The sequence below is a fragment of the Adiantum capillus-veneris genome, chromosome 14 (assembly GCF_014529385.1).
Source record: "Adiantum capillus-veneris isolate H3 chromosome 14, ASM1452938v2, whole genome shotgun sequence".
NCBI lineage: Eukaryota > Viridiplantae > Streptophyta > Polypodiopsida > Polypodiales > Pteridaceae > Adiantum > Adiantum capillus-veneris.
This window is the reverse complement of record NC_140944.1, coordinates 117,643,490-117,787,668: the sequence shown is the minus strand read 5'-3', so window position 1 is coordinate 117,787,668 and position 144,179 is coordinate 117,643,490. Positions and strand designations below refer to the sequence as shown.

Here is a 144,179-nt window from a genome sequence, read left to right as displayed (position 1 = left end):
TGCATCTGACTATGACACGGGAACTAACTCTAGATGCAAAACAAGGTGTCTGATGTGTGTCCCTTGTACAGAGGGAGGATTCACTCATTGTGTCAAATTTTGAATATCCTGGCTTAAGTGATGAATACCTTTTTTCATTTGGACCTGAGACACTTGAGGTGTTTGGGTTACTTCAAGCAGCCATGCTGTTTCTGCATCTTTCTCTATCATTTGTCGTCAAAATATCTTTCTCCTTTTTCAAATTTAGGTCGGCACCTTCAACTATCAATGCCAGGTTCTCTCATGTGAATGTGACACAACTCTCTCTTATATCATGGGTGGCCACAATTCTCTCCTTCGATGAAAAGTCTATTGGTCACTTTTGGACAAAATGTACAAAAGTCATTTTTGTAAAATATAGCGCATAATCTGCATTGTGTAATGGATGGCCAAAAAACTTCAAGTAGATTCTCTCAGCATTATCTTTGATTTCTTGGTGCAAGCACTTTAAAACTTTCCACTGTCCTTTCTTATCTCCACGTCTACACATGGACATATTGTTTTAATCATATCCTTGGTCACTTCTTTGTTGATGTCTTTCCATTGCGCGTGGTTTGGATTTTTGCCCATTTTGACGGTTGGTGACATGCGCGCATCACTTGTTTTGCTGACATACCGTGTGCTAGAGATTTCATGTGTTGAAAAGCATTAACAACGAATTGCTATTGATCTACTGGCACCATTTGTGTACCACATGCCTACTCTTCATCAACCATGGTATCTTAGAACTACAATTGCCACATAGAAAAATATTAAAAATCTTTGACCAATATTTATACTCTCAATTCAATACTCTCAAAGAGACCACAATTGACAAAAGACAATTGATCCAAATATACTTCAAGTGATGTAAACAACAATATCACAACTTACTAAAGACAATTGATTCAAATATACTTCAAGTGATGTGAACGACAACATCACGATCGATTATAGATTTGATTTCAAATAAATTACCTAGATGGCAAGTCAATAGAAATTTTTAAAATGTTCAAGCCGGATAAAAAGATGGTGCAAGTTCAATATGAACAGGTTACTGTCTGTCGTTAAATTCTCTTTAAAGAATAGCAAAATATCAGATGCATTTCTTTTAGCTTCACACTCTCTTAATTTCATCTAGGTGACCACTTTTTGCTGAATAGCTCTCATAGCATCTTGATCGGGGTGGAAAAATACTTCTTCTAGAAAGTACACTTTTCTAGTTGCACTCCAGAAGTTTATTAACATATCGTATGGAAAACCTAATGCATAAATGCCACTAGCTTTTGAGTATGCATCTGAGCACTATGGATCATATATTTTTGGAGCAATCCACGACCTCTTTACAAAATCGCGTTTCCTTGCTTCCTTTGGCTCCAAAATTGCAAAGTCAGACTGAGCTGCATGGTGTATAAATTTGTTTGATATTCGCTTGGCTGGGGTTCTAAGCATCATGTCCAATCAAATACCAATGTGGGATTTATTTGCATGAGTAAAATCTAGCATTACATTGTAGGGATGTAAGTCATTGTGCACTATACCAGCAGAGTGAGCAGTTGCAACACCATCAATTAGAGCATGTAAAATAGATGGTAACTGCTCACTGAGTGCTTTGACACGTGCAGTCTCTATCTTTAATAATTGTTGATGTACTGGTGGAAAATTCCTCCAGCTATATTTGAAGCATGTGCATGCAACGTTTGAACGCTCCTTGCACAAATGGCAAACTGTACATCATATCTCCCAAAATGGTGTCGTTGTAGTATGGGAAGATGGTGATCTAGGGGGCCTCTGTGGTAAATCCAATGCATCTAACAATGGAAGGGTGAAGTGTTTGCATGCCTTACTCTGTCATCTGAAAGCTATCAAATTTTGCTTCTATCCCTCCCTTGTACCATTTTCCTACATGCGTGATATTCTTTGGAAAGAAGGAAATGATTTTAATAGTGTATAATGTGCCTACACTAATAGAGCCTACTCCAATCCTTGCACCTTCTACCAGGGCTTTGTGAGGAATGCCGATTAGATGTGCACACTTGGCATTCAATGTTGTGCGCATGATTGTGTCGGTCTGATCGACCACCCATGGCCCCTTGCGCATCTTGCGCCATCTTGAGTCGCTTGGGTAAAGTAGACTGGTCTTGAGCTTTGACCCACTTCATCTTTATCTTTTTCTCTCCCATTGTTTATCCCACAGCTCTATTTTTGCCATATCGTAAGTGAAAGGAAGATCTTCTTTCAAATCTCTGCAACATACTTTCATATTACCAAGCACCGTCCTGATCTCTTATCCTTGTAGAACCAACAACTCGTACTGGCCATCGGCACGCAGTCTGCGCTCTGTGTTCTCCCAAATAGTGCTAGTGAGATCTTTAATGAAAATATCACTTTGATTATTTTGCTGAATGCGGCCATCTGCATGAGGATATTGCAAGTATACACTCCTTAGCATGCATAATAATATTTTTTTTCTCGGGCATCATTTTCACGTTGGACAATAAAAAATAACATATAAAATAAATTTTCAGGGTGCAACCGATACTCACACACTAGTTTGGACAAACTCTAAAGACGTCAAAAAATTGTGTAAGATAAGATACAGGATGATAACCATTTTTACTTCAAAAAGCTGCGTTTGATCATACAATACATATTAAACACAATTAACACATTAGGAAACCATCGAGATCGAACAATACAAGTTACAAATCTTGAACAATACAAAAAATTGTGCTAGACAATAAGACGTGAGTTCACATTTTGTATGTTAACACTTCAAAAAACAAGGTTACAATAGAAGATATGTGCATCGTATTTTGAGTTACTAGGTGAAGCACACAACTAAAAAGAAATAGTGGATATTTAACCCACTTAGTATTACGAAGGTGGAAAATCCATGAAAATTTCGTGCAATTTTAACAAAGAATTCATAAATTGATTATAACATCTCATATCCGAAAAGATTTGTAATGTATGTATTGCCAGTCTCAATTAACAAAGTAATTCAAGGTTTTAAACTCACACACTTTAAATGATCAATGTTTTTGTCTTCTAAGACTAGTTCTCTTTTTATTGTGCACAAATTTAAATAGTATGCATGCTCTCAATCATGTTTGTGATGATGATGTCTCTCAACACCAAGTAGAATTTATCACTCTACTTTGGGAGAATGAAATGGACTAAAGAGTAGACATGCTTGCAGCAGCTACGTCTTCCAAGCACCAAATAGATTAGTCATCCATCTTGGAATGATGTCATAGGGTAAAAAGGGATCCTCTACCCACTAAGAAACATTGACTAATGACTAAGGCTTTATCTCTTCTACCTCAGAGTCGAGGATGACTATGATTTCAAGAGAGAGGTAATGTTAAAATCTAATATCTAACCAACCAAAATGATTTTCTTATATTAAATTGGTCATTTAATGTGGGAGAATAAACAGGAACAAGGGTTAGAATATAGACATGTGCTTACACATCTAACTCAACATGGGGCCAATAGTAAAGGGGTGTCCAAATGAGAGATGGTTTGTCAAAGAGCAACGCTAGATAATGGAGCTTAAAGACCTTAGGGTTAGCTTCATTAAAGACCTCCAAAGGTTAGTGTTAAAAGTCCTTTGATCTTAGGTAAGCTAGGGCTGTACTTGAGGTGGAAACCCGACCCAAGCTTTTCGTGCTTGATGACTGAGATGCTTGATGATTGAGGTGCTTGAGGTGCTTGTCATGCTTGAGATGCTAGGGTTGTAAGGCTTGAGGTGGGAACCCGGCCCAAGCTTGAGGGGCTTAAGGGCTGAGCTTGTGGTGGGAACCGGGCCCAAGGTTGAGGGGCTTGAGGTGTCACAAAATTCAACAAGATCCCTACAAGGAGGTGGGCAAGCCATGCAAGTAGGGGGGTGGTTGGATGACCTCTCTCTCTCTCCCAAAGGGCACCCCTTGCTCAAGAGGCAAGTAGGACACATGTCAAGCCCCTAGCTAGGTTGCCCTCAAGAGTGTCCAAGCCTATTGGTTGATCCCTAGACAGGTCCAATGAGGAATTAACTAAATTAAATTAATTGTTTTGAGCTTTTATCAAGCCCTGTCTCTCTCTAAGAGAAAAGGAGGAAACTTGTCCAAGGACTACGTCTATTGCTAGTAATGAACCAGCTTGTGATTGGCTAGGCTTGGAAAGGCCAATGAGCTTCCATCTTGAGCTAGAAGAGGGGGTCGACCCAAGCAAGGAGGAGGCCTGCTTGCATGATATACTCTCCCACTCTCTCTCTCTCTCTCTCTCTCTCTCTCTCTCTCTCTCTCTCTCTCTCTCTCTCTCTCTCTCTCTCTCTCTCTCTCTCTCTCTCTCTCTCTCTCATTCTGTGAAGTGCAGAGTGCAAGAGCTCCATCTCCTTCTCCAAGATAGTTGAGAAGTTGAGAGCCTACACCAACACTCTTGGCTATGGAATGCAAATCCAACCAAGAGCCATGCTTCAATGCTTAAGCTTTCCATCTTCTACATCTTCATTACTATGCTATTATGTATGCTATCAAGAAGAGTAATGATAAATGAGGAACTATTTCTTTCTCCTATAACTGTTTCTTGCTTCTTCCTCTTCCCTACCCTCATTCCCCACTAACTCTCTCCACCTTTGAAGGTGTTTGAGGCCTTGGGACTGAGGTTGGGGATAGTTAATGCTTTTTACAAAGTCTATGTTATGCTCGTGATGCATGAAGCTTTCCATCTTCATTGCATCACCTAGGTCACAAGGAACACAAAGACTGTATTGTACCAAGTCTCTCTTTATGGGAGAATCTATAATACAAAAACCTATTGGAGGGAGGACCAGCTCCACATAAATCCGGTCCTCAATCGTTGTCAAGTTCTCTAGACTCTCTCTCTCTCTCTCTCTCTCTCTCTCTCTCTCTCTCAAAGTTATTGTTCATGCCAAGTTAATTAAGTATTATGATTATGTTGCTACCATCAATTAAGTACACCCTCTATGTTCTCAAAGTAGTCTCACAAAAATGCTCTCTTTGATTCTCCTAACTGCGCTATTCTCAAAGTTCATAGGCCATTTCCATCACACAGATTCACCAATTTAGGTAGTGCATAAATACTCATCCTAGTAAAGATTCATCAATTTAGGAAAATCCAATAATCTGTGCAAATCTATCAATTTAGGCAGCATGAGTGTAGAATGACCGATTTAGGAAGCACATTGATAAACAACAGATTTACTAATTTAAACAATATCAATGCAGATTCATCGGTTTGGGCAGCACTTGTGCAAATTTACCAATTAAGGTAGCACATCTCATTGTTGTCAATTCATCAATTTTGTTAACATCGATCACAAATTCATGCTACATTGGCTGGCCACCACCATCTTTAGTATGATTCTATTACCCAAGTATATAATGAAAGTGATTTGGATTAAGAATTACAGTTGGATTTGGTTTTGGTTTAATTAAATTTAGTTTATGATGATTTCCTATCGTGAGAGTGTTTATGCATTTGGACTTTGAATTTATTAAAAATATTGATTATTGAGTGTGACCAATGATTTTTTGATACACCAGGATATGACATATACTACTTATTCTAGTGGTATGGGACATTAGATTATACTGTATGTGGATGACGACGGACATAAGTAAATTTATTTGTTTAAATTTTGAGAGTTTTGTTTTTGACACATGATTTTAACCATTATTTTTGACAAGTATGATTTGCACTCTTGCACGGGGGGAGATTGTACCCAGTGTCTGTGTTCATCTTCTCTCCTCCTCTCTCTTCTCTCTCGTTGTTTCAGTGTAGCACTTCGCTCTAAGAGGTGCACCTGCACATGCTCGTATGCTCTATCTCACTCTCTAACTCTCCCAGATCATCTATGATGCTTGATTGTGTGTATGTGTGACTTGCCAGGTATGTAGCTCTATCATTTTATGGCTTGTAGTATGTTATTCTTGGTATTTTGTAGGTCACTCTATGCTCTCATCTGTCTTAGTGATATCATTGCCCTTATACCACTACTACAAATGGAAAGTGAGGGGTGCCTGCAAAATATGCAAAATTGCATACTACAATGAATAAATGAACATATATGCATACCTAGCAGGTCGCACACATACACAATCAAGAACCGTACATGATCTGAGAGAGGAAAGATGACATAGAGTCTATTGAGAAGGAAAATCTTGAGGGCGCAATCGACAACTCAAATGGCCGAGACTTTATGTCAAAAGGCAAGATACAATGGGACGACAATTCTAGTGCCATGAAAGGACACTTGCACCGGAAAAATTTGTAGGAGAGTCCTTGACATGTGCTTATCAAGGTTGCAAATCCAAGACTTTGGCCCTCAATGGCTCTTGTTTTTCACCCATGCTCTCAGATCCATGCCAGTAGCTATGTCGGCTGTGTTTGTTTTTTTGCCATGAAAGGGCCACTTGCACCGGACAAATTTGTAGGAGAGTCCTTGACATGTGCTTATCAAGGTTGCCATTCCAAGCCTTTGGCCCTCATTGGCTCTTGGTTTTCACACATGCTCTCAGATCCACGCTAGTAGCTATATCGATTTCATTTTCTATCAAAAGGTGGAGCCTATGAAATTGTGTATACAATTTTCAAGCTTTTTGAAACTATTTTAAGTTTCTAAGCTATTTTAAGACGTTGTTTTTAGAATGTGGTTGATGCCTCGGTTAGACAATGCTTGCACTGCTTCCTATGCCATCCAATATGATTGCCTTAATCTCCCTCTATGAATGCCAACTAAGTACCTTTGCATGAAGGGCTTGATGCATTCTTGCCCTCTTCAAGGCAGTGGCAACATACCCTCAACAAGGATGCCATTAACAAATACCCAGCTTGTTATTACTGGAGTCAAATTACTTGTAAATTTTAACACTTTGGAACCTTTTGAACAAGTTTCATGCACAATGAAAATGGAAAGTTGATAATTACATATTTATTGCAGCTGCCAGGTGGAAAAATCATAAGCAATAGATGGTCTAGACAAAAGGATAGCACATTCATGAATCTTTTATTATGAAATTTCTATTTATAAGCTATGGTCACAATACGTTTGGGCGGGCAATCTATAAATTTTTTTAATATTCAAGAAATCTATAAATAAATACATGCAAGAGGGAAATTCTTACACTTGCACGGGGGGAGATTTTCATCCAATGTCTGTGTTATTCTTATTTCTTCTTTCCTCTCCTCTCTCAGTGTTTTGATGCAGGACTCTGCTCTTGGAGGTGCACCTGTACGTGCTTTCATGCTTTTTCTTACTCTTGGTCTCTCATATCATGTAAAACTTGATTATGTGCAAGGATGACTCATTAGGTATACAAATGTCTTGATATATTCGTTGCAATATGTAGTTTTAGTGTATTTTGCAGGCCCTTTGCGAAATACGACGGGAGCATAGAGGGCCCTACAAAATACCAAAATAACATGCTACATGCCATAAAACAATAGATCTACATACCTTGGAAATCTACAAGTACATAATCAATGATGCACACGATTTGAGAGAGAGAGAGAGAGAGAGAGAGAGCACATGCAAGTGCACCTCCTAGAGCAAAGTGCCACACCGGCATGGCAAGAGAGGAGAGGGAAGATGAGAGAAGAGTAACACAGACGTTGGGTGCAATCTCCCTCCGTGCAAGAGTGAGCATTTTTCTCTTGCACGTATTTATTTATAGATTTCTTGAATGCTCAAAATGAATACAAACTATCTACCCAGACGTATACTAACCGTGGCTTATAAAGAGCACTTTAACAGTAAAATATTCATAAATGTGCTATCCTTTCGCCTAGACAATTGACCTCTTATGCTTTTGCCGCATGTCAGTTGCAATAAATATATAATTATTAATTTTCATATGTAATGAAAATAGAAGTATATTTATTTATTGGAGCTGATAGGTGAAAAAAGCTTGCTTGATGTATAGACTATGCAAAAGGACACAACATGTTATTTTCTACATATTGCAGGCCCTTTACGCTCCTAGATGTAGCATGTGCAATAGGAAGGGTATACTCATCGGTAATGGTTGTCTTTGTGGAGTGGAACTAATGGATTTACATGTAGAAAACATAATGGGGATAGTGTGATTGACTATATGCTACTCTCCAAATCCATCATGTATCGCATAAAGAGTTTTACACCACTTGGCCAATTGATCGCGAGATCAGACCATTGGACCTCATGTATTGACCTTACATGTGGAGAAACAACTAATGGCCATATAATCTCAACCAAAGGGAATAGAATTTATCTCTTTGTATGGATTTTAAACGGACACCAGTGTATATTGAAATAATTGAGCAAAAGTTATTGATGACAAAGCTTCAATAAGACGTACCATTGGAAACTAAATGGGAAGCTTTCAAGAAAGTTATTTGTCCTTGTGGCGAAGTATGCTTGCCATTAAGCATGCCCATATATGGTATCAACAAAGATATATCATGAAAAAGGTGGTTTGATAAAGAATGTCAAGATGCTTGAAAGTCTTTAATAAAGATAGATGCAACTATGGACAAAGACAACTATCAAAGTCATTTGCATACATACAAGACATTGATTCAAAAGAAGAAAAAAGGATGGGAAGTCAAGCATAAATTTTTTCAAGCCCAAGAAAAAGCACACGCATGTGGAAGATTTTGGAGAAACTTGAAGGGTAAGCGGGTTGAGAGTTTTGATAACTTGATTCTTATGGATATGTACAACTATATGAGCAACCGAATGCTAGCAAGATGCCATTTTATGGTTCACTCCCACGCGTTCCCTCTTTTTTTTGCTATCGAGGATATGTGCGGCGGGCTTGAAAAGTTGGCCACTTGGGGATATCTTCAACGTATCAAGCCGGAAATGATTATATGGAAGACATATTTTACACATTATTGGATGTGTGATATATTCAACCTTGCACTTCAACATGGTATGCCTTGTGTGATTGGAGCATTTCTGTTTTTGGGTTTTTTTCAAATTTTTGTGATTATACCACTCTAAAAGTCATGTTTGTGAGGCTTAGACTGCTAGAGGATTAGCCTTAGTAGTTCTCAACATGTTCTGATGCTTCTAGGGAGAATTAAATGCTAAAGTTGAAAGTTATGACCAAATTACAAAAATTGCCTAATCCTAATTTTTGGCCAAATTTGGCACTTTTATGATTTTTTTGGTGGCTTTCTTGATATCCCAATGCAATTTGATTGTGTAAGTGGCATGTAACATAAATATAATCTTCCTTGAGTTTGGGTGCACCTAATACCCTATATAGCTTTGTATATGATGATGGTTGAGTTTTTCAATTGGAAAAAAAAAACAAGACATTCTAGTGTAGCAAGTATAACTTTCTTAATTTTGCTAGTTTCTTAGGCCAATTGTACGAATTTTGTAGGTAGTAACCATATCTAATCATAACTTCAACTTTAGCTAGATATTGAATAGTTTCTATGGGATTCTAGAGGTCATAATGCTAAACCCAGTTTTTTCTGTTTGTTGAATTTAGCACTTAAATCATCATTGTCCTTAAGGTTCCACTTGGTAAGAGGTCTATTATTTTTTTGACATGCTTCATGGCTCTTTTTGAATCAAAGGCCCAAAGGGAACTAAGAAAAACATGATATAGTATTTGTATTGAACATGACTATAGAAACTTTGATGATAGGTCCGCAAAATGTCAAAAATGCAAAAAATTCGTACCTATTTTTTTACTCAAAAAAATAATGAGGCAAAAGCAACAATATGTTTTGATCACGAACCCATTAAAGTTAATGGGAAATTTTATCTCATGTCCTACAAAAACCCCCAGTATTATTTTTATGAAATGAACCGTGAGAAATGGCTGTTTTGGGCGAAATGGACTTGTTCATCAAATTTGGAGGCTTGTTTTGTGACCAAGACATGAGAAATTTTACAAGTTTCTCATTTTTGCCATATGTAGTAGTCCTTCAACTATAAGCTCATGAAAGGATTTTCCAAAATGAGTGGATCTACTATGGTATTGGAAGTTGTTTTTTTAAAACCATGAAAGGACACTTTGATGTCCTATTAGGTTACCAACACGTCTCCAAATGAGGAGCAATAGAATTGTAATCTTTCACATCAAATCTACGTGAATAATTTCTCCAACACAAACAAATACCTTCATCAATCTGCTTAAACTATATACCCAAATATTGATGCAAACCTCCCAAACATGACATTTCAAAAGAGGCATTCAACCCTAAAAATAAGCAATATGTCCCTCATTTAGTCCATTGACCAACCTATAGGCCCAAATAATGATGCAAACCTCCCAGACATGACATTTCAAAAGAGGCATTCAAGCCTTAAAATCATCAATATGTCCGCCATTTGGTCCAATGACCAACATGCCATCTACATAGAGCAACATGACATCTACTTGACATACAAAATGCTCTCACTTGGACTATTACAAACACCATATGCAGCCAAGTAAGCATGAATCTTCTCATACCAAGCATGTGGAGCTTGCCTCAAATTATTCATAATCATGTTAAGCCTACACTCCTTGTTTTCCTACTCTTTTTGAACAAAACCACGAGGTTGTGCTACATACACTTCCTCATGAAAGTCATCATTTTAAATGTTGTGTTTAAGTCCAACTAATGTATGTTCCATGCATTATAAATCTACAAATACACAATGCTACGAATGGTATTTGTATGACAAGTGGGATTAAAAGTCTCATCAAAATCAATGCCCATCTCTTGAGCATACCCTTTTGCCATAAGTCTAGCCTTATAGTCATCAAGACTACCCTGACGCTTACATTTTAACTTGAAAATCCACTAAGTATTAATGGCTTTTTTTAAAGGAGGCAAGTCATACAAAGACTATCTCCCATTGTTCAAAATGGCATAATACTCAGATTGCATTACCATCATCCACTTTTTGAATATTATGCTTTATCAAATGACAAAGAAGCTTTTGTAACATCCTTTGATACCTCAATAGATTGAACATGCACCTCATTAAGATGTCGTCGTGTCACTCCACTTCCATGATATCAAACATGGTTAAAAGATGAAGATCCGACTTGATTGAAGTGTATATGTTAATTTTGCAATGATGGGACATTATGACCTGCAAGTGCAATGGTGAATGTATGTTAGAATGTTAAGGCAGGTATGCACCGAAGTGTAGGGATTTGATTCTTATGAGAAAGGGTTGTATGGGAAATTCCTCTTAAAGCATGCAAGGAAAGCTGGGTAATTGAAGGCCATGTGGTCAATGATAGAAAGGATAGTGGGTGAGAAATTAAATGGATTGCATGAGGGAGGTAAAAAATTCCAGTTTTGTAAAAATTTTACAAAACTGATTTTTTGTGAAAATGGGTCGCTAGTAGACAAGAAAAATGCAATTTTGAGCATTTTTGCATCTAAAGCACATAGGCCAATTCTGCATCGATTGAGAGAGATCAAAGTTTTTGTACTCTGTTGATTTTTAAGAGAGCTGCAGGAAGAAATAGGAGAAGAGGAAGGGAGAAGGGGAACTAGAGGAAGAAGGGGGGCAAGGGGGGTTATTCTTCTTCTAGATAAGCTCTCTCTCTCTCTCTCTCTCTCTCTCTCTCTCTCAGAATTTGTGCAAGGGAAGTGATGTGAAGATTAGACAAAAAAGGTTGAAGAAGAAGAGGAAACCATGGGTTGTTATCTACCAATGTTTTCTTCATGATTGGGATTAAGAGCAAGAAAAGGGCTTATTTGTTCAAGGGCTTGGAGAAAGGAAGGGTAAGCTTCGATAATGGTCAATGTTTGAGGAAGCGCAGGTCTATGTTCACTGAGGGGCTTGAGTGTATGTGGCTATGAGAGCCTCGACATGCATCGAGAAGTTCCCCAAGATTGTGATTGATTGGAAGCCAAAGCTATGGCTCTAACTGACTGTCAATGTTGGAGCTTATGTTTAAGGCTTTTCCCAAAGTTATTGAGCATCTTGGTGATTATAATAGGTCAATTTGACCATATTGTGTGCAGTTTGTTTCATATTCCACAAATTCAAGGTTGGACTAGGCTCATGTTGCATGTTTCTCATTATGTGTTGCTATGAATCTTACAATATTTACTAAATCTATGTTATCTCTTGTAAATTAGCCTCTAATGGCACTTATGCTCTCATATCAAGTCTCCATTATCTCTTGCTACACCATATATACTTTTTTTTTCATTTTTGCTTCTCAACTCTCTCATAGCCAAAAGCCCGATGCTTTCGCGATCCACCCCGGAGAACTACACACTCTGATAACGTACTTTCATACTCCCACTGTTAAAAATATGCAACAATTTATCTTATACATTTTTCTAGCTTAAAGATATCTCCTCGGTACATGCTAATACCGAACTGCATTTTCCACAAAAATAACATCTTAACTAATTAGGTTATGCTTTGTTTGTGGATGATACAATTTGTAACATTTTCTTTCTAGACTGTAGCATACAAAAATACATATCAAAACTTCATCCTCCAATTGTTTGTATCGTTTCTCTAGCATCAAAGCATAAGCCAACTAACAAATGCACACAACCAATATATGGCTTGTTACCATGCTATGCCAAGCGTCATAGGTGATGATACACTATAATGATTTAATGGGACACCTATTTAGTACATACAAAGCACACATGATGACCAAAACACATGTGCCAAAGATTGGTTTTTGACCATACACTATTCCATCTTATGAGTGACCTATTTTTCCTCCCAGCAATGACATTTTACAGAAATGTACAGAGTATTGTAGATTGGTGTTTTATACCATGACTCACCGGAAATGCTTTGAGTTCTTTAGACATTTACTTCCCCCTTGATAAAAGCAAAGTGTGCCCCCACAGTAAAACAAACACATTTTTAGCCATAAGCAAAAAAATAAATAAGAAGCACGTAAACATGCAAGACTTTCATTTTACCGGAAACAACATGCATGCGTAGACCAATTGGCAATAAAAGTCTCAAAGTAAAAAATCATTCTACTAAAGATGGAGTATCCATTTGACAGCAAACATCACTCTAAACAATATGTAATTTGCAAGTAGCCTACATAGAACCATTGCTAGGAAAGTGAAAACACTTCATAAAATATAGCCTTCACATAGATGTTGCAATGGTTCCTCAAGTGGGGCAACAAATCACCAATATCAAATTTTGCAAACTTAGCAAACTAGCAAGTTTCAATTGATCAATATATGCATGCCAAAGTTTTGCTTCAGAAACAACATTCAAATCAGACATTATGCATGTTGGCTCTTTCACATGTTTCTTGTAAGCATTGTGCTTATACAACTCACAAAACAAAGTATGAGATGCCACAATGATATCACCATCATAATATATCTATCATCCACCAGCATGATTGCAAGACCAAGTTTTGCAAGTGCAGATATAGATAGAAGGTTCTTCTTAATCCAAGCTACATACAAACCATCAAGAGGAGTATAAGAACTTTCACTTCTAACAATAAGAACGAACTTTCCAAATCCCTTAACTAGATAAGAGGCATTGTTGTCATAGATGACAATATTTTTGTTAGGAACAATCTCAAGAGATGTGAACCAACCACAATGAGAATATAATGTGCTTAGTTACAACACTATTAAAGTACCACACATGATCCATAGATTCTGCAATACATGCACCATGAAAAGATGTATCATATTTGCATTGCACACTAAAAGTCCATTGTACACTTTGTACAACAAAATGCAATTCAAGAATCATTTGCAATCGTTGCACGTTTATCTTTTTTATGAGCTTCTTTAACATGAAGCTTAAGACATTGCTTCATGAGATGATCATTGCCTTATAGTGTTGATGTTTCATATATATTTTTCCTTTATGGCCAAACTTCTTAAATGTATTGCTATTCCAACTTCCAAGAAGCAACAATTGGTGGGAATGTTACATGAAGAAATTTTGGAGGTGGCAATAGCGATATTCTTCTTTTTCTTTGTAGCCACAAATGAATATTCAACAGCACATTGATTATCCATTTTTGAAGTTTGGGCCTCTTGAAATAATACAAAAACATTCCTCCACCTTTAGGCTTGTGACAAATGGGATAAATCACCTATAAGAAATTTTGCCAAATTGGGACATTCATACAAAGATGATAATCTATCCCGCGCTTATTTTGTTGTTTGTGCTGAGCAAATGTGTGCATTAATGGTATGCTAATTAGCAAAATGTGAAATCAACACATGATCATGTGCATCCTTGGCATCCCAACATGCCACTTAGGTGTAGGAAAAACAACTCTAGCAATAGAACTACTAGATTCTACACTATCATCCATAAAACCTTTATCCTCAAAACCTAGTCTTCCACTTATCTTACATCATAAGTGCGCACAATGTTTTAAATTCCCTTTTTGCAACAAGGACATGTTGCATCATGTACACCCAAGACATCCAAGGTGGTTAGTTCTTCACATCTATTATATCCTCAAGAGAGAGCATGCAAAAAATGATGTTAGCCATAGTTGGTGATTGCACCTTATGCAAAATTTACCTTTGGTGCACAAATTTAAACTGTCCTATACAACACAATCCACATGAGACTAACAAGTGTTTGTTTTTCAAAAGCTACACTGTAAGAAAACCTATACAAAAGGATGAAGTTGCCTACACCATACTTTCAATACTTGAAACAAGGCCAAAATGAGATCCTAACAAAATTTGACAGCTATAAGCTTCATCGATTATAAGCTTTTTAGAAATGAAGGTTAGTTCTTTACTGCCTTACAACGCAAGTAAAGTAGAAATATTTTTGTAGAATTTCTATAAGATGATCATAGTTAGGTGGGTCTTTACTCATATCCTTATGAGGGAGAGAACTTTCACAATATCTCTAATAGTCTTCTCATTTCACAAAGTTGTGAGATAAAGCCATAGTTCTTGAATGGTTGTGTCCATACACAAGAGTTGTGAAGGAATATGATTAAGGCCTTTTTGTAGAAACATTTTCATAAGATCATCAAATAATACTTCAAAGGATGTTATCATGTGTGCATGTATCTCCTTTCCCTTCAAAATCACCTCTGCATTTGATAAATAGCCTATGGATGTTCTATAGTTGTATTGTATAACTTCATTCTCCTCTAGTGGTGGATATTTGCGATATTGACTCTTAGGACACAACCTACTTTAGTAGAGCATAGTTGGGTTTTAGAATGTGCCATGGTGAAGGGGCGCCTAGTTAGGTAGGACTCTAGTATATTAGAGAAACTAGTAATAGGGATTTGTTGTAAGCCAAATTTTGTAGTCTCCTGATCTCTATCATTGAGAAGGGTGAGAGGAAACCCTTCATTGATTGGGGTTACCAAATAACATTTTATAAAAGTTCAAGCTCTACGATTGGAATCTTGTTGCATCTATTCCAATATTTAATGCATTATAAAGGGATTTGTTAACATATCCATGGGATTGGTGGATTTATTCTCATGAGATCCCTAGTAACAGAGTATTACTTCTTAAATTAATAATCTTAGCCTCTTTTGTGTCAATATTTCTTGGGACAAGATTATTGGTGAGGTTGATGGGTGTTGATAGTGGGTATTGTGAAGCACCTTGGAGCATTCTTCTCTTCCTATGTTGATGGGTTTCGATAGTGGGTATTGGGAAGCACCTTGGAGCATACCTCTCTTCCTATGTTGGATCAGAGACTCTCTTCTAAGCCTCTTTACATCATGCAATTCCATGAATTTTCTCATAAGGTCTAGAGAGAGTTACCTCCACTCCGTATGTTTTCTTGTGTCATTCTCTATGATAGAATCCCAGTTGGTAGTAATATCCCATAGACAAGTAACACTTATGTTAGGTTTTCTCATGTTAGCGCATACAATTGCAACCATGCACGGATGTCAAGGAGAGATTGGAGTAGATTTACAAGGTTTTCTCTTGCATCCGAGAGGCCATGGTCATGTTCTATGCTAGTTGCATGGAAGACCATAGATTTTATACAAAGAAGCAACCCTTGTATGGGAGTTGGCAATATCAAGGACTAGCCTCATCACAACCAAGATGGGAGCAAGATGGGAAACTTTAGCATGTCATGCAAGGACAGCCCCTATAGTTTTGGTCAAGTTGTTTAGTTACATCCATTGAAGAGTTTTAGATAGAAATCCGATTAAAGTCATTAGTGTGTGTAGGATGAAAATGACAATAATCTAAACAACAAAATCAAGCCAATTTTAGGAGACATTAATCATTCTTGGTTAAAAACTTGACTTCATGTACAACAAAGGCTATGCATGTGTAAATTAGGGTTACAATTTGTATATCCAGATCATAAGATAAGAGTTCTATATGATACATGCATCCATCATGAAAAGAAAATACAATTAGTTCCACAAACATGTATAATTGATTTATCTACACTTGTCATTGATGTAAGCACATTCCAATCAAGGAAATATACATTAGCTAAGAAGCTATCTCCATTTAGTTTAGGTGAGAGAAATACGGGCCTATGAGAAAATCATCCATTTACCAAGTTTTTGGTGTACAAGAGCTACTCTTAAGAAGAAATAAAAGGGGGTTGACATGGCTCATAGTCAAATGTATTGCACGTTTTGTAGAGGAGTGGGTGGGTGTTTCATTGATAGGGGAAGTAGGCCCCCATCAAGGACCTAATGCCCACCAGTAAGGATGGCAAGGACTTCATTGGCATGATTGTAATATTTTTTGTTACCATATGCACAAGCTAGTTTTTTATTAGTCTCCCTATGCACACATAAACAACTATGAAAATAAAGAGACAAGTGGTGGAAAAAAAATGAGCATTGGCATCAGATCTAAAAGCCTAAAGAGTATAGAGAAGGTCAAGGAATCCATAGCAATGGCCACACACTCAAGAGCTTTCTTTTACGTTAGAGTGATGTGAGAGTCACATTTCAAAATTTTACCATTGTTTTATATTCCTAGGGTTTCACTTATGCATTTCCCAAGTGGCCAAGGCCATTAGGGTTGCACTCAACCTGTACTTGCTTCATAGGAATACTAACTATCATCTTCATTGCATTGTCTCTCACTTCTTTAGGTCTCTCAAAGGTTTCCAAGTCATCTTTTCCACCTTGAGGTAGGGATGGGGCAATAGGGTATAGAGGAGGACAAGCTTCCTTGTGTGTGCCCTATAGCTTTTGGGTCACCTCTTTCTAGAATTGTGTGGCTAGGTCCTTGTCTAAATCCTTAGTCTCTATAAGACCTCGATCATGACTTGAACTACCCTTTCCTGCTTTCATTAGATTCCCCATCTTGTGATTTAAGGACTACACTATTTTCAACGGACTCTTCCTTTATCATGGGAATAATCTCCAACATCCTAAGGTATCTAGGCATTTTGAGTGCTTGGCTGATGGAGATCCTCTAACATAGTTTGTCACAAATTAGTTTCTTATTAAACTCAAACCATGTCGTCTCATCCAAACCACATGGATATTCTTGTCAATCTTCAATGAAAGAGTAGAGCCACTGATCCTTTCACGATGGCATTGCAAAGTCACACTACTGGTCTTAATGTTCACAACGGTGAAGAGCCATTCACATCGTGGGAAGAGACCTTATTGGCTTGCAAGCTCTACAACATGTGGAAAGTGGCTCTGACATGTGCAGTCGCTATTGACCTTATTGCTACAAGAAGAAGAAACGACTGATATGTGTTGCATATGCGCAGGCTCCTGATGGTTAGGACACATTCACCCTCTATCGGCCTCTCACGAAGAACAATGCATGTGTGCACCACAAGCGTGTTAGAGGAGGACACCATACACACAATAGACACACTCATAGGAGGCCATGTAGCTGCAAAAGTAGCTGTATAGGGATATTTGAAAGGACATCAGCTCTATGTGCATCCTTGTTCCACCTCTAGCATGAAGGGTGCTTTGACCACCCTTTACACTTTAGAAGGCTTCTTTATGGGGACAACATGTATAAGCTACTAGCAAAATCTTCATGTTGACACCCATTTTAGTCCGTGAATACATACGTCTCAACAAAAAATTTCAGCTATTTAGGGCCACCATGCATTTTGTCAAGAAGCTCCATTGCTCTACAAGACGCTTTAATCCGAAGGCTCTATGTGCCTTGTTGTGAGGAGTTCTAAAGGATAGAAGTGTCTTTTATACACAACGTTTTCTAAGGTTTATATGTTTTAACATACCTATGTAATCGTCACTTTATTGAATGTCTATTCTTTAGTTTGTTATGTTTTCACACCAGCCGGTCGTGAGGCTTGCTATTTTCGTGGCTTTTCCAATTAAAGTATCTTGCCTAAGTTTGAACTAGGAGCCTCTGTTTGCCTTCCACATTGAATGAGAATATATATTATATGAGCACTCCCTCCTACTCCAGCTAAACGCGTAGCTAAGGGGCTCGTCAAGCGGAGAGTAGGCGCCCAATAGCTTCAACCTCAACAACATTTAACTTGCAGCTAAATCGGCTAGACCCCTGTTTTTTCATTGGGAGGTGCTTCAAACACCCCCCACACTATTGAATCGCAATTAGCACGGGCTACAACCAGTTCATTGAGTGGTAGGCGCCGACAGAATAGCGCACAACGATCAAATTATTTAGCGGGTATAAGTGGCCCTTCAACCAAGAAACCTTTTAACGAGGAGGCCTCGAGGAGCGTCTGAATATATAATGCACCCTTTATAGGATCAACTGTGCCAGCCAAAGAAAGGAATCATCCGTTAAGGCCCCTATCACAATCGGGTGAACAATGGCTGACCATGCCGAGGTGGTGGGTAGCCATTTGTCAACCTCGCAAACTTGTCAGAGGGCTGGGAAATCACCCCGACCAACATTTTCACAAGGGTGGCCCATTGCAAAAGCAGCGCGGGAGAATGTTCTATCGGTTTTGAACTCTGACGATCAATGAAAAAGGTGAGTGCTTCACCACTTGCTACCGCTAGCTAGCTGGATATAGGAGCTCAATGTGATTGATTTTTGGTAGCCATGACCAAAATTGCAAAGGGGTGAGTGCCCCAATGTGACAGAGGCCCAAGGCAGGGCTCAGATGAGCCCGACGATAGAGTTCTCTTGTTCTTCACTGCTTTCTCCCCTTTGTTCACACAAGCCGAAGGCACAAGATAATATTATAGTAGCGGGAATGCATCTCAACCAACAACCATATCTCAACGACAACATGTTTATCTGGAAAATCATGCTCAAGGTTTAATATGCATTACCCACGTTTTGAGTTGAAAAGTGCTTGGTAGTTGGGTTCTTCCGAGGCGGGGAGGGGGCTCTTGCCCTCGTCTATAAATGACGCCGGGTCATAGTGAACGGATCAAGGGTAGAGGTGAAAAGTTGGATCTAGATTCAATGAGGATAGTCAATTCTGATAGCATTGCAAAAAAAGTAATCTCTACACAGTAATTACTTTCAGTGGCTACGTCATCAACACAACCATGTCTGCACATATGGGGTGTGACTAGAGCTTTGATCCTTGCACACAGCTTGGGATCCGTGCAAACCATGTCTACACCATTGATCGCTTGACTTATTGTCATTGTCACTTATCAGCAAGGGGGGCTTGCCCAAGCAATGGTGGGTCTGGAGAAAACAAGCGATTCTTTTGCCCAATCTGCGCGTGCCATGGAGGATGTACGACACAGATGCCTCTCTCTGCCACCACCCTGTTGGAACCCAACCTAAGGCAAACGGTAAAAGAGCACATCATGTAAAGGTCAGTTGGGGAGCAAAGCTCTCTCTCTCTCTCTCTCTCTCTCTCTCTCTCACACACACACACACACACACAACAACAACACAACAACAACAACAACTTTTGGCTTGAAGAACGCCATAGGAGAGTGGTAAAGAAACGTGCAAACCTTCTTTGCACCTCTCACCATCCAATGGTCACCATCACATTAACTTTAATTGTTGGCATTTCAAGTCATTTCAAACAAAAGTCACATTATATAATTTTAATAGTTAATTGTTCACATCATGACTTGCTTAATAAAATATGAAGAATATTTATTTGAATTGCTGGCATGCAATGTTAAATGCTAATTTACACACACACACACACACACACATGCGCGCACACACACACATGAGAAAGAACCTTACAAATGTGCTGGCAATCTTGACCCTTTTTCTTTGTAATGAAGCTTTACTATACTCATTTGAACATTTTCATTATGAAAGTGAGTTTGTATATGGTATTGATCTTGGAAAATCACTTCGTAGGGAGAATCTTACAAGAGCCTCCTTAAAATAGTTTGGAAACGACAAGGAGCCGGACACAAAGTAGGGCCCATCATTGTCGGCACAAGCAACACAAGTGCATGGAACCACCACAACTCTAGAGTCTAGTGCGCAATCTGCTCTCTCCTCCTTCACGTAGTCTGCCTGACGCTTGTTCTTTTTTTAAAAAGATTCTAAAGAGGTGCTATGCCAAGAAGGAAATCAACAAGGTGAGTGGTTAGAGTAGATATGTTGAGTCAGATAGACCTGAGTTTGAACACGCATGAGGTTTTTGTTGCTTGTGCGCTAGTGTCAAAAGTGTGTGTGTGTGTGCGCGCGCATGTGCATCTCTCTCTCTCTCTCTCTCTCTCTCTCTCTCTCTCCATTAACATGTTGAATGTGTTCTCTTAGGTCTCCCCAATCTCAGAAAAATAAAAATTCTTTCAAAACCTATTAAGTGTGTAAGTGAAGGGTGAGTTTAGGAAATGAAAGATAGATGAAAGTGGAAAGTCAAAAAACATATGGAGGTGGAAAGTAAAAAGACCTTTTGTGTCCATATAAAGAGGTGTTTTTCTTCTCCTTTATTTTTCTTTTATCGTTTTCTTCTCTTCAAAGTATCCCCCCCCTCTCTCTCTATGTTGTATCAGTCTTTCTCAGCTAATACTGTTGCAAATCTATGCGCTTTGTCAGTGCCCGTTGCTACGTGCTATAGACTAGAGCATCATTTTTATTGTTTATAAGGGAATCTTTGAATTATGAATACCTTTTATTGTTTTTAAGCCATTAGGAATACCTGTTATTTTTTTTAAAGCCAGTAGGTGGTGTAGATTAGGTCTCCCCAGTCTCAATCTCGGAAAAAGAAAAAAACACAAGAATCTGAAACTAATCCTAAGAGAGAGAGAGAGAGAGAGAGAGAGAGAGAGAGAGAGAGAGAGAGAGAGAGAGGCCGTGTCTTGGCTCCAAGCAGACGACTATGAAGCACAATTAACAGTGTTTGCAAGGCCGTGTCTTGGCCGCGGAAGGTCAATATAAGACATCATAAAAAATAAAAGTAATTTCTCATGAGGCCTTGCGGCACCTGCACGCACGCATACACACACAAACTTGGTAGGCACAAAATTTAGTTTGTCCCGGTCTCTGCATGGTGATGAATTTTGAGGAATTGCTATGGAAGAGGTTTTATAGGTATGCAGCGTCTGGTTAAGCCAGAGGAGTCAGTTTGATGGCCGAAGTAAGGAATGTGAAGGAATGCCTGTGGATGGACAATTTGTTACAAGTTGTCTCCAGATTCTTAGATTCTCAAGGAATCTTTCAATTCCAAAAGTAAACAAACTCTCGGTGTCTCCATCAAACCCTCTGCGCGGCCGCTCATCATCGCTGCGAATTGGTCACCTTAGCTGCTGCCCTGTTCTACTCTCCTCTCATTGCTATCAATGCAATCTTCCTCCCCCACCATCGCTTCTCTGACACAGAAAACGAGCAGATGCCTTGAATGCCCTCGTGTGCAGGCCCCCACCTCGGTTCACTTTTATGGTGCACCAGCACGCAACAAACCTGCGGCTCCCCATCAACCCACACTCACAAAGCTCGGAGGAAAACGATTCCTCAGTGCAGGCGGGGAAAAAGATCTCTCTCTCTCTCTCTCTCTCTCTGTGGCCGGTCTGACTCTCTCTCTCTCTCTCTCTCTCTCACATGTCAACTAGCTGCTGGCCGCCTGCTCCTACACTGTCGCCACCCATTCCCCCCTCGCCTCGCTGCTCATTGCATCGCCATCAGTGTTATGCACAGGCCTGCACCCCCCCCCACCCCCACCATTGCATGGTTCAACACAGTGCACACACAATACAACGCTTGCCTCCACTACAACACAAGAAAAAAATCTGTGTCTAGCTTCGCACATGGCATCCTCTCTCTTCCTATCTTTCTCTCTCTCCTCCACTTGTCGTCCCCCGCTGTGTAGTACGCAAAATATGAGAGAGAGAGAGAGAGAGAGAGAGAGAGAGAGAGCCTCACCTTTTGCCTACCAGTCCCCTCTTCCACTCACTTTTACAAAATGGGATCTTTCCAGATACCCCTTAAAACACCTTAAAACCAAAATTGGCCGGGCCTACTCTCGCAATCCCCAATGGTGCCTAGGGTGCAAGGAATGCGATGAGACATTCTGAGTTGTACAGTGCAAGTTGTGTGAGAGAAGGAGTCGTTGAGTTGGTGGGAGAAGCAATCGCTTGGTTGGTGGGAATCTTTTGAGTTAGGAGTACCTTTTATATTTTTTGAAGCCATTAGGAGAACCTTTTATTATATCCCTACCAAATTGACACTTAATTTATTACAGCAAAAAATGTTGCCATCGTGAACTCCTCTCTCTCTCTCGACGAGCGCACACATTCAGGAGAGGAGTACATGTTGGTGCGAACCTCGTCATGGAGGAGGTAGTAGTGGGGCTTTTGGCAGCAGTGGGTTCCATCGTCTTCTATGGCTCATACGGTATCCGCTCCATTTTTTAACGGGTTTTCAGTACTGTGTACTGGACAGGATTGCAGGATTTGTTTGTTGCTCCTGTCTCTTCGAAATTGTATTTTGTCTGCACTCACTGGAGTATGCTCTGCAGTCTAAAGATTTAATGTCCTGCTATGATTATAAAATTCAAGAACAACACGGTTAGCATGGTACAAATTCTGTGACTCTATGTTGCACCGTGTCAAACACAAGCAGTGCTGCTTTTACATGCACCTCAATCTTAGTACGAGTGTGTGTATGTGTAAGGCTGTGGTGGGTGTTTGTGTGGGTAGTGAGACATAAGCAAATTCAGCCTCTGCGGAAAGGAGAGGCCGCCTTTGTCAAGAGTGGCAATAATTTTTGTCTTATCTGTGGAGTTCTATGCCTTCTTGGTTGGAGAATTTGATAATGCTCTTATGAAACATAATAATTTGCATTGACATTCACGTATGTGGGTTAGTCAACGTTTTGCCTTGAATAATTTGGCTGCTTCTCTTAATTGTCTTGGACATTCATACCATCTATGGTCACTACCGCAAGTTGTACATAATCCATCCTTCTTGGATGTCGAAGAAGCATTTGACGAAGAGCCTTGTTGAGTATTGAAACGGCAATCTTGAGAAAAATAATGTTCTTTACCACGATCAAGTGGAGCATTTGAAGGAGATCTGCTTTGAGATTCTCGTGAGAGTAGAAGGTTGAAGTTGAATACGGCACCGTTGCATGTTGCTTGAATTGAGATAGTTGCTTTTGACTTTGGCTATAGCGTTCTCTGCGATTGCGCTGTGAAAAATGAGCGTTGTTTGAACATCGTTCACCACGGAGAAAGCTCCCTGTAGGGTACCGATTATCACCAAGACGTTTCACATAGGCAATTGCAGTATCTAAGGTGGTAGGGTTCTACTTGTGCACATCGTCCTTCAGGATTGGTTTAAGCCTGGCTATGAAACTGTGTAGTTTATCAGAGGAGCTGAGATTCTCTATCTACAGAGTTAGTTTCTGAAACTCTGTGATGTACGCAACCAAGAAACCAGTCTGGTTAGGCGGCGAAGAGAGGACCGCACATGAAAATCCGCATTGACAGGTTCGAACGCCTTGCAAAAGCATGCCGGAATTTATCCCAAGAAGATGTGTTTACCATTAGCAACCCGTCGTTGCTACCAAAGAAATGCTCTGTCCTTGAGCAGAGAACTAGCAAGTGTAACTTTTTTGCTCTATACTAAATCCATGTTGGACAAGTAGACCTCCATTTTGAACAACCATTGGTCTCAGCGTGCACTTGTCGCGGCGACCATTATAAGGCTCAAGCAGTTTAATATCCAATTTTTTCTTTTAAGTAGCATTAAATTTTTATAAAGTAATTGAAGTTTATGAATGTCTACCTTATCAGTTGGATTTGGTTCTTTGTGTTCGTCAATTGAAGCTTTGGAAGAAGGTGTTGAAGCAGCATGTGTAATCCGAGAAGTAGTAAGATGGCTTCAAGAAGAGGTTTGCGTTTGCATTTGCTCCAGTTGAGTGTTGATTGATGCGAGGCTTATGGATCAATAACAGTCAAGATACCACCGTGACCACTTTGTGTTCTTGGGAGATCAAAAATGAAATCCATTGCAATACTTTTCCGGGGGCGGGTAGGTATGGGTAAAGGGTGTAACAATCCCTGTGCTTTATGCCTGTCAAACTTGACCTTCTGGCATACTAAGCAACTGCGCACAAACTCTTCCACATCCTTTTTGAGTCTCGGCCAAAAGAAGTATCTCTCTACCCCTTTCATGGTGGTAGCAATGCCGCGATGACCCGTAAAAGGTGGACAGTGGCATTCAATCATAACCTTTTCCCTCAACGGCTGTGTAACACAGAACATGGTTTTTCTCATCAAGTAGCCATCCTGAATGGAATATCCCGCTACTGTCTCCCCATCCCGTATCTGTGTGAAAACGTCTACAAAATCTGTATCTGTGGCATACTAGTCGACCATATCCTCGAAGCTTCTATGATGTATTGCGGAAATAGCCAGAACCAACGGCTTCCGAGACAAAGCATCTGCCACCACATTCTTCTGTCCTTGCACATGGACAATTTGAAAGTGAAACTGTGACAAGATGTTCGCCCACCACATCTGCTTTTCCGATAGTTGCTTTTGTGAAAAGAAGTAGCGCAAACTCTGATGGTCTGTAAAGACAGTAAAATCCGCCCTGAGTAGGTAATGCCGCCACTGAGTAAGAGCATGGATAACTGCCAAAAGCTCTTTCTCATAAATCTATGCTGTCATCTTCGGCCTTGAGAACAATCGGCTCTCGTAAGCAATGACATGGCCTTCTTGCATTAAGACCGCACCCAGACTACGACCATAAGCATCACAATATACTTCAAATGACTTTTGCAAGTCCGGCAAAGTCAAAACTAGTCCCGTAGTCAATTTCTCTTTCAATGTCTGAAAGGCAGTCACCTTTGTGGGTCCTTACGAGAAAGGGACTCCTTTCTGTGTTAAGATATGCAAAGGGGAAGCAACCTCTGCAAACTTTCGAATGAACCGCCTGTAGTACAAACACAGTCCCAAGAAGCTTCTAACTTCATGGACATTCTTCAAATCGGGCCAATCTCGGATAGTCTCTATCTTGGCCGGATCCATTTGCACTCCTGCTGCTGCTGAGACAATGTGTTCCAAAAAGTGTATCTCTGGTAGGAAAAATTCACTTTTCTTTGCATTAATCACTAACTTGTGATCTCGTAATGCCTGAAAGACCTGAAGCAGATGATCTCTGTGTTCTGCCTCATTCTTGGAGAAAACAATGATATCAGAAAGAAAGTGCCAACAAATAGCCTGTACTCTCGAAAAGTCCTGTCCAACATCCGGTTAAATGTCGCAGGAGCATTGGTTAAGCCAAAAGGCATCACCAAAAACTCAAATAACCCAAAAGTCGATCGAAAAGCTATCTTGTAGATGTCTCCCGACGCGATTTTGATCTAATGATATCCAGTCTTCAGATCAATCCTGCTAAAGCACGAGGATCCCTGTATTCTGTCGAGTATATCATCGATCCTAGGAATCGGAAATCTGTTCTTGATGGTGATTTTGTTGAGAGCTCTATAATCGATGCACATTCTCCAAGATCCGTCTTTCTTCAAAACCAACAACACTGGAGAGCAATACAGTGAAGTACTAGGTTGGACAAGACACTTTTCCAAGAGGTCTTTCACTTGGTTAATAATCTCTTCATTCTGTGCTCGGCTCACACGGTAAGGTGGCGGGTTCGGTGGTGTGCTTCCAGGTATCAGATCAGTGGTATGATCTTCAGGATGAGCAGGTGGTAACTTGCCTGGTAGGCCCTCTGAGAAGCAACCGGCGTGAGAGTGGAGAAAATCTTGGCGTTATTTATCAAGTTTAGACATATTTGTCCTATCCTTATCGCTCAATTCTTTCATAAAGATCGAATAAACAAACAGACTGGATTTCATTAATTTAGAAATGACCGAAGCCGATACAATAGGGACAGACTTGCCCTTCAGTTTAATATCAAGTACAATGGTTCTGCCCTTCTCTGTAGTCAATGTCGCTTTCCTCGCCCGATAATCGACCACGGCGTTGTTCTTGTGGTACCAGGGAATCCCTAAGAGAACATCACAACCTTCCAAATGCATTATGAAAAAGTCCTCATGCCCCAAATACCCCTGACAATGCAACCGAAGTTTGCCAATGACAGGTGTAATGGCTACGTCCCTACCGGGTGCCGCTAGAACTACCTCTGCAAGTGGTCCCATCCGATCGGCAGTGATCTCGAGTCGTGCCGCCAATTCCGGTGAAATGAAGTTGGCCTTGGCTCCTCCATCAAAGAAGATCAGGGCCTCTTGGTCTTTCACTTTGCCCCAAGCTCGGCAAAGTTCTGTACTCTCTGTTAAGTATGGAGCCTGATTTACCCCTTGTAATTTTTTGTGGTAAAAACCGCACATTTGTAAGGCCCCCATTATGAGGAGAAGCCATCGTGCGTGAAGGAAAATCACTCGCCGGAAACCAAAATTTTCACGGTCAAAATTCGGGGCCGGAATATTCCTTTTCGTCGGAATATTATGGCAGGACGGCGGTCGGAAAGTGGTTGAAAAACGATAGGTCGGTTGGCCGGTTGGCCAGTGGTCAGTGGTCGAAAGTCAATGGCCGGTGGCCGAATTCAAAAGCGGACTTGTCTTCTCAAGGGCGGTCACACATGGGCGGATTGGAGGGTCCGATTTGGACTTCACTACACAAGGGCGGCTACACATGGTTGCCTCTCATGAGAGAGGGCAGTCCTTTTGGCCTATAAAAGGAGGCCATTTCTACACACATTTTATAGTGTGAAGTTGATGCAACAAGGTGAGTGTGAGGTGGTGAGAGTGAAGCAAGGTGGGAGCTCTATTAAGGGTATAATCCCTTTGTAAACTACTTCTTCTTTTGAAGTACTAAAGCCATTGAGTGGCTGCTTTCCCGTGAACGTAGCCCACATTGGGTGAACCACGTATATCGTGTGTACTCTCTCTCACTCTCTACTCTATAATCTTGTGTGTGTGAAATCTATCTCTTTCCATTAAGTAATCTACTTAAATATCTATTTAGCTACGTCATATTTCCTAACAACTGGTATTAGAGCAAGGTTTGCTCGTAGCTAAATTATCTCACGGAAAGGATTCCTTGAATTGAGTGGGAGTTATGGCGGAGGAAGGGAAGCTCAAGATTGAGAAGTTCAACGGCAAAAACTACCAACATTGGAAGATGCAGATTGAAAAATCTTTATCAGAAGGACCTCTATTTGCCACTAGGTGGTCTTGCGAAGAAGCCCGCAACAATGGCAGATGAAGCATTGATTGTCCTTGATCGAAAGGCACTGGGAACAATCCGGTTAAGCTTGGCGTCAACAGTGGCCTTCAATGTTTCGGAGATGAAGACCACGGAGGACTTGATGAAGTCACTTGACGACTTCTACGAGAAACCATCGGCATCCAATAAGGTATTTCTTATGAAACGCTTGTTCAATCTAAAGATGGCAGAGAATGGTTTAGTTGCAGAACACCTAAATGACTTTAACATAAATATAAGTCAACTTCGATCGGTGAAAATCAATTTCGATGACCAAGTGCGAGCTCTTTTTATACTATCATCTCTACCGGATAGTTGGGACAGCCTTGTGATGGCTGTAAGTAATTCTATTTCTGGCACAAATACTCTTACTTAAGTTTGATGATGTTGTGGGTGTTCTCCTAAGCAAGGAAATACGAAGGAGAAGCACAGGAGAATCATCAAGTGCTGCACTATCAGTGGAAACAAGAGGAAGGCCTAAGGAGAGGTTCAAAAACCAAAAGGGTCGTGATCGTTCAAGGCGGAGCAAGTCACGCATAAAGTCAGTTCTTGAATGTTGGAACTGCGGCAAGAAGGGCCACGTCAAGAAGGATTGCTGGTCCAAGAAGAAGAAGGAGACCGAGTCTCAAGACAACAAGCAACATCGGAGGCCAATGTGGCAGGTAAAGTAGAGCAAGATGCTCTAATTCTCTCATTAGACAATTTGTCTAGTTCTTGGATAGTAGATTCCGGGGCTTCATTCCATGCGACACCACACAAGCAACATTTCCAAAATTACACCAAAGGTAATTTTGGGTATGTATACTTGGGAGATGATGAAGCTCGTGAGATCGTCGGCAAAGGTACAATTTCTGTCAAAACTGCTAACGGAAATGCATGGAAGCTTAAAGATGTTAGGCATGTTCCTTCTCTTCGAAAAAATTTGATCTCTACAGGACAATTGGACAATGAAGGTCACAACATTGCATTCGGAAACAAACGGTGGAAGATCTCAAAGGGATTTTTGGTGGTTGCCAAGGGAGAAAAGGTTGGTACACTTTACTTGTATACTGTAAGCACGCAACCTTCAGCTTGTGCAGCAACTACAAAAGTTGATAGTGCGGTGTGGCACTACCGGCTTGGGCATATGAGTGCTAAAGGAATGCAAATCCTTCAAACAAAAAAGCTTCTGCCAGGTCTGAAAGAAGTGGACTTAGAGTTCTGTGAAGATTGTGTTTATAGTAAACAAAAGAGGGTGGGTAAAATTTCAAAAATCAGGAAATGAAAGAAAAAATAAAAAACTTGAGTTGATTCATTCTGATGTTTGGGGTCTTGCAAGTACACCATCACTTGGTGGCTCATTGTACTATGTAACATTCATAGACGATGCGACTAGAAAAACATGGGTTTATGTCATGAAGAATAAGTCCGATGTGTTTTCCATATTTCAAAGGTGAGTCTTTGTGGAGAATGAAACAGGTACCAAAGTTAAATGCCTCAGATCCGACAATGGAGGCGAATATTGCAGCCAAGCTTTTGTGCTAGCAATGGCATTTGGAGACAATGGACAACCCCAAGGACACCTCAACAAAATGGGATTTCGGAAAGGATGAACAGGACAATCATGGAGCGAGCACGAAGCATGCGGCTACATGCAGGCCTACCGCTTGAGCTTTGGGCGGAAGCTGTAAGTACGTCTGTGTACTTAATCAATCGGTCACCCTCAACGACATTGGATGGGGGAGTTCTAGAAGAGGCATGGATAGGTAAACCGGTGAATTATGCATTTCTCAAAGTGTTTGGGTGTGAGGCTTTCATGCACATAGATAGAAGCCTACGATCAAAGCTAGATGCAAAGTCCAAAAAGTGTTTCTTCATTGGCTATGGAGAAGGTGACTTTGGGTATCACCTATGGAATCCTGAAGGTGGTAAAATCTTAAGGAGTAGGGATGTAATTTTTAACGAACAAAATATGTACAAAGATTACTTGGAAAGAAAAGAAACAAAAGAAACAGGTGATGAGTACACGGAGCTTGAGGACGGTGAAGACTCAAGGACTGCAAACGTTGACAATGTGCAACAACGTCAACCAAATGAGGAGCCTCAACCTATTCCCCGAAGATCTACAAGAGCAACTAGACCTCCAGAAAGGTTTGTTCCTTCCTTCAACCATCTCTTGATCTCAGATTCTGGAGAGCCAAAGTCATACGAAGAAGCTATGCAACATGAATCCAAAGAAGAATGGATGAAAAGCATGCAAGTGGAGATGGACTCACTACATCACAACCAAACATGGGAGTTGGTTGAGTTGCCTAAAGGTAAGCGGGCACTTCAAAACAAATGGATGTACAAGCTGAAGGAAGAAGAAGGTGGGAAGAAAAGGTACAAGTTTAGGCTTGTGGTAAAAGGGTTTTCTCAAAAGAAAGGTATTGACTTCAATGAAATATTTTCTCCTGTTGTAAAAATGAACTCAATTAGGCTTGTTTTAAGCCTTGTGGCTGCTCATGATCTAAATCTTTAGCAAATGGATGTAAATACGGCATTCCTTCACGGTAACTTAGAGGAGGAAATTTACATGCTTCAACCAAAGGGGTATGAAGTAAAAGGTAAGGAGAAAATGGTTTGCAGACTAAAGAAAAGATTGTATAGTTTAAAGCAAGCATCAAGACAATGGTACTTGAAGTTCGATCGATGGATGTTAGATCATGGATTTAGAAGATGCAACTCAGATCATTGCGTTGTGAGCGGGATGAAAACACACAGAGCGCCTCTATAACGACCCGACACACACTCTTGGGAAGATACACACACACACTATGGGGCACCACTCTGCTTACACAACACACCTGGCCGAGACAGGGAACACACCTCTGGAGTGAGAGGAGAGAGACTATCCACTTGCCCACTCCACACAGACACACACACACACACACCCAAAAAAACTCAGCTCAAAAGAGGAGAATTTCTGATGTTTAGATACAAATGAGCTTGGGCCAACACCAATGGGGCAAACAGCTCACACAATATGGGTAAAAGATACCAGATACAATCACAAACTGGAGAAGAAACTTCGCTCATAGGAGGAACTTACACAGAAAAACAGCAGGAAAAGAGTGAGGAATTTGGCAAAATGGACAGTGCCATCGCGTCCGGAACGGCCCAAAACCCTAGTCTACAATGTCAAAGTGCTCAAATCCGACCTCGGATGAGCAGTTTACGGTCAAAACAGGCTCCGAAATGAGCAAAAACACACCTGCGGCTGTTCCTCCTCTCTTCTCCACGTTTTTTCTGGTCTTCTCTCAGTTTTTTCAGTTCCCACACTTAGCTTTATTAGTTGGGCACCCTTGGCCTTTTAGATGACCTCAAACGGACCCCGAACAGGCCAAGAACTAACCTCGCAGTGCATAGTTGTCACCTTTTTGCATCATTCGCACACCTGGCACTCAGCTTTTTTCCACTAATGCATCTCACCACCACGTGAAGTGGCCCCAAAAAGTGGTCCTAATGATGACCTTTCTGCATAACTCTCACAAGAAAACACCCACGTTGTGTTCGTCCTCATCCGCGTGCAAATATTGACCTCGTTCGCCCTCCTGACGCCACTAGATGCCATCTGACGCACCTGCTGACCTCACGTCGTCGGCCCGCGGATAGCTTCCTCGAGAAGTTTTACGCGCTATAAACTCCTCATTATTGTAGAAAAAACATACTGGTACTGGTGATAGTGAAAATCGATGAACTATGTACATGCTGCCTACCTGTACACATGTGGGTCCCACGTAACCACCTGGCTAAGGAAAATGGGCAATTCTTTATTTGATGCACCATGCATGTGTATGTACATATGCGCAATCCCTTGCTCCAAAAAACTCCTGACATAATTTGCCCACCCCCTAGCCTGCTAGATCATTCATGATCAGCAGCAGCAAAGAGAGATATGAGACTCGCCGCATCACAGGTCTCCTCATCCCTCACAGACATCACTCGCTCTTCAGAAAACTCATCTTGCTCCACCATCATCAACCTGGCATGATACAACTTAAGACGCAACCCATTTACCCTTGACTTATGTAGAACACCATCCAGGTTAGCCAGATGATATGTGCCATTTGGAAAACACTCTACCACCTTGAAAGGGCCTTCCCACTTAATTTGAAACTTCTTTTGGAAGGTGCTGTCCAGCTTACTGTTGTAGCGCAAAACCAAGTCATGTTTCTTGATACCCTTACTTTTGACCTTTTCATTTATCTTTGCCAAAGCCTTATCCTGCATCTGCCCATAATGCTCCAATGCGCTCATCCTATCCAACTGGACCTCTTGTAACTGCAAGAGCCTCTCTTTGAATGCATCACTAGGCGGCCCAAGCAACTTCTTTAACATCTTGACCGCAGGCAACTCTACCTCCACAGGCAATAGTGCTTCCTTTCCATACACCAAATGAAATGGAGTAAACCCTGTACCTGTCTTCACTGAAGTACGGTAAGCCCATAATGCACTAGGCAATTCCAAATCCCAATTCTTTCCTTGGTGCTCTGTCACTTTAGAAAGAATTTGTACCAACTCACCATTGAACCTTTCATTTAAGCCATTACACTGCGGGTAATAAGGAGTGGTATGCTGGTGCCTAATCTTCATCTTTGTGCATAAGAAGTCTAGCAGTTTAGCTCTAAATCCTGGCCCCTTATCTGAAAGTAGCTCTAATGGCACCCCAAACTTGCAACATATTTCATCATACACAAATTTTGCCACATCCTTTGCAGTGATCTGTTTTACTGCTATAGCCTCTGCCCATCTAGAAAGATAGTCCACTGCCGTCAAAATATAGCTTTTGCCCCTGCTTGTGATAGGTAACGGGCCTATTGCATCAATCCCCCACTTTTCAAACACATCAAACGTCATAATGGTTTTTCGTAGCTCTGGCTTCAACACTCTCTTCCCAAATGCTTGACACCTATTGCAAGACCTACACCAATGGTGAACATCCTTGTGCAAACTAGGCCATACATACCCCTCTTGCAAAATCTTATGCAAGGTGATCTTTAGAGCAAAATGGCCACCACATGCGCCTTCATGGTTCTCTTCCAACACTCTGTAAAGCTCCTCCCGCCAAGGTACACGCCTCAACACGAGATCAGCTCCTTTCATGTATAAGACATCGCCAATCAATTTGTACCTGTATGCTCTACGCACAAAGCCATACTTCTTAGACTTCTGAATCTCCTTTGGAATGATTCCTGTTAGCAAAAACTCCTCTTCTTGAGCCAAACTTTCCCGACCATGATAAAGAGGTAAATTGGTCCTTAACATGAATAGCTCCCCAATCATGCCTTGAGCTGCTTCATGTGCCTCTCCATTTAGAGCACGTTCAATGTGTTTGATGCTCCATGCTTCAAACTTTTTTAACAGGCCTTTAATTCTAAAGCACATTTCCTTCAATGAGGTGTTCTTGCTCTTCCACACACCCAGCACTTGCTTCACCACTAACAAGGCATCACCTTTTATGCTCAACCTTCGAACCCCATGCTTCAAACAAATGTGTAATCCGGCTTCCAATGTAGCATATTCAGCCTCATTGTTACTATGCGCATCCAATTTGAACCCTCTCTTGCATACTAGCTTCCCCTCTGGATCATAAAGTGCTATACCCCCTGAAGTTGCATCGTGGCTCTTTCTGTATGAACCATCAAAGAACAACACATGTGCATTGCTGATCTGTGGCACTTCTTCAACTACCTTTCTCACCACCTCTTCCTTAACAATAAGGGGATTCTCCTTGTAGGTCAACAAATCAGCTAGGGTAGCCCTTGTACTATCTTCCACTAGAAAAGAGAACTCAAACTCTTGCAGCTCAATTACCCATTTCTTCACCACATTTGACATGTTAATACCATTAATTAACTGTGGCAAAAAGGCATAACTCGTCAAGAAAACAAAAGGCCGTGGTAGCAAGTAATGACGAAATCGTCGACAAGCAAATATTACACTGGCCATCACTAGCTCTACTTCCGATAACTTTCTCTCCGCTACCAACTTCACTCGGCTTGCACAATACACTGGCCTCATATAATGGTTGCCCTTCCCCTTTTGCAATAGCATGGCTCCAATGGCATCATCCCCTACTGATGGATTTACATAAAAAACTTTCTCCCAATCAGGAGCCTGCATGGCTGACAACCCCCCTAACACCTCTTTTACCTCTTGAAACACTTCTTCACACTTGTCATCCCATTGCAATGGATCATGCCTTGCCACTTGCTGTAATGGATAAAGAAGCTGCGAAGACAATGGAATAAACCGTGCCATGTACTTCACTTTGTGTATAAAGGTTGCCAATTGCTTCGTACTCATAGGTGATGGAAGAAGAATAATAGACTTCACCTTATCTGGATCAGCCTCAATGCCATTTTCAATGCCATTTTCTGACACCATATGGCCCAATAACTTCACCCTTGGCTGTGCTAGATGACATTTCTTTGGATTTAGTTGTCCTCCACATTCATCATATCGAGCCAATACCATCTGTAGCTTCTCATGGTGATCAGCCCTACTGCTATAGACACAAAAGTCATCCATAAAAGCTTTAACACAACTACCAATGAATGGTTCCAACACCCAATTTGCTCTCTCTTGATAGAAGGAAGGTCCATTTGACAACCCAAATGGCAATACTGTGTAGCAATAGCAGCCCCATGGCGTAATAAAAGTTGTCTTTGTGCGGTTTTTAAGAGCAATCTTCAATTGAAAATAGCCTGAAAAACCATCACACACACTGTACCTCTCATAACCTGCCACTGAATCCAAGATCTGATCGATGAATGGAAGAGGATATGGGTTCTTCTTAGTGGCTGCATTTAAGGGTTTAAAATCTACACAAATCCTCCACTTCCCATCCTTCTTTGGACTGACTACTACTGGACTCACCCATTCTGTGGTTTCCACAGGGACTATGAACCCTGCCTTCAATAACTTGTCCACCTCTACCCGCAAGGCTTCCATTTGCTCTTGACCCATCCTTCTTGGCCTTTGCCGCACTGGCTTAGCACCTTCTTTCAGCTCTATATGCATCTCTTCACCCTTGAACCCTCTGATCTCTTCATATGAAGTAATGAACAAATCAGGAAAACTAGCCAGCATATGTAAAAATATATCCTTCTCCATAGCTGAGAGGTCTCCACTAATCATTTGCGTCATTAATTCCTGCTTCTTTGACAACTCAACCTTGGTTTGCATCAGCCCTTCAATCACTTCATAAGGCCCTTCACTTTCATCTTCAACCTCATTCGCAAATGCAACTAAACCAAACTCCTGGATTTCTTTGTCCATCAAAAGAAATGCAACATCAGCATCCTCATCACTGCTGGTAGTGCTATCACTGTCCTCATCTGTCACCGTGGAAGAGTCTTCATCACTAGACTCATCCTCATCTTCATAAAGCTCCTCTAATCGTTTCCTTGTGTCCATATTATAAAGCTTCTTGGTACCTGTCTTTCCATAGAGGCTAATCGTACCATGTCGCCAATCTTGAACAGCTCCCACTGCACGTAACCATGGTCTGCCCAGTATAATAGGATATGCTCCCAACCCTGCTGGCATCACATGAAAATCAACCACTGCCTTTGCATCATATGCCTCCACTTCTAAGCTCTTTACAACACCCAAGCATTTTACTTTTTGATGGTTTGCCAATCTGATCCGAAAACCTGACACCCCAGCCACTGTGAGACCCATCTTCTCAACGCATGAGTGTGTTATGACGCATATTTGGGCTCCGCCATCCACATAACCTTGTCCCAAATTTTTCCTTTTATGCCACACATCTACTATTGGACAAATGTCTGGTAGCTCATCCATTGCCAACACCTTTACTGAACCTCTCTCTGGCTCTTTCTCCATTGGGTTAACCATCCTCTTCCACTGTCGCTTTAGCTTAGGCACCATCTCTATAAGCTGCCCAAAAGTAACATCTGCCTTCCTGCTCGTCAGATCCTCCTTTAAGTCATAGCTTAATTGCCCATCCCCTAGTGGAAAATCTGAAACATGAAACTTTCGACGAGCTCTCCTTTTCCTCTTGGCCTTGACATCCTCGCCTTCATGGCTCTTTCCTTTCTTTTTACTAGGACCTGGGGCACTTCTTCCTTCCTTATCCTCTGTGGTCCTCTTCCCAATAGGCATCACTAATGTATCCTCTAGCTTTGATGCCTTCTCCAAGGTGACTACACTTAGCACTTTTGTCTTTCCCTTTTCCTCCTGGGTCAGTCTACTCGTTCCTTCGTCTCCCTTAATTTCGATGCCATAATCATTTGACCTAGTTAGCACCTGTCTTGGCAATGGATACATGTCTCCCCCCATCCTTGGTGGCTTATCACATTGCGGGCTGATGTGGCCCAACTCTCCGCAATTATAACATGTGGGCGTCTGCCTCCAAAACCTACCATTGCTTTGTCCAACACCATTCCTAGGCCTTTCTTCACCTCCTGGCTGATTTGCAAACCTCCCTCGACCTCGATTATTTCCCACTTGACCTAGCATGTTTAGGTTGAGATTCTTCATCAAATCTACCATTTGCCTCATGTCTTGCCTTAGGCCATCATCTTGCACTGCTGTAGTGACCACTGCTGGCATAACCTGAGTAGTAACAGGAACCACTGGTTCATGATGAACCCCTGACATACGACCTTGTAAAGAGTCCATAGGCTGAAATTCAGACCTCATGGGCAAAGACTCCACCCCTAACTGGCTCATTTTCCTCAGCTTCCACTCTTTGTTCCTTGCTACCTCTAGTGCATCTTCATATGTCCTAGGCTTCTTTAGCTCCACTCTCCAACGTATATTCTCCCAAAGACCAGCCAAGAACCTGTCCTTCTTCATCATGTCAGGCGGGGGTACCTGTGGTGCTAAAGCCTTGCACATTCGCTCCCATGCCAATGAAAACTTACGTATGTACGCATCTACTGGCTCACCTTCCTTATGCACCAAACCTCGTACTTCTTGCCACACTTTGTCAGGATCTTCTATCTTCACAAACTCCACTTCCAATCCATGCCTTAGATTGTCCCAACTCAATCTTATAGGTGGATCTGCTGCACGCAACTCCTCTTCAAATGCCTTGGACCAAACTCGTGCATCACTCTTCAAACAAATTTGGAGAAGGCGTAACATTTGCGTAGGGTCATGAATCTGGTTGCTAATGCAGGCAACCTCCATCTTTTCCAAAAATTCTTCCACATCTTCATCACTTCTTCCATGAAACTCCGGATAAGAGAAAGCCATGGCTACCCAAATTATGATGCTTTGTGAACCCTTTCGAACACATGTGCAAGAACCCAAAACTTTTCACTACCCAATCCCTAGAAACTTCAATGGAGCTCAGCTTTAGATAAGGACAAACACATGCACATCAAATGAGTTTTCGTAGTTGATCATTGGAATTACAACAGGCAAAGGACATTCCAGGATCTCTCTCAATCTTCTTGGCCCAAACATAAAGACTATGCGCTGCTGGAAAAAGATCTTCCTGGACACATGAACATTAATCTGAATTCTTTGAGTTAAATGAAAAGGAGTGAACTGAGGGCCATTTTGATCATCCATTAAAGCCAACCATGAAGCTCCCAAGAAGGCACACCTGACTCAACCTCTGATTTTGCCAAAATTTCAGTAGCATAACAGCATAAATGGCTCAAAATACCAAAAAACCAGCCATCATAACTTGGGAAAATTTCGACAGAGTTTCCCCAGAAGTAGAGCAGTAGGAACCCAAAATATAGACTGTCTATGTATGCATAAACTGTCAACAATAGAACCCGAGCATCAAGTAGGAATCACTAGTACATAGCCTATGGCGAGGTCACAAAAAGGGTGCTCCAGCTACCTGTATCACCGAAAGGATCTCCACATTTGAGAATCCCCCAGCTCAATAAAAACCTCACGCTATCGACCCTCACACGAAGGCTAATGCAAATCGCATATAGTCAAGTCTCAGAAATGACTATCTTCCAGACCAAGTCTCAGAAATGGCTGGGACTGCCAAATATAACCAAGTATGGCTCCACAAATGCGTACAATGGCAGTTTCCACAAGTAACGTACAATTCAGCAGACAATGCGCTCAAATAGGCGCCAAGTGATGCATTCCCACAACAACTGCAAGTGACATCACTGCTAGTATATCACTGTACTCCAGCTACCTGTACCTGTGTGAATCACCTGTACCTGTACCTGTAACCGTAACCTGTAACCTGTAATCTGCAACCTGCAACCTGTAACCCCGAATCTCGAAGCTTGAAGCTCGACGCAAAAGGTACTCGAAGAAGATCCTCAGTGGGGGCACCAAAAGAATGTGAGCGGGATGAAAACACACAGAGCGCCTCTATAACGACCCGATACACACTCTTGGGAAGATACACACACACACTATGGGGCACCACTCGGCTTACACAACACACCTGGCCGAGACAGGGAACACACCTCTGGAGTGAGAGGAGAGAGACTATCCACTTGCCCACTCCACACACACACACACACACACACACACACCCAAAAAAACTTAGCTCAAAAGAGGAGAATTTCTGATGTTTAGATACAAATGAGCTTGGGCCAACACCAATGGGGCAAACAGCTCACACAATATGGGTAAAAGATACCAGATACAATCACAAACTGGAGAAGAAACTTCGCTCATAGGAGGAACTTACACAGAAAAACAGCAGGAAAAGAGTGAGGAATTTGGCAAAATGGACAGCGCCATCGCGTCCGGAACGGCCCAAAACCCCAGTCTACAATGTCAAAGTGCTCAAATCCGACCTCGGATAAGCAGTTTACGGCCAAAACAGGCTCCAAAATGAGCAAAAACACACCTGCGGCTGTTCCTCCTCTCTTCTCCACGTTTTTTTTGGTCTTCTCTCAGTTTTTTCAGTTCCCACACTTAGCTTTATTAGTTGGGCACCCTTGGCCTTTTAGATGACCTCAAACGGACCCCGAACAGGCCAAAAACTGACCTCGCAGTGCATAGTTGTCACCTTTTTGCATCATTCGCACACCTGGCACTCAGCTTTTTTCCACTAATGCATCTCGCCACCACGTGAAGTGGCCCCAAAAAGTGGTCCTAATGATGACCTTTCTGCATAACTCTCACAAGAAAACACCCACGTTGTGTTCGTCCTCATCCGCGTGCAAATATTGACCTCGTTCGCCCTCCTGATGCCACTAGATGCCATCTGACGCACCTGCTGACCTCACGTCGTCGGCCCGCGGATAGCTTCCTCGAGAAGTTTTACGCGCTATAAACTCCTCATTATTGTAGAAAAAACATACTGGTACTGGTGATAGTGAAAATCGATGAACTATGTACATGCTGTCCTACCTGTACACATGTGGGCCCCACGTAACCACCTGGCTAAGGAAAATGGGCAATTCTTTATTTGATGCACCATGCATGTGTATGTACATATGCGCAATCCCTTGCTCCAGAAAACTCCTGACAGCGTCTACACAAGAATTTGGGACATGGGAAGTTTATCATCCTAATGTTGTATGTTGATGACATGTTGATGGCAAGTGCTAACATGCAGGACATCAAAGACCTAAAAGAGGAGCTATCTAAATCTTTTTCAATGAAAGATTTAGGTGCTGCAAAGAAGATACTTGGTATGAAGCTATCAAGGGAAAGGATGAAGAAGACAATAAAGCTATCTCAAGAGGATTACATCAAGAAGGTACTAGAAAGGTTTGCAATGCAAAATGCTAAACCAGTTTCTACACCTTTGGCCGGTCACTTTAAACTAACGAAGGATATGTGTCCAAAGACACAAGAGGAGATAGCCTCTATGTCTAAAGTTTCATATGCCTGCAGTGGTAGGTTCTCTAATGTATGCTATGGTTTGGACAAGGCCAGATATTGCGCATGCAGTGGGAGTTGTGAGTAGGTTCATGGACAACCCAGGTAAAGAACACTGGCAAGCTGTGAAGTGGATACTTAGGTACCTAAAAGGGACAACAACAAATGCTTTGTATTTTGGAGGAATTGATATTTTTCTAAAAGGGTATGCTGATGTAGATATGGCAGGTGACAAAGATACTCGAAGAAGCACTACTGGCTATGTGCTCACGGTTGGAGGCACAACAATAAGCTGGGCTTCAAAGCTACAAAAAGTGGTCTCACTTTCTACCACGGAAGCAGAGTATGTAGCAATGACGGAGGCAAGCAAAGAAATTCTATGGCTTCACAGATTCTTAGAAGAGCTTGGATTCAAACATGACAATTGTGTCTTGTACAGTGATAGCCAAAGCGCTATCCATCTTGCGAAGAACTCAGCCTTTCATTCAAGGACAAAGCACATTGAGGTGAGATATCACTTCATACGCACTCTTTTGGAAGAGAGACAGCTAAAGCTAGGAAAGGTGTATATAAGTGAAAATCCTGCAGACATGTTTACAAAAGTGGTCAACAAGGAGAAATTGAGCTTTTGCTCATCTTCAATCTGCATTCAAGGATAAGAAGCCAAGATGGAAAGCAGTCATAGGTTTGTTTGGAGATCAGTCTCCAAGTGGGAGATTGTTAAGTATGGAGCCTGATTTACCTCTTGTAATTTTTTGTGGTAAAAATGCACATTTGTAAAGTCTCCATTATGAGGAGAAGCCATCGTGCGTGAAGGAAAATCATTCCCCGGAAACCAAAATTTTCACGGCCAAAATTCAGGGGCCAGAATTTTCCTTTTCGCCGGAATATTATGGCCAGACGGCGACTCGAAAGTGGTCGAAAAATGACCGGTCGGTTGGCTGGTTGGCCGGTGGTCGAAATTCAATGGCCGGTGGTTGAATTCAAAAGCGGACTTGTCTTCTCAAGGGCGGCCACACATGGACGGATTGGAGGGTCCGATTTGGACTTATCTACACAAGGGTGGCTACACATGGTTGCCTCTCATGAGAGAGGGTAGTCCTTTTGGCCTATTAAAGGAGGCCATTTCTACACACATTTTATAGTGTGAAGTTTATGGAACAAGGTGAGTGTGAGGTGGTGAGAGTGAAGCAAGGTGGGAGCTCTATTAAGGGTATAATCCCTTTGTAAACTACTTCTTCTTTTGAAGTACTAAAGCCATTGAGTGGCTGCTTTCTCATGAACGTAGCCCACATTGGGTGAACCACGTATATCGTGTGTACTCTCTGTCACTCTTTATTCTATAATCTCATGTGTGTGAAATCTATCTCTCTCCATTAAGTAATCTACTCAAATATCTATTTAGCTACATCATATTTCCTAACACTCTCGTCCATGGTGTTGGGATCGGTACCCACACAATCTGGAACCAGTCCTATTTTCATCTTGTCTTTTCTTCCACGTTCCTCAGTTGCTCTCGAACTCTCCGGCCTGTCGTCGTCCTTGTCATTCTGTTCTTTCTGTGCCTTTTTAGGGCACTTCGTGGAGATATGTCCATGTTCCCCGCATCCAAAGCACTTCCCCTCCCTGATGAAGCGAGCTCTCTCCTGAGGAGTAAGCTTGGGTCGTGTATCCTTCTTCTCTGAGTTGCTCTTTTTCTTTCTACTTTCATTTCCTGAAGTTTGTTTGGCTCATCGGTGGGGTGGGTCAGACTGCTAGAGTGAATGGCAAAGCTCTGCTTCGCATGACTCATCAACTCCTGAATAGAAGCTGACGTCTGTTCCAAGCAATGATCTCGGATCTCTATAGGTAGACCCAAGGTGAACCGCTCAATGTGTTCTCTGAACGAGATCTTCTTGAATGAAGAGGCGGGTAGAAAAGAGCTCCAAAATCTCTCACAGTAAGCATTCATTGTATCTCTCTTGGTCATCCGAAGATGGTTTCAAGCAGCTCGTATATCGCGTTCATACTCTTGCCTCAACTAAGAAGAAATAAAAAGCTTCTTAAATTTCAGCCATTTACCTGGCGCAATCTTGTTTAAAAGAAGCATGGACCACCAAGTTTGAGCATTCCCCTTAAAGTAAGAGGCAGCTCTCCCAATCTTGGAGTGCTCTGAGTAGTGTTCTCCCGCGAAAGCGATGTAAAACTGCTGTATAAAAGACAAAGCCTTCGAAGCATCTTTGTATCTTGAAAAAGTGTCAAATCTGATCGAGTGTCCACCTTCCTTAAACTCTCGGACTTTCTTGCTTTTATCTTCCAGAAAGTCATAATGGTTGGCTTTATAAAAATTCTTCTTGTTCTCATAAAATTTTCAGTCATCGGAGTCTGATGTTGGAATTAGGGTTGCAGAGAAACACACACAGCTTGGAGAAACGAAGGAAGCTCAAGGCACACAATAGAGAGTGTGTTAGTGTGCAATGGAAAGATAGATAGCCCTAGAGTGATGGGCGTATATACAATGCACGGGGGAAAAAACCTCCTAAAGAGGGAAAAAATGCCCCGGCGGTCCTAGTGTGTTCACACACATCACTACCACATGTATATGGTAACAAATACCCTCAGAGTGATGCGGTGAACGAGAGCTGGCACATGAGTAAAGGGAAGTGCCATGCCCTAAGCACATGATCAATCCACAAAGGGGAGTAAGCCCAAAGCTTTGCAGAAAGCTTCAAGCTTCTGACGAGACAATGCCTTTGTGAAAAGATCTGCAAGGTTGTCCTGTGTTGGCACATAAGCCAAGCTGATCTCTCCTGCTGAGAGCCTCTCCCTGACATAGTGGTAATGCATCTCAATGTGCTTTGTGCGAGCATGAAAAATTGGGTTCCTCGCAACTGCCAATGCGCTCTGACTGTTAGTGTAGATAGTGTTGGCAGTGTCCTGTCTGTCCAACACCAAAATCAGCCATAAGGCGTTTGAGCCATACACACTCAACCGTAGCTGTGAAGACTGCCCTATACTCAGCCTCACAACTCGAAGTGGCCACAGTAGGTTGCTTCTTGCTCAACCATGATATACATGAACTTCCAAGCATGAAACAAAAACCTGATGTGGACACTCGTGTGTCAAAACAACCAGCCCAATCTGAGTCCGAAAAAGCATGTAAGTCTGGCGGCAATGATCCCCCCTTGGGATAAAACAAGCCAAGATGTAAAGTGCCACTAAGGTAGCGGAAAATCCTCTTGATAGCCTGCCAATGCTTAGACCCTGGGCTATGCATAAATCTGCTGACCTGTGAGATTGCAAACTGAATATCTGGCCTCGTGTTGCATACATAAATGAGGCAGCCAACAACAGTTTGGTAAAGAGTGACATCAGCAGGATGTCCAGCATCATGTAGACTCAACTTCAAACCTGTTTCCATGGGAGTGGCAATAGGTTTGCAATCCTCAAGTCCAAACTTACATAGCAATGTCTCTATGTAACTTTTTTGACACAAGGCAATACCACCATCACACTGCTTAAACTGTATACCCAAGTAATGATGCAACTGCCCCAAATCTTTCATCTTGAAAGTAGCATTCAAATCAGCCTTAAATTCAGCAATGTGTCTCTCATTTGGTCCAGTGATCAGCAAATCATCAACATAAAGAACCACAATGAGAAGTATATCACCCTGACGCTTTACATACAATGTGCTTTCTGTTGGACTGTTACGAAAGCCTTGTTTGACCAAATGAGTGTCAGCTTTCTCATACCAAGCACGAGGAGATTGCTTCAACCCATACAAAGCCTTGTTACATTTGCACACTTTGTCCTCTTGTCCTTTTATGACAAAACCGCGAGGCTGCGTTACATAAACTTCCTCAAATATGTCAACATTCAAGAAAGCAGTAACAATGTCTGATTGATGTACATCCCAACCAAAATGAGCTGCCAATGCACATAGAAAACGCACAGTAGTCATACGACAAGTGGGAGCAAAAGTCTCTTCATAATTTATGCCTTTTTGCTGTGCATAACCCTTTGCAACAACTCGAGCCTTATGGCGATCGATCTCACCATCCGGCTTGCGTTTCAACTTGTAAACCCACTTCGTACCAATGGCCTTTTTGCCAGGAGGCAAATCACATAAAGTCCATGTGTCATTTTCTATAAGTGCATCATATTCTGATTGCATGGCAGCCATCCAATTTTCTGAATTCTGTGCTTCATTAAAAGATAGAGGCTCCTCAACATCATGTAAGCTAGACACAGCCAAAGCATAACAATCTGATGCATAAGATGCATGGCGAGAGCCTGAACGAGTACGACTAGACAAAGGTGCATCCAATTTACTGTCACGTAAAGTGTGCACCAGCCATTTTGGCATACCTCTAGCCTGCTCATTTTCAGCCCTTTCCTCATCAAGTACATCATGTACATCTGCATCAGTAATAGGCTGATCTAAAACATTTTCAGAAACCGCCATAGGCTGTACATTTGCCTCATTGGAACTTACATTCGTATTTCCACCACTGAAAAGAGGCAACAAAGTGTCATAAATGTCCTGTGAGCTTACATTACTGTCTCTAGTACATGACAGCAAGGGCTGAACAGAATCTTCCACAAACACTACATCCCGAGAAACCAGAATACTTTTTGTTTGTGGATGATACAACCTGTAACCTTTGCTTTCAGCACTATAACCAACAAAAATACATTTGACAGCCTTATCATCCAATTTTCTGCGCTGCACTTGTGGCACCAAAGCAAATGCCAAACAGCCAAAAACACGCATGTGCTCAATAGAAGGCTTTCTATCATGCCATGCTTCATATGGAGTAATAGACTGCAAAGCTTTCGTAGGACACCTGTCAAGTACATAAGTGGCACACATGATGGTCTCAAGCCAAAAAGAATGCGGTAAAGCTTGACTTTTGACCATACATCGTGCCATTTCCGTCAGTGACCTGTTTTTCCTCTCAGCAACACCATTTTGCTGAGGCGTATAAGGCACTGTACATTGGTGTTTTATCCCACGACTAGCTAGAAATGCATTAAATTCATGAGACATATACTCCCCCCCTCGATCGGAATGGAGGGTGCCCATAGTACATTTCGAGACATTTTTTGCCATAGCCAGAAATTGTTTGAAGCACATAAAAACTTCGGACTTCGCTTTAAGCGGAAATACCTATGCATGCCTGGAGTAATCATCAATGAAGGTCACGAAGTACAGGTGATTGCCCAAGGACAGAGTTTGCATGGGTCCACAAACATCACTATGCACAAGCTGCAACCTGCATGTGGCCCGAACTGAACCATCCTTTGGAAACTTAGAACGCTGCATCTTACCCAAAATACAGCCTTCACAAACATGTTTGACAGGTGCTTCAAGAGGCGGCAAAGAAGCAACCATATCAGATTTGTCCAAACGCAGCAAACTGGCAAAATTCAGATGACCAAAACGTGCATGCCAAAGTTTTGCATCTGAAATAGCCCTTGAATCTGCAACAGCATTTGCAAAGTTTTGTCCACACTTGTCATACAAAGTGAGCTTATACAACGCACGACACAAAAGGCCAGATGCAATAATTTCATCACCAAAACTGAGATCATGAACTGTACATCTGTCATCCACAAATTTGATTACAAGTCAAAGTCTAGCAAGTGCGGATACAGACAAAAGATTCTTCTTGATCCCAGGTACATAAAGTGCATCAACAAGTGTGAAGGAACTGCCATTAGTAGCAGTGAGCACAATCTTTCCAACTCCTTGAACTGGATAAGAGGCGTTGTTGGCACAAGTGACTGAATTCCCATGAGGGATAGACTCGAGAGAGGTAAACAATTCACGATGTGAGGTAATGTGCTTTGTAGCACCACTGTCGAAATACCACACATGTGAATCTGCAGCAACTGACAAGCATGCATCATGGACAGCAGGATTGTAAGTGCACTCTGCGCTAAAAGCCCATTCTGCATCAACATCAGCAACACAGTCTCCTTTCGCAGAAGACTATGGCTGCATTTGTAGTGGAACCAGCATTTGCAATGGAACCACCCTCTTTCTTCTTAGCCTCTTTGGTCTTCAACTTAGGACACGACTTGATCAAGTGATCATTGGCTTTACAATAATGGCAACGCATCTTCTTTTTGCCCTTATCACCAGAATTACCAGACGAAGTACTGTCAGCAGAAGCATTAGGAACAGAATTTTTGCCACTCGCAACAGAACCATAAGAAGTGGCTGCATTATTGTTACCACCCTTTCTGTGAGAAGCAATAAAAGCCTGTTCAACTGCACGTTGCCTAGTCCTATTTTTTCTAGAAAGTGACTCTTGCAACAGCAATGTGCATAATGCATCAAACTTGACAACTTCAGGATTTCCTTGGGTCATCAGTCTCTAAGTACTAGCAAAAGTCTGGTAGGAATCTGGTAAGGCATCAAGAACAGTCTGCACAAGGGAATTGTCTGAAATGACTTCACCTGCAGAAATAAGCTGCTCATTGATATCCTTGACACTAGCAAGGAAAGTGTCCATATCATCTTCCCCATGCATAATCTTCGACTCCAGCTCTTTACGCAGCAAAGCAATTTTAGCCTCATTGCGGCTTGCATAAAGACTTGCTAGAATATCCCAAGCCTGTTTTGCAGATTTTGCTGAACGGATGTGAGGAACAATGGTGCGCTTCACAGACAATGCAATCAATGCATGAGCCTGCACATCCTTAATATCCCAACGAGCTTGTTCTGCCGTAGGCAAAACAACTCTAACAGCTGCAATCCTTGCAACAAGACCTGCAACATCCTCAACATCCTCAGAACCAGGACGTACATCAATGCCCTGCACAATGTTCCAGACACCCTTTGACACAAGAACATGTTGCATCATATAAGCCCACATAGGGTAGTTGTCCCCATCCAACCTGTCCTTAGCAGCAAACATCTTGAACACATCTGTGTTGTTGTTGTCAGCCATGGTAAATGCTGCACTTGATGTGAAAACTGCCCGAAAATAGGAGAAATGGAGCGGGAACAACCTGTGCTATATAGCACAAACCATAGAAGACTATAAGGCATCTGTTATGCAGAAAACGGCATTGATAGAAATTCTGCACAAAATGACGAAATAGCTTGTGCAGTACTTCCTGTAGTGGAAACGGAGGCCGAAATGAGCCTGAATCAAAAATTTGAGCAGACCAAACTCTTCGAGCTCCCCCAAAGTATTTGTCGACCTGCGAACTCTTGCCAAAGCTCACTAAATCGGAGAAAGTGAGCAGGCGTGTGTTGGAGCAGCTGGCGACTAAGCCCGGGAGGACGTGACCTGCTCTGATACCAATTGTTGGAATTAGGGTTGCAGAGAAACACACACAGCTTGGAGAAGACGAAGGAAGCTCAAGGCACACAATAGAGAGTGTGTTACTTAGTGTGCAATGGAAAGATAGATAGCCCTAGAGTGATGGGCGTAAATACAATGCACGGGGAAAAAAACCTCCTAAAGAGGGAAAAAATGCCCCGGCGGTCCTAGTGTGTTCACACACATCACTACCACATGTATATGGTAACATTTGAACTGTTTGTAGACGAGTCCTCTGTAGAACTGTCACTCACTGGGCGAGCCGCGAGATTTAGACTTCTTTGCCTTTTTCTTGCCCTTTCCGAAGCGTTATTTCCTGCTTCGCTATTTGCCTTTTCTGTCTTCTTCGCTCGAATCTGAAGAGCTAGAAGAACTGTCAGAAGAAGAAGAAGAGCTGGGTACTTCTTCAAATCGAACACGCTTCTTCTGTTTCTTTATCGACTGACAACCCAAATAACTCGGGAAGTCAGTGCCTTTCTTCTGCTTTTTGCTATGCTTTTTGGGTTTCTTCTGCGCGTCAAAAAGCTGAGCAATCCGTGCATCAACCACCTCTTCTAATTCCTTCTCTGAATATTGCTTGTGATCAGAAGGTTTCTTGAGAGCGGGTTTCGAGGGTGGTGGTGTGGTTTTCTTCCATTGCGTATGCACTTCTTGAAAAGAAGTCTTGCTCATATATTTTGCCAATTTCGGGTCCTTCGCAAAAGTGAGCATCATCTTTGTTGCATCGTCGATCAATTGACGACGCTTCATCTCTCGTTGCTCCGCCTGAGTAGGCCGAGGCGGGCCATACTCTCTGTTGGAATCTTCATTGTGATCCTTGTCCGTATCTCCAGATGCAAAGGGAGTCGACTGATCCTTGCGTGAAGCCATAGGTGCCGCGGAAAAAAAATTGGGGATCAGATTTCCCGTAGAAGAGAAATCGGCCGTGCTCTGATACCACTATAACAGACTTGGACACTCCAAGTCGAGAATCAATCACAACAGCACCAAATAATCACTTCAAAACAGTTCACAGTTCACAGTTCACAATAGATTTGCACTGGCCCGGTGGAGTTTCGTGCCTAGAGATATTGGCCCTAAAGACTGGCGCCCCTTTCGGTATTTCTTTATGTATTAATCAATGTTCACAGTACAAGAGAGCGGTTAGGGTTTCACTCTCAGACTCTGCGTCTAGATGCTCTGCAGAGTGTGTGCCCAAAACCGCTTATTTATTGTTTACAAGGGTTGCCAAAAGCAGAGCCCCAAAAGCTTCAAATCAAAAGCATAAAATAAAGCAAAGTATTCTCTTTCTCTTTCTCTTTCTCATGCTTGCGTAGAGAAAAGCTGCCGGCCCTTTTTTTCCGTATTTTATGCCGCAAAAAGTGGGTAGGGCCGTACGGTGCCACGTCATCAGATCAGTGCTGCCCTAGGGTTAGGGTTAGGGTTAGGGTTTATGACAGTTTTTAGGGCTAGGGTTAGGGTTAGGGTTTCTGGCAGATTTTAGGGTTTGCAGGTTTTAGGGTTAGGGTTTCCAGAATTAGGGTTTTCAGCAGCAGTCAGGGTAGGGTTTCCCGCATGCTCTCGGGCAGACATGTCATCACTTTGTGATATAGGTCCTTGCGGATATCCCTAAAAACCTAGGACGCCATATCTAGTAAAAGCACCTGGTCCAAATTCAAATTCAAATTCAAATAGGTAGTCCAAAAACAAATCTGAATGGAGTCATTTGTGCAACTTCTTATTTGAAAAAGTCTTAACCTCCTTTATCACTCGAACCTTCCGTTTCTTCTTTGCAGTCAAAGATTTATTTGTTTTCCTCATCATAAATGGGTGAGGCGGTGGTAAATCAATATGATCTCTCATTGCTGACGGCTCTCCTTTCTTCTGAGGATCTGATGGTGCCATCATCTCTTTCCATTGCCGCTAAATCAATTTCCTGCTTTCCTCTGACATAAACTTAGCAAAACCAGGATTTTTAAACAAACAAGTAAGTGATCTAAAAGCATATCAAGCACAAGGCTCCCGTTTCCACAACCTCTGTCTACATATTGACAATCCTCTTCTTCTTCCCAAAGAGGATAAGATGTCGCTTCCATGGCCGATCGCTGACTCGATTATCGTGAGGAAGAACAATTGTCCGAGCTCTAAGTAGACGCTGCTTCCATGCTTGATTGCTGATTGGATTATTCTGTGAAGAACAATTGTCCGAGCTCTGATATCACGCCTATCAAAGAGAGGCCACGGGTAACATTAGTGACTGGCCTCAAATTTGTGACACTGTGGAAGACTCAAAGAAGTGTGTGCATTCAGATTTGTAACTTTGACTTCTACTCAATAAGATGAATAAATACTACCAAGGGTTGCCTAGTTGAGGGACCAGTGCTTCTGAGAGTGGAACTCAAGCCACTTTGTGTCTCTTGTCTATAGTGTGCTTCAAGTTAAAGGTGGTGGTTTTCGTTCAAGCTCGGTATTGTTGCACTGATTTACTGCATTGTCAAGTGACTCGCCAGTTACACAGTTATTTTTAGCAGTGCTAAAAGCATCAGAAATGATTTGTTATCTTTTAACTAATCTCAAAAACAAAACAACCATTAGCTTTCAATAATCAGCACCAAAAAGCATCTCAGGCAAAATCAGCCAGGTCAGCACTCGACCTGGCATTGCTACATCATCAGCTACATCAGCATCCGCCATATGGTATGCCACACCAGCATTATATGTCAACAATCCCACGAATCGTGATGCAATTTGCAGGAGCTGCGCTCAGAGATGGGTTTTTCAGTTCAGTTGTGGTTTGGTTCTACTCTTCTGACTCTCTTCTGGTCAGGTGCAAATATGCCACGCCATTACTTCGTTACAACACATGCTGTGCACATAAGCAAGCACGTGTAGCAGGGCAACAATACATACATTTTTCCTTTGTCCTTATCGGGGAGCATGCATTTGGTTGTATTTGTATCTTTAATTTCATCCATTATGTTTTATAGTTGATACCAGGCATTGAAGAGTGCATAATTATATTTGAGCAATGGTTTAGGCAGAAGTTTCTTGTTACAATTTCTGAAAGCATTACTTCGCATGTCTTTGCAGCGGTACCAATTAAGACTCCTGCTGTTCTGGATGCCAAAATGGACCCAATTATTTATCAATCTTACAAGTCTTTTACCTGTTTTGCAACATGTTGGTTGGTTTTGATTTATACGGTAATTACTCCTCTCAAGTCAAAGCCAAACATATATGCATTTTGTAGAAGCTTGTGCTTCTGTATTGATGATCTTGTTTTTGATTTTGGTAAAGATAGGACCCAACAACAAAGATTTGTCAAATTTTTGCAGCCTTTGAAGTTCACGTGGTGGGGGATGTTAGGAGCATTGATCTGGGTGATAAATGGCTGTGCAGCAGTACGTGCTGTGCAGTTAGTTGGCATTGGCCTAGCTCAGTCGCTATGGAGCAGTCTTAGCAGTAAGTCCATGTTTTTATTATTTGCAAACACCTTCTGCACGCTTTTGTGGAGGCTTGATATTTGCAAGGTGTGCCAACCACCTGAATAAAACTGTTTGTCTAATGAAGGTTTACTTCATGGATTTCTCAATATTAGTAATCAGCATTGAGTTTTTACAAATTCAATTTTTTTATTGATAGGAAAAATTTCCATACATTAGCTGCTTGATTTAATGCATGAAGATGATTGCTCTTAAATGGAGAAGAGAATGTTATCTGAACATCATGCACGTTATGATATTCTTGATGTTTCTGTTCAACGAAATCCTAGTACAAATGCTTTGACTCATAAGCAATGGATTTTTGAGCACAGATGGTTACACAGTGAGCAGTTAAGAACTTTTGCTTAATGGGCCATCGAAGAGTGGAAATGTTGGCTGCAAGAGTGCACAACTTCATGTCAAGAACTCCTTATTTTTGGTTTTGCATATTGAATTACAAACAAATGCCTTGTTAGTTAGGGAAGTAAATTGGGCACATACCCCAAGACAAAGTATACACTAAAACATAGCTGTAATGCCAAATTACATATACAGATACATCAACTGCAACCAAAACTGTTTTTTGATTTTGAGCCTCTCAGATCTTACTTAGAGTTTTATCTCAGGTCTGGTGGTCCGTCATCTCCCAGGAGCATATTAGAAAGCGAGGGCTGTTTTGTGCCTTTGTATGTGAGGTATCGGCCTGAAATATTAAAAATGCTGTCGAGAAGGCAGTTATCTGAGTGGGCATGGCAGGCAAGGGGCAAACAGCTCGGGGGATTAAGTTCGAGGGTTGGGCGGGCGAGGTGTCCAGAAGCCTCTACAAGGGAATTAAAGACTGGGTGGTGAGTTTAAAATGCCATGTCATCGAGTTTCAAGAGTTTTCTGCAGCACGTGAACAACGGGTCGACAAAAGGGTGCGAGAGAGGAGAGCTACGAGGGCAGTAGGAAGTGAGCTAGGAGGTTAATGCTTGAGAGGAGGCTTGCTCCCTACATTTGGTATCAGAGCAAAAGGCAAAGGTCGAGTTTTCTTTTTTAAAACCTTGCAGAGAGTAAGAGGCACCCTGGCGTATAGTTGGCACTGAGGGTAAGAGGCAGTGTTCACTGTTTTCTTTCCACAACACCTATGTCGCAGTGTAATTGTAGTTGATAGCATGAACCACACACACACAACCACTTCGGTGAGCTGTTACAGCAACCTGGTTTGAAACAAAAAGCCGCTTTTGCCTATTATTTGATGAAAAAAAACAAAGATAGTATGGGCCTGTTCCCATAGCTTTAATTCGAGAATATGCAATTGAATAATTGACACAAACCTAAAAATGAGTGAACATCATATGCAATCTCTAGCATAGGCCGATCTTTTACTCACTTATCTTTGCGAGATCTAAATGAATACCATTGGAAGAGAAGGTATAGTTCAATTAGCTCACTGTAGTCAGAAATTTTTTTAACTTTTTAGCTGCAATATATAGACGGTTAGCATCTAAACAGGCTTGCTACATCACGAGCATGCCGTTCCTAGGTAGTTGAGAAAACGCACTTACCGACCAAGTCTATAACAATACATATCATCATTCAATTAAAGGTACCAGGTTGCAAGTAGACATAACAATGGACTTGTAATGCCCATGTTTAGTCCTAAAGGCCATCTTGTTGATGTGTCTCTTTGCGATCCTTATCTGTTGGTAGCCACTCTTCAGATTGATCTTCGAAAATTTCTTTGCCCCATTGAGAGGCTCTAAGGTGTACTTGGTGGGAGGCATAGGAAATCTGTTCTTGGCCGTCATTTTATTCAGGGCCTTGTAATCCACACAGAGCTATGATAGCCATTCTTCTTATGAACAAAAAGAATAGGAATAGCAAAAGGAATCACACTGGGATGTATAAACCTCCTATCCAACAACTCACCTAGTTGGTGCTTTAGTTCCTCTTCATTAGCCTTGCTCAAACGATATGGAAACTTACTTACAGGTTGTGCTTGTCCCACGAGGTCTATGACATGATTCTCAGGTCATTCGGGAGGAACTGTAGGTGAGAGATTATCTTGGAGCTCAAACTTAGCGGACACCTCCTTGTACTCAGGAATACCCAAGTTCTTCCGTGTGAGGCTGACAAGATGACCAGGTCGACATAGATGATGGCTGCTTGGACTCCTCGGTGTAGTTGTCTCTTTGTATGGATGTGGGAGATGAGAGGGCGAGAGGGAATCTTGAGAATGAGCCCTAGCCTCATATTTAAAGGCCCTTGGCTTGAAAAGCAGTTACAGTGAAAAGCTTCAAACTCAACTGGCCCAAAAGCTGGCGCTGAAAATCAGCCAGCGTAAATCACGAAAATCCGTACAGTTGTGCCATGTCAACAGTCAGCGGAATATCCGGAATTCCGTATGGCTGCCACGTCAACATGTCGGCGCGAATTGCGGGCGTCTGTACAATCTGTTGCTTTTGCTTCTTCACTTAGGGTTTAGGCCCCTCAGCTGGGATCTGCAAGTTGGCTTAGGTCTTCAATGGCTTGACACGTCAGCAGTTTGTGACAGCGCGTGCACCCTCTTTGCTCCCTGCTGGTCCGCCCACCCCCTTGCGCTACTCCTTTGCCAACCCGCCATCCCACTGCTGTCCCTGTGCTCATCCCTTTCTTGCTGTTTCTGCCCACCATCGCCCTCTCTCTTCGCTCCTGGTCCAATGCGCCTCTTATGTGCTGCCAGCTCCCAGCTCTGTTCCCACCAGGTGGAGTGGACTGCTACTGTTCAGCCCGTTGCCCATTGTCACCGAAGGTAATGGGCTGACCCCCCCCCCCCCCCCCCCCCCCCCCCCGCGCGCGCTCCCTCTTTTGCACTGCACTAGGTCAGCAATGGAAACCACACCAACTTGCAAGTCTTCCCAGCCGGTCACGAACAAACGGATAACACAGATGGGAAAGGACATGAAGGAGTGGAAAACGAAGACGGGAGGATGGTGGAAAGAGAAGGCTAGCCTTCTCCAAATGTTTCTCAGTGAAGGCAAGCAATGGAAGGAGAGAGAGGACTTACACGCAAAAATCCAAGCACTCAAAGCGGACTCTCAAGCATTTAAAGAGGAGGCTTCAGCCCTCAAGCAAGAGCTTGCCAATAAAGCAAGCGGTGGACTTCCAAGTAGTAATCCAGCCCTCGATGATAGAGGAACTCAAAGTTATCATCAAGGAATAGATACGGATGGTCAAGCAAGAAGAGAAGCAAAATGTGGCAAAGACGTCCTTGTGGGTGGATGTGATCACGAAGAAAAGGTGGATGAGGCCGAGAAATGGATAGAAGTTGCCAAGATAGGGAAAGGGAAAGAAACAACATCGATCCCCACTCCTACAATCATCAACATGACAATAGAATAAGAGCAGAGGAGGAAAACTAGAGCTTTGCATATACAAGTAACCCGTCTAAATGACTGGGATGATGTGGAAGAGGAAGTCAAGGATCTTCTCTTCATGATGGGTGGTGAGGCTACTCACACAAAGGCATGGAAAGTGGGGAGAAGAGAGAAGGAAGTGGGGAGACTTCAAAGGAGAAAGCATTAATCATGCGTTTCCCCTTTATGGAAGCGAAGGACTTCTTGAAGTGGCGTCCTACACTAAAGAAAACAGGGTATTTCTTGGGGATGACCTTACACTCTCACAGCTTGCCCATATGAATGAAGTTATGCCCCAAATAAGGACAGCTCGAGAGAGAGAAAAAGTGGCCTTCTACAGAGATGGACGAGTGGTTATTATGGAGAGGCGCTCCATACGATGGCACGAGACCTATAGGACCACACTCAAAGTTGCTACATGGAATTGTAATGGATCTACGCCTTGATGTAGGTGCCATTGAGGATAGTTTCACTGTGAGGGACATCATCTTCTACTTCGAGACACATCAGGCCCCTGTGCAGTCCATGCCACATGTGAGCGGATACAAATGGGAAAATACTTGCAAGCAGGAGATTCTAGCGGACCATAGAGGACGAGGCTCAAGAAGAGTGGCAGTTTTATTTAGGGAGGAGTTGTAACCATTGATACATATAGCCTCTGTAGGGATGAGCATGCTAGGTACATGTAGGTGAGACTGAGGGCAGAGACAGGCAAATACCTCTACATTGCTATTTGTTATTTCCCTCCTAGTACGTCAGTGTATGCATCAACTAGAGGACAGTCCCCCTTCTCTATTCTGGATGATGACATATGGGAGTTTTCCAGGGATGGACATTATCATCCTAGTGGACTTCAATGCTAGGAGTGCCCATCACTAGACAATATTCTATGATACTTTAGAGGAGATGCTTAGGGAGCTTGATGTTACAAAGATGGGCCTATCCAGACTATTAGTGGATGAGGAGCACACTGAGTATGACCAATACTTGATAGACATGGGGACTGCACATGGATTGGCCATTTTGAATGGTGTACAGAGATCTCCTACATCGGGAGGTTTTACATGTTTTCCACATCGACATGGGGCTAGTACAATGGATTATGTTATGGGTCAGCCAAGTCTCATTCCATTTTTTTCAAGATTTCATGGTGGGCATTAGGCCCGTTGGAGTAGCATGTGATCATGCTATCGTGCCTTTCACTCTAGTGCGACGAAAGAAGAGGGCTTATATATCTCAATTAGAGCGGGATCTGTATCAGCTATTTAAGAGTCAGGACTCAGGTGAGGCATGGAGTCTATTCCAGGAGCATTCACCACCACCAGCCATCACCTCCACAGAGACATGGGGGGAATATGCCACATCTCTCTACACAGCATTAGGGCAGCCACCTTTGCCAGGCCCACCAGAGACATGCCCAGAGGCATGTACTTTCTTTACTGCTGAGAGGGTAAGGAAAACCATTGACAAGATGAAGACAGGAAGAGCACATGGTCATGATGGTCTGGTAGCAGAGCACTTCATCCATGCTAGAGATATGCTTGCAAAGCTTCTGTCACGTGCACATCTAACCCTATGTGTACGTGGACAAGCTACTTCACGACATGGGTTCAGTTCAGTTCAGTTCAGTTAGATTAGGAAGTGTTCTAGCACCTTTGTGAGTCTGTTCGCAGACCGTGCATGTCCAGACACTTAAAGTAGATGCATATCCTTTGGTTGCACACAGCATGATCATCAGATTTCCATCAGAACCCATCAGGAGCATTTTTAGAGTGCATAGACTTATTTTTCCTATTTTTGACATTTTTCACTTATTATTTTTAAGTGACTTTTGTTGGGAATTAGGTAGGGCAATTTTGCAAGGAAGTATATAAGAAAACTCAGCGCTAGCACTTTCTTGCAGAAGAGGCAGCAGGAGCACCTTTGCTCAACAAGCACCTTTTGAGCAGAACCCCCCAAGACCAACCTAGCGTTTTTGCCAAGCAGAGACCTAGCATTTTCATCCACAGCAGAAGCCAGCGTTTTTGCACGGCAGAAGCCTGGCGACAGCAGAAGACAAATCAGCCCTAGCGTTTTTGCATCAGCCTGATACCTCAGCGTTTTTGCAGCTCCATCGCGACAGAATCAACAGTATGTTAGGGAATAAAGGCCTAAGTGCCTTGTACTTATAACTTATAAGTTCAAAAGACTTATAAGTGAGGGGGCCCAAGTGTGAATGGCCCCCTAGTCACTTACTCATATACTCAAAGGTGAAGCCCAAATGAAATAGCGTGGCTTTTTTCCAAAAATTCAACGAGCTTTCTCTCTCTCTCTCTCTCACGTTTTCTCTGCGTGAGCTTCTTTAGCGCCTCTCTTCTCTTCTCCTTCACTCTCATTGCATAGGACAGCAAGTGGGCTCTCTCTCCTGCTCCCCCACACATGGTATCAGAGCTTTAGGGTTTCCAAGAGAGCCATCTTCGCAACACAGATCAGAATTCTGTTTTTGCTCGTTGCGGGAAGGATATTCAACCGTTTTCGATCAACTCTGTCGCGAAGGGATCCTCTCACCGTGTAGAATCGACCTCCGGTGACAGTTTCCCCAAAATTAGGGTTTCAAAAATTGGCGAACAGCAGCCTATTTCTGCTGAAATTGACCAATTTCGGGGTCAATTTGATGCAATTTCATTAGGGCAAGGCTCACAGGTCAATCTTACAGGTGTTTCCACCAACGAGGTTCTGAAAATTCAGCAAAACAGGTGTTTACAGGTCTGATTTTTGCCCTAAAACAGGGAATTTTAGCAAGTAAATGATGTATACACCTTGTGGAAACCTTTGGTAAGGGCTTGGCAGTGAATGTACGCCGTTTTGGGGTGATTTCGCATGAAATTTGCTCGCTGTTTTTCTGTAACAGCAAGCTGTTTTTTGCCCGATTGCGCACATTTGGGCGTGTTTAGGTCGGCAAAACAGGGTTTCAGTGTTTGCAATCACTCAGAATGGCTTCTAGCAGTGAAAGTGGCAATTTGTTGCACATTCGCAAGCTTGAAGGTGCCCATAACTTTGCTATATGGAAGAAGCAATGTTATAATGTGATGTTGCAGAAGAAACAAGCGAAACCTATTAAGTTACAGGGTGTGAAACCGGTTGATATGGAGGTTGAAGAATGGGAAGAAGTGGACGAGTTGGCTCGCTCTACGATCATGCTTTCGGTGTCTGACAATTTACTCTTCAATGTAGAGAATGAGCAGACAGCATGGGGCATGTGGAAGCGTTTAGACGAGTTGTATGCACAGTAGAGTGCTGCCAGTAAAGTGTATTGGCTTAAGAAGCTTATGGATCTCCGCATGAAGGAGGGTACGCACATGTCAGTGCACCTCAATGAATTCAATTCTATTTTCAGCCAACTGACAGAGCTGAAATTCACGATTGATGAGGAGTTCAAAGCTACTTTTCTGCTATGCACATTGCCCGAGAGTTGGGATGTATTCCGGACAGCTCTTAGTAACTCAAGTGCGTCACTTAAGTATGCAGATGTAGAGAGTTCTCTCTTGATGGAAGAGATGAACAGGAAGAACACCACAGGCGGGTCTTCTAATGCATTGCACTTGAGAGGCAGGTCTCAACAGAGGGAGAAATCTGACAGTAAGGACAGGGCATGCAGCAAATCTCGTAGGAAAGATGTTGTGTGTCATCATTGTGGAAAGAAAGGGCATTATAAACGGGAATGCTATGAGTGGAAGAAAGAGAAGAACAAGGGTGCTGAAACTGATGCAAAGGACAAGGGAAATGCCAAGAAGAGTACTGTGTTGATTGAGGAAATCAATGTTGCTAGTAGTTGTGACAGTGACAGCAGCACTGACGTACTCAATGCCTCTTCTGTGGATGCACATACCCTTGCTATGGGTTCTGATGTGGACATGCATACTTGGATTCTTGATTCAAGTGCCTCCTTTCATGTAACACCTCATAGGGATTGGTTTACACAGTACTCAGGTGAGGTGCAGGGCACTGTTTATTTGGGAGATAACTATGCATGTGACATTGCAGGTATTGGCAGTGTCCAGTTTTCTTTTGCTGATGGTATGACTTTTGTTTTGCACAAAGTGCGTCATGTGCCACAACTCAAGAAGAGTTTGATTAGTACAGGGCAGCTAGATGATGCAGGCTATCACACCACTTTTGGTGATAGTAAGTGGAAAATTTGTAAAGGGGCCCGGATTGTAGCCAAGGGTTGTAAATCGGACACTTTGTATCCTTTGCATGTATCTAGTGTGCGTGACCATGTTGTCGCCGTAATCGAGCAGCCAAGTGTTTCTTTGTGGCATGGCCGGTTGGGACACATGAGTAAAAGAGGAATGGAAACTCTGTCTCGTTGTGGTTATTTGCCGTGTTTGAGGTATGCTGATTTTTCTCATTGTGAGCACTGTATTTACGGAAAGCACAGTCAAACACCGCACAAAAGGTCACTTTCTTTGAAGTCTGACAGGTTAGACTTAGTGCATTCCGATGTATGTGAAATGCCACAGTTGTCTTTAGGGAGAAAGAAATATTTTGTCTCGTTTATCGATGATGCTACACGTAAGGTGTGGGTGTATCCAATACGTGCTAAAAGCGATGTTTTGGATACTTTCAAGAAGTTTCTTGCGTTTGTTGAGAATCAAACTGACAAGAAGCTTAGGTCTTTGCGCTCAGACAATGGGGGGGAGTATGTATCAAAAGCATTTATTGACTTTTGTGCTACTAAAGGTATTAAAAGAGAGCTCACGGCTCCTTTTAATCCCTCTCAGAATGGAGTTGCAGAGAGATTGAACCGGACTATCCAAGAGAAAGTTCGGAGTATGCTGTCACATGCTGCATTACCTCATGGTTTTTGGGCAGAAGCTGTGCAAACAGCTATTCACTTGATTAATCGCTCACCTAGCAAGGCTTTGGGTGGAAAGGTGCCTGAGGAGGTGTGGTCTGGCAAGCCACCCTCATATGCACATTTAAGAGTGTTTGGTTGTGAGGCCTATGTTCACATCCGGAGTGAACTGCGCACCAAACTAGAACCAAAGTCTCATAAATGCATTTTCCTAGGATATGGTGAGGATGGTGAAATGGGGTATAGATTATGGGATCCCGCATTACGGAAAATCATACGCAGCAATGATGTCATCTTCAATGAGAATTGCATGCACAAACAGCCCACAAAGGTCGAGGAAGTGCGCCGGGTTGTTTTTCGTGAAGATGTTACATATGGACAGCCAAGAAGGCCCAATGTTCAGCAGCCTTTACATGCTGAAAATGGTGCTGAAAATCAGCCATTAGCTGCTGAAAATCAGCCCCAACAAGTTGCCATTGATGCACCACAGGTAGAGGAACAGGTTGATGCTCCTAGACCGCCCGTTGTTGCGATGCAACCGGCTGAACAGCCTGTTGTTTTTGATGGTTTACAGGCTGAAAATCCACCTGTTATGGATCATTGGGTGCGTAGGTCTACTCGGGTGACAAGGCCCCCCGATAGATATGAACCGTCTTTGGACTATGTCATGCTTACTGATTGTGGTGAGCCGTCTTGCTATAAAGAGGCTATGCAACGGGAGGACAGTAAGAAATGGTTCAAAGCAATGGTTTCGGAAATGCAGTCTTTGAAGAAAAACCATACATGGGACTTGGTTGATTTGCCTAAAGGGCATAAGGCTCTGCCATGTAAATGGGTTTACAAGACCAAGGTCACATCTGATGCTTCTTCTAAGTACAAGGCACGTTTGGTTGCTAAAGGGTACAAGCAAAAGCATGGTGTGGATTTTGATGAGATTTTTTCTCCTGTTGTAAAGCTTGCCACATTACGTCTTGTTTTAGGCCTGGTTGCTTCTGAAGATATGGAGTTAAAGCAAATGGATGTCAAAACAGCGTTTTTGCATGGCGATTTGCTTGAGATGATCTATATGATGCAGCCAGAAGGTTTTGTGTCAAAGGGGCAAGAGAAGAAAGTATGTAGACTCTTGAAGAGCTTGTATGGTTTGAAACAGTCTCCCCGTGCATGGTATCACAAGTTTGATACATTCATGAGGTCTCAAGGATACAAAAGAAGTAATTCTGATCACTGTTTGTATATAAAAACGGCAAGTGATGGATCTCTTCTATTGCTGATTTTGTATGTTGATGACATGCTTATTGCGGGTAACAATGTCACGGAGTTGGATGCATTACAACAAAGCTTAAAGAATCGCTTTGACATGAAGGATCTTGGTGATGCTAATCATATTTTGGGCATGCGTATCTCTCGAGATAGACCTAACAGGCGTCTGTATCTATCTCAACGAGATTATGTTAATAAGGTGCTACATCGTTTTCATACATATGTAAAACTGACTGCACATGACTGCCCAAACACAGATGATATGCGGGTTGAAATGGCCAAGATTCCTTATGCATCAGCCGTTGGCAGTTTGATGTATGCTATGGTTGCTACACGTCTGGACATTGCATTTGCGGTGGGAGTAGTAGCAGGTACATGAGCAATCCTGGCAAAAAGCATTGGGAAGCAGTGAAGTGTATCTTGAGATACTTGAAAGGCACTAAAGACTTGTGCATTTGTTTTGGGAAGAGTGAGACATCTGTGCATGGCTTTACAGATGCAGATTTTGCTGGACATCCAGATTGCAGGAAGTCTACCTCTGGATATGTGTTTACTTTCACAGGAGGTGCAGTTTCTTGGATTTCCAGACTGCAAAAATGTGTTGCTTTGTCTACCACTGAGGCTGAGTATGTGGCTGCCACTGAGGCATGCAAAGAAGCTTTGTGGCTCATGCGTTTGGTAGAAGAGCTTGGCATTAAGTCACCGGTTCCTGTGCTACACTGTGATAGTCAGAGTGTTATTATGCTTGCAAGGAATCCTGTTTTTCATGCCAAGACAAAGCACATAGAGGTGAAGTATCATTTTATCAGAAGTGTGCTTGATGACAAGAGCATTACACTTGTCAAGGTGCACACAGATGACAACCCTGCAGATCTTTTGACCAAGAGTCTTCCAGCAGAGCGGTTTGCATATTGCCGTCAGATGATGGGTGTTGGATGAGTAAGTGCATGATCAGCTGTTGTATCATAGTTAGCTGATTCTTTGATCTCCCAAGGTACATTGCCTTTAGGTGGAAGGTTGTTAGGGAATAAAGGCCTAAGTGCCTTGTACTTATAACTTATAAGTTAAAAAGACTTATAAGTGAGGGGGCCCAAGTGTGAACGGCCCCCTAGTCACTTACTCATATACTCAAAGGTGAAGCCCAAATGAAATAGCGTGGCTTTTTTCCAAAAATTCAACGAGCTCTCTCTCTCTCTCTCACGTTTTCTCTGCGTGAGCTTCTGCAGCGCCTCTCTTCTCTTCTCCTTCACTCTCATTGCATAGGACAGCAAGTGGGCTCTCTCTCCTGCTCCCCCACACAGTAGCATTAGCGTTTTCAGTTTTCAGCGTCAAGACACTGTAGTAGAACCCCCGAACCTTGCAGATCTCACCTTTCCGCAGCAGATCCTCGCCGCACGGTCAGATCCAACGCAGTTTGCAGTTTCAGCCCGGAAAACACAGATTTCAGCATCTGCGTTTTTCAGTGCGTCGTCGTCGCATCGTCGTCATCGACATAGAGTCAGAATTCAGATACAAGATTTGCAGATTTCAGCCATTAGCGTTTTCAGATTTTAGCCCGTCTCGTCATCGTCCTCATCGTCGTCGACATCGTCGGCAAGTCCAAGCATTGTAGAGATTTGTGCAATCATAAGTAGACTGCTCTCGCCATAGAGAGTGGGGCCTTCGGAGGAGGGTTTGAAAACATTCTGGTGTCGTATTCTTCTCTCTCTATCTCTCAGTCTCAGCACCTTCATTCACAGTGTTTATCCACTTTGTTTGTGTCCATTGCACTCTCTCACTAAAGGAACGGAAGGCTCTCCCTTCCGTAAGTAAAAGGAAGCACAATTCGGAGCACTCATCTTGAGCAAAGTTCAACATTCACTTCCGTTGCACCTTATAGCTTCTTGCTATGATGTTTAATCGAGCCATGTATGAGGGTTTTCTTGAGACTTGGAGTATGTCCACGATTGCGCCTAACTTCAAGTTAGGAGATCCCATGATTCCTAAGATATCGCAATCATGGTTGGTCACACATTGGCTAGGTCTTAATCTATTCTTGAGCAGGAGGTGAGTAGATGGGTAGACAGAGAGGGCATACAAGCATTAGGGTAGGTAGGATTCAGGAGAGGTTTCTCTACTCTTGGCCAGATTCTGACACTCAAAGCTATTATTGAGGAGGGTAGACACCATGGCAGGAGGGTCTAGTGTAGGCTTTTGACACAGTGCCGAGAACTAGACTTATATGTAGAATAGAGGACATCGGTGTGCCCACGGAGCTGATATGGGGGATCTTGACTTTATATAGGATAGTGGTGGGGCGGGTACGCACTACTGAGGGCATGTCGGACACGGTCCACTCCACTATTGGGGTGAAGTAGGGATGCCCCCTATCTCCAACTCTTTTTGGGATGTACGTGGATCATAGTAACAGGGAACGGGCGGAACGGACCCTAAATGTTCCGAAACGGCGTTCCGAAAGGGTCTGGCTCTCGAAACGGAGTCGGGAACGGAACACCGTTCCGGAATGGGGTGTAACCGGAATGACGACCGGGAACGGGGCAGAACGGCACCCGGAATGGCGGAACGGTCAAACCAAAAAGTCAACTTTTTTCACTAGCTATTTGGGGGCATGTTTGGGGCTATTTGGGGGCTATTTGAGGTCAGATTTGGGGCTATTTGGAGAGCTGATTTGGGGCTGTTTGGGGGCTATTTAGAGGGCTGATTTAAGGCTGTTTGGACTCTGGAGGCTCGTCTCACCTCCTCCTCAAGCTCTCAACATCTCTACTGAGCTTCTCTCCTTGCTAAAGCTTTAAGCTTGGACATGGAGCTCTGGCTTATAGTTTTTCACTAACATATGAGCCTATAATACATATAATATATATAGTTTCTTTGGTCTACCGTTCGGCCCCGTTCCCGTTCCCGTTCCTGTTCCGGCCCCTCTCCTCCCTTCCGTTCCCGTCGCGTTCCGCACCCTACCGTTCCCGTTCCCCGTTCCCGTTCCGGGTAACTTAGATGTGGATGAGTTTTCAGACTATGTAGAGCGCTGATTTCAGATTCTCTAGAGGGGTTGCAGTGTCATTTGGATGCATTACGTGTTTGCCGAGGATAGTGGAATGTCCATGAACCTTGGTAAGACCAAGGTAATGGTGTTTAACACCATGGCACAGGGGGTTAGGAGCTTAGCTCCCACCTTACGTATGGTCGAGACAGTATGGCGTATACAGATGCATATACCTATCTTGGGGTGGTCTTCAGTGACCCAGTATTCTCCTTGAGGACATCACCAGAGACGAGACTGACCAGAGCTTACGCAGCATTAGGGAGCCTGGAGAGGATGTGTTCGGAGGTTCAGTTTTAGGAACCTTGAACAAAGCTCTGGCTTTTTGACACTCTAGTGGCTTCAACTATGCTTTATGGAGTTCGGATATGGGGACCCTCCGTGGATCACCATGGTAGATTTGGTAGCACTGATGGATGGAGATGTATGGAGAGGCCTCTAGTCTCTATGATTTCTCGGATGATTGGGGCTAAGGCCTCAGTGCCACATGACATGATTCAAGCCGAGCTAGTTGCTCCTCCCCTCGTGGTCGAGGCACTTACTAGCTGAGTATCCTCTATGCACAGTTTATGGGACCTCCCTAGAGATAGATATGCTCGGCTAGCCCTTGTATCCTCCAGACAGCTAGCGCTACAGGGTGATACAGCATGTTAGTATGGACAAATGACATCATGATTTTAGTTACATGGGTTTAGCATGGATAGATTGCCTCCGTTCCAGTTCTCCTTGGATGCACCCTCCCTATCCATCACACGGACATAGATCACTAGACTCACACGTCAGGATTTGATTCGGCTAGATACCAAGAGCACATGGATACAGCTGAGACAGGAGTTGTGCATGAAGATGGCTTTCTATAGAGAGCATCTTCTCCAACTCACGGACGGATTTGTGACTAGGCTTGGGTATATGGATACACACTTATCTCATGGGATACGGTGTGCTATTGGCTAGATATGCACATCCTCGCATCAGCTTCATATCAAGACTAGTAGATTTCGAGGAGTACCAGCAGAGGCCATGATATGTCATTTATGCTATATTGAGCGAGAGACAGAGCTGCACTACATATGTCACTGCCCTGTGTACTATGAGATTCTTGGTCGCTTTTACTGCTAGTTCAAAGAGGGTTTCGGACCACTTTCTAGAGTCATGAGATACCTAGACTAGAGATGCCTAGGCCTCTTTTTACTCGAGCTGCAGGGAGAGCTTGCTGAGGACATCGGGGGAGAGCCAGTCTCAGAGGAAAATCACTGATTTCTTCACACCATACAGTGAGTGCTGACCACAACAGAGCTCAACTTCAGATCACATCCACACCAGAGGAACGTTGATCGATCGGATGATTGAGCTAGGGAGATCTAGACGCCCACAACCACGGGTTGCAGCAGAGGATCCGGATCACCCTAGCTCGACATGCGAGGCGCCCAGTCATAGTGCTGACTACGGAGGATATCGACGATATTCACCACCGGCCAATGAGGGATCTCCTCTCACACACACACACACACACACAAACAAACCCCCCCCCCCCCCCCCCCCCCCCCCCCCCCCCCCCCCCCCCCCCCCCCCCCCGCCTCTTTTTTTACTTGTACTCAAGACATTGTACTAGATTCACCACTTGTAACTTTTTTGGTCTCATAGGTCACTTTGGCCTTCTGTAGACGTTATTATATCCTTTCATTTCATTTCTCTCTCTCTCTCTCTCTCTCTCTCTCTCCCCCCCCCCCCCCCCCCCCTCCCCCCCCCCTCCCCTCTTTTTTTACTTGTACTCAGACATTGTACTAGATTCACCACTTGTAACTTTTTTGGTCTCATAGGTCACTTTGGCCTTCTTTAGATGTTATTATATCCTTTCATTTCATCTCTCTCTCTCTCTCTCTCTCTCTCTCTCTCCCCCCCCCCCCCCCCCCCCCCCCCCCCCCCCCCCCCTTCCTCTGCCTCCTCGCGTTGCCCGCTGCCCTTGCTGCTACTGCCCCTGTTGCCTTGTTGCCCTGCACTCTCCCCCCCCTCTCGCGCCCCTCTCTTTCTCTCCCTCTCTCGCGCCCCTACTCCCGCCGCGTTGCCCCTGCTGATTAGAGCACAGAGGGCGGGGCTCAGGAGGAGTGGCAGTGTTATTCAGGGAGCGTTTGCAGCCATTGATACATATAGCTCGCAGGGATGAGCAAGCTAGGTACATGTGGGTGAGATTGAGAGCAGAGACTGGCAGATATCTCTACATTGCTATTTGCTACTTTCCCCCGAGTACGTCCGTATATGCACCACCCAGAGGACAGTCCCCCTTCTCTATTTTGGATGATGACATATGGGAATTCTCCAGAGATGGTGACATTATCATTCTAGGGGACTTCAATGCTAGGGTTGCCCATCATCAGATAGTATTCTATGATACTTCAGAGGAGATGCTGAGAGAGCTGGATGTTGCAGAGACTGGCCTGTCCAGACTATCACAAGATGGGGAACATTGTGACAGGGTTCATAAGAGGTTTTTCTACTCTTGACCATAGCTTGACACTCAAGGCCATCATCGAGGAGGGTAGATCCCGTGGGAGATGAATCTATTGTAGCTGTGTGGATTCCACAAAGCATTTGACGCAGTACCCAGAGCTAGACTGATGCGCAGATTACAGGAGATGGGAGTACCCACAGAGCTAATTTGGGGGATCATGGCATTGTACAGATCAGTAGTAGGGCATGTACGCACTTCAGAGGGTCTTTCTACATAGGCTCACTCCACTATTGGGGTGAAGCAGGGCTGCCCGCTCTCTCCTACTCTATTTGATATGTATGTGGATGAGGTTTGTGACTATATTGAGAGAGATGGGGATAGAGGTGCACTGCTGGTGGGGACATGGATCCCGCTATTGTTATACGCTGATGATATTGTGTTGATCTCCGACTCTCCGGAAGGGATGCAATGTCACTTGGATTTTTTGCATAGGTTTGCCCATTGCCCATGAAAGTGGTTTGTCTGTCAACCTTGGAAAAACCAAGGTCATGATATTTAATACCACCCCACAGTGGATCAGGAGGTCAGCGTCCGCATTCACATACGGCTAGGAGAAGGTGGAGTATACAAATGCTTACACTTACCTTGGAGTGGTTTTTAGTGGACCAACATTCTCATTAAGGAGAGCAGCAGAGACTAGATTGACCAGAGCCCATTCAGCATTGATAGATTGGAGAGGATGTGTTCACAGGCTCAGTTCGGGAGCCTCGGACAAAGCTCTGGCTCTTTGACACGCTAGTGGCTTCTGCATTGCCCTATGAAGCTGAGATATGGGGGCCTTCATTGGATCGTCACGGGAGGACAGGTCGCACTGATGGATGGGGGGACATGGAGAAGCCCCTGGCCTCTATGATCTTGCGGCTCATTAGAGCCAAGGCCTCAGTACCACGTGCCATTATCCGAACAGAGCTAGCTGCCCCCCCACCAGTAGTTGAGGTGCTCACTAGATTTGTCTCCTTCATACACCGCATGTGGGAACTTTCCAGAGACAGATACGCCCGCCTTGCACTTGAGTCCTCTCAACAGTTAGCCATGCAGGGAGATACGGCCTGTTGGTATGAGGAGATGACATCATGGTTCCAGGCGCATGGGTTCATTATAGATAGATTGCCCCCCTTCCAGTACTCACTAGACGCACCCTCCATGACTCTTACACAGTCAGAGATCACCAGGCTCATCCGCCAAGACCTGATTCAGCTAGACACCAGGAGGACATAGAAATAGCCAACACAGGAGCTGGGCACAAAGATGGCTTTCTACAGAGAACAGCGTCTCTAGCTTACGGCGGACGGTTTTGTGAGGAGGCCTAGATACATGGACACCCACTTGTCTCATGGGATAAGGTGCGCTATTAGCCAAATACGCACATCTTCACACCAGCTTGGGATCAAGACTGGGAGATACAACGGAGTATCAGCAGAGGCCAAGTAATGCCCCCTGTGTGACATGGAGCCTGAGACAAAGTTACACTACACATGTCACTGTCCCGTCTACTACGAGATACGAGGCCGCTTCCACTGCTTGTTAGAGAGGGCTTTGGACCACTCTCCAAAGTCATGAGGTACGAGGATCAGAGATGCCTAGGTTTGTTTTTGTTTGAGCTGCGTAGACATAGAGAGAGCCTGCTGAGAGGAGAGGTCAGCCAGTCCCAGAGACACATCACAGACTTTTTTAGAGCACACTGGACACCTGGAGGAGCTACTACCCCAGCAGACCATGGAAGAGATTGATGAGATCCGCCAGCGACCAATGTTGGATCTCTTGTGACTTGTGGTTTAGCTATCCCGGCTAGCTGCTTATTTCACACCTACCAGCTTAGGATTTCATAGTATTTATATCTCATCCTTTTGTCATTTCATTTCATTTCATTTTGCTACTCTGACTTTGTATCAGATCCACCACATTGTAACGCTCTGGTCTCATAGGTCATTTTGGCCTTTTAAAGACGTTAATATAACATTTCATTTCATTTCATTTCTCTCTCTCTCAAGCGAGAGCTTACTGATAGAGCAAGCAATGGACTAGAGGAAGGTGAATTCGAGCCCTCGGTGATAGAGGAAATCAAGGTAATCAAGGAACAGGTACGGATGATCAAAGAGGAAGAGAAACAGAATGGGGCGAAGACGTCTTCGTGGGTGGATGTAATCACGACGACACAGAAGAAGGCGGATGAGGCCGAGAAATTGATAGAAGTCGCTAAGAAAGGGAAAGGGAAAGAAACCACGTCTATCCCCACTCCCACAACCATCAACATGACTTTAGAAGAAGAGCAGCGAAGGAAGACTAGAGCTTGCACATACGAATAACCGGTCTAAAAGACCGAGATGATGTGGAAGGGGAAGTCAAAGAACCTCTCCGCATGATGGGTAGTGAGGCTACTCATACAAAGGCATGGAGGGTAGGGAAGAAGACACAAGGAAATGGGGAGACTTCAAAAGAAAGAGCTCTAATCATGCGCTTCCCATCCATGGTGGCAAAGGACTTCTTGAAGAAGCGTCTTACACTAGTGACTAAAGAAAACGGGCATATTCCTTGGAGGTGACCTCACACTCACACAGCTTGCCCATATGCAAGAAGTTATGCCCGAGATACTGACAGCTCGAGAGAAGGGGAAAGTGGCCTTCTACAGGGATGGGCGAGTGGTTATTCTGGAGAAGCGCCCCGCATGACAGCGCGAGACCTGTGGGACCACACTCAGAGTGGCTACATGGAATTGTAATGGATCTTTGTGCCTTGATGTAGGGGCCTTTGAGGATAGTTTCACAGGGAGAGACATCATTTTCTACTCTGAGACACATCAAGCCCCGGGGCAGTCCATGCCCCATGTGAACGGATACAGATGGGAGACAACTTGCAGACAGGAGACTCGATCAGAGCCCAGAGGACGAGGTTCAGGAGGAGTGGCAGTCTTATTCAAGGAGGAGCTACAGTCTCTGATACATATAGCTCGGAGGGATGAGCATGCGAGGTACATGTGGGTGAGATTGAAGGCATAGACAGGCAGATATCTCTACATCGCTATTTGCTATTTTCCTCCTAGTACGTCAATATATGCATCACCTAGAGGACAATCCCCATTCTCTATTTTAGATGATGATATATGGGAGTTTTCCAGAGACGGCGACTGTAACAAACTGCTGACGTGTCAAAGCCTAAAGAATGAAGTCAACTTACAGATGTGGCCGAGGGGCCTAAACCCTAATTTCTGCCAAAAACCCTAACTGCTGAAGCCCTAATTTTGGAAACCCTAACCCTAAAACCTGCAAACCCTAATTTTGAAAACCCTAACTCTAAAACTGCAAAACCCCTAACCCTAACCCTAAGGGCAGCAAACAGATTCCGAAAATTGCGTTGGTTGATGACGTGGCAGGCTGTACGGATTTCCATAAATTGTGCAGGTAGCTTTTTGGCTTAGCTTTTGAACCAAAAGCTTTTGAGTTTTAAAGGCTTTTTACTGTAACTGCTTTTCAGGCCAAGGGCCTTTAAATATGAGGCTAGGGCTCATTCTTTGGCATGCTTCCTGGAGAAGGTGCAGAGTCTGGAGTACCGGCTTGTACTTTTATGATGCAATATAAAGAAATACCGAAAGGGGCGCCAAGGTTTGGGGCCAATACTCTCTGGGGTGGAATTCCGCCACTCCGTGTCGCGTGTCGTCTCTCTCTTTCAGTTCAGTTGTTATTGAAGTGCTAAAAGTCTGTTTAGTTTGTTCTTTTCTATTGGCACGTGGTGCCCGCCTTGTGACAGTGGTATCAGAGCATCAGGCGTGTGCTTTTCTGAAAGCATACCGGTCCTATGAAAGAGCAGACAGAGGAATTTTATTTTATTTGAGGTATCTTCACTCTCTAACTCGGACTTATTAGCCACTCCCACCCTTACTTCATCGCGCATCGGGCGCGCTCCCGTCTTCATCGCAGTGTCTTACAGGGCATAAGCCAATTAAGAAAGCATACTGGTCCTACGAAAGAGCAGACAGAGGAATTTTATTTTATTTGAGGTATCTTCGCTCTCCAACCCGGACTTATTAGGACCGGTATGCTTTTCTGAAAGCATACCGGTCCTACGAAAGAGCAGACAGAGGAATTTTATTTTATTTGAGGTATCTTCGCTCTCCCGGACTTATTAGCCACTCCCACCCTTCATTGCGCATCGGGCGTGCTCCCGTCTTCACCGTAGTGTCTTACAGGGCATAAGACAATTAAGAACCCAATACTTCGAATTCATGGATTCAGCAGAATATTTGCAGTTTTTGCTCAACGAGCTTCACGACATTCTTTAGCGGCATCCTCAACAGAATCTTCCAATGCTGCAAGGTTTTCAACAATTTTTGAACTACATGCTACCCCCTCTAATGCCCTAGGTGGTACCTCCTTCCCGGCACCAGAAAGTACGAGAGCTTCCAACCGGCAACCTTCTCAGTCGTCTGTCCCGATCGGGGGAGTCTTCAGGAATATGGTGCAGCCATCTGACCTTGATCCAGTGCAACTGCCTTTGCCACCGCATTTGCCCCCACCTCCGTCGCCACGAGGCTACAATGGTTGGAGCCCATATGGATACCCTTATTATCCATACCTGGGATATGCGCCAAACCAACCCAAAGATTTTAAAGATGGTGGCACGACAGTCAAATTTTTCACTTTTTCCGGGGTGAAAGATCGCAAGAAAGCATTGCAGTTCCTACAGCAATTCGACAACATCTATGCTTTAGGGAACTATACAGAAGAATCCAAGATTTCTCGAGTAGCGGGATTTCTTAAAGATAATGCTATGTAATGGTGGAGTTCTTCAATCGCGACACAACCGTATGCTCCAAGGACTTGGCAAGCTTTCAAGACAGTTTTTGCACGTAGTTACATGACTTCTATGTTTGAAGTGCGGATTTTGGCAGATTGGGGCAACTTGAAAATGCTTGCCATTGAAACCATGGAGGAATATAACCAAAGGTTTCTCGACGTGTACCTTCCAGTGTCCTTCTTTAGATCTGTTTCCTTGGAGGCCCGATGCGAGCGATACACCATTGGACTACCATCACCATTGCAGGAATATTGTCTATCCAAGCAAGTCTCTACCATGCAAGAACTTATGGACCATGCCGCGGTTGGCTACAAACTGATGAAGGGAAAGCTAGAGTTTACCACAGAAGAATCTCCGGCCACTAACCACAACTCTCGGCAACAACGAACAAATTCTCGAGAGTCTATGGCATACGCCTTGAGAGTACAAATGAATTGTGTCGAGCATATGGCAAAGTCAATGGTTTCAAAGCCCTTATTTTCTTTGATCCCGGAGCCACAGAGAACTTCATCCATCCAGAATTCTTAAAACAAATACACTTTGATTATGATGCTGAGGGTGGAGAAATTGAAGCTGAGCTAGCCACAGGGCAAACTCAGAAAGTAGTACGGCTCATTGGTGCTCTTCCAGTGACTATTCAAGATTATCATGGAAAAGCTGATTTCCACATCATGAAGTTGGGCAGTTGTGACGCTCTATTAGGCATGCCTTGGCATGACAAGAATGATGCGACTCCAAGTCCAGAACCGAATCATCACTCTGATGCAGAAGGGCAAGCCAGTCGTCGTCAAAGTTCGGTTGTCCGAACAAAATCTTGAATGAACTCTCTAGTTGTTTTATAGTTAGATACTTTTGAACTTTGTTGAAGAAAGTATTGTTTGAAACTTTGTTTGAAATGTATGGTATCTGTTTTGAACGTGTTTTGGTGCCGATTTGAATTGTTTGACTCTGATTTGATACTGGTTTCAATGATTGGTGATTTTACTCCCAGGTGGAGAAGTGAGAAATATTGTTTTGGTATTGTTTGAACCTTGGAACGACGCAAGCCGATGCCTGGGGAGCATTTCATTGTATGTTTGAAAAACCTCCGAACGACGCAGGTCGATGCCTGGGCAACGTTTGGTTGTATGCTTGTAAAATAATTGTTGTTGTGACTCCCGGCCCGAACCTGGATGGTTATGCGGGAGGAGTATCAAGAAGTCTGAGCAGTGGTTACTCTCAGCACCTCCAAACGACGCAGGCTGCGGTCTGGGGGGCGTTTGGTTGTAAAAGGCCTCTATATCTCCCGGCCCGGACCTTTTTAGGTTATGCGGGAGGAGTGATGAGGGAGTCGTTGAATATCTCCCGGCCCGGACCTTGTTAGGTTATGCGGGAGGAGTGTTCATCGGCGGCTTTATGTTTCTATGTCTTGTAACATGCATATGTGAGCATTTGTGTTGCATTGTGATGTGCCAACCACTGAATATTCCTAATTGGATGAGATTGCCTGGGTATGTAATTTTAGTGCATCAAGACACCCGTGGAAGATAAGTACGGTCTGGGTGTGATGGCTAATTTTACTACGCCGGAATATCAAGAGTTCCGATCTAGAGTTCCTTGCTCAAAACAGCCGAAAGGAGAAGCTAACTCCTTGCTCAAAAGAGCAGAAAGGAGAAACTAACTCCTTAAAAAAAAGAGCAAACTGGTTGTCCCTCGGAATGACCCTTGGAAATTTTTGAACTAACTTGAGTTGTTTTGCAGATATGTTGTAATCGCGGACGATTACTCTCTTTCAAGAAGGGGAGATGTAACAAACTGCTGACGTGTCAAAGCCTAAAGAATGAAGTCAACTTACAGATGTGGCGAAGAATTCGGACTCATTTGGAAAGCGCAAAAAGAAAAGCATGCTCGCTGTTGCTGTTCCCCCTTGCTGTGCCATCGCTCCCCCCCCCCCCCCCCCCCCCCCCCCCAAAGCGTTGCCCGCCAGCCGCCGCTGCCCCCCCTCCCCTTGTTGCCCTGCCTGCCCCGCTGCCCGCGTTGCCTGCCCACCACTGCCGCCCCCGCCGTCCCCACCCGCTGCTGCCAGCTCTCCCGACTTAGCCGCCCCATCCCGTTGCCCCCCCCTCCCCCCTTTCCCCCCGCCCGCGTGTGTTTTTTTCTTTTCATCCCGACAGCTCCCTTCAAATCGGCTCCTTCAGCACCGAGTCTCCCTTGGGGCAGTGCTCTGTGCGCCTATTTGCAGCGTCCTCCCGCCGCCCTCTTCTTACGCCACAATAGTAGACGCAGATGGAGGCTCCAGCTTCGCCACAGAGGGACTCGCCCGAAGCCCCCTCACCCGACCCCGCTGAGCCCACCATTCGACTTGCTCTCTCGCCGACAGAGCAAGCGAGCCTTGCCATAGAGGTAGAGCGATTGCAGGCGACTTCGGTCATCTACAAGATTCTCGGCTCCCGACCTAGCAGAGGAGAGCTGCGAGACCTTCTCCAGGCCCGCCTTCTCACAGAGGTGGGCAAGATCTTGGATGTACAGATTCTCGGACGGGGTTACTATCAGATCGAGTTTGAGACCTCCGAGATGGCGTCCAAGGTCATAGCTATGAGTCCACTGGCCATCCGAGCATCACGTGCCCACTTTCGACAGTGGAGACATGGTTTTGACCCGGCTTCGGATGTTCTAGTAGAGGAGGTAGACATCCCCATCTTGGTCTGCTTTGCGGGTTTACGGAGGGAGTACTTACCACTTCTATCCAGGATCGGCTTAGCCATTGGGACTGTCCTGGAGACACCTCGTACGGCAGCATTAGTAGCTGCCAAGGCGGCTGACATTCCCTCAGTTCGAGTTTTGGTCAGAGACACCCACACGCTCCCGAAGGTTATCGTTTTGCCTCGGGTGAGTGGGGGTTGGTTTAGACAGAGTGTGGAGTACTCGGGCCTCCCGAACCAGTGCTTCATTTGTCAACAGATGGGCCATCTAGCGAAGGCCTGTCCACGGAGGAGGCCGCGACCTGCATCACAGCCTCAGCCCTAGCCTGCCAGGGCTGGCCCGCAGCCACAGTTAATGACACAGCGCACACATGCAAAGCCACCCTCCGAGCTTGGGGCTCCATCGGAGGAGGGGTGGCAGCAAGCCTGTGGTAGACGACGATAGGGGTCACAACGTCAGCCTGGTACTCAGAGTGGCCCTCAGGCGCCTACTCAGCAACAGTGGGTTCCCACGGGGAACCGCTTCGGTCCTCTTGAGCAGGAGGAGATCCCTGCTCCAGCCCCCACCTCCGCTCCACCCTCGATAGCCCCTCCCCCCCTCCCCGAGTTCCCCCCCTCTTCCTCATCCTCCCCCTGCCTTCTGCTCCTGTCGCTTCTCCGCCTCGCCCCTCTACCTCTGTTGCCCCATCCCGCCCCTCTTCTCCACCACTCCCCCCAGTTTCTTCTCCCCCCCCTCCTACTCCAGTTCCACAGTCGATCGAGGGGGCAGGGACTTCTCCGGCGGCTAGGAGATCTCTTGGCCGCGCCTTTGCCACGAGTCGCCTAGCGAGAGAGGGTCAGCCTTTCTTATGGCCCCCTCTGCAGATACAGACATCTTCCCTTGCAGCTATCCCTCGTGGTCTGACGAGCATTGACATCCGGCGCCGCTGAGACTTCTTCGACTACGGCTTTACTCGTTTTCTCGGCGATCCCTCAGCAGACCATGAGGCAGCCTGCTTCAGGGTCCATGCTTTGTTCCTTGCCGCTAGGGGGACAGAGGCCTTGGACTCAGCAGTTGGTTTCTCCTTCCCCCTCTGTGGCAGGGCCGAGATAGAGTGGACCCTTGACTCAGTGTTGGGATGGTTGCATACACAGTCCTAGAGTTCTCTCACCACATGGGAGAACTTGGAGTTACAGACATGCTGCAGACTTTGTGGCCATTGGCCAAGTTTGCGGTGACACCCCAGACTCAGCAGGATGTAGACACATTGTGGTGTACTTCTTTGCTGATACGCGGTGTTTGCCATGCTATGTATACATTCATGAGGACTCCTGGACAGAGGAGGTTGCTTTACGCACGGCTCGCTCTGCTTGGGCTTGGGCTAGACACTCACTGCAGTCACGCCTATCTAGAGGACGCTCGGATGCGGATTACTCCCCATCCAAGCCAGCCTCGAAGATAGCCCGTCTAGCTGCTGCGGCAGCATCTGTTCTCTCTCGCTCCCCACGAGGATCGTCTCATGGAATGTGCAGGGACTAGGTGGGCCCTAGTTTCAGCGTCAGCGGGGCTGATTGCGTCAGGAGCTTCAACGTTGCCTTGTGGGAGGAGAGATTGATCTCCTTATGCTTTAGGAGCACCATCTGTGTGAGAGCCGCATTCGGCGATGTGGTCAGATTTTGCGTGGACGATATGATACCTTTTGGTCAGTTGCTTTTGGACCTGGAGGCATCCAGGATGGGGTATGTATGACTATTGCGGACTCATTGCAGCAGGCCATTGTGGACAGAGGGATTATTGTGCCAGGCAGGGTTCAGTGGATTACTATGCAGGTTCGGGGTAGCGTTGTGGGTCTCCTGAACATCTATGCGCCCAATGTGGCTTATGCAGAGTTTTGGTCACATTGTTGAGTCTTTGCCGCAGGCAGATCATTGGTGCATAGGAGGGGACTTCAACATGTTGGAGGACCCTTCTGACAGGATTGGTGGCAGCCATGCTACTGTGCATGGAGTCGAGTTGGCAGCTTGGGAGAGGTTGTGTATGACTTTGAGGGTCTCGGATACATGGCAGCACTCTGGTTTTGTGCGGCCCCCAGAGAGTCTTGCCTTCTCTAGATCGGACCGCAGAGTGGGAGGAGTGAATCTATTGCGGATAGATCGCTTCTACACTAGTGACCACTTCAGTGATTTGGGAGGATGAGTGGGCATCCTGGCAGGGACCACCTTCTTGGACCATGCACCAGTGATCCTCACAGTGGCAGACAGGCAGAGGAGTGGGAGCACGATGCTCCGCATCCCAGAGAGGGTCTTGTTGGACTCGGCACTGAGAGAGAGGGTAGAGGCTCTCTGGACAGAGGGCATGGACACACAAGATTCTCCTGCAGACAGAGTGGCCTCAGCTCAGATTAACCTTTTTTTTCTTCAGGAGTCTCTGGCTCGCCGGGTTGCAGCGAGAGAGGCGGAGCAGCGTCTCAGACGGGGCATTGCTTCATTACAGAGGATGCAGGAGCAGCATCCAGACAGTCCATGGTTGGAAGAGCAGTTACAGCAGGCTCGATAGGAGCTTGCTAGCACAGAGGAGAGGCGCCATGAGTTTGCTTTCCACCGACATGTATCTCAGTGGACTCAGGTGGGTGACAGAGTGACTGGTGCTTTTTTTGAGACAGTGGGACCTCGGCACTCACATGCCAAGGTCAGTCAGTTGAGGAGGCCTAATGGGTCAGTTGCTTGTGAGCCCGAGGATATGCGTGCAGTTGCTACTGACTTCTACCGTGAGTTACTGTCTGCTGAGCCTCAGTCAGAGCGGCAGGATGCATGCAGGGAGCAGGTTTGAGCACAGATGCCATGTCTTGTGACTGAGGAGATGCGTCAGAGGCTAAAGATGCCACTTCAGCTTGAGGAGCTGCACACGGCTCTTAGGGCCCTCCCCCGTGGTAGCTGTCTAGGTGAGGATGGGTTGACTCCCAGCTTTTTCTTGGAGTACTGGGAACTGCTTGGCCCAAATATCTGTAGTGCTTTTCAGTACATTTTGCACACAGGAGTGATGCCTGACAGCATGAGTGACGGCCTGATCTACCTCATTCCCAAGGAGGGTGGCTCCTTGGACGAGATTCGACAGTGGCGCCCCATCACCATCCTCAACTCGGCCTACAAAATTCTTGCCAAGGCTCTGAGTTTGAGGATTCAGCCACTTTTAGAGAGCCTTATACATGGGACTCAGACAGGTTTTGTCAAGGAACGCAGTATCCTTGACAACATCTTTACTTTTTGGGAGGCTTCTGCCCTGGCACGGCTCCATGGTGAGGACCTCGTGATTCTCCTTCTCGATTTTGAGAAGGCATACGACAGAGTTGACTGGGACTTTCTAGAGGGCACTCTACGTAGGATGGGCTTCTCAGATGCTTGGATCAGAGGGGTGTCAGCCTTTTATAGACAGGCTCACAGTCAGGTGCTTTTGGCAGGAGGTAGGGGTGATCGCTTCATGCTTACACGCTCGGTCAGACAGGGCTGTCCTCTTGCCCCTAAGAACAGGGCTGGGACAGGCTCTGAGCAGGCCCTGACTGAGATGAGAACCTCAAGTCGTGTGAAGGCTCCCATCCATCGGGGTGCTACTGGCTCGAGAGGCGTGAGCCACTCAGCTGGAACTGACTCTGAGATGTCCTGACACATGCTCTTCACCCCTCTCATGCCCTGTAGCTGGAAACCTTGCACCTCCTCTGACAAACCTGTGAACTCTAGCCAGTCACCTAGAGAGCGCGCTAGACCTGCTGCCATGGGACCCCAGGAAACATGAGGCCGACTACCAACCAAGTGGCCTCTCTGAGTGCTAACCATGGGGTTCCAAACGAGGGGCTACCGTAGGCGCTCCTCCGTGCACGTCGGCTGTCTCTGCTCCAGGCCACGCCGTAAGAGCTCCCAAGATCGAAGCAAACTCACAGCAAAGCGGTCCTCCAGTCTCCTGCTCAAACCAACTCTGCGCATCTCTGTAAAGATCCATCTGGTCGAAGGTTGCTAAGGGCCTCCTGACTGAGGCACCCGAGCATGAAGCCTCTGCAGCAAGAACTCCTTCTAGGGCTCCTCACTTGGAAGAAGTCCTCTGACTATGAACTTCCCAAGAAGGGCTCTGCTCTGCTGTGCTGGATCAATGATCCCAAGCCCTCTCTGAGAACAAGGAAGAGTGATGACCTGCCAAGCCACCTTGGCTCGGGCTATCTGAGTGTCATGTCCTGACCAAAAGAAGTTCCTGATCAGCCTCTCTACCTGGCTGATACAAGAACTCGAGAAGATCCAACAGGAAGTGATGTACCACATAGTCGCCAACAACACCTGGTTGGCAACTACTACTCTGCCAGCAAGAGAAAGTCGTGCTGAGCTCCAATATAACAACCAACTTTCTCCTAATAGACAGGAGAAGGGGAGCAATCTGCTGCTCGGGAGACAAGTCCAAACCAACCTGACAACCCAAGTACCAAACTGTAGTCCCTGGGGGAATCCACCTGAAACCCTCTCCTGGCATCCAATCTGGCACTGGAGCACTACCAACCGAGAAAGCCACTATCTTTCTCCAGTTGATCAGTGCGCCCGATGCACAATAGAAGGTCTCCAAAGCCTGCTCACATCTGTGAAGATTGGCCTCCTGGCCATCTAAGTACAAGGCTGAGTCATCGGCAAACTTAGCGTCCAGTAGCTCATCTCCCCGAATAGGGAGTGCTAAGTGCGCTCGATGCACAATAGAAGGTCTCCAAAGCCTGCTCACATCTGTGAAGATTGGCCTCCTGGCCATCTAAGTACAAGGCTGAGTCATCGGCAAACTCAGCGTCCAGTAGCTCATCTCCCCGAATAGGGAGTGCTAAGCCCGGTAGACCAACCTGCTGTGACACCAAAAATCTGCTCATCGCCTCCGCATAGAACAGAAAGAGAAAGACGACTACATCGAGTTGCAGTAGAGGCCTCGCAGGTAGTAGAGTGCTGTTTCCAGAGGATCCGAGTAGTGGGCATCTGTGGGAGGACTTGCGTCATAGACCCTAACCCAGCAGCTCTTGAGACTGGACACTGGAGGCTATGGGCTTGGGAGTGTTGTCCATTGGCACGAGTACAGTGGGATCTTGGTGAGTGGCTATGGAGGGACCCCTTCTCTTCTGCAGACCACCGAGGAGTCCCTTTCTTTCAATACACTGTTCGGCTTGGACGTCATATACTTGCAGCACAGAGAGAGGCCCGCTCCGCTGCAACACGTCATTGGCAGGAGGAGGGTCTCACAATCGAGTTCTTGGCAGCCTTTTGGGAGAGGTTGTGGGACTCCAGACAGCCGAGGCGCGTCACCTTGTTTCAGTGGCTGGTCGCACACAGAGCTACAGCAGTAGGGAGCTGGCTAGTGCATAGTGGTCTCTCGGCCGCATGTGCAGCCTGTGACCATTTGGTGGAGAGTTAGCGTCACTGTCTTTGGGATTGTCCCTTGGCCCAGCAGGTGTGGCTACGAGTTCTTCGGCTAATGCCTACTCTCTCCACGGCTCGACAATACATTTGGGGGGCAGCGGCTTGGTCCACTCTCACGGGCCCGTCACTTCAGTTTGAACTATCTTCCACCAGCAGGATGATAGTGATATAGGGGGGGCGACCTACACTCCAGCCTGCTCTACAGAGCTTACTCCACACGAGTGGTGCAGTGAGAGAGAGGAGTGTTGGGAGCTCATTAGTGGCCTGACACTTTGGTTCATCTGGCGGGCCTGCTGTTTCCGCATCTTTGAGGCTTGCCCTGTGCCACCAACAGAGACTGCTCGTGACTTTTGGCTAGAGCTGATCCATACTCTCAGAGGACAGCTTGAGGGACTACAGGGAAGCTCCTACTGCATGCGGGAGCGCCGCGAGGCTTTCCTTCGACTCTGGCGCCCTGGGCCTTTCTACACCATTGTCCGGGGTGTGCTCAGATGGCACTACCGTCCACCTGTGTGGCTCTTACCTCCTCCCATCTCTTGATTTAGCCTCATTGTATATATGCTGTTTTTTCATTGGGAGAGTCTCCCCATCATGTTTGTTGTAGCCCTATGAGTAGTTTTCATTAACTAATAGAAGGATCATTTTCTCGGGAAAAAAAAACTTACAGATGTGGCTGAGGGGCCTAAACCCTAATTTCTGCCAAAAACCCTAACTGCTGAAACCCTAATTCTGGAAAACCCTAACCCTAAAACCTGCAAACCCTAATTTTGAAAACCCTAACCCTAAAACTGCAGAAACCCTAACCCTAACCCTAAGGGCAGCAGACAGTTCCGAAAATTGTGCTAGTTGATGACGTGGCAGGCTGTATGGATTTCCATAAATTGCGTTGGCAGCTTTTTGGCTTTGCTTTTGAACCAGAAGCTTTTGAGTTTTAAAGGCTTTTTACTGTAACTGCTTTTCAAGCGAAGGGCCTTTAAATATGAGGCTAGGGCTCATTCTCTGGCATGCTTCCTGGAGAAGGTATAGAGTCTAGAGTACCGGCTTGTACTTTGATGATGCAATATAAAGAAATACCGAAAGGGGCGCCAAGGTTTGGGGCCAATACTCTCTGGGGTGGAATTCCGCCACTCCGTGTCGCGTGTCGTCTCTCTTTCAGTTTAGTTGTTATTGAAGTGCTAAAGGCTGTTCAGTCTGTTCTTTTCTATTGGCACGTCGTGCCCGCCTTGTGACAGCGACATTAATATCCTGGGGGATTTCAATGCTAGGATTGCCCACCACCAGACAATACTCTATGATACCTCGGAGGAGTTGATGCGGGAGCTTGATATTACAGAAATGGGCCTGTCTAGATTATCACAGGATGAGGAGCACACTGAGTATGGCAGATACTTGATTGATATGGGGACTGCACATGCATTGGCTATTTTGAGTTGCCTATAGAGATTCCATGCAGGTGGTGGTTTTACATGCTTTCCACATCGGCATGGCGCTAGTACAGTGGATTATGTTATGGCTCCGCCAGGACTCATTCCTTCCTTTCAAGATTTCGTGGTGGGAAATAGACCTATTGGGGTAGCAATCGATCATGCTATCTTGTCTTTCACTATATCGTTCCAATTCAACACAGCTCCATTGGGAGAGGTCTCCACACATACTCATTATACCTTCACGAGGGAGACGGATCACGTGTACACTGATGAGATATACACGCAACTATGCACTCAGGAGCTAGGACGAGCACTAGATGAGCTCACCGAGATTCTGACAGAGACGCTACATGATGCAGCATCAGAGGCATATCCCCACAGCCAGCCTACACACAGATCTGGGAGCATGCCTCAGAACAGTTGGTATGATGAGGAGTGTAGAGAGACGAGGATCAGATTGCAGAGAGAGGTGCTCATGGGTACTTCTACACATAGACAGTCACTTATTATCTTCCGCCGCCTAGTGCGACGAAAAAAGACGGCTTACCTATCTCAATTAGAGCGTGATCTGTATCAGCTGTTTATGAGTCAGGACTCTAGTGAGGCATGGAGGCTTTTCAATGAGCACTCTCCATCGCCATCCATCACTTCCACAAAGACATGGTGGAATATGCTACATCTCTCTATACAGCATCGGGGCAGCCACCTTTGCCTGACCCTCCAGAGGCATGTCCAAAAACGTTTACTTTCTTTACTGCTGAGAGGGTAAGGAAGGCCATTAACAAGATGAAGACAAGAAGAGCACAAGATCATGATGGTCTGGTAGTAGAGCACTTTATCCATGCCAGAGATATGTTTGCAGAGCCTCTTGCTTTGATGTTTAATAGAGCCATGTATGAGGGTTTCCCTGAGACTTGGGCAGAGAGAGAGGGCATACGGGCAGCAGGACAAGCAGGGTTCAGGAGAGGTTTCTCCACTCTTGACTAGATTTTGACACTCAGAGCCATTATTGAGGAGGGTAGACATCATGGCAGGAGGATATATTGTCATATGTATATTGTAGCTTTGTGGATTTCCGCAAAGCCTTTGATATAGTGCCACGAGCGAGACTCATACACAGATTGCAAGACATGGGGGTACCCACAGAGTTGATCTGGGGGATCTTAGCTTTATACAGGACAGTGGTAGGACAGGGACTTGGTACACACTACTCAGGGCATGTCCGACATGGTTCACTCCACCATTGGGGTGAATCAGGTTGCCCCCTATCTCCGACTCTCTTTGGGATATATGTAGATGAGTTTTCTGATTATGTACATACAGAGGGTGATAGAGGTGCACAGCTCGCAGGGACATGGATTCCGTTGCTATTATATGCTGATGATATTGTGCTAATCTCCGATTCTCCAGAAGGGATGTAGCGTCATTTGGATGCACTGCATGTATTTGCACGGGACAGTGGATTGTCTGTGAACCTTGGTAAGACCAAGGTAATGGTGTTTAACACAACGGCGCAGTGGGTAAGGAGGTCTGCCCCCACTTTTACATATGGTCGAGAGACTGTGGAGTATGCAGATACATACACTTATCTTGGGGCGGTTTTCAGTGGTCTAGTATTTTCCCTGAGGCATGCTGCAGATACGCGATTGACCACAGCCTATGCAGCATTGTGGAGACTTGAGAGGATATGTTTGCAGGTTCAGTTCCAGGAACCTCGGACAAAGCTTTGGCATACTGCTTGACCGGGCGATAGAGTTGGGACGGTCCCGTCGCCCATGGATGAGAGGGCCCTCTCGATATTGACGCAGATTGCGACAGAGGATCCATACCATACTGGCGCGACATAGGAGCCGTCCCGGATACTGATGTATATGTATATGATGCCTTGACTGTCAGAGAGCTCCATTGTATCAGCTCACCCTTTGTCTTCCCTTTGTATCAGCTTTCACCCCACCCCTACCCACTATTTTCTTTTCAGTTCTTTGTACTTTTTGTACCCAGACCTGGTATTAGATTCACCACATGTAACCTTTTGGTCTCATAGGTCATTTTGGTCTTTTGAAGACGTTAATATTACATTTTATTTCATTTCATGCTCTCTCTCTCTCTCTCTCTCTCTCTCTCTCTCTCTCTCTCTCTCTCTCTCTCTCTCTCTCTCTCTCTGCACCCGCCCCCCTGCCCCCGCCCGCTGCAGGATCGCTGCCTCTGCTCGCGCACCCCCTGCCCGCTGCCTCTGCATCCCCTCGCGCCTGCTGGCTGCCCCTGCTCCCGCTGCAAGCTCGTAGCCTCTGCTCGCGCGCTTTGCACCCTTCGCTCCCCGCCCGCTGCCTCTGCACCCATGCTCTTGCGCGCTGCTCCCATCGGAAGCTCCCGTGCTGCTGTGCCCGCCTGCAGCCCAGCCGGATGCCCCCCCCCCCCCCCCTTTTTCCTTCTACGCGTAGCATGTCTCCGCCTCTACTACGCGTAGCGTGTCCCCCTTTTTTCTCTTTTAAGCGTAGGATGACCTTCTTCTACGCGTAGGAAGTCATTTAATTTATTAATTAATTTTTTCTCCCAACCCCCCCCCCCCCCCCCCCCCCCCCCCCCCCCCCCCCCCCCCCCCCCCCCCCCCCCCCGGGCCCTACCGCCTCATGCTCCACCACCCGCCGCGCCCGTCGCTAATGTGGGTGCACACTCACACCTAGTGACCCCCTTGCGGACGACCCCCCCACTCGCTCAGCTGCCGCACCCGCTGCTAGGGTGGGTGCACACGTACACCTAACTCCCTTGCGGACGGTGATCAAGCATGAGGAAGATGAACGATAAAGCCGACCCCCTAGAGGATGCCATTCAAAAATGCAAAGAGGAAATGACGGAGATCATTACCAAGTTGAACCGCAACCTCTGGGGCACAATAAACATGCTCGACGGACGCGTGTTGATCCAAGAGAGCAAGATAAGCACGCTGGAAGACCGATTGACGACCCAAGAGGAAGAGATCGCGTCACTCAAGAAAGATCTCGCCGAAGCACGATCAAGAAACACACTGGAAGAGGGCGAACTGCAACCCTCAGTAATCGAAGAAATCAACACGATCAAGGAGCAAGTACGGGCCATCAAAGAGGGAGAAGAGCAACACAAAGAAATGACGACTTCTTGGGTGGATGTTCTTACCAAAACTCAACAGAAGGCGGACGAAGCCGAGAAATGGATCAAGGTGCCCAAGAAAGGAAAAGGCAAGGAGATAACGCCCACGTCCACACCCAACAACATCATTAATCAGACACTAGAGGAGGAGCAGAGGAGAAGGGTGCGCGCTTTACATGTGAGAATTTGCGGTCTTAAAGACAAAGGCAATGTGGACGAAGAAGCAAAAGAACTCACAACCTTGATGGGATTCCTGAGCCGACGCACACAAGGGCATGGAGAGTGGGCAACATAAAGAAAAATGGAAGCAGTGGAGAAACCTCAAAAGAAAGAGCACTCATCCTCCGTTGTCCCTCCATGGAAGCAAAGAAGTCATTCTTGAAGAAAAGACCAACTCTCAAAGAGACTGGCATCTTTCTCGGGGATGATCTCACCCTCTCGCAGATCGCTCATATGCAGGAAGTAATACCGGACATTAGAGCGGCAAGGAGAAAAGGCAAGATCGCTTTTTATCGAGACGGGAAAGTGGTGATACTAGAGCGACGCTCCACATGACGGTGCGAGACTTATGGGACCACACTCAAAGTAGCTGCCTGGAACTGCAATGGATCTATGCGTCTCGATGTGGGTGCTTTTGAGGATAGCTTTACTGGAAGAGACATCATCTTTTACTCTGAGACACACCAGGCCCCTGGGCAATCCATGCCTCACATGAGCGGATACAGGTGGGAGACAACCTATAGACAGGAGACACGCTCAGAGCACAGAGGGCGGGGCTCGGGAGGAGTGGCAGTGTTATTTAGAGAGGATCTGCAGCCACTGATACATATAGCCCGTAGGGACGAGTAGGCTAGGTACATGTGGGTGAGACTGAAAGCAGAGACAGGCAGATACCTCTATGTAGCTATTTGCTACTTTCCCCCGAGTACATCAGTTTATGCATCACCCAGAGGATAGTCCCCTTTCTCTATTTTGGATGATGACATATGGGAGTTCTCTAGGGACGGTGACATTATCATCCTAGGGGACTTCAATGCTAGGACTGCCCATCACCAGGCAGTGTTTTATGATACTTCAGAGGAGATGCTAAGAGAACTAGATGTTGAAGAGACGGGCCTTTCCAGAATATCACACGATATGGAATATACTGAGTATGGGCGACACCTGATAGACATGGGCACTGCACATGGATTGGCCATCTTGAACGACCTACAAAGATTTCCTGCAGCGGGAGGATTTACATGCTTCCCACACAGACATGGAGCCAGCATAGTGGACTATGTCATGGCACAACCGAATCTCATCTCCAGTATCCAGGATCTCAGAGTTGGGCCCAGACCGATCGGGGTGGCAGTGGATCATGCTCTGGTGTCAATGACCATCTCCTTCCAGTTCAGTGTAGCACACAGGCCACGAGGAGTAGCCCCTACTCGCTACACATTCACACGGGAGACGGATTCTGTATACATGGACGGAATCTACAGACGCCTATGCACTGAGGACCCGGGGCGACCTCTGGAGGAGCTAACTACTATATTGACACAGACATTACATGAGCCAGCAACAGAAGCCTACCCACACACCCAACCTGAGCAGAGCCGCCGATCGGGGAGCATGCCTCAGAACAGCTGGTACGATGAGGAGTGCCGCCAGACTAGAGCCAGACTTCAGAGGGAGGTGCTGTTGGGGGACGTCACTCACAGACAATAACAAATTGACTTCCGACGCTTGGTGCGGCGAAAGAAGAGGGCTTTTTTGGCTCGACTCGAGCAGGATCTATATCAGCTATTCTTGAGTTAGGACTCGCGTGAGGCGTGGTGGCTCTTTCATGAGCAGTCCCCCCCCCCTGCTATTTCCTCCACAGAGACATGGGGTCAGTACGCATCATCTTTGTACACAGTACCTGGACAGCCGCCCCTCCCCAACCCCCCCGATCCATGCCCACATGCATGTGGCTTTTTCACCGCTGAGATGGTGAAGAAAGCTATTGACAGGATGAAGACTGGGAGAGCATATGATCATGATGGCCTAGTCGCTGAGCATTTCATGCATGCCAAAGACCTACTAGCAGAGCTCCTAGCAGTTATGTTTAACCGGGCCATGTGTGAGGGCCTACCGGACACTTGGAGCCTATCTACGATTGTACCTATCTTCAAATCAGGAGACCCCATGGAGCCTGGGAATTATCGCACTATTATGATTGGGCACACACTGGCACGGTTGTATGCATCCATTCTTGAGCAACAACTGAGTAGATGGGCAGAGAGGGAAGGAATACGTGCAACTGGGCAGGCAGGATTCAGGAGAGGCTTCTCTACTCTTGACCATATCCTAACACTCAGGGCCATCATCGAGGAAGGCAGATCTCATAAGAGACGGATCTATTGTAGCTTTGTGGACTTCCGCAAAGCTTTCGAGACGGTACCCAGAGCTAGACTGATGCGCATATTACAGGAAATGGGAGTACCCACAGAACTCATTTGGGGGATCATGGCATTGTACAGATCAGTAGTAGGGCATGTACGCACCCCGGAGGGACTTTCTACATCGGTTCACTCCACTATTGGGGTGAAGCAGGGCTGCCCGCTCTCTCCTACTCTTTTCGGTATGTATGTGGATGAGGTTTCTGACTACATTGACAGCGATGGGGATAAAGGTGCTCAGTTGGCAGGGACATGGATTCCACTTTTGCTATATGCTGATGACATAGTGCTGATCTCCGAATCCCCAGAGGGAATGCAACGTCAATTGGATGCTTTGCACACATTTGCACACGAAAGTGGTTTGTCTGTCAACCTGGGTAAAACCAAGGTTCTTGTGTTTAACACCACCCCACAGTGGATCAGGAGGTCAGCACCTACATTCACATACGGCCAGGAGACTGTGGAGTACACAGACGCTTACACTTACCTTGGAGTGGTTTTTAGCGGACCTACATTCTCACTCAGAAGAGCAGTAGAGACCAGACTTACTAGAGCCCACGCAGCATTGGGTAGATTGGAGAGGATGTGTTCGCAGGTTCAGTTTCAGGAGCCCCGGACGAAGCTCCGGCTCTTTGACACCTTGGTGGCTTCAGCACTGCTCTATGGAACCGAGATATGGGGACCTTCACTGGATCACCACGGGAGGCCGGGTCGCTCAGACGGATGGGGGAACATGGAGAAACCTCTCGTCTCTATGATCTTGTGGCTCATTAGAGCCAAGGCATCAATACCACGTGCCATTATCCGAGCAGAGCTAGCGCCCCCCCCACTTGTGGTGGAGGCGCTCACCAGATCAGTCTCCTTCATAAATCGCACATGGGAACTTCCTAGAGACAGATATGCTCGCATAGCATTTGAATCCTCTCGACAGTTAACCATACAAGGAGATACAACATGCTGGTATGGGGAGATGACATCATGGTTTCAGGCACATGGGTTCAGCATAGACAGGCTGCCACCATTCCATTACTCATTGGATGCACCATCTCTCACTCTTACACAGTTAGAGATCACCAAGCTCATCCGCCAAGACCTAACCGAGCTAGACACCAGGAGGACATGGATACAACCAGCACAGGAATTGGGCACGAAGATGGCTTTCTACAGAGACCACCTTCTCCAGCTTACGGAAGATGGTTTTGTGGCGAGACCCAGATACATGGATACCCACTTGTCTCATGGGATACGATGTGCTATTGGCGAGTTACGCACATCTTCTCACCAGTTGCGGATTGAGATTGGGAGGTACAGCGGAGTACCAGCAGAGGACAGGACATGCCCCTTGTGTAACACGGAACCTGAGACAGAGCTACACTATACATGCCGCTGCCCCGTCTACTACGAGATACCAGGTCGCTTCCATTGCCTGTTCAGAGAGGGTTTTGGACCACTCTCAAGAGTCATGGGATACGAAGATCAGAGATGTCTGGGTTTGTTCTTACTCGAGCTGCGCAGACACAGAGATAGCCTGATGAATGGCGAGGCTAGCCAGTCTCAAAGACGGATCACAGACTTCTTCAAAGCAGACACGGGACAGCCGCAAGAGCCACTCCCACAACAGAGCTCCCCCTCGTCTCACACCAGGGGCACACTGATTGACCGAGCGATTGAACTAGGGAAATCCATGCGCCCACGACTGCGAAGAACTACACAGCATCGACGGGTTCCACGACAGAAAATTCGGAGCACGCTGGCCAGGCATGCACGACGCCCGGTCAGACTACTAACCATGGAGGAAATTGATGAGATTCGCCAACGACCGATGCTAGATCTCTTGTGATTCAGCCATCCCAACAAGCCGCCCAAATTTTTCCGCTTAGTTTTATGCTTGGCTCACATCGACCAACTTAGGACCCCATAGTAGATATCTTTGTTTTGTACTGTTGTTAGGTTATTTTGTTACTCTGACTTTGTATCAGATCCACCACTTTGTAACTTTCGGGTCTCATAAGTCATTATGGCCTTTTGAAGACGTTAATATAACATTTCATTTCATTTCATTTCTCTCTCTCTCTCTCTCTCTCTCTCTCTCTCTCTCTCTCTCTCTCTAATATACATATATACGTATATAGTTATATATACGCTTTTTAGTTCTGAAACAAAGCCCTGAAATGTTTCATGCCATACTGGTCCTGCTCACCTCGTTCGTCGTCTGAAAGCCACCTCCCATGTCTATCCAGTCTGCCCGAGCCCCTCTCCTGGCTCGGATGTTTCTTTGTTAAGAAAATAATGGCCTTATTTTCCATTATTCCAAGACCCCCTTGAAGCTGCCTGAATCTGTCCACATTGATGCATTGCAGGTTTACATTGCAATTGTGATCTTAGTTGCGTGGACAGCCAGGACGCGTATTTGAATGGTGTGAGTGCAAAGGGTGATAAACCCTCCTGTATATGCTGCAAGATGCTACAAGAGAACGTGTGACCAGAAGGGGTGAGAATGATGATGAACAAAAATGAGAAGGGGAGGGAAAATTTTCTAGCAACCACATAATCTGTTCCTTTTTGGTTTTCTTTCAACGAAAAGAATATCTGACAATGCTTTGAGGGCGCATCGAATGACCTGTTGAATACCCCAATATAATGCTCATTCTGTGTTTACTGTATGCAGTTATTGTTGCTTACATTTGGGGAGTATATATTTTCAAAGAGGCAGTTCAAAATCACACACTTTCTCTTTTATCTATATTTATAATGATGATGGGCATGCTAGGAGTGGGATTTGCAGTTGGAAGTCAAAGCGAAAAGAATCCTGCTAATCAGTGTGATGCGTCCCAGGTGGACTCGTCAAATGAACTGGGCTCTTCTTTACTGGTCAAAGAACCCAAAAAATTTGTCAACAATGGCCGAAAGGATGCAAGTCAGGTGCATATGCATCGATTAATCCAGTTTAAGGGCATTGGTTTGGCCATACTTGTCGGTGTTTTGAATGGAAGTTTCTTGATTCCCTTGAAGTATGCTCACCAGGTATTACCACCTTAACCCATGAAACATCCTCAAAATATTGTATGTAATATGAAAGTTGGTCATCACCTATAAGGAAGCATCAGACCAAACTCTGCACTGTAGGAAAGATAATTGTGTGCCGCTGAGAGATGAAAGTTAAGGCGCTTCGTTACAAAATGGAAAAAGTATCACCAAACTAGTCCCATAGAATGCAGTTTGACCACTGTAATGTTTGGATCATTTACAAACAACCGACCTAAAATCTTTCTTTCTTTCTCTGTATACGGACACGTAAAATTTAAGATCAAGATCAATCTGACTCGTATGTTCTTGAGTCGTCTAAAACAAAAAACATTAGCTTTTGTTCATTTTTATGCGGTGCGCATGTTCTGCTTCATGCTTTTACTGACACTGCTGGCCAGAAAAATTAATGTCAGAAGATTCTTCATGTGTTGTTGGCAAATACAACATCTGCAAACGGAGTATCTTGTGCATTATGCAGTATCTAGACTTTCCAGTAACCTGTGAAGAAGTAATTGTTCTATATTAAAGTCTGAAGATGATGAGAGCTGCTTTCACGTCAGCAAATTCTTTTAAGTGTCTGTTGGTGCTGACAGGTCACAGCTTTTGTTGAAACCAATCTTTTCAGGATGTTGTTGGGGTAGAGTATCTGGTATCTTTTGGAGTAGGATCAATTGCGATAACTTTTATTGTGTTAGGAATCTATTGGTGCTCATGCAAGCTATCTGGAAATTCTTTTCCATCGTTCAAATTCAAAGAGGGAGCAAAACCGGCTCTACTCACAGGTTTGTTGTGGAGCCTAGGAAATTTTCTCAGGTCAGTATGTTCGTAATGGTTTACATATATAGATTTTTACTTGTCTGGTGTGTGTGTGTTGATTTATGAAATCTGTAACATTTCACAATTCTGATAATCAAGTAATATAAATAGGATGCTGGAGTTGTTGCTAAGTGCTGGGATGTGAACCTTAATCTATGGAAAACCCCTATTGCCACATAGATTTCCCTAATGGCATAAGTCATGTGATAGCCCATGCACCATGTGATACAGTCCACCTGGGGCTGATACCTAATACTATGATGTAATACCCAGCTACTAGGAATGGAAAATTGGAACGTGGAATGCAAAACAGAAACGGGCACGAATTGCCATTCCCTGTTACAAAACTTCAAATAAGGATGTCATGTAACTCCGGGCCAAAATATTCTTGAAAGCTTGTCAAGTCCTTGGGAGCATGAGGCTTGGTAGCTATAGAACTCCACCATTGCATAGCATTGTCTTTGAGAAAGGTGGTAGCTTGAGAGATCTTTGATTCTTTGGTGTAGTTCCCTAGGAACTGTTGCATAAAATGTAAAGCTTTCTTTCGATCTTTCACTCCGGAAAAAGTGAAAAATTTAAGTGTAGATCTACCATCCTTGAAGTTTTTGGACTCATGTGGTACAAGTTGAGAAGGTAGATAATAGGGGTAGGCATACGGGCTTCAACCGTTATATCCAGGTAGAGGTGGGGGGAATGGACGCATGAAAATGGCCATCCCCTATAACTATTGTAATACCCCATGATGTCGCACATGACATCGCCTCTCTCGATGTCTATATGTACACAACTTCCAAATTGAAAGCAATTAAGTGTTCTTCCTTTTATCTTGAATGCTACGGTAGTACATGATGTATTACTTTGTAATGTACTGCATGATGTCACCTCCCACAATGCCTATATAAGAGGCTCATGTACGTGATTGCTAATTTGAAAGTAGTCAACCCATCTCTCTTTTAACACGAATGCTACATTAGTCTATCCACCTTAACCATTAGGTAGTATTAGCGCTTGATTGTGATTAGCATGTCCTAATTATATTAGCTCTCGCATTCACTCTCTGGTTTTGTCAAAACATCAATCCTTTGTCTAATTGCTCCTCCAACATGGGATAGTTTCTTGGAAAGACCTTGATCCTCTGCCCTCTTGGTTGAGTTCAATTAATCTCTTGATTAATATGCGTGCATCCTTTTATAAGCTCTTTTATTGGGTATTTATATTAATATTTTAGTGTGCATAAAATACATGGATTTAGGGTCACAAGTCAAGGATATACAACACACTATGTTGTGTTACTTTACGTGCAAGATAAGAGATACCCGAGGGCTATGGGCACATAGACTAGCAAGCGGGGGGAGGAAGCTTTCAGTGAGGGAAAAAGTGCTTCGATGGTCCCAAGTGTGTTCACACATATCACTATCATAGTGACAAGTCCCCCCCCCAACCCCCCACGGAGTGATGTGGTGAACATAAGCTAGCACTCATGTATAGGGAAGCGATAGGCCTTGTGAAATGTGACAAGCCGAAACCTTGCCAAAAGCTTGAACTTTTGAGGAGGCAAAGCTTTTGTAAACAAACCAACAGGGTTATCTCGTGAAAGCACGTAAGCCATGCTACTTTGTCATGTACAGAGTGTCTTCCTGACATAATGGTCATTCATATATTTGTGTTTGATGTGAGTATGAAACACTGGGGTCTATGCAACTGCCAATTGCATGCATGCTTTGATAAATACAAATTAATTTTTCTAATTAAATGTCTTTGAGTCTCAAACTGGACAATGAAGGCCGATCACTCTCATGTCTTTTGCGCATAAGATCTTGAGACTACTTTTGGTTGACGTCATCCATGCTTCCCAGACAGGTTTTGTGCAAGATTGATGCATTTTGAATTACAGGTTCACCTTTTATGAGGCAGTTGAGTGGGGGTTGACAGTAGGGGCAGCCATCATGCTTTTTGATTTTGAGAAGGCAGTTGAAAGGCAACCACTGATTTGGAATGCTCATGTGATAGATTGAGAGGGTCGACAGCTAAGAGAGAGGGCACACATTGAGGGCCAGATAGGAGGATGGTCTGGCAGCATTCTTGCATAGATGGTCGGAGACCTCTTGGCCGATGCAGAGATCATTGGCATTACTTACGGGATTCGGAGACACGTTCTCAATGGACTGCTTGGGAGCCTCTCGGGATGTTATTGGAGTGTATGGGAGTGTGTGTCCTTTTAATGTGTGGGCACAAGCAGCCCCCTAGTTTGCAAGCACTGTCACAATACGATTGGCCCCAAACCTTGGCGCCCCTTTCGGTATTTCTTCATATTGCATCAACACAGTACAAGCCGGTACTCCAGACTCTGCACCTTCTCTAGGAAGCATGCCCGAGAATGAGCCCATGGCCTCATATTTAAAGGCCCTAGGCCCAAAAGCAGTTTACAGCTTCAAACTCAAAAGCAGCTGGTCCAAAAGCAATGCCCAAAAGCTGCCTGCGTAAATCACGGAAATCTGTACAACCGCCACGTCAGCATCAACGCAAAACGCGGAAATCCATGCAGTCTGCCACATCATCATGTCAACGCAAAATCAGGGTTTTCCATACAGTTGCCACGCCATCAGACCAGCGCAAATCCTTCTGTGTGTGTGTGGGTCCTGCTTTATTTATATGCCTTTATGTCACTTGGGCCCCATTGGACAGGGTCCCATAAGTTGCCCATTGGATGGGGTCCCATAAGGTGGTAGGACTTCTTCTTCTGCTATTGCTTGTTCTTCTTAGGGTTCAAGCCCCTCGGCCGGTGGCTCTGTTCTTCAGTGATTTAACACGTCAGCAGTTTGTGACAAGCACACCCTGTCACCCTCTACTCCGGCAAGATGCACACCCTCTGCTTGCAGACTTATCAAAGCCCAAAAAAAAACTGTGGTAGAGTGTAGCGGGATAGCACGGCTGGGAGAGATGCTGCTAACGAAATCTGTTGTGCACGAGCAATAGGTAATGCAGCGGGCAGCCCACGTGTATACATAATACTGCAATGCACAAAGCATCAAGAGGCTCTTACCTACAGCACGCGGAGAGAGAGAGAGAGAGAGAGAGAGAGAGAGAGAGAGAGAGAGAGAGAGAGAGAGAGAGAGAGAGAGAGAGAGAGAGAGAGAGAGAGAGAGAGAGAGAGAGAGAGAGAGAGAGAGAGAGAGAGAGAGAGAGAGAGAGAGAGGAAAATGAAATGAAATGTTATATTAACGTCTTAAAAAGGCCAAAATGACCTATGAGACCAAAAAGTTACAACGCAGTGAATTTGATACAAGGTCTGAGCATTAAAAATAAAGTAAATAGGTACTGAAAAAGGGGTACTTCAGAATCCTAAACTGCTAGATGTGAACTAAGCAGCTAGCTGCAAATGTGTAGGATATGAGTAGGGGGGTGAGAGTAGTGACTGAGGGCTAAGGGCTAATACAACACAATGTGGGGGGGTGTGTGTGGGGATATAATGGGTAAGAGCAGATACAAAGGTTGGTACAAGATGAGCAGGGTGTACTTCCTCAAAAGAGCTAAATCACTCAAGATCTGTTATTCGTCACTGACGGATCTCATCAATCTCCTCCATGGGCACTGGTTTGACCAGGCGTCGTGCATGTTGGGCCAAAGTGATCCGAATCCTTTGATTCAGGCTCTGTCGATGCTGTGTAGTCCTTCGCTCCCTAGCTCGGTCGCTGTCACAAGACGGGCACCACGTGCCAATAGAAAAGAACAGACTGAACAGACCTTTAGCACTTCAATAACAACTGAACTGAAAAAGAGAGAGATGACACACGACACGGAGTGGCGAAATTCCACCCCAGAGAGTATTGGCCCCAAACCTTGGCGCCCCTTTCGGTATTTCTTTATATTGCATCAACTCAGTACAAGCTGGTACTCCAGACTCTGCACCTTCTCCAGGAAGCATGCCAGAGAATGAGCCCTAACCTCATATTTAAAGGCCCTTGGCCTAAAAAGCAATTTTCAGTAAAAAGCCTTCAAACTCAAAAGCATCTGGTCCAAAAGCAAAGCCAAAAAGCTACGAGCATAATTTACGGAAATCCGTACAATTGCCACGTCATCAGCCATCGCAAAACGCGAAAATATGTACAGCTTGCCACGTCATCATGCCAACGCAATTTTCGAAAATCTGCCACGTCATCAGTTTTTGCGTGTGTGCGGGTCTTGCTTTATTTTAATCTTTATGTTGCTTGGGGCCCCATCGGACGGGGTCCCCATAAGTTGGTAGGACTTCTTCTTCTGTTACTTGTTCTTCTTAGGGTTTAGGCCCGTAGGTTGGCATCTGCAAGTCGGGTCCCTTCTTCAGGGCTTTGACACGTCAGCAATTTGTGACAGTCGCTAGATCGATCAGTGTGCCTCTAGTGTGAGGAGAAAAAGGGAAAACCTATGCAAAGCATCCAAGTGATGTTGCATGCCCAGAGGGTCGGAGATCAACACAATATCATCAGCATATTGGAATCCATGTCCATGCCGGTTGTGCACCTCTATCACCCTCTCTCTCAATTTAGTCAGAAACCTCATCCACATACATACCAAATAGAGTAGGAGAGAGCGGGCAGCCTTGCTTCACCCCGATAGTGGAGTGAAATAATGTAGATAACCCCTCTGGAGTGCGTACATGCCCCACTACTGACCTGTATAATGCGATGATCCCCCAAATCAGCTCTGTGGGCATTCCCAAATCTTGTAGTCTGCGCATCAATCTATCTCTGGTCACTATGTCAAATGCTTTGCGGAAGTCCACAAAGCTACAATAGATCCGTCTCCCATGTGATGTGCTCTCCTCAATAATGGCTTTGAGTGGGAGAACGTGGTCAAGAGTAGAAAAAGTTAAAACCTCTTCTGAACCCTGCTTGCCCGGTTGCGCGTATACCCTCCTTCTCTGCCCATCTACTCAGCTGCTACTCAAGAATGGATGCGTACAGTAGTGCCAATGTGTGTCCAATGATGATAGTGCGATAATTCCCAAGCTCCATAGGGTCTCCTTACTTGAAGATAGGTACAATAGTAGATAAACTCCAAGTATCAGGTAGGTCCTCACACGTGGCACGATTAAACATCACTACTAGAAGCTCTGCGAGCAAAGCCTTGGCATGTATAAATGCTCAGCCACTAAGCCATCATGATCAAATAATGGCAGGAGGGGGGGAGTGCTCATGAAAGAGTCGCATGCCTCACTTGAGTCCGGACTCAAGAATAGTTGATATAGATGCTGCTGTAGTTGAGCCAAAAATGCCCTCTTCTTCCGTTGCACTAAGTGTCGAAAGGCAATCCGTGACTGTCTGTGAGTGATGTCCCCTAAAAGCACCTCCCTGTGAAGCCTGGTTGTTGTCTCGCGGCACTCCCATCGTACCAACTGTCTTGGGGCATGCTCCCAGAATGTTGTCTCTGCTCAGGCTGGGTGTGGGTATGCCTCTGTTGCTGCATCATGCAATGTCTGTGTCAGTATAGTAGTAAGCTCCTCCAGAGGTCGCCCTTGCTCCTCGGTGCACAGGCGTAGACAGAGTCCGTCCCCGATGTAAAGGTGTAGCGATTAGGGGCTACTATCCGTGGTATGTGTGCTACACTAAACTGGAAAGAGATGGTCATCGACATAAGGGCATGATCTACTGCCACACCAACAGGTTTGTCTAGATATAAATCTCGGCCGTGCCATGAAATAATCCATTGTGCTGGCTCCATGTCTGTGTGGAAAGCATGTAAAACCTCGCGCATCGGGAAATCTCTGTAGGCCATTCAAAATGGCCAATTCATGTGCAGTCCCCATGTCTATCGAGTGTCGTCCATACTCCATATACTGCACATCTTGTGATAATCTAGATAGGTCCATCTCTGTAACATCCAGCTCCCTCATAAACTACTATCTGGTGATGGGCAATCCTGCATTGAAAGTCCCCCAAGATGATAATGTCACCATCCCTAGAGAACTCCCATATGTCATCATCCAAAATGGAAAAGGGGGATTGTCCTCTAGGTCGGGCATATACTAACGTACTCAGAGGAAACTAGCAAATAGCGATGTAGAGGTATCTGTCTGTCTCTGCCCACAATCTCACCCACATGTATCTAGCTTGCTCATCCCTGCGGGCGATATGTATCAATGGCAGCAACTCCTCCCTCAATAAAATTCCCACTCCCCCTGAGCCTCGTCTTCTGTGCTCTGATCGAGTTTCATATCTACAAGCTGTCTCCCATCTGCATCCGCTAACATGTGGCATATTGCTCAGGGGCCTGGTGTGTCTCAGAGTAGAAGATGATGTCCTCCGAGTGAAACTATACTCAATAGCACCCACATCAAGGCGTAGCGATCCATTACAATTCCAAGTAGCAACTTTTGAGTGTGGTCCCATAGGTCTCGTGCTGTCATGCGGAGCACCTCTCCATAAAAACCACTCGTCCATCTCTATAGAAGGCTAATTTTCCTTTCTCTCGGGTTGTCCTTATCTCAGGCATAACTTCTTGCATATGAACAAGCTTTGAGAGTGTGAGGTCGTCCCCAAGGAATATCCCCGTCTTCTTTGATGTAGGCCGCTTCTTCAAGAAATCCCTCTTTGCTTCATGGAGGGGAAGCGAATGATCAATGATCTCTCCTTTGAAGTCTCCCCATTTCCTTCTCTCCTCTTCCCCACTTTGCATGCCTTTGTGTGAGTGGCCTCACTACCCATCATAATTAGAAGTTCTTTGACTTCCCCCTCCACATCATCACGGTCTTTTAGACCGATCACTCGTACATGTAAAGCTCTAGCCTTCCTCGTTTGCTCTTCCTCTAGGGTCATGTTGATGATTGTGGGAGCGGGCATGGCTGTTGGTTCTTTCCCTTCCGCTTTCTTGGCGATTTCTATCCATTTCTCGGCCTCATCTACCTTTTGTGTTTTCGACGCTTTTCGTGATTACATCTACCCATGATGACGTCTTCGCCTCATGTTGCTTTTCTTCTTCTTTGATCTTCCGCAATTGTTCTTTGATGACTTTGAGTTCCTCTATCATCGAGGGATGGATTTCTTCTTCTTCAAGTCCACTCCTCCCCACTCTAGTTTCCACAAGCTCTTGCTTGAGGGCTAAGACTTCCTCCTGGAGCGCTTGGACTTCCACATGAAAGTCCATTGCTTGCTCTCGTTGAAGACCATTTGCATGAGGGTGGCCTTTTCTTTACACCATCCTTCCATCTCCGTTTTCCACTCTTTCATCTCTTTTTCCTTCTGTGTTATCCTCTTGTTCGTGAGCATGAATGTTGCCTTCGTTACCGTTGAGGGAGTCTTGCACACGGGTGAGCTGCTCTTGGTTTCCATTGCTTGGTTGCACGCAAGAACCCAATCTCCTACGCGAACCTTGGTTGCGTATGTGACCTGCCCACCTATATGAATTTTGAGAGAGAGAGAGAGAGAGAGAGAGAGAGAGAGAGAGAGAGAGAGAGAGAGAGATGAAATGAATGGTATATTAACGTCTTCGAAAGGCCAAAATGACCTATGAGACCAGAAAGTTACAATTGGTGAATCTGATACCATGGTTGAGTACGGAAAGTACAAAGAACTAAAACTAAAACACTAAAACACTAAGGAAATGAATCTGAAGCTGATCCGAAACTGAAACGAGATAGAGGGAGGGACGTGGTGGGTTCAAATGAAATCATTCATCGGTCGCTGTGGAATCTCATCAATATCCTCCATGGTCAGTACTCTTACTGGTGTCTTGCATTCGAGCTAGAGTGATCTGGATCTTCTGCTGCATCCTTCGTCGATGGTGGGAGACCCTCCTAGGTCGTGGGTGTCTAGATCTGCCTAGCTCAGTGGCTTGATCAATCAACGCATCTCTAGTGTGAGTGGGCTCTGAGATCTGCTGTGATGACTGCTCCTCTGGTTCTCCCCTGGCTGGTGTAAAGAAATTTGTGATTTGTCACTGAGATTATCTCTCCCTTGATGTCCTTAGCAAGCTCTCCCTAAGCCTGCGCAGCTCTAGTAGAAACAATCCGAGACGTCTTTGATCCTTGTATCTCATGACTCTAGAAAATGATCCAAAACCCTCTTTGAACAGACAGTGGAAGCCGCCTCATATCTCATAGTATGCCGGGCAATGACATGTGTAGTGCAACTCTGTCTCTGGCTCTAAGCGACATTAGTGACATATCCTGGCCCTTGCTGGTACTCCTCGAAATCGGCTAGTCTCAATCTGGAGCTGATGTGAGGATGTGCGTATTTGCCCAATAGCGCATCGTATTCCATGAGATAAGTGCGTATCCATGTATGCAGTTCTAGTCACAAAACCGTCCTCGTGAGTTGGAGAAGATGCTCTCTGTAGAAGGCCATCTTCGTGCCCAGAGAGAGGTGAAAGCATGTATGAGTGGTACCACTATTTCACTTTTTGGTGGTTGGCTTAGCAAAAAGTGGACACAGTAAATTTTTTGCAAATCTTATCAAAATTTTGCGGACATTGCAATTTTGGATTCTCCTTGTCAAAAGCTTTCCAATGATATACAACATGGTTGGTATGTTCATACGGGACACATGAAATTGGGATCCTTAAGTTGCTATCAAAGTAGTGTCCAAGACACCACTTTTTGGACCACCAATACATGGAGAGAGAGAGAGAGAGAGAGAGAGAGAGAGAGAGAGATGAAATGAAATGTTATATTAAACGGCCAAAATGACCTATGAGACCAAATTGATACAAAGTTGGTGGATCTATTATAGTGTCTGAGTACAAAATAAAATAAAGTACAATAAAAGCTAAAAGTGGAAAAGAACATCAGTGTCTCACTCACACACACACACACACACACACACACACACACACACACACATATATATACAGTTGAGAGAGAGAGAGAGAGAGAGAGAGAGAGAGAGAGAGAGAGAGAGAGAGAGAGAGAGAGAGAGAGATATTAACGTCCTGTCGAGGCCAAAGCTGACCTATAGGACAGATCAGAATACATCTTTGGTTACATTGTCTTCCATCATAGCAAAATGAAAATAAAAATAAAACTACCTCAGTAGCTCAGAGCTCCATGGTCATGAGCTTACCATTACAACATGTATTACCCATGCTTTTTACATATAAAGAAAAGAAAAGATGTGCAATCAAGTTTCTCTAGTCTCCTGTTCTTGAGGTGATTTGTTGACAAAGTCTCTAATGATGGCTCTTCCTCCTCTATAGACTGCCCACTTCCCCTTTTTCCTTGCTTCTCTTACTTTTTCTAGTTGTGTTAATCTGTTCTTTAGTTGGGTAGGTGTCAGCTCATCTGATATCCAAATGGATGTACCTTTTAATGACCTTGTCTGCTTCATGACTGCTATCTTTTCTTTCAGATCATAGTAGAAAACCTTTGCCTGTTTCCCTTTTACTTCCACATGCATTGGCTCTCCCAAATCAATGAAGGGGACCACCCGAGACAATCGTTTAGTCAGTGTATCTGTCACTACAGTGTATTCAGATTCATTTTGTTCATCTTCATGCCTTTGCGTGTCCCACCCATTTGGAAGACCTCCAATTCGAATATGTCTTTCTATGCTCTGTACTCTCTCTTTTTCTTTAATAACAGACAAAACTTCATCAGAGAAGCTTTGTGGAGTTACCTTAGTTGTAGATTGGTCTTCTTCAACCTTTGGTGGGAATTCTTCCATTGCTGTTTGCTTTGTTGTCAATTCTTGTACTTTTGTTTGAAGGTCTGCTATGTGTTCCTCTTTCTTTTGTAGCTCTTGAAGACTGAGCTCATTCTGAAGTTTCTTCATTTCTTGTAGCAGGTAAGATTCCCATCCTGTTGGTTTTATGATTGGTGGAGGGATGCGATCTGGTTGTGTCAAGATGTCAGCAAAAGTCTTCTTCTGCTTCCCTGTCATGGTGCGGGTGTGTATGTAGAAAAAGGGGGGGGTGTTAGAGAGCTACCCGCCAAAGGGGGGATCCCCCCTTCAACCCCCTTGGGGAGGCTACTCCCTTACCTCAAGGCGCTAAACGGTTTGCGGCTGCCTTGTGTTGCGCGAGAGAGAGAGAGAGAGAGAGAGAGAGAGAGAGAGAGAGAGAGAGAGAGAGAGAGAGAGAGAGAGAGAGATATTATTGTCCATGGAGGTCAGATATGACCTATGGAACCAAAACAAAAACAGTACAATGGTTCCTTTCGAGTGAAGGTGTGGGATACATATCAGTTAACGTCTAAGGACCATCAAAGGGTAAAAAGGTAAAAGAAAAGAAAGAAAACAGAACCAGAAAAAGTAAGGAGAATCAAGTGATGGAGACTCTAGTTTGGGAGTCGGAAACTCTTGGATGACCGCTTTACCACCTTGATAGACCGCCCATTTACCTTGTTTACGGGCTTCGTGTATCTTCTTGAGCTCACTTGCTTTGAGCTTGAGTTGGTTGGTGGTCAGCTCCTTTGCTATCCAGAACTTGGTCCCCTTAAGGAGGCGGGATAGGCGTATTAGCTTCATCCGCTCCTCCTTTTCCTTGAAGGTGATGACACACTGCTCAAGTGGCACACGGCTGTTTGTGTCATTGATCCAAGAGACTGTGTTAGGCTTGGTCGTGATTGGTTGGAGGATCTCGTTGAGCTTGGCGATCGCATCTTCTAGCGTGTCCTCGTCGGTGGACCAACGTGATGGAAGTCCTCCTTGGAGCTGAGAGAGTTGGCGTTCTTGGAGGGCCGCCTGTATTTTGGTGTCGATCTTCTTGGTGATGACATGTGTTATCTCATGGAATTTCTTTTGAACAATTGCGACAAACTTGGTGAGGGAGGCTTTAATCTCCTATGCTTTTGTGAGTAGGGTTTGACTCTCTACTTCTTGCGAGCTCCGAGCTTGTGTACCCCTTGCTTGAGGGCTGCATTCTCCTTTATGAGGGCTTGGATTTGAGCCTCGAGAGACAAGATTCTTGCTTCCTGGCGGGCCGAGGGATTCTTCCGGGGGGCGGCGGTCACAGGAAGGAAGCTCTATGGGCGAGATGCTGGTGTGCCGAAGGTGGACATGCTCCCTGTGGATTGTACGGTTCACCCTTGTCGTGACTCTGTTGAGACCTTGGGCATTGCTAGGCTTAAATGCTGTCCTCTACAGGGCAGCCAATTCTTCCGACTATAGAACCCTCTTCAACTTTTTGTCTCCACATGGTTTGCAGCTCCTTGCCTTAAGCAGGTCGAGACTCGACATCTCTCTGTCCTCGGGACAGAAGGTCTGCACGCGGCAATGAGTTTGCAGCTTCTTGCCTTCAGCAGGTCGAGACTCGGCAAATCTCTCTCCATGCGACAGCAGGTCGGCAGCCGGCGGGCGGTTCTTGTTATGAGGGCAGGGCTGTGGTTGTAACACCCCCCCCCAGCCAAGCGCTGCCTTGTGGCTTGGTGGGGAGCGTGCACGGTAGTTTGGAGAAGGCTAGGGCAAGCGGAGACGGGGCTCCCACAGAGAGAGAGAGAGAGAGAGAGAGAGAGAGAGAGAGAGAGAGAGAGAGAGAGAGAGAGAGAGAGAGAGAGAGAGAGAGAGAGAGAGAGAGAGAGAGAGACGTGGTGGACAGTGGATGGAGTGAATTGATTTTCCATTGTGACGAACGGCTCCCCACCTTAACCAACCACCGTACTTTTAACTATGGTGGTCGCTTAAGGTTTACAAAACCCCTCTCCTCTTCTATCACATTCCCGCTTCCGAAGGTGCCGCCTATCATCCATCAACATGAAGCCTGTTAGTACTGTAGTCTTTGCCAGGAGAAGATTGCTTGCATGACCTCTCCTCCTACACCAGCCATCCTTGTCTTGGTGCTGCAGACTCGTTGGCAGTTGTTTGGGAGCAGTAGACTTGCTTAGGAATAGGTTTAATGAGACCCCTTTTTACGCTTGTATCTAGCACCCCTTCAACAAGGGCGGGCCTACTATGTAAACAGTGATGTATTTGCTCTCAGAATAGGCACCATTTGGGCGTTTTGGGAGATTTTTAGGTACTAGATCGGCCTCTTTTTCTTGGTGAGAGAGAGATTTGATTTGATTGGATATTTACGTCCTCGGGGGGCCAAAATGACCCATGGGACCCTTGAAAACTCTAGCAAACTCCCCTTGCGGGTGTGTGTGGTGTGTAGCACCCTTTGCCTTTTCCATGAGTAGTGTGTGATGTTCTAGAATACTGGCTAGGTATATGCCTAGAGCTGTAGGAGATGGGTCGGTTTTAGAGAGCAATTCCTCAAGAGTAGTGCATCCCCTTGTAAGCTGCTGAAAATCAGCGCGTATGTCGGTGTATGTGGGGCATTCTAGAGTCACATGTGTCTCATCCTCAATCTTTTGTAAATTGCATTTGGTGCATTCTCTTTGGCTTGCATCAATTTTCAGCCATCCTCGTGTCTCTACTTTTAGCCTGTGAGCTCTCATACGCATCATAGTGATGGCTCTTCTTGCTCAGTGACACATAGGAGTTCTTATGTGAACTTGTGTTTCTGACATTTTGTATGCCTCCCAATACTTTGTGTGTACATGTTTGCAGTAGTATTCAAATTTAGATCTCTGTGTAGCCGTCTTCCATTTGTTGTGGAGACTGTCTAGCGCTGCCTTGACCCGCCATCTCGCCTTGTTCTTCGGATTTCGTTTTCACCATACCCTGTCTAGCACTCCTACAGTTCTACAGATTTCCCCTTTGCCTTGCCCCGTCTAGCACTCTTGCTCCTTGCAGTGTATCCACGTTTCACTTCCCCTGCTGACCATTTTCATCTCTCATCGCCCGTTGCACATACCAACTGCCACCATCGCCATAGCTATGATATTAGTTGCTGAGGATGCATGGAGGCATGGGGGGGGGGGGGGAGAGAGAAATGTTGAAATGTTATATTAACGTCTTCGAAAGGCCAAAGTGACCTATGAGACCAGAAAGTTACAATGTGGTGGATCTAATACAAAGTAAGAGTAACAAGATGACAAAATAAAATACTATGGAATCCTAAATTGCTAGGTGTGAACTAAGCAGCTAGCTGGGATAGCCAGATCACAAGAGATCCAGCATCGGTCGTTGGCGGATCTCATCAATCTCCTCCATGGTCAGTAGTCTGACCCCGGGCGTCGTGCATGTCGGGCCAAAGTGATCCGAATCCTTTGATGCAACCTCCGTCGATGCTGTGTAGTCCTTCGCAGTCGTGGGCGTCTGGATCTCCCTAGCTCGGTGGCTCGGTCGATCAGTGTGCCTTTGGTGTGAGGCGACGAGCTCTGCTGTGGTAGTAGCTCCTCCCGGTGTCCAGTGGCAGCTCTAAAGAAGTCTGTGATCTGCCTCTAAGACTGGCTAGCCTCTCCTCTCATCAAGCTCTCTCTGTGTCTGCGCAACTCGAGCAAAAACAAACCCAGGCATCTCTTATCCTCATACCGCATGACTCTGGAGAGTGGTCCAAAGCCCTCTCTGAACAAGCAATGGAAGCGTCCTCATATCTCGTAGTAGACGGGGTAGTGGCATGTGTAGTGCAACTCTGTCTCAGGCTCGATGTCACACAGGGGGCATGTCCTGGCCTCTGCTGGTACTCCGCTGTATCTCCCAGTCTTGATCCACAGCTGGTGTGAAGATGTGCGTATCTAACCAATAGCACATCGTATCCCATGAGACAAGTGGGTGTCCATGTATCTGGGCCTCGTCACAAAACCATCCTCCGTAAGCCCGAGAAGACGCTCTCTATAGAAAGCCATCTTCGTGCCCAGCTCTTGCGCTGGCTGTATTCATCTCCTCCTGGTGTCTAGCTGAGTCAGATCTTGGTGGATGAGCCTGGTGATCTCAGACTTTGTAAGAGTCAGAGAGGGTGCATCCAGTGAGTACTGGAAGGGAGGTAATCTGTTTATGCTGAACCCATGCGCCTAAAACCATGATGTCATCTCCCCATACCAACATGCTGTATCTCCCTGCATGGCTAACTGTCGAGAGGACTCAAGTGCAAGGCGGGCATATCTGTCTCTGGGAAGTTCCCATATGCGGTGTATGAAGGAGACAGATCTGGTGAGCGCCTCAACCACTAGTGGGGAAGCAGCTAGCTCTGCTCGGACAATAGCACGTACTGAAGCCTTAGCTCTAATGAGCCACGAGATCATAGAGACCAGAGGCTTCTCCATGTCCCCCCATCCATCAATGCGGCCTGTCCTCCCGTGATGATCCAATGAAGGTCCCCAAATCTCAGCTCCATAAAGCAATGCAAAGGCCACCAAAGTGTCAAAGAGCCAGAGCTTCTTCCGAGGCTCCTGAAACTGAACCTGTGAACACATCCTTTCCAATCTACCCAATGCTGCATGGGCTCTGGTCAATCTAGTCTCTGCTGCCCTCAATGAAAATGCTGGCCCACTAAAAACCACTCCAAGGTAAGTGTAAGCATCTGTATACTCCACTGTCTCCTGGCCGTATGTGAACGCAGGTGCTGACCTCTTGATCCACTGTGGGGTGGTATTTAATACCATGACCTTGGTTTTACCAAGGTTGACGGACAAACCACTTTCCTGGGCAAACCTATGCAAAGCATCCAAGTGACGTTGCATCCCCTTTGGAGAGTCAGAGATCAACACAATATCATCAGCATATAACAATAGTGGAATCCATGTCCCTGCCAGCTGTGCACCTCTATCACCATCTCTCTCAATGTAGTGAAAAACCTCATCCACATACATACCAAGTAGAGTGACAACGGGCAACCTTGCTTCACTCCAATAGTTGAGTGAACCAGTGTGGATAGACCCTCTGAGGTGCGTACATGCCCCACTACTGACCTGTATAATGCCATGATCCCCCAAATGAGCTCTGTGGGTACTCCCATCTGTTGTAATCTGCGCATCAATCTAGCTCTGGGTACAGTGTCAAATGCTTTGCGGAAATCCAGAAAGCTACAATAGATCCGTCTCCCATTTGATCTACCCTCCTCAATGATGGCTCTGAGTGTCAAATATGGTCAAGAGTAGAAAAACCCCTCTTGAACCCTGCCTGCCCGGCTGCGCATATCCCCTCCTTCTCTGCCCATCTTCTCAGCTGTTGCTCTAGAATAGATGCGTACAACTGTGCCAATGTGTGTCCAATCATGATAGTGCGATAATTCCCAGGCTCCATAGGGTCTCCCGACTTGAAGACATGTACTATAGTAGATAGGCTCCAAGTATCAGGCAAGCCCTCACACATGGCACAGTTAAACATAACTGCTAGAAGCTCTGCTAGTAGATCTCTGGCATGCATGAAATGCTCAGCCACTAAGCCATCATGATCATATGCTCTCCCAGCCCTCATCTTGTCAATGGCCTTCCTCACCATCTCAGCGGTGAAAAAAGCACATGTGTGTGGGCATGGATCAAGGGGGTCGGGAAGGGGGGTTTGCTCAGGAACTGTGTACAGAGATGATGCGTACTGTCCCCAGGCCTCTATAGAAGTGATGGCAGGGGGGGGGGAGTGCTCATGAAAGAGCCGCCATGCCTCACTTGAGTCCTGAGTCAAGGATAGCTGGTATAGATCTTGCTCTATGCGAGCCAAAAAAGCCCTCTTCTTCCGCCGCACTAGGCGTCGGAAGTCAATCTGTGACTGTCTGTAAGTGATATCCCCCAAAAGCACCTCCCTTTGAATTCTAGCTCTAGTGTCCCGGCATTCCTCATCATACCAACTGTTTTGGGGCATGCTCCCCGAACGACGTCTCTACTCAGGTTGGGTATGTGGGTATGCCTCTACTACTGCATCATGTAGTGTCTGTGTCAGTATAGTAGTAAGCTCCTCCAGAGGTCGCCCTGGATCCTCTGTGCACAGGCGTCTGTAGATCCCATCTATGTATACAGAGTCCGTCTCCCGCGTGAAGGTGTAGCGAGTAGGGGCTGCTGCCCGTGGCTTGTGTGCTACACTAAACTGAAAAGAGATGGTTGACGACACAAGAGCATGATCCACTGCCACACCAACAGGTCTGGGTCCAACCGTGAGATCCTAGATACTAGAGATGAGGCTCGGCTGTGCCTTGACATAATCCGCTGTGCTGGCTTCATGTCTGTGTGGAAAGCATGTAAAACCCCCCGCAACGGGAAATCTCTGTAGGCCATTCAAGATGGCCAATCCATGTGCAGTCCCCATGTCTATCAAGTGTCGTCCATACTTAGCGTGTTCCCTATCCTGTGATAGTCTGGATAGGCCCATCTCTGCAACATCCAACTCTCTCAGCATCTCCTGTGAGGTATCATAAAATACTGTCTGATGATGGGCAATCCTAGCATCGAAATCCCCTAGAATGATGATGTCACCATCTCTAGAGAACTCCCATATGTCATCATCCAAAATAGAAAAGGGGGAATATCCTCTGGGTGGTGCATAAACTGACGTACTTGGGGGAAAGTAGCAAATAGCAATGTAAAGATATCTGCCTGTCTATGCTCTCAATCTCACCCACAGGTACCTAGCTTGCTCATCCCTGCGGGCTATCTGTATCAATGGCTGTAGCTCCTCCCTGAATAACACTGCCACTCCTCCCGAGCCCCGCCCTCTGTGCTCTGATTGTGTCTCCTGTCTACAGGCTGTCTCCCATACTAATGTGAGGCATAGAATGCCCAGTGGCCTAATGTGTCTCAGAGTAGAAGACAATGTCTCTTCCCCTAAAACTATCTTCAAAAGCCCCCACATCAAGGCGCATAGATCCATTACAATTCTAGGTGGCGACTTTGAGTGTGGTCCCATAGATCTCGCACCGTCATGTGGAGCGTTGCTCTACAATCACCACCCGACCATCTCTGTAGAAGGCCGTCTTTCCCTTCTCCCTTGCCGCTTGAATCTCTGGCATTACCTCTCTCATATGCGCAAGCTGTGTGAGAGTGAGGTCATCTCGAAGGAATATGCCCGTTTTCTTTAGTGTGGGACGAATCTTCAAGAAGTCTTTCTTTGCCTCCATGGATGGGAAACGGATGATTAAAGCTCTCTTTTGAGAGAGAGAGAGAGAGAGAGAGAGAGAGAGAGAGAGAGAGAGAGAGAGAGAGAGAGAGAGCATCTGATGGGGATTATATTGTACTCAGTAATATACAGCCCTGATTTTTCCAGAGAGAGAGAGAGAGAGAGAGAGAGAGAGAGAGAGAGAGAGAGAGAGAGAGAGAGAGAGAGAGAGAGAGAGAGAGAGAGAGAGAGAGAGAGAGAGAGAGAGAGAGAGAGAGAGAGAGAGAGAGAGAGAGAGAGAGAGAGAGAGAGAGAGAGAGAGAGAGAGAGAGAGAGAGAGAACACTATGCTCATGTTGCGCTATTTGCTAGCTGCTCTTGACGCCATGCGGGAGGCCCTAGAGGTTTTTTGCATTTCCAGTGGTGCATGCATTAACTGGCATAAATCCTATGGGTTACTGGTTGGCAGTGATGACATACCTACTTGGGGGGTAGCTGATGGTTTCACATGGCTGCAGCCGGGTCAGACATGCAGATATCTGGGCTTTCAAGTTGGAATTGATGTTTCCTCACAGCAGCAGTTTACACCCGTACTACAGTCTATTCGCAGGAAGCTATGCCATTGGTCTTCACGTCATCTGCCGTTGGCTGGCCGTGCATTGGTCGCCAACCAAGTCATTCTGGCTACAGTATGGTATACGGCCTCTTGTTGGATGTTACATTCCGGTGTGATAGCTCAGCCCCACCGACTAGTGCGGAACTTTTTATGGAGTGGCACAGATGGGACTATTGATACTCGTGCTCGAGTTCGTTGGTCCACGATTATTCGTCCTGGGTCAGAGGGAGGCCTTGGCATTATTGATCCAGAGTTACAGAGCCACGCCCTTCTTACCAAGCTTATTGTTCGGGGTCTTTTTCCCGGCCAAGAACCTTGGAAGATGCTTCTTCAAGCCGCGCTTTGCACAGTGACTCCACGACTCGGCACTAGAGACGGTAATACTTTGCATACAGGGTATCGTTTTCTCTTTACAGATGCCCCCTTGTCCACCACCACCACCCTCTCACCCTTCATCCGATCGCTCCTTCAGATTTGGGTTTCCATGCGACGGGCAATCATACGCTCACCTCCCTCATGTCATGAGGAGATTGAGCGCCAGCCTCTCATTTGGAATGCTGCAGTTCTTGATTCTTTGGTTAATCCACCCCGTCAGCTTGGAGAGAGGACTCACATTGATTGGGCTGCTTGGGACACTGGCCCTGGTGCCTCTATGCGGTTGTTTCATGAGACACGTATGCTGGATGTAGATTTTGTGGCAGAACATTATGACATTGGTCGCGGGGTGACAGACTGACTGCTTGAGATTGATTCTTCTGTTCCTTCACAGTGGGATGCAGTCATGCGAGGCACGGTTCAGATGCCTCCCCATTGTGGCCGGGAAGGCCTCTTTGCTCAGAGCACTCTCTTATTAGTTCGTTTAGACACCATGCTGTTCACAATTGATACTGACTACTCTCAGGGGATTCATGCTAGATTGACATATGATGCCACCTCTCCGCACCTTGTCTCCCCCGGCGCTCGATGGGAGGCCATACGAGTAGTTGGCTCCCGCAGGAAGCGTCGTTGTGTTGACCCCCGTTTCGCTTCCGCTGATGCTGCACTTTGGAGGCTTTGGGTGTGGGAGGGTCGTGCCCTATCTCAGCTTTATTGGGACCCAGGAGAGTGGCATTGGCCTCACACTGACCCCTCCGATGCACCTGTATCATTCTTTGAGTACACTATCAGGATTGGAAGGTTAGCATTGATGAGACATCAACCAGAGCAGCCCACTCGTATGCGTTTCTGGTTACATTCAAGCCTCTCTCATGCCTATTTGCAGCAGTTTTGGTCCGCCATGTGGGATTTACATGCGGCTCGTCGTATTTCTTTTTTCATGTGGATGATTGCACATGCGGGACTTCCAATTGGGACTTGGCTAGCTACTATGGGTCATGATCCGTTTTGTACTCGCTGTCCTTTGCAACTACATGAGTCACCTGCACACTGTCTTTGGTCATGCTCAACTTCCCATGCAGTGGGGCTTGTAGTTTGCTTTCCACTTAGCAGAGCAGATGTTCAGCATGGATTTCTCACTTGGGGATCTGTCTCATGGTTGATGCCGATGCCCGACCTGCACCTTTTCTACGAGGGCTCAGACACAGATCCAACCTTCATGCTTACCTCGACTGGTTATCGGCGAGGGACTTTGGCTATGCTACCACAGATTGCTTGGCAGGGGGATTCTCAGACACGTGATGAAGTTTTTTCAGTCATCACTAGTATTACACTATGGAATGTTTGGAGAGCTCGTTGTCTTCAAATTCTAAGTGCGGCTCCACAGCTCCTTCAGGATACCCTCACTGCCATTTGGCTGGACATCATTCACACCCTGATTTGGCAGTGGGATTCTTCCTCAGGTACATCTCGAGCAGCCGAGGCTCGCCGATTTGCCTTCCTTCGGCGTTGGGCCCGATCCCCACTCTTCTTCACACTGACAGGTGGCCAAATTACGTGGCATTATACCCCTCCTCGGTGGTTTCTCCTCCACTCATCACACCGACCACCATGAGATTGTTCTAGTCGAGTAGTCACTATAGTGGCTCTCCTCCTTACATTCAGCTTGTACACCCCACGTGATAGGCTATTTTGGCATCCGCTGGGGATTATATTGTACTCTGTAATATACAGCCCTGATTTTTTCAAAAAAAAAAAGAGAGATTTGATTTGGTATTAATGTCCGCGGGGGGCTAGAAATGACCCATGGGACCTCAAAGTGATACATAGTCTCCCCTCACAGGGGTGTATGGTGTGGTGTGTGTTATTCTCTTTTTGTGTTCCTATGAGTGTCTTTTGATGCTCAAGTATGCGGGTGAGGTATGTTCCGAGAGCTGTAGGGGAGGGGTCTGTCTTGGATAATAGGTCCGCAAAGGTAGAGCAACCGCTTAGAAGTGGTTGAAAATTAGCCCGGATGTGAGCGTATTCTGGGCATTCCAATGTCACATGTGCTTCATCTTCGGGAGCTTGCATTGTACATGATGTGCATATCCGTTTAGAAGCATCAATTTTCAGCCAGCCCTCTGTTTCTATTTTGAGCATATGTGACCTTGCGCGCATCAAAGAGATGGCTCTTCGTGCCATGTGGGGCATGGGTGTTCGTGTGTGGGCCTGGGCTTCCATTGGGTTTGTGCTATAGCCTTCCCAATACTTTGTGTTGACATGCTTGCAATAGTATTCAAATTTCGAGCGGTGTTGCATTGTCTTCCACTTGGTGTGGAGGCTATTTAGTAATGCAATTTCAAAATTCGGCATGTGTTCTCCCTCCTTGCCCTCCTCAATAAGCATGTCCACATATGCCTCTACATTCCATTTAGCGAACCATTTCTTAATGTCCTGTATGAGGCTCGATGACAGAAATTTGCTTTTTTTTGTCTTTTGCGGCGCACATCCCGTTTCCCATGCAATGCGGGGGATTCGAGTAGTAGGCTTCGCTTTGACCTTCATGATATACGTGTACATTTTTTGCAATGCTTTCATTTCTAGTGGTCTCTTGCCTGTCTCCAAGAGTAGCACGGAGTATGGTGTCGTCTTTTTGACCCCCATGTGTCGACATAGAAACTTTTTCTGAATTTTTTCAATTTCATTCCATGTGTGGGCTGAAATGCTTGCTCCCCAAATTTCCACTCCGTACAGGATGGCTTGCACTACGCATGTCTCAAAAATGGGAGAGAGAGAGAGAGAGAGAGAGAGAGAGAGAGAGAGAGAGAGAGAGAGAGAGAGAGAGATTGGATGGAACCACACTAGGTAAGTGTATACATAGTTGGCTCCTTATTAACTGAGAAGGAGATTAAGTAATGAGTTAGTGTTAGTGTAGGGGCCTAGTCATTAAAGGGGACGACCATTGTGGCTCTTAACCACAACAACAATCACTTGAAGCATTGTAGTGTACCTCAAAGGGCTTCCTCAAGTCTGGTACTATTAGAATAGGACCATGGCTCCAAAGGGATTTAAGCCTGTCAAAAGCAACCTTTTGTCTCGCACCCCACTTGAAACGGATCTTCTTCTTTGCTAGATCATGGGGTGGTTTTGCTACATTGGCAAAGCCGTCGATGAATCTCCGATAATATGAACATAATCGTAGAAAACATATACAAGATGGATCTTTGCCGGATCCATGCTCACTTTATTGTGAGAGACTATGACCTGGGTAATCAATCTCTGTGAGAAAGAAGTCACTTTTCGTTTCATTTATATGTAACGCATGCTTATACAATCCTCGAAACACCGTATCCGAGTGCTTCCCTGATGTTCCTCTTTTGATCGAGAGAAGTCTAATATCTCATCAAAGATTACTCTTGTAAAGGAGTGGTATGGACTAAAGGTATGATCCATCATTCGATTGAATGTGGCAGGAGCATTGGTTATGTTGAGAAAGTCCAAAGGTTGTGCGAAAGCAGTCTTGTGCACATCCTCAGGTGCTATGCATATTTGATGATACGAGATCGGTAATCTATGTACATATAGAAGAAGAAGAAGAAGAGAAACGAGCCATCTTTCTACTGCACCAGTAGAACTAAAAAGTAGTAGGGAGTAGTACTTGATCGTATTATGCCTTTCTCTAGAAGCTCATTGACTTGCTTCAAAATTTCCTCTTCATGAGGAAGACTCACCTTGTATGGGGGTAGGGCTACCCAGTATGAGATCAATATGATGATCTTCCGGACGTTCTGCACGTAGCTTATTTGGAAGAGACTCAATAAAACAGTCCTTTTACCTTTCAATAAACTGAAAATGGCTTTTATCAAGACTCGAGAGTGAACTCTTTTTAAACTTATCTCTCTCTCCTGCAAAAATTAGGTAATTAGAAACACACTTCTTCATCTCCTTAATAGAAATGTGGCTTAAATAGGGAATATTCAGTTCCCAACATCATCAAAATTTTTCATTTTCTTACCCTCAATATCTAAAGTGAGGGGCTTCTCGACATTATTTGGGATCGGGTGGATCCGCCGGAGTGTGCCATGGCATACCCAGGATAATGTCACATCCTTTTGGCTTTGATGGGTGTCGCCAAAACGATTTACTGTCCTTGTACTCGCCAATCTAAAAATTGAGTTGTCCTTGCACAAGAGTTGCCTTGATAGTCAACCCCTCAAATGCTGTTTTCTGTTGATCCGATCATTGAGGATCAATACTCATTGGTTATTTATGTCGAACAAGAAAGTTGGGCTTCATATGTTCTTCCTCTCCATAGTAAAAACATATTCCTTCTTCCTTGAAGGTCTGTACTTATGTGGGTGAGAGATATTTAATTCTCTTGCTGGTGCCCGCTGGCTTCTTAGATTGATCAGAGTCCCCAGAGGGGGCTTTCTGTCTTGGCGTCTAGTCTTTTTGTATACCACTCTTTGCCTCACACAGAAGTGCTTTGCTCCATCTTCCTAGGAGTCCTAGTAGAATGTAAGTCCTCAGAAATGATTGCTAGCTCCATCATTCTCTGAATGGGATCATAACGATATACGTTTATGCTCTTTTGAAGGTGTGGTTGAAGGCATGCGTCGAACTTTCTCATCTTTTCCTCGTCAGAAATCTTCATAAAGGGTGTAACCTTTATGAAACCGGCCCGTAGGGCGGTACACTTTGGCTTTCACCCGAAACTTTACTTTAGACTTCAGGAGATAGAGAAACTTTGCAAATAAAACCTGTAACTGGAATTAACGCTTCACACAAACCATGGCCTGGTAGCTAGAGCGCTACCAAGCAGACAATGACACCCTGTAGGCCCCAAAGACTTGCGCCCCTTTCGGTATTTCTTTATTCTTATTAAACTTGAGATAAAACACGTGAGTTCCTACGAGCTGTCCCACTTTTACCGGGCTGAAAATGGCCTACTCTAGCCCGATTTCGGCAGCATAACCGTAGTAGGAGGCTTCACAGACAAAATCCCCATGCTAAAGGTGACTTTGCCGGCACATACAGACACTTTCCCAAACCTGGCGAGAATCTGCAGCACGCTGAATTCTCTGTTTTCTGCCTTGAAAATGCACAAGATCACTTGTATAGTGATCCCATCACTTTCCCGAAGCTCCTGGGGGTATTAGGGATCAATTAGGGTCAAAACCCGAAACCTGTAAAAATACACAGCAGGCTGTAATTCACTGTTTCGGGCTCCGTTTCACATGCCGCTCGCATTCGTAGCAAGCCCTCGAGCTCCCGCACCTGTAGGGCTACTTGTCCTTAGAATTGGACGAGATTTCTCGTGTGAAATCTCTCCGAATTCACCTGTACCTGCGGGGGATTAGCAACTAGCTAATCCAGTACTTAACCCACACAACTTAACCCACACAACTGTACATACAAATGAAAAACCCTTGAGCGGTGTATCACGTTTCTATATTCAAAGGGGGAGAGAGATGCACGAGAGCGGAATCATCGTGCTACATAGAGCAAGGGAGAAGGCAAGCTTTCCATTAAAGCTGTGATCACGCACCCACTTCTCTCACACACATTGTAGTCCACAGTCATGTCAAATCAGCCTCCTCTCTGAGTTTGGGCGCCCCCTCTTCAACTCGACTTGGAAAATCATCTGGAGCCGCCAAGTGTCCCTTATGCCTTTTTTGAGTTTATTTCCTAGTACCCACCAACTTATAAGTATAGCGAGGGGCCTAAATGATTTTGAACTGAGCTTAGACACCCTTTTACTGCTCGGATTCCAGTGCGGACTGGCCCGACCATCTCGTGGCGACCTGCCCTTCCCTACTGCGGGTGAACCTCTCGGCTATCGGCCGTTTCACATTGGCCACACAATGTTCGGCCATTTGTGACTTCAAAAGACGGTCCCAAAAATTAGAAAAAAATCAAGGGAAAGAAACCAACAACTAAGGTTAGTGGTTGCCACGGCCCCGTGACACCTTTTACCAAAACTTTTCAACATAATTGGTGACTTTCTCATGTTCCATCTGGCTGAGCCAATCCCATTCCTTTCAAAAGAAATTGTTCATAAAATTCAGCTTTGAATTGAGTCCATGTTCTGGCTTGATGTACCTTCTAGAATCTTTGCCAGCCACCAGTTGCTCGCTATCTCCTTGAGATACATCCCAACATGATGCAACTTGGATTTCTTGGTGAAGTTTCCATTCACAAAAGAAACTTCAAACCGCCTAATGAAAGACACAGCCTTGGAAACATCCCTCTGTTTAGTGTAATTGTCAAACTTGATGATCTTGTCACCGAATTTGAAAACTCGCATCTTGCGGTTGGCCTGCTTGAGCTTTGGTTTCTCTTTAGGTTTATAAAAAGATGTAGTAGGGTTTAGATACTGTATGGGAAGTAGAAATAGTTTAGTGAGGATAAGATAATGGAGAGGAGATAGCAAGGTTGGTTAGGTGTGTACATACCTTACTGTATGGAACATGTACAACGTACAATATGTATCTATCGTACTATACGGGCATGATTCTTTTACAATATGCAATTTCAACCTCTAGTCGGCAACGATTGTTTTGTGGGTTATATTCGCCTGCTCATTATAAGGATACCCATTATAGAGAGTTGATAAAATAAGCTTCAGAGGGTTTTTGGGCAACAGCCTGCTAAGTGATTGTATTGAGTTATGATTGTCATGCCTTGGGTAACGACTAAGTTGAAGTTTGTAAAGTGTTTTGTTGTTGTTGCGTCATGTATTGTTTGTTTAGATCTTGATAGGTAATTGAAGTGCTCATTTGTAACCTGTTGCTCAATTCTAAGAGGTTCTAACTCATATGAATGCCTCAAAGTTTATAGCTTATGCCATATGGTAGTCTTGGTTTGTAGTTTAAGCTTTTCTATAGTGAGTATTATGAATATATTATGAACCTATGAAAGTATTGTAGATTTTAGACATTTTTTGAAATAACGAATGAATTTCACGTACCTTATACCCGAGCTGTTCAGTATTATGTACAAGACGCACCGAACACGTAACGAACACTATGTACCTTACCACCTTGTGAGATAGATACATCTTTACTCTCATTTAGAAGAGAGAGGTTGTATTTTTTTTTGTGGCCTTTGCTCTTGGTAGCCCGCTTGTTTCGATCCAAAGATCCTTTGTGCACTTCGGCACCTCTTTCTTCATTTCTCTCTTGTCGGTTGTTACCTCCAAAAGTGTTTTCTTGATGCCCATCGGCATCCTTCTCTTGGGGCTTCTTGAGACCGTCCAAAACCTTCTGGACATCCGACAGAGCAAGAAGTTGTTGCAACTCTGCAAGTTGAGCTTGTACTTGCTAAAGCTCTTCTTCAACGGTTCTCTCTTGACTAGTGATAGCTCTTCCCGTATGTTCTCAAAATCGTCCTCCTTTGCAGAGAAAGTGAGCCGACCTTGATCTGATACCATTGGAGCGCACATGAACAATTAAAGGCTCAAAATAAATAGAATTTGACAGAGAGGAAAGAGAGAAGATCGACACAGTATTGGGGACCAAAGAAAGGAATGATCCCCCCCCCCCCCCCGTCCCCCCTCTCTCAAGAGAATCTTTTACAAGCACAAGAAACGGAGAAAAACCCCTCCCCTCTAGATCTCAAACTCGATGGTAGTTTCCTTCTCATTCGGGAATCGAGAAACAAGCTCTCTGGTCAATGTTCCTCCGGTTTGTTCTGAGAACACGGTGGCTCCGCAAACCGTCTTGGTTTCCGGTTCCGGAATCCCTTGAGCGGAGGCCGAAGCCTCCTTGCTCAATTATTAATGTTAGAGTACCTGCGAAGCGCAAACACTGTAGCAAACACTGGTAGAACTCATACACAATTCATCACTTGTTGCTCCCGACATGGAAAATAACTTCCAATTGCAAACTCGTCTCTTGAACTTGCGGTATAGTCGCGGTAGAATCTCCTCTATCTCTTCTCACGGCAGGGGCGCCTTGCTTTTGGTGCAATTGATGCCAGGATTGGGGCCACCAAACTTTCTTTTATAGGCTCTAGGAGCCGGCCAGAATAGGATTCAGTTGCCCTGCGAGAAATAGTGGAGCAAGACCCCTAGAGAGAGAGAAGGGGGTCGACTTGCTGCCCAAAAAATGGGAGAGGGAGGTCGATTTGCTGCCAAAAATAGACTGAAGAGGGGGGCCTTGTTTTTGAGCATATTTTGGGCTGCCCACTTATTAAGTGGGTGGCTGGATAAGTTTAAAAATGGTATGAACCTGTTCAAAACTCAATAAAAACTTATGAGCTGAAAACTATGCTTTCACAAACACACCCCAAGTGTCCCTGGATGCAATCTCATGCAGATGTGATGCAGACATAGACTCCTTCACAAGAGAGCATATGCTCCTTTTCAGAAAGTCTCCTTTTCAGAAAGTATCTGCATTTCTTTGAAGCTTCTCGGAACCCATCTTCATTCATGTGCTTGCATCTTACGCCTAACTCCTATTCGGTTTGGATTTCCTCCTTAGACCATTGAATATTCCCTAATTGATTCTCCCATCACCCATCTTGTGACGCATCACGAATATCCATCACGCGTCTCTCCCCCTGAACTTACGGAACAACTCCTTGGCGATGCTTTATGCCACCTATAATATGAGGCATTAGAGATGTCCGTTCTGATGGCTTACTTAATCTTGTAGCTCTACAGTTCCTAACTTAATAGTTCTCTTGTGTACAAATGTAAATAGTCCTAATTTTATCAAATAGAAATTACTCAAAAAATAAGAAATAGCCAATTTAGCAACACATCCAATCGGACTGAACCATTCCAATTCCATAGTGCAAAACTTAGTGTGGTCCCATACTCGATATAATACGTGGCATGCATACCATCCTATGTGCATTTGGGCATGAGTGAGATCCTCTTCTAAAAATATTTTTTCTCCCTTCAATGTACGTCGATGCGAAAGAAAGTCTTTCTCTTTCTCCTGAATTAGCAAAATTCAGGATAAGTGGTCTCTCCTTTGATACATCCCTCCCTCCTCTCCATGCATGTATGGGCTCCTGCTTGCTCAGACTCGTGAAAAGTTTGAATGCAGGTGAGCAGCATTCTGCAGATCTTATAAAGCATTGCACATGAGAGGTCAGGGAGGCTCTTGAAGAATGTGATGGCGCGCGGCGCGCCAAAGCATCCTCTTTCAGGCTTTTGTGCTCATTCCATCCCACAACTTGTACATTCAAAGTTCGCACTTTCCTCCTCTAGTGTATAAATTATGATACTAGGAGAAGGTGTTTGTCACGTGACACATCCAGCCCTATGTGTCCGTGGACAAGCTACAACATGATCACGGTTCAGTCAGTTCAGTCAAGTCTAGATTAGAAGTGGTCTGGCACTTTTGTGAGTTTATTCGTAGACCGTGCATGCCCAGTCACTTAGTGTAGATGCATATCCTCTGGTTGCACACAGCATGATCATAAGCATTCCCATCAGAATCCATCAGAATCAGTCAGGGAAATTTTACAGTGATTTTAGTCTATTTTCCCTATTTTTGACATTTTTCACTTATTACTTTTAAGTGACTTTCCAACAAAAGTAGGTAGGGCAATTTTGCTAAGTTAATATATAAGCAAACCCAAGTTCACACTTTCTGGCAGAAGAGGCAACAGGAGCTTCCCGCTCAACAGGCAACTTCTCAGCAGTACCCCCCCTCAGCAGTAGACCCTCGCCATCCACTCCTTCCCTATGGCGTTTCCACCCAGCAAGCCATCGCCGACAAGTCCTCTTGCCTGACGTTCCAACCTCAGCAGATACATCCCAGCCAGCGTTTTTCAGCCCTTGACAAAAACGCCAGCATCATTGCAGATTCAGCGTTTTTTCAGCCCTGTCAAAAACGCCAGCTCAGCAGTAGCAAAAACGCAGAATTCAGCAGTTGGATTCTCGCAGTTTTCAGCCATGACACAATAGCAGATTCTGCCCAAGTTGGTTGCAGATGCTCCCCCATTTTCAGCCATAAAAACGCAGCCAAAACAGTCATTTTCAGCCACCGAAACAGTCCCCGAATTCAACGATTAGAAGATCCCAGATTTTAGCCATCAAGTCGTCGTCGTCACCGGCACAATCCCATTGCATTAGTCCATTGCATACGCATTGTACAACCTTTGTGCAATCAAGTTAGACCACTCTCGCCGACGAGAGTGGGGCCTTCGGAGGAGGGTTTTACAACCTCTCGGGTGTCGTATCTCTTCTCTCTCCTTCTCTCAGTCTCATTCACTTGCACGCACAATATCCACTCACTTTGTTCGTGATCATAGCACTCTCCATAAAGACGGAAGGCTCTCTCCTTCCCTAAGAACTAAAAGGAACCTTGAGCAAATAAAGATCACTAATCTTGAGAAAATATAACATTCATTCCGCTGCACCTAACATTGGTATCAGAGCTTTGGAAGTGTTCTGCATTACTCAAGGAAAGAACCACAAGAACCACAATATTTTTTTTTGCTTGTTGCGATCGCACGAACCAAAGTTTACTTGGGCGTGGGGATTCCTAATCGTGTTTTGTTGAAGAGTGACAGGAATCCCAAGAAAGAAGGGCTTGTCTAGCCTCCCCTTGTGTCTCTTTTCACTCATTGAGAGCGAACCGTGCACTTAGTGGCGGGACACTCGACGTGAGGTGGGAGAAAGCAACCTTGGTGTGAGCGCAAGGCCGCCAAGGGGTGCGCCCGCAGAAAAGAGTAGAACTCGGGTGAAGAGAGGATCCTTCTCTCACGCGATTTGCAAACGAAAGAAAACCTCAAGAACCTCAAGAATCCAAGATTCTCACGAGTCAAGGACCTCAAGAACCTCAAGACCCCCAAGAACCCAAGTTCCTCGTGGACTTAAGAACCCAAGAACCCACGATTGCAGAATGATCATCACTCGAAGCAGATTGGATACTTTGCTTGGAAGTGATGAGCATGAGAGAGGCGAAGAAGAATTTTCCCCACCAGGAGGTTTTTTTGACCCTTCCCCATCTACGACAAAGATTGCACTAACTCCTTTGGAGGAGTTGGACCAAGAAAGAGAAGCAGAAAGAAAAGCCTACAAAGAAGATATGGCAACCATCGAGCGTAAGTACCAAGAAAGAAGGGCAGCCATAGAAGCAGAATTTTATCGCGAGAACAAAGCACAAATGTACGAGTTATTGCGACTCTTTTCTCAAACTTGGCACAGATGCAACAGAATCGGAAAAAGGAGACTCTCTCAGTCTCTTCCTTCTCCAAAGCATGACACACAAGATTTGCATGATTGTGTGAAGCATGATGATGATTTGATTCATAATGACTTGCATGATGAGAAGCATGATGATTTGGATGCCAATGATTTGGATGACAATGACAAGCATGATGATTTGTATGATCAAGATGTGATTTCTCACAAGCATGATGATTTGCATGATCAAGATGTGATTTTTCAGAAGCATGATGAATTGCATGAACAAGATGTGATTGTTCACAAGAATGATGTGTTCGTTGATGCTTTTTCTAGCGAAGCTAACCTCGTTGTAGAATCGATCAATCACCAAGAATCGATCTTGGCTTTCGAGTCGAGGTCCACAGATCCCCCACAAGACAATTCGATAGATCCCGAAGAAGCGATCTTGGCTCTCGAGCCTTGGTCAAGGAACCATCACAGGAAGTATTATATGTTCGCATGATTGATACGCACGCATTGTTCGAGTGTTTCATTCGTGATGGTTTCCTGTATTTTAGTCAGCATCGTTATGTGATCCCTTTTCCTAGGCATGACATATTGTATGTTGAGCACGTTTCTCTCATGGATGAGCACGAATGTATGTGGATTGTTCATGAAAACTTGAAAAGTTTGTATGTCAGGAAGTCATTTTCCATGTTTCTTCTGTGGCATGACACAGTTTCCGAAAGAGCACATGATAGTATGAGCACCAAACATGGGCATTTCCATTGTGATTTGCCAAAGTTGATTGACTTCGATCAAACAGAAAAGATTCGACCTCATTGTTTGCATGTGTTTGATGAACGGGTTGTCACTCCGTCTCTATGTTCATCTACATTGCATACACACAGTCTTTAGAGAAGACAAGATTTGTTCCACTCACTTTACATGGAATAGGTATGTTCATGGTTTTGTGTTAGAAATGGTTTCAAGAATTTTCAGCCATGGAGATTCTTGAAGAAGAAAGAAGCAGGAATCTAGACGAAGTTGAAGCATCGAAGGAGCCACAAGAGACTTTGTGTCGCTTCCGGCGCGGCCCAAAGAAGCAAGCGTTGCAGACCTTCCCACACATCAGAGTGGGCCGGCGAAGAGTCCCTTCCAGGATTCCGGATGTTGTTGGCGATCTCCCTCGACGCCATACAGTTCGGTACCAGTACCTCACTTTGAAAAGGAGGGAATGTCACGTGACACATCCAGCTCTATGTTTCCGTGGACAAGCTACAACATGATCAGGGTTCAGTCAGTTCAGTCAAGTCTAGATTAGAAGTGGTTTGGCACTTTTGTGAGTTTATTCGTAGACCGTGCATGCCCAGTCACTTAGTGTAGATGCATATCCTCTGGTTGCACACAGCATGATCATAAGCATTCCCATCAGAATCCATCAGGGAAATTTTACAGTGATTTTAGTCTATTTTCCCTATTTTTGACATTTTTCACTTATTACTTTTAAGTGACTTTCCAACAAAAGTAGGTAGGGCAATTTTGCTAAGTTAATATATAAGAAAACCCAAGTTCACACTTTCTGGCGGAAGAGGCAGCAGGAGCTTTCCGCTCAACAGGCAACTTCTCAGCAATACCCCCCCTCAGCAGTAGACCCTCGCCATCCACTCCTTCCCTTTGGCGTTTCCTCCCAGCAAGCCATCGCTGACAAGTCCTCTTGCCTGACATTCCAACCTCAACAGATACATCCCAGCCAGCGTTTTTCAGCCCTTGACAAAAACGCCAGCATCATTGCAGATTCAGCGTTTTTTCAGCCCTGTCAAAAACGCCAGCTCAGCAGTAGCAAAAACGCAGAATTCAGCAGTTGGATTCTCGCAGTTTTCAGCCATGACACAGTAGCAGATTCCCCCCAAGTTGGTTGCAAATGCTCCCCCTTTTTCAGCCATAAAAACGCAGCCAAAACAGTCATTTTCAGCCACCGAAACAGTCCCTGAATTCAGCAATTAGAAGATCCCAGATTTCAGCCATCAAGTTGTCGTCGTCACCATCGTCGTCGTCACTGGCACAATCCCATTGCATTAGTCCATTGCATACGCATTGTACAACCTTTGTGCAATCAAGTTAGACCACTCTCGCCGACGAGAGTGGGGCCTTCGGAGGAGGGTTTTACAACCTCTCGGGTCTTCTCTCTCCTTCTCTCAGTCTCATTCACTTGCACGCACAATATCCACTCACTTTGTTCGTGATCATAGCACTCTCCATAAAGACGGAAGGCTCTCCCCTTCCCTAAGAACTAAAAGGAACCTTGAGCAAATAAAGATCACTAATCTTGAGAAAATACAACATTCATTCCGCTGCACCTAACAGTGTTGGGCTAGCTTTTTTCTTTTTAGCCACTCTGTCCACTTTGTGTTTTCCTCATTTTGTTTAACTACATTGGTCCATGCCCTCAAGGCGTACTCCACTTGTGATTTCAGCTCTTTCACCTCTTCTTGGAAGTGTGGATCTGTGCTACCATTTTGAGATGCCTCATTTGTATCGTACTTACTCTTACATACTGGAAGCTGTCCCTTGAGGTCGTCAATCAAAACATCCTTTTCACATATGCATCTTTCCACTTTTGTTTTGAAGATTCAAAAGTGGCAAGTGCATCATTTAATTCTTATGTAGCACACATTCCATTACATTCACCTCTGCCTTTACAAAGCCTTACACTTCCCTTTTTAGTCTTGTGTACATCTCGGCTTGAGTCTCACGAAGCATCTCTTTTTGCACATCCTTCCTCATTTTTGCATAGATACCATTTTTGTGAGATTCCATAACTTCATATATCTTCTCTCTTTCGATCTCCTCCCTCATAAGGCCAAAATCAGCCTTAATCATCACCTTTACTTTTTGGTACATGCGTTCATCCTTGACATTGGAAACCTTTTCTACTCTTGACGAGCTTGGCGACCACCTGCTTTAGCCTTTTTCGTATCTTCCTCCAAAAAGTATGTTTTGCTTGCGGTGTAGTGTGGTAGGTGTTTTCATCCCCTGGATTAATGGGTTCCTCCACCGTTGTTGGAGCTGTTTGCATACGGGCAGTCCGAGAGAGAGAGAGAGAGAGAGAGAGAGAGAGAGAGAGAGAGAGAGAGAGAGAGAGAGAGAGAGAGAGAGAGAGAGAGAGAGAGAGAGAGAGAGAGAGAGAGAGAGAGAGAGAGAGAGAGAGAGAGAGAGAGAGAGAGAGAGAGAGAGAGAGGGTTCCTCCACCGTTGTTGGAGCTGTTTGCATACGGGCAGTCCCACAGAGAGAGAGAGAGAGAGAGAGAGAGAGAGAGAGAGAGAGAGAGAGAGAGAGAGAGAGAGAGAGAGAGAGAGAGAGAGAGAGAGAGAGAGAGAGAGAGAGAGAGAGAGAGAGAAATGAAATGAAATGTTATATTAACGTCTTCAAAAGGCCAGAATGACCTATGAGACCAAACTGATACAAAAGTGGTGAATCTGTTACAATGTCTGGGTACCTTACTACTAAAGTACTAAATGTGAAAGTGTGAAAATAAATGTGAAAAACTAAATACAAAGTATTAAATAAACTTCTTAGGAGAATTCTGGGTGTCTGGCTAGAATGCTTCTAATCCTTTGTTGTAGTCTCCTCCGGTGAAGTGTGCTTCTGCATCTTGGTCGTGGTCGTCTCGATTTCCTAAGCTCAATCGCTCTGTCAATTAGGGTGCCTTTGGTATGAATGTGGGTACTCCTTTGTGCTGGCTGCTGGCCTCTTGTTTCTCCTTCCTCTCTTGCTTCTCTCGATTCGAAGAAATTTGTGATCTGCCTCTGAGACTGTAGTGCTCTTTGTCTTATCATTAGATTATCCTTGTGCCGATGTAGTTCCAGTAGGTACAAGCCTAAGCATCTTCGATCTTGGTATTGCATGATTCTATCTAGAGGTCCAAAGCCTTCTTTAAAGAGGCAATGAAAACGCCCATGTATCTCATTGTGTACTGTGCAATGGCATATATAGTGTAATTCTGTCTCCGGCTCCATTCCGCATAACTTGCAAATTCTGCTCTCAAGTGGGATTCCCCTAAATCTGCCAAATTCAATTTCCAACTGGTGTGAGGATGTACGAATTTGACCAATAGCACATCTCAAACCATGAGACACGTGGGTATCCATGTAACTCGGGCGAATCACAAATCCATCTTGAGATAGTTGTAGGAAGTTTTCTTTGTAGTCGACCATCTTCGTGCCCAAATCTTGTGTAGGGTCTACCCATGTCCTCTTAGTATTCAACTGTATAAGATCCTGTCGGATGATTTTATTAATCTCCGTTCGTGTAATTGCCAGTGATGGAGCCTCAAGAGAGTATTGGAAGGGGGGTAATCTTTCCATACTGAACCCGTGTCTCTGAAACCACGAGGACAGTTGCGCATACCAGCATGATGTATCCCCTTTCATTGCTGATTGTTGAGAGGATTCGAGGGCCAGTCTAGTATATCGGCCATTATTTGTATCCCACAAACCATGTATAAAGGACACTGATCTGGTAAGAGCTTCAATTTCTATCGGAAGGGCCGCTAGTTCCGCTCGGGTAATCGCGTGTGGTACGGAGGCCTTGGCTCTAATCATTCGGAAAATCATAGATTTTCCGAATGGTAATCGCGTGTGGTACGGAGGCCTTGGCTCTAACCAAAGGTCTCTCCATTGACTTCCAATTATCCTGATCCACAGATGGTCCCCAAATGTGGACCCCATAAAGCATAGCCGAAGCCACCACAGTATCAAAGAGCCAAAGTTTTGCTCGTGGTTCCTGAAACTGTACTTGTGAACACATCCTCTCCAACCCTCCCAAGGTTGGAGAGGCTCTGGATAATCTAGCATCCGTTGCTTTCTTAAGAGTAAACTTCGGTCCTGCAAATACCACCCCAAGGTATGTGTATGCATATGTGTACTCTACTGTATCCTTGCCATATGCAGGTGCCGATCTCCTAACCCACTGCGGTGTGGTGTTAAACACCATAACTTTGGTTTTACCCAAGTTTAGCGACATTCCATTGTCGTCCGCGAATTTATGTAATGCATCTAGCTGCCTTTGCATTCCATCTGGTGATTCTGCTATCAATACAATATCATCTGCGTACAACAACAAAGGGATCCATTACCTTGCAAGTTGAGCACCTCCGTCACCCTCTCTATCAATGTAATCTGATACCTCATCTATGTACATACCAAATAAAGTAGGGGACAGTGAGGATCCCTGCCATAGTTGACACGTACGGTCACGTACGACGGGTACACGTACGAAGACGTGCGGTACTAATCGAACAAAAAAAAATTAGACGTACAGTGACGTAACGTACGATGCAAAAAAAAATCATGCGTCTTACACATGATAGATCATATCAGTCATGACATCGACCTTAGTACCAGGGCTAGAAACAAACATTTTTCCTAACCGATCAAAATAAGGGAAAACTTGAGTTTTGAGTTCAAAATTTGAAGCTTTTGCCGGTAATTACACTGAAACTTGTGTAAATTTGCCGGTTTTCTTAGAGGCAAGCTCAAAATCTAACCGGGATTTTATAATTTCAACCGGTTAAAATACACTAGACCCCCGCTTTTTTCTAATATTGCTTAGTACTAAATACTTGTAACTTAAGTCTTAAAAGTTAGAACATGAAAGATCTGTCCATGGACATTGGAAACGGCAATGTCCGAAGAAAGAAGAATCATGATCTCCGAAGTGGTGGCGGCCATAGTAGATCCGCTACCCAAGCCTCGTCGCACATAGGTCATGGTGGTTTGAGCCAATGCAGCCATTGGGCTCTTGTTCAAATGCAGTCGAGATGCAAAACATTCCCATACCAAAAAAAAAAGAAAAAAAAAAAAGAAAAAAAGAAAAACGGACGACTCATGTACGGAATGTACGAGTCGTACGGTACGGTACGGAACGTCCCGTACGTCGAACGTGGACAACCCTGATCTGATTCCCTGCTTTACTCCAATGGTGGAATGAACAATGTCGGAATCCCCTTCTGGAGTACGTACATAACCAGTTACTGACCCGTATCAGGCCATGATCCGCCAAATAATCTCTTTGGGGACCCCTAACTCTTGCATCCTGCGCATCAATCTGGCCCTTGGTACTGTATCAAAAGCTTTTCGAAAATCCACAAAGCAACAATACATCCTTCTCCCGTTTGCTCTTCCTTCCTCAATAATGGCTCTGAGCGTAAGAATATGATCTAAAGTGGAATAACCCCTTCTGAATTCAGCTTGTCCTGTTGCTCTTATGCCCTCATTCTCTGCCCATCTACTCAATTTTTGTTCAAGAATGGATGCGTATAGTCGGGTCAAAGTGTGACCTACCATAATGGTACGGTAGTTCCCGGGTATCATAGGATCCCCTGAGTCGAAAACAGGTACGATTGTAGATAATTTCCAAGATTCATGTAATCCTTCACACATGACCCGATTAAACAGACAAGCAAGGACTTCTGAAAGTAGATCCCTGGCATGGATCAGATGTTCTGCTACTAAACCATCATGATCATATGTTCTTCTTGTCTTCATCTTATCAATGGCTTTTTCTACCATTTCCGTAGTAAAGAAAGTACTAGTAGCAGGGCATGGCTCTAGCGGATCTAGTAATGGAGGCTGTCTAGATACCATATATAATGATGTTACATATTGACCCCAGATCTCAGGAGAAGTAATCGTCGGAGGCGGTGAGTGCTCGTGAAATAAGCGCCCGGCCTCATGTGAGTCCTGACTCAAGAAGAGCTGATATAAATCCTTCTCCAGTTTGGCTAAAAATGCCCTTTTCTTGCGACGTACTATACGCCGAAGAGCAATCCGAGACTACTTATATGTGATGATCCCAAGTGTGAGCTCTTTTTGGACCTGGTTTCTCGTCTCTCTGCATTCCTGGTCATACCAACTGTTTTGAGGCATGTTCCCAGATCCTCTCTTCTGATCAGGTTGAGTATGTGTGTATGCCTCTTGTGCTGCTCCATGTAGTATCTCTGTTAATTGAGAAGTAGTCTCCTCTACAGTATATATTGGCTTGGCTGTCCACATCCTATTATAGATCTTCGCCACATAGACTGAATCAGTTTCTGGCGTGATAGTATATCTTGTGTGTGTCTTCTTCCTTTGTACTTGAGAGGCATTGTATTGTAAGGAGATTGATAAGGTCAAGAGAGCATGATCCACTGCAATCCCAACCGGTCTGGGTCCCACCTTAAAGTCCTTGATACTAAAAATAAAGCTTGGTGAAGTCATGACATAATCCACTCTACTGGTCCCATGCCTGTGCGGGAAGCATGTGAATCCCCCAGATAACGGGAAATTCTCTAGACCATTAAGTATGGCCAAACCATGTATAGTTGCCATCTCCATGAGATGTCTCCCATATTCAGTGTGTTCTTTATGCTGTGAGTTTCTAGTAAGCCCCTGCGATAAATCTACTTCTCTGAGCATTTCCTTATAAGTATCATAGAATACTGCTTGAGAGTTGGCCGTTCTGACATTTAAGTCTCCTAAGAGGACGATGTCTCCATCTCTAGAGAACTCCCATATGTTATTATTCAATATGGAGAAAGGGGACTGTCCTTTAGGTGATGAGTAGACTGAGGTACTGAGAGGGAAGTAGCATATAGCGATATATAGAAATCTACCTGTCTCGGCTCTCATTCTCACCCACATATACCTTGCTTGCTCATGTTTCCTGATAATCTGTAGTAGTGGTTTCAGCTCCTCTTTAAATAAGACTTCTACTCCTCCTGAACCCCGGCTACCCTGAAGAGATCTCTTGTCTGGTCGACCAGCTGTTTCCCATAAATAACCCTTCACATGTGGCATACGCTGTCCCGGTATCTGGTGTGTCTCTGAGTAGAAACTATGTCTCTGTCCCTAAAGCTGTCTTCAAAGGCACCTACATCTAGCCTATATGATCCATTACAATTCCACGCCGCTATCTGGAGCGTCGCCCCATAGGTCTCGCACCGTCATGCTGGGCGCTTTTCCAGAACCACTACTTTCCCTCCTCTATAAAAGGCGATTTTTCGCTTTTCTCTTACTGCCGTGATCTCTGGCATCAACTGCTGCATGTGTGCCACTTGTTGCAATGTAAGGTCATCTCTCAGGAAAATACCGGTTTTCTTAAGAGTTGGCCTCTTCTCTAGAAACTCTTTCTATATTCGGGAAGCGGAGAATAAGTGCCCTATCCTTTACGTTTCCCTTCTCATCGATTCCTTTCTTGCCCACTCTCCATGCACTTGTGTGAGTAGGCTCTGTGATGCCCATGCGTTGTAGCAGTTCTTGCACTTTTTCATCTACATTCTCTTTGTCTTTGACTCCTGTGACCCGCACATGCAGAGCCCGATTCTTCCTTTTCTGCTCTTCCTCAATGGTCATATTAATAATGGTAGAAGTAGGTGTGGTCTCGAGCATCTGGGCCTTCCCTTTCTCCGCATCCTCAATCCATTTCTCTGCTTCATCAACCTTTTCTTGTGTCTTAAAAAGGCGTTCCGCCCATGAAGATGCCGTTTTCGATTTCTGTTCATCTCCTTCCCGTAGAGCTTTCATTTGATCCTTCATGTCCTCGAGCTCCTTCAGCACCGAAGGTTAGTCGTCTCCCTTCTCCTTAGTTGCAGATTTGCAAGCTGCAAGTTCTCCTTTTAGCTCCTCGATTATTGCATCTTTTTCCCCCATGTGCTTTTCCGTATTTGTTCTCCATGCTTCAAAACTTGCTACTGCCTCATCGAGTTTCTTTTGCATAACGCATTCTGTTACATTTACTTCGGCCTTGATTAGGTTTCGTAATTCCGTTCTCAAGATCTCAATCTCCTCGTTCTGTATCCCCCGGTTCTCTCTCCTTAGTTCTCTCATCATGTCTCCATACATGGAGTTCCTGTAGCTCTCAGCGCCCGCGTGCATTTCCTTCCTGATGTCATCTCTCATGTAGTTTAGCTCTGATTTGAGCATCACCTAGACCTTCTCCATCATTAGTTCATCATGTATCTTGGACGTTTTCCCCACTCGTAATGATCCTGGTGATAGTACAGTATCTCTGTTTCTCTGCTTAAATGTAGCTGCTGTTTTTTTTGGGGTGGTGTAGCTATCTACACCCGGCCCTTCCCCTTCGGTAGGCGGATCAATCGAACCCGAGCCCCAAATGTGGGGTAGGGTACTAGGGTACTAGGGTGAGGGAATGAGAATACGGCAAACTTAAATTTTTTTATCTCAAGGCTTTTTACCTTAAGGCTTAAAAATTTCTCTAAATTTGAACCTAAGAGCTTTGACTTCCTACGCGTAGATGAAGGGGGGGGTGCCGGGGCGCGTAGGCTGGAACTTGCTATGCGTAGGGCTGCTGGGACTTGCTACGCGTAGGACTTCAGGGCAGCGTGAGCAGGAGCCGGCAGAGGCAGCGCGAGCAGGAGCATGAGGGCAGCACGTGTGCGAGCATCAGGGCAGCGCGAGCATCACCAGCGTGCGAGCATCATCAGCATCACCAGCGCGCGAGCATCTGCAGCATCACCAGCGCGCGAGCATCTGAGAGCTACAGGAGCTACAGCGCGCGAGCTACAGGAGCTACGAGAGAGAGAGAGAGAGAGAGAGAGAGAGAGAGAGAGAGAGAGAGAGAGAGAGAGAGAGAGAGAGAGAGAGAGAGAGAGAGACCTCCTTTGGCGATGGCTACCTTCTGATCACACACCCTTGGGTTGAAACTGTACAGCGGCTGTATGCGCTAATTGTGTGCTGGTCTGCAGCCCAAGCCAGGTCACTCACTGTTTGCAGACGAGACACTAAGGGGGACTGGTTGCAGCCCAAAACTGCCCAACATACCTCTGTCGCACTGGTTGCAGAGTGCTTAGCAGACCCTCGACCTGCTGTCGCCCTGCACGCCACCTGCTGGGTGCTTTCCACATGCTGCTACTGCCTGCTATACCTGTAGCATGTGCATACCTACTGCATTTTCTTGCGTGCACCTGTTGCAAAGGTGGTGCGTCACCTACGAGAGAGAGAGAGAGAGAGAGAGAGAGAGAGAGAGAGAGAGAGAGAGAGAGAGAGAGAGAGAGAGAGAGAGAAATGAAATGTTATATTAACGTCTTCAAAAGGCCAGAATGACCTATGAGACGAAACTGATACAAAAGTGGTGAATCTGTTACAATGTCTGGGTACCTTAGTACTGAAGTACTAAGTGTGAAAAGTGTGAAAGTAAATGTGAAAAAACTAAATACAAAGTATTAAATAAACTTCTTAGGAGCATTCTGGGTGTCTAGCTAGAATGCTTCTAATCCTTTGTTGTAGTCTCCTCCGGTGAAGTGTGCTTCTGCATCTTGGTTGTGGTCGTCTCGATTTCCTAAGCTCAATCGCTCTGTCAATTAGGGTGCCTTTGGTATGAATGTGGGTACTCCTTTGTGTTGGCTGCTGGCCTCTTGCTTCCCCTTCCACTCTTGCTTCTCTCGATCCGAAGAAATCTGTGATCTGCCTCTGAGGCTGTAGTCTTCTCATTAGATTATCCCTGTGCCGTAGTTCCAGTAGGTACAAGCCTAAGCATCTTTGATCTTGGTATTGCATGATTCTATCTAGAGGTCCAAAGCCTTCTTTAAAGAGGCGATGAAAACGCCCACGTATCTCATAGTGTACTGTGCAGTGGCATATATAGTGTAATTCTGTCTCCGGCTCCATTCCGCATAACTTGCAAATTCTGCTCTCAGGTGGGATTCCCCTAAATCTGCCAAATTCAATTTCCAACTGGTGTGAGGATGTACGAATTTGACCAATAGCACATCTCAAACCATGAGACAGGTGGGTATCCATGTAACTCGGGCGAATCACAAATCCATCTTGAGATAGTTGTAGGAAGTTTTCTTTGTAGTCGGCCATCTTTGTGCACAATTCTTGTGTAGGGTCTACCCATGTCCTCTTAGTATCCAACTGTATAAGATTCTGTCGGATGATTTTATTAATCTCCGTTCGTGTAATTGCCAGTAATGGAGCCTCAAGAGAGTATTGGAAGGGGTGTAATCTTTCCATACTGAACTCGTGCCTCTGAAACCACGAGGACAGTTGCGCATACCAGCATGATGTATCCCCTTTCATTGCCAACTGTCGAGAGGATTCGAGGGCCAGTCTAGTATATCGGCCATTATTTGTATCCCACAAACCATGTATAAAGGACACTGATCTGGTAAGAACTTCAATTTCTATCGGAGGGGCCACTAGTTCCGCTCGGGTAATCGCATGTGGTACGGAGGCCTTGGCTCTAATCATTCGGGAAATCATAGATACCAAAGGTCTCTCCATTGACTTCCTATTATCCTGATCCATAGATGGTCGCCAAAGCTAGACCCCATAAAGCATAGCCGAAACCACCACAGCATCAAAGAGCCAAAGTTTTGTTCGTGGTTCCTGAAACTGCACTTGTGAACACATCCTCTCCAACCCTCCCAAGGCCGCAGAGGCTCTGGATAATCTAGCACCCGCTGCTTTTTAAGAGTAAACTTCGGTCCTGCAAATACCACCCGAAGGTATGTGTATGCATCTATGTACTCTACTGTATCCTGGCCATATGCAAATGTAGGTGCCGATCTCCTAACCCACTGCGGTGTGGTGTTAAACACCATAACTTTGGTTTTACCCAAGTTTACCGACAGTCCATTGTCGTCCGCGAATTTATGTAATGCATCTAGCTGCCTTTGCATTCCATCTGGTGATTCTGCTATCAATACAATATCATCTGCATACAACAACAAAGGGATCCATGACCTTGCAAGTTGAGCACCTCTGTCACCCTCTCTATCAATGTAATCTGATATCTCATCTATGTACATACCAAATAAAGTAGGGGACAGTGAGGATCCCTGCTTTACTCCAATGGTGGAATGAACAATGTCGGAATCCCCTTCTGGAGTACGTACATAACCAGTTACTGACCCGTATAAGGCCATGATCCTCCAAATAATCTCTTTGGGAACCCGTAACTCTTGCATCCTGTGCATCAATCTGGCCCTTGGTACTGTATCAAAAGCTTTCCGAAAATCCACAAAGCAACAATGCATCCTTCTCCCGTTTGCTCTTCCTTCCTCAATAATGGCTCTGAGCGTAAGAATACGATCTAAAGTGGAATAACCCCTTCTGAATCCAGTTTGTCTTGTTGCCCTTATGTCCTCATTCTCTGCCCATCTACTCAATTTTTGTTCAAGAATGGATGCGTATAGTCGGGCCAAAGTGTGACCTACCATAATGGTACGGTAGCTCCCGGGTATCATAGGATCCCCTGACTTGAAAATAGGTACGATAGTAGATAATTTCCAAGATTCAGGTAATCCTTCACACATGACCCCATTAAATAGACGAGCAAGGACTTCTGAAAGTAGATCCCTGGCATGGATCAGATGTTCTGCTACTAAACCATCATGATCTATGCTCTTCTTGTCTTCATCTTATCAATGGCTTTTTCCACCATTTCCGTAGTAAAGAAAGTACTAGTAGCAGGGCATGGCTCTAACGGATCTGGTAATGGAGGCTGTCTAGATACCATATATAATGATGTTACATATTGACCCCAGATCTCAGGAGAAGTAATCGTCGGAGGCGGTGAGTGCTCGTGAAATAAGCGCCCGGCCTCATGTGAGTCCTGACTCAAGAAGAGCTGATATAAATCCTTCTCCAGTTTGGCTAAAAATGCCCTTTTCTTGCGACGTACTATACGCCGAAGAGCAATCCGAGACTGCTTATATGTGATGATCCCAAGTGTAAGCTCTTTTTGGACCTGGGTTCTCGTCTCTCTGCATTCCTCGTCATATCAACTGTTTTGAGGCATGTTCCCAGATCCTCTCTTCTGATCAGGTTGAGTATGTGTGTATGCCTCTTGTGCTGCTCCATGTAGTATCTCTGTTAATTGAGAAGTAGTCTCCTCTACAGTATATACTGGCTTGGCTGTCCACATCCTATTATAGATCTTCGCCACATAGACTGAATCAGTTTCTGGCGTGATAGTATATCTTGTGTGTGTCTTCTTCCTTTGTACTTGAGAGGCATTGTATTGAAAGGAGATTGATAAGGTCAATAGAGCATGATCCACTGCAATCCCAACTGGTTTGGGTCCCACCTTAAAGTCCTTGATACTAGAAATAAAGCTTGGTGAAGTGATGACATAATCCACTGTACTGGCCCCATGCTTGGGCGGGAAGCATGTGGATCCCCCAGATAACGGGAAATTCTCTAGACCATTAAGTATGGCCAAACCATGTATAGTTGCCATCTCCATGAGATGTCTCCCATATTCAGTGTGTTCTTTATCCTGTGAGTTTCTAGTAAGCCCCCTCTGTGATAAATCCACTTCTCTGAGCATTTCCTCAGAAGTATCATAGAATACTGCTTGAGAGTTGGCCGTTCTGGCATTAAAGTCTCCTAAGAGAACGATGTCTTCATCTCTAGAGAACTCCCATATATCATTATTCAATATGGAGAAAGGGGATTGTCCTTTAGGTGAGGAGTAGACTGAGGTACTCGGAGGGAAGTAGCATATAGCGATATATAGAAATCTACCTGTGTGGGCTCTCATTCTCACCCACATATATTTTGCTTGCTCATCTTTCCTGATAATCTGTAGTAGTGGTTTCAACTTCTCTTTAAATAAGACTGCTACTCCTCCTGAACCCCGGCTACCCTGTAGAGATCTCTTGTCTGGTCGACCAACTGTTTCTGATAAATAACCCTTCTCATGTGGCATACGCTCTCCCGGTATCTGGTGTGTCTCTGAGCAGAAAACTATGTCTCCGTCCCTAAAGCTGTCTTCAAAGGCACCTACATCTAGAGAGAGAGAGAGAGAATGAATGAAATGAAATGTTATATTAACGTCTTCAATAGGGCAAAATGACCTATGAGACCAAACTGTTACAAAATTGTGAATCTGATACCATGTCTGGGTACCAAAAGACTACAACAAAAATACTACTACTACTACTACTAGAATCTATCCTCATCTGCACTCTGGATGTCGAGAGAGTATGGCTCGAATATGCTGCTGTAGTCTCCGTCGATGCTGTGTAGCCCCTCTCCTCAATTGTGGCCGTCTGAGAGAGAGAGGTCTGAGAGAGAGAGAGAGAGAGAGAGAGAGAGAGAGAGAGAGAGAGAGAGAGAGAGAGAGAGAGAGAGAGAGAGAGAGAGAGAGAGAGAGAGAGAGAGAGAGAGAGAGAGAGAGAGAGAGAGAGATGAATGAAATGAAATGTTATATTAACGTCTTCAATAGGGCAAAATGACCTATGAGACCAAACTGTTACAAAATTGTGAATCTGATACCACGTCTGGGTACCAAAAGACTAGAACAAAAATACTACTACTACTACTAGAATCTATCCTCATCTGCACTCTGGATGTCGAGAGAGTATGGCTCGAATTTTCTGTTGTAGTCTCCGTCGATGCTGTGTAGCCCCTCTCCTCAATCGTGGCCGTCTGAGAGAGAGAGAGAGAGAGAGAGAGAGAGAGAGAGAGAGAGAGAGAGAGAGAGAGAGAGAGAGAGAGAGAGAGAGAGAGAGAGAGAGAGAGAGAGAGAGAGAGAGAGAGAGAGAGAGAGAGAGAGAGAAAGAAAGAGAGAGAGAAAAATGAAATGAAATGATATATTAACGTCTTCAAAAGGCCAAAATGACCTATGAGACCATCAGATACAAAGTGGTGAATCTAATACAATGTCTGAAGTACAAGTACAAAAAGTAAAAATGAAAACTGAAATGAAGTGTGAAATGTGAGATGTGAAAATGTAGAATAGGCCCTCAATGACAATCTGGGTGTCGTGCTAGAATGCCTCTGATCCTCTGCTGGAGTCTCCGTCGATGTAGTGTGCATGAAATGATATATTAACGTCTTCAAAAGGCCAAAATGACCTATGAGACCATCAGATACAAAGTGGTGAATCTAATACAATGTCTGAAGTACAAGTACAAAAAGTACTGAAAGTAAAAATGAAAACTGAAATGAAGTGTGAAATGTGAGATGTGAAAATGTAGAATAGGCCCTCAATGACAATCTGGGTGTCGTGCTAGAATGCCTCTGATCCTCTGCTGGAGTCTCCGTCGATGTAGTGTGCTCCTGTGTCTCGGTCGTGGTCGTCTCGATCTCCCGAGCTCAATCGCCCTGTCAATGAGGGTGCCTCTGTTATGAATGCGGGTACAACCGTGCGCTGGTGGTTGGTCTCTTGGCTCCCTCGATCCAAAGAAATCTGTGATTTGTCTCTGCGACTGTCGTACTCCATGTCTCCCCAACAGACTGTCTCTATGTCGGTGTAGCTCAAGTAGATATAAGCCAAGGCATCTCTGGTCTTGATACCTCATGACTCTATCTAGGGGTCCAAAACCTTCCCTGAATAAGCAATGGAAGCGCCCTTGTATCTCATAATACACAGTGGAGCGGCAGATGTAGTGTAGCTCTGTCTCTGGCTCTCTACCGCATAGTTGACATATCCTAGCCTTTGGTGGTATCCCTCTGAATCTACCCGTCTCAATCTCCAGCTGGTGTGAGGATGTGCGAATCTGACCAATAGCACATCGCAGACCATGAGATAAATGAGTGTCCATGTAGTTCGGACGAGTCACAAACCCATCCCCTGAAAGTTGGAGAAGGTGCTCTTTGTAGAAAACCATCTTCGTGCCCAACTCCTGTATCGGCTCTACCCATGTCCTCCTGGTGTCCAACTGTATAAGATCGTAACGAATGAGTCTAGTGATCTCCGTCCGTGTGACTGGCAGGGAGGGTGCATCCAAGGAATACTGAATGGGAGGCAATCTATCCATGCTGAGACCATGCCTCTGAAACCATGAGGTCATCTGTGCATACCAACATGATGCATCTCCCTGCATCGCTAACTGTCTAGAGGACTCAAGAGCCAGTCTAGTATATCTGCCTCTATGTGTATCCCATAGACTGTGCATAAAGGACACTGATCTGGTAAGAGCCTCAATCTCTATAGGTGGGGCGGCTACCTCCGCTCGAATAATCGCATGTGGTACCGAGGCCTTGGCTCTAATCATCCGGGATATCAAAAATACCAAGGGTCTCTCCATGTTCCTCCAACTGTCATGATTCACAGATGGTCCCCAAACTTGGACCCCATAAAGGATAGCTGAAGCAACCAAAGTATCAAAGAGCCATAGTTTTGTTCGTGGTTCTTGAAACTGAACTTGTGAACACATCCTCTCTAGCCCTCCTAATGCCGCATAGGCTTTGGATAGTCTAGTCTCTGCTGCTCTCCTCAGGGTAAACCTCGGTCTTGTGAATACCACCCCCAGATATGTATATTCATCTGTGTACTCCACAGTGTCCTGGCCATATACGAGTGTAGGTGCCGATCTCTTGACCCACTGTGGTGTGGTGTTAAGCACCATAACCTTGGTTTTACCAAGGTTCACAGACAGTCCACTATCCTCTGCAAAGTTGTGCAATGCATCCAAATGTCTTTGCATGCCTTCTGGCGACTCTAACATTAACACAATATCATCAGCATATAATAATAAAGGGATCCATGTCCCTGCCAGCTAAGCGCCTCTGTCACCCTCTCTGTCAATGTAGTCAGAGACCTCATCTACATACTCCCAACTTCAGTAGCCTGTGCATCAATCTGGCCCTCGGCACTGTGTCAAATGCCTTGCAGAAGTCCACAAAGCAACAATACATCCGTCCCCCATGTGCCCGACCCTCCTCAATAATGGCTCTGAGTGTAAGAATATGGTCCAAAGTGGAGAAACCCCTCCTGAATCCAGCCTGTCTTGCTGCTCGTATGCCCTCATTTTCTGCCCATTTACTCAGATGCATACAACCGTGCCAATGTGTGCCCTATCATAATAGTACGGTAGTTCCTTGGTACCGTGGGGCCCCCTGCCTTGAAAAGAGGTACAATAGTAGATAATCTCCAGGACTCGGGTAGTCCCTCACACATGACACGGTTAAACAACCGCGCAAGAACCTCTGACAGTAAATCTCTAGCATGTATCAAGTGCTCTGCCACCAAACCATCATGATCATATGCTCTCCTAGTCCTCATCCTGTCAATGGCGTTCTTCACCATCTCAGTGGTAAAGAAGGTACTAGTGGCTGGACATGGCTCTAGAGGGTCTGGTAATGGTGGTTGCCCAGGTACTGTATATAATGATGCTGCATATTGACCCCAAATCTCGGGAGAGGTAATCACTGGAGGAGGTGAGTGCTCATGGAAGAGACGCCAGGCCTCACCTGAATCTCGGCTCAAAAAGAGCTGATACAAATCACGTTCCATCTGGGCTAAAAAGGCCCGCTTCTTCCGGCGCACTAAACGCCAAAGGGCAATCCGAGACTGTCTATATGTAATGACTCCAAGTATAAGCTCGCTCTGAATCTGAACTCTCATCTCTCTGCACTCCTCATCATACCAACTATTCTGAGGCATGTTCCCAGAACGTCTTCTCTGATCTGGTTGAGTGTGTGGGTATGCCTCTGCTGCTGCCCCATGCAAGATCTCTGTCAATAAAGTGGTGATCTCCTCCACTGTATATACAGGCTCGGCTGCCCCCATCCGTCTGTAAATCTCTTCCACATAGACTGAATCCGTCTCTGGTGTAAAAGTATACCGTGTGTGTGCAATCCTACGTGGTGTCTGAGAGACACTATACTGGAAAGAGACTGAAAAAGTCAGGAGAGCATGGTCCACTGCTAAAGAGAGAGAGAGAGAGAGAGAGAGAGAGAGAGAGAGAGAGAGAGAGAGAGAGAGAGAGAGAGAGAGAGAGAGAGAGAGAGAGAGAGAGAGAGAGAGAGAGAAAATGAAATGAAATGATATATTAACGTCTTCAAAAGGCCAAAATGACCTATGAGACCATCAGATACAAAGTGGTGAATCTAATACAATGTCTGAGGTACAAGTACAAAAAGTACCGAAAGTAAAAATGAAAACTGAAATGAAGTGTGAAATGTGAAATGTGAAAATGTAGAATAGGCCCTCAATGACAATCTGGGTGTCGTGCTAGAATGCCTCTGATCCTCTGCTGGAGTCTCCGTCGATGCAGTGTGCTCCTGTGTCTCGGTCGTGGTCGTCTCGATCTCCCGAGCTCAATCGCCCTGTCAATGAGGGTGCCTCTGGTATGAATGCAGGGACAACCCTGTGCTGGTGGTTGGTCTCTTGGCTCCCTCGATCCAAAGAAATCTGTGATCTGTCTCTGCGACTGTCAGAGAGAGAGAGAGAGAGAGAGAGAGAGAGAGAGAGAGAGAGAGAGAGAGAGAGCATCTTCTAGAGGCTGAAGTCAGCGTGTGAGACAAGATGAAGTGGATGAAGTTCTACACTAATGGGTGTGAACCTATTTGTGTAAGCGAGTACCAAAATGGGGGTGTAGTATGGCATTCATAGGTGGGTGATTAGCATGGATTCTTACATTATATTTTGATAAATTTTATCTCTTATTGAAAGCTTCTTTCTAGTTTTGTTAGTGCACGTTTGGATTCTCTGCTGCCACACCTCTGTAATGAGCCCATCACCTCTAAGAATCGAGAGGATTGCCCCTTCTCACTTCTATATTTAGGTTTGTTATTTGTGTGTGATTGCCTGCAAATTGGGCCTTGTTACCTATATGTCGGAGTTGTCCCACACGGTGGGCCCGTGGATCATGTGATTATAGCACCTAATATAGAGCATTTGGAGCATGGATCTTGTGCTCGAACCTGCAGGGTATTAGAACGCCCACTCTATCTCCCTCTATCTCGTCTACTCATGTCGTAGTCAAAGCTTTCGGATGGTCCTATGATGTTATCTTTGGGCGTGGTATCCTGGTGCTCTAGGGCCTCTACAGGCTCGGACAATCTGTGACTGCTGTAGGATGACCCCTCTTTGACTGTTGGAAGGGTGGGGATTGGGGCAGCTCTTTGAAAGAATTTTGTGAGGGGTGACTGTTGCTCTCTCTTGGTGGGTGTGGGTGACTGGAGGAGAGTCTCTCTGTCTCTGAATTTCTACTAAGAAATGATCCAGCTGTCTTTGTTCTCTCGACTCCAAATGTACTGTAAGCATGGGATGTGCCATGAAAAGGGTTATATATCAGCTCCGTATGGTTACATATGCTGGACATCTGCATACATAGTGCTCCTTGTCCTCCACATACCTAGTATATCCTGGAATCTCTGTTAATATGTGCTGCTCACCCAAACTCTAGTCTATGAGATGAGACTCTAATCTGTGAGATGAAATTTTAGTTGATTGGGTTTTTGTTTCTACAAGGACATGTGCTATATGTAATTGTTGGGATGGTTTTGGCTGTTACTCTTCTAGATCAAGCAATTAAAGAACTCATTATTTCAAAGTATCTATTACTAAACTTTGCAAATTTTGCATTTTGTAGCATTTACGCAACTTTGTATCTTGGATACTCTCTAGGCTGGCCCTTAGTCCAATGCCAACTCTTGATAAGTGCATGCTGGGCAGTATTCTACTACAAGGAGGTTTCATCTATCATGATGGCTTTTATTTTAGTGGCATCATCAGTGATTGTAGTTGGTGGTGCTGTTATGCTTTCCTTTTTTGGGACAGTTGGCTGATTGGAATACCCTTTCAGGCCCAACCTGAGAGAAAGTTATTAATTTCTTGATTGTACTTCCAACTTTAATTTATTCACATGCTCTCTTTGTGAAATACGGTTTAACAAAGACAAAACCAAGGGTATGCATTTTACGTCCCTCTACTTCTTTAGCGGCATCGACATTTACCTTTTTCTGTAAATACAACTGGTAATGGCAAGCTCACAAAGGGGCAAAGGAATGACAAAATCTGTAGGGACCCACTACCATTGGATGTCAAACTGATGTATATTTTTCTCTGATCTTATGTTTGGCAACTTACAAATATTAGATGCTTGTAAAATACTGATTTTTTTCTAAGGAAGTCTGCTGAAGAGGATATTTGATGGAGGTGGAAATGTTCTATTAAATGTCAAGAAGAGTGAGCAAGCATACATGGAAAGAGAGACAAAAAGTAAGTAATCAATGGATCTTTAGGATTGGTCTTTCATGTTTTGAAAATTTTACTCATCCTAGCAAAACTACAGCAATTGCATAAGAAATAGGTACTTCTAGATGCTCAGTCAATGGAAAGGTACAAAATGGAAAAATCTTTACACCCCTACCTTTTTGACATTTTTTAACTCACCTTTTCACTTGGTTTGTGGTTACAAACTTGACCATAATTGGTTTATACCTGCTTATTGGAAATTGCCTTTACACTCGTAACATTGCCATACTTGTGGATAGTCCCTTGATACTTAAAAAAAGAAAACTTGAAAACTTGATGGGAGATGGGAGTGGCATTGATTGCCTTTCTTCACTCTGTCTTTCTCCACCCACTTCTCCTCCCTCTTTGCATGAATCTGGGAAGTGTGCTGGTCGTTAAGTGGCGTCCATTCCTTAGGCCAGTCTTGATGCTTCTATGTCTTGCGATACCTTGTTGCGTTCAAAGCTTCACACACACACACACACACACACACACACACATGTTACTTTCATGCTATACGCACTCCGATTGTGAGTATTATATATTGTGTGCATCATTGAATGAGTTTTGCCTTCATTTAAGTTTTTTCTTGGACTGCTTATTTCATTGCTCTTATTGGCTGCAATGGAATACATGCCCATGACCGTCTTGGTTTGCTACTCTATGTGCACATAGCCTTAATTTGTACATTGTGGCTCTATGCTTGTCGTTCAAAGGGATGGTACTTGACTTGCTCATAGCTTTTCAATAACAAAAAGTGGTTTTCATGGCAAATCCAAGACTTTATATAAAGGTGAGGGATCTCTTATCCCTCACTTTGCCTTGTTGTTCGTTGAATTTTTCTCTGCCAAAGATTAACAGAGTGAGTAGGAAAGGAAGAATGCTTTATAAAAAATCTAGATGTTTGGTTTAACTGATGAGATCTTAAGGTTGCTGACCTACTATTTGTTGAGAACTATGACTTTACTTTTCTCCCTTCATTCATTTTTTTTTTGGAAGGTGCTTGCTCACTTGTTACATTTGCGGGTCGGCTCTACTTGTACTCTAGATTATGGCACCACTTTGAAAATTTCTACTGTTTACTTGGTTGACATTCGTACTTTGGATTATGGCAGCACTTGGCTTGATGGGTTTTTGTATTTGAATGATTTAAAAAAATGAATATAGAGACTCTTTTGCAATATTAAAAGGATCATGTCCTTCTGCTGGGGCCCTGTTATAGATTCCTTTGTCCATACCAGAAGCATGATGATATTACTCTTGTTTGATTATCTTAAAGTACCACCTTTTCTTTTGTTTTTGAGATATTTTTAGAATGGGTAATGATACTTTGAAATGCCCATGGTACTGTGACTTTTTAAAGGGGGTTTGCTTTGCTCAAATGACTCAATGACTCTTAATGTGTTGATTTCTTTTTCTACTAAAGTCCCATTAGGAGTTTTATGGTTTCTCTCAGTGGAGATGTGACTTGATGACCGTGAAGCTCTTTAGTACTTTGGTACTTTGTGAAAGAGATGTTTTTTTCAGTTTTACAAGCTTCTCACTACAGTACTTGGTAGTGACTCTTCTCGGACTTGTATATCTTAGTCTCATATGGTGATGTGCCTTCTGGTTTTGATGACATTGCTCTTAGACTTGTCCATTTTGTTGGATTCTCTTGAGTTTTGATATAATTGTCCTAGCTCAAGCTTTCTTGACACCTGTGCTTGACCTGACTTGTTTTCAAAAAATACCCCTCATATGCTTATGACAATCCCAATTATCTACTTTGTTTTGGGAGCACCATAAACATTTGGTTTTTGGGTAAATGAAATGCATATGCTTATCTAAAAAGGGAATGTGGGACTGCTAAACTGAACTTTAGGAGTAGTAGTAGTAGAGCCATTATTGTTTTTGAGTATGTTTAAGACCTGATGTTTTCTTGAGTCTTGGTATTGATTGCTTTGACTTGAGCATTAGACTTGATCTTTTTTGAGCTTTGAGACATGGAATAGCATGTTTGGTCTCTTTTGCATTGGAATTCGCTTCAACGATTTTCAAAATATTCTTTGACATTGCATTACTTGTTCTTGGTTGGGCTAACAACTCTTGGAATGTGTCCTTGCTCTCTTGATGCAATGATGATAACTCATCTTGGCGTGATTTAGTTTTGAGCATGGATATTGTAAGGCATTGCTAGGCCTGACTCTTTGGTTTGTAATAGCTTTTCGAACAACTGGTTTTTGATTATGAAAAGGCATGGCTATAGCTAAAAGGGGCATGGCTAGCATGCTTTCCCTCTCTATTTTTATACTTGTATATATCCAGGCAGGCGGCACTTTACCCTCGGTTGGACGTCGTTTGTCCAGGAATAATTTGGTTTTCTCTCCAAGCTAACGAGCTCTGAGCTTCCTCTTCTTGGTTGGGCCGCTTTGACCAATCCATACTTATTACCTTGTATTTGAATAAGGGCTTGATTACTCTCACCAATCCATGCTGACTACTCTGAGCTTCCTCTTCTTGGTTGGGCTGCTCTAATCAATCCATACTAACTATCTTGTATTTGAATGAGTTACTCTTTTTTCAAACTAGCGCTTAGAACTAGGTTTACTGTTGGAACTCTAATACAATTCCAGTTTGCTGAGACCATTCTTGGTTGGACGGAGTTTAATGCCTATACATTTGTCTTGGCTTGACTTATCACCGTCACAGTCGGGGGTCGTGGGGCAGGTCATCTCAGCTGTAGAACCATCAAGCATTATTCATAGTAATGAAGGGCAGCACCGCTGGATCTCTGCCAAGTCAGCACACAGAATAGTTGCAGTTGATGAGCAATCAGCATGCACCAACTCAGCAGTCGGAATGGTACCTGCTGCTGACACCTAAGAATCCAGAATGAATTCGCTTGCAGTTATCAGCAGCCAATCATTGTGCGTCATCTGAGCAACCGGAATGCTCCCTGCTGCTGACACCTCAGCACGAGGAATGGGGACTCCTGCATCAATCACGTTTGACACTGTCAGAGCATTTCTGTCAAAGTGTTACTGCATGGCCCAACTCCCCCGGCCGACAATGACGGCAGTGAACTCAGCACTGCAGGCCAGCCATGCACAATTTGAGTTGCTGAAGCATTTCAAATCAGTAATGACCTCGTTCAACTCAGGGATGTGTTGATAGCGCTCATAGGTGGATGATTGATCCTGGGTGATATAAGTGAAGTTGCATAGAGGGAATCATTCATGGATTCTACCACATGGCCCCACTCCCCCCCCCCCCCCCCCCCCCCCACAGTGACGGCTGGGAATGGTCATCAACTGACCATTCCAGTAATATGGGCTCCTGGCCTCCGCCGGTCGCCCATATTACTTGGAATGGTCAGTTGATGACCATTCCCTACCCCTTAACTTGGGAAGTTTGTTTAAACAGAAGGATTGTGCTTCATCGGAAGGTTTGTGACTTGAATACTTTACCTCTTGGACTAGCATGTTTATTCTAAAACTGGTCATCTTTTCTGATTTTGGCGATACCTTAAAAATGTGGTTACTTTGTCCCTCTCTTAGCATTAAAATGACTACTAACTTTTTATGTTGTAATAACTATTTACTTAACATGGTTTGTCCTTACTAGAAGTCTCGGATGGCATGTATAGTTGTACTTAAAAATGATATAACATGTGCAAGATCCATACACTAATGGATCTGTTGCAACACGCTTGGTCAAAGGAAGTTTACAAACACATGCTGGATGGCTTGCAGACATTGGCTAGAAAACTTTGAACTCTCTGAGAAGCCAAAGGCTATTTGAGGTCTCTCATGATCATTTGGATAATACTATGAAACTCTAGTAATGGCTTGGAACTTTTACTCTTGGCCTGTTGAAAAGGAATCACTTAGGATTTATTCAAATCTGTTAAAATGACTCATGGTGCAAGGATCACCCTCTTGGTGGGCTTTACAATGAAACTCTTTTGAATCTATGAAAATGTTTTTAGAACACTTTGAAACATTTAAAAAAAAAAAAAACATAAATTAATTTAATTAGAGCTTTTAAACATTTGAAGTACAAGGGGTGATGGCCTTGCATTGGAAATCCACACAAGCTACTTTCTAACTCAATTTTAAAAAAATCCTTCTAAAGAAACAATCGTTTAACTTAAAAATTTCTTTTAAGAAAATATCTAATCTAATATTTTCTAAGTACGACATGGATCACATTGGTTCTTTGACACAAATAAAACATATCTAAAACTAACAAATTTGTTGACTTGTTTATATTGATGGTGAGGATTTTATTTTTTCTTGAAGAAAATTAGGTTTGTTGTTGTCCTGCCCTTGAAAATGAAGATCGATTTCATCTACGTTTAATTGTTTGCACTAATTTATAGGACAATTAGAATGAGACTTTCTTATGACAATATTGTATATAAATTATTTGAATGTAAAAAAGTTTGTCCAAATATCTTTTTGCTATCTAAAGGCAACTATCTTTTGAACATAAAGTTCTTTTATGTATGTATTTATCTTTAAAACAACATCATACACTGTGTAAATGTGCATATATGTATGTATTGTTATAAAGTTAATACTAAATGAGGCTATTCGCACGAAAACTACTATGTACTCAACTCATTTTTGTACAATATGCTTAGAATGAAATAGCATTCTAGTTTTTCTAAACATGGTGATTACAAACTACAACATATTATGTAGATAAAACAAGCCTTCAATCAAAAGTTGGTAGCGTGCTGTTGGTAAGCTAAACCTCTTTAAACAAAGAGAGTATTATCACCTGCATCAATATAAACAAGACAACAAATTCGTTAGCCTAGGACATATTTTGTAGTTGTCAAAGTACTTGTCAATGGTGATCCATGGCATATTAAAAAGTTTCCAGATTAGGAAGCATAAAATAAGGTTTTTTCAAGTTTAGATTTTTATAATTTATAAAATTTTAATTTTTGAAAATGGTAAGAAATTTTGAGAATTTTCAATACAAGGCCATCACCCCTTGCAATGAAAGTGTTTTAAGGGTCTTTTTTGTTGGAGTTGTAAACGTTCCAAATTATTTTCATAGAATCAAAACAAGTTATGTTTGTACATCCCATAAGGAGGGTAGCCTTTAAACCATGAGTTATTGAAACAATTTCAAATAGTTCCTAGGTAGTTCTTTTTCTAGACCGAACCAAGGGTTAATGTTCCAAGCCATGACTACGCCTTTAGAGTAGTATCTACATGAGCATGAGAGACCTCAAAGGGACTTTTTGCTTCATCAAGGGTTTCTAACCATCTGCAAAAGGTAGAGAAGAATTTTCAGATTTGCTTAAGAGATAAAATTATGAAAGGGGCAAACACTATGCCAACCCTTTTAAGAACAACCAATCACAAATGTAAACTAGCAAGGCTTAAAGAGCTGATAGTAGACAACCAAAAATAGAAAGGTAAGTATTTTGATGTGAAAGTTCAAAAACATTGAGAAGAGAGGTAAAGTGTAGATATAGTGGTCTGCTGGTTCAACACACAAAAAATAGAAAGGTAAGTATCTTGATGTGAAAGTTCAAAAAAATCGAGAAGAGAGGTAAAGTGTAGATATAGTGGTCTACTGGTTCAACACACCCATGTTTAGTGTAAAACACATCAATCCTACACCAATCTACTCAATCAAACACAAGGAGAGGATTTAACAAGGGAAAACACATTATAAGGCCTTGCAAAAAAATAGCACAAAAAATGATCACCACTTCATAATTAGTTCAAGTATATACATCAAGGAGGCATATTATCTTAGCCTCAAACCATTCCAGATAAGCACACTCTAGCTTATTAACACTAAACTGTCGAAGTACAGATGAAAGTACAAAGGCTGTGTAATCATCAAAATCTAGTGAAAACCATCTAAGCGATGCCTTGTTTTATACTACTAGCATACAATTATTTTCAAGCAAGAACTCCAGTCCAAAAAGTTTATGCCAACATAGTCATTTTTAGTAAAGCCATGCCTTTGATTTATTAAAACACATCCTCTTCATGGTACTGTCAAAAACCAAAGAAAATTCAACCATTAATCAGTCAAATATGCTTACCAGGAACATATGGGAATCCTAGCCTGGTTACCAAGATAAGTTAAGCTAGTCTAAGCAAGTTAGGTCATGCTAAAGACATAAGAAACAGCTAGGGACAGGACCAATAAAAAGAGCCATGTAACCTTAGAGAATGGGGTCTTCATTCATCACAAAAAGAAAGAAAGAAAGACAACAACATTTTAGCATTGCCAAAGAAATCACTTGGCCAATATTGAGCTGTAATGTAGTTGTAAAATAAGATATGGAAAGAGCAATTCCATTCAATATGAGCATCACAAAAGAAGCATCCCAACTAAACCCTTTCAAATGGATTCCATTTTTTTAAACCAAAGGATGCAAGCAATGATGTGAGTAAGACTATGGTGAAAACCTAATCTACAA

General features: G+C 44.6%; 2 protein-coding genes across 4 annotated transcripts; one reads left to right on the top strand and one right to left on the bottom strand.

Annotated features, from left to right (window-relative positions):
• The first annotated feature begins 22,529 nt into the window (after nucleotides 1–22,529).
• On the top strand, nucleotides 22,530–137,661 carry LOC147443011 (uncharacterized). 3 transcript variants are annotated; one of them, XM_086528963.1, is made up of 6 exons: nucleotides 22,530–22,692; nucleotides 49,732–49,844; nucleotides 49,977–50,103; nucleotides 87,672–88,027; nucleotides 88,656–88,843; nucleotides 137,097–137,661. In XM_086528963.1, exons 1-6 carry the CDS (start codon nucleotides 22,629–22,631, stop codon nucleotides 137,290–137,292), a joined length of 1,044 nt encoding a protein of 347 aa, XP_086385089.1. In that variant the 5' UTR covers nucleotides 22,530–22,628; the 3' UTR covers nucleotides 137,293–137,661. The 3 variants fall into 3 exon arrangements, with proteins under 3 accessions (XP_086385089.1, XP_086385090.1, XP_086385092.1); XM_086528964.1 differs by having other exon boundaries at nucleotides 22,550–22,692; nucleotides 49,939–50,103; XM_086528966.1 differs by having other exon boundaries at nucleotides 22,668–22,692; nucleotides 49,943–50,103.
• LOC147443012 (uncharacterized) lies at nucleotides 92,316–98,697 on the bottom strand. Its single transcript, XM_086528967.1, has one exon. It carries the CDS (start codon nucleotides 98,695–98,697, stop codon nucleotides 97,939–97,941), a length of 759 nt encoding a protein of 252 aa, XP_086385093.1. The 3' UTR covers nucleotides 92,316–97,938.
• Nucleotides 137,662–144,179: the final 6,518 nt, after the last annotated feature.

Coding starts and splice junctions, on each gene's coding strand:
- LOC147443011 (XM_086528963.1), top strand. CDS start 22,629: ATGGAGGAGGTAGTAGTGGGGCTTTTGGCAGCAGTGGGTTCCATCGTC. Junction 22,693..49,731: donor CGTCTTCTATGGCTCATACG/GTATCCGCTCCA, acceptor ATGTCTTTGCAG/CGGTACCAATTAAGACTCCT. Junction 50,104..87,671: donor GCTATGGAGCAGTCTTAGCA/GTAAGTCCATGT, acceptor TACTGTATGCAG/TTATTGTTGCTTACATTTGG.
- LOC147443012 (XM_086528967.1), bottom strand. CDS start 98,697: ATGACAGGGAAGCAGAAGAAGACTTTTGCTGACATCTTGACACAACCA.